General features: G+C 46.4%; 1 protein-coding gene and 2 long non-coding RNA genes across 5 annotated transcripts; 1 reads left to right on the top strand and 2 right to left on the bottom strand.

Annotated features, from left to right (window-relative positions):
* The first annotated feature begins 24,703 nt into the window (after positions 1-24,703).
* Positions 24,704-25,612, top strand: LOC135392480 (uncharacterized). The gene has a single exon (XM_064623188.1). The coding sequence runs from the start codon at positions 24,704-24,706 to the stop codon at positions 25,610-25,612; it is 909 nt and encodes a 302-aa protein (XP_064479258.1).
* Positions 25,613-62,898: 37,286 nt separating this feature from the next.
* Positions 62,899-132,837, bottom strand: LOC135393235 (uncharacterized). Of its 3 annotated transcripts, none has more exons than XR_010422542.1 (5): positions 131,714-132,837; positions 129,387-129,455; positions 129,207-129,317; positions 123,281-123,330; positions 62,899-62,945 (listed from the first exon to the last, which is right to left on the bottom strand). It is a non-coding gene; the product is annotated as an uncharacterized LOC135393235 (long non-coding RNA). The 3 variants fall into 3 exon arrangements; XR_010422543.1 differs by having other exon boundaries at positions 123,281-123,327; XR_010422544.1 differs by lacking the exon at positions 62,899-62,945 and adding an exon at positions 105,872-105,954.
* On the bottom strand, positions 75,021-75,496 carry LOC135393234 (uncharacterized). The gene is made up of 3 exons (XR_010422541.1): positions 75,400-75,496; positions 75,156-75,247; positions 75,021-75,048 (listed from the first exon to the last, which is right to left on the bottom strand). It is a non-coding gene; the product is annotated as an uncharacterized LOC135393234 (long non-coding RNA).
* Positions 132,838-144,179: the final 11,342 nt, after the last annotated feature.

Here is a 144,179-nt window from a genome sequence, read left to right as displayed (position 1 = left end):
ATTTCGAAGGTGTCAAGGTTAGTGTAAATCAATACTTGGACTATCTCAAAAGCAGGTCAGCATGCACTGGAATTCGCTTCATGTCTTTCTGCTTTTTAAGAGAGCTATGCTTATGTACCACAGGGCTTCATGCAGGAATTTCTTCAGCACCCCCAAAAACCTTGCAACGCCCCTCCAAATTGTCTGCCAGAAAAGCTGCAAATATGGATGCCCCTCCTACACAACTCCCATCCGGAAACTAAAATACTGGGAATATCCCTGGCTTCATGAACTTCCTCAAAACAGGAAACAGTCCATTTGAACGAGTTACTAGGCACCCTTCTGAGAGTCTTACTTACTCAGGAAAAGCTCTCCGAATGCTCGCCTTAAAGCCGCGTCAGACGATGATATACCGGGCCTGCCCCATGACCGTGGCACTCCAGAGCACGAGTCGTCCTGTGGGCTGTTGACCACATGACCACCATGACCACAACAGCTGCAATGTGTTTGCAGCGGCCAACATTACCGCCTGTACATGTGCAATGCGCTCAACGTAGGCTCGGTTAATGAAGCTTAAGGGGGGGGGATTTATTGGCAGAAAAAAGTAAAGGAAATATAAAAGGGAAAGGTCAGTCATGCAGCACGCCGGCTTGCTATTCTCTAACCAAAAATACAACAAATAAATAAATAGCAAGTAGAAAAGAAACCCGGCTCACAGGGAGCCCATATCATGCAGAAAGCGGAGCACTGCCTTTGTGACACTCAACTGTCTAGCTCGCTGCACGAGGCCAGGCAGTGTTGCGAGGGAAACGTCCGTGCACCCAAGCTCTGAGAGGCGTTGCCAGAGCACGGTCCGGGGATGAAGGTGAATGAAGCTAGGTATCAATATAAGAGAATATCATCAGTGTGCGTAGACTAGAGCACCGGTCACCTCACCTGAAGTGTTATATTGTAGGTGCGTGAGGTTGTCTGCGCCAGACACAGCGCAGTCATCTTTGAAGTGCCGTCTTCGAAAATATCTTCTTGGATACACCTGACATGTTTCGCGTTGCAGGGTCGATGGCCTCTCTTTAAGTTGCTTCCACGGAAGTGGTCGCGACGCTTGATGGATCCAAAACCAGCGTGCAGAACTCGCAAAATCATCACTGCGCGCGAGTCAGGAGTCAACTGCACGCACGCCGGCGACTCGGTACAAGTCGGTTATGTTAAATATTGCCACAGGTGGCGCTTTCGCTCAAGCGAACAAAGGGCCCTCTCGCTAATGCACGCTGCCTATAGCCATGGCAGCGCAACCCCTCTATGCACCTCGTGCGTGCTTGACAATTCTTCGCCCTAGAGGCATTTATGCAGCAGAACAGCGTTGAACATAATACTCCAGAGGTAATAATCCCGAGGAGGAAGGCATTATGTTTATCACGAGGTCATGCTAGGAAAAAGTGTACGTGGTCAATATGGCACCAAGCTGCTTTTGTGTTTCTGCGTGAAAATCAGCTACAGAAGGAGGGAAGAGAAAATGCGTCACTCTTTCGTTTCAGTTCGTTTCAACAGACGTGCATACTGCATGCAACAAATCTAGCAATTAAGATTTTAACAAGTTACTACGTCGAAAAATGGCGGTGGTGTTCTGCGACGGCATCCCAACTGTGCTCTGCCTGAGGAAATGAACTAATGTGCCTTACAGTGAATATAGTGCCGTGCGTAGCCAATAGCGAACCCAGGGGTTCCGCGAGACTTGTCCTGAGGTTCCGCCAACGGGATTCCGTTGAGCACACGCGGGTGTAACCTGACCACGTACCAAGTCGCGCTATAGGACGGCCTTGTTATCGGGCAGTGCTCGACATTTGATCGTTCGCATTGAATATATATCGGGATCACAGGACCAGGTTGCTGTGGCTGACGGCCATTGTAAGGAGTAGATTCGGCAGCTGTGGCCCTCATCGTTTGGCTCAACACGCAACCCAATCCGTAAGCTTCACTGCGAAATACTTTTGTTTTTCTATTGTCTTTCGAAAGCATTACGAGCATTTGGAAAGTCGGAGCTACCTCAGAGCTTCTTTGCTGCAAACGTGAACTTGGGGATCTATAAGCGTCATTGGCGACCCACAATGCGAGGAAGTGTTGCGAAACAGTTGAATGAATGCGGCAAACCTAATTCAATATCCTCCGTTTTTTTTCTATAATCAAACTAAAAAAAACTCAAAAGAATGCGGCAAACCTCGAGCGACATCCTGCGATGGAACAGTAAACAATTAAACAAATTTTAATGAAATAATTGGTAACACGGAGCAAAAATTTGTTACTTGTAGGGCATCTAGTTCGCCTTTCCTACTCTTGCACAGTTGCTACAGTGTAGTAGGTTCCTTGAGGTCGTGCTGGCACAATAACGAGTTCCCTCAAACAATATCAATTGATAAGCGCTGTGCTATGTAGTATCGCAGTGGGAAAATATAATTAATCGACGGGGGGAAGACGGGGAGTTGGTGATAATTCATGTCGCTACACTGCAGCACTCACACGGGACGAAAGGGCGTTAAAACAAGGAGACAAACGTATCTGCAGACTATCACCTGACAGGAATTTTATTTGCGCAGACATATTTAAACAATCGCAAGAATGATAGGTGGGAAGGCCCAAAAACTGTAAAGTACGTTTAACGGTTGTTCTAAGATGAGTTAATTTACAGCTTTACAGTATACTTTACAGTTTTTGGACCTTCTCATCCATGAGACCCAACAGCATAACTACGTGCTATAAATACAACCATAGATCCAAAACGGCCTTCTGCCATATGCTTCGGTGCATTCGAAGTTCGTGAAGATCGGTTTGGTCAAATCAGAAATGCGTGCAGCTCTGGCTAAATCGTGTCAGCACACGCTGAACAGTAGCTTCGAGACCCAAATGACCAGACGAAGATGTGCTGGGTTTTTCTGAAGGCCGGTTTCGTGTCAGTTCAGGCATGGAGGTCCCATCGACATCCTGGATTTTTATTATTTTTATATTTAGCTATATTTTGCTAAAATTAATAATTTCTAACAATTAGTGTTCGTGCAAAAAAAAAATCGAGAAAATCCGGCCCTAAGAGATAAACTGATGTTCTGAGGCTGGAACGACATAGAAGGGAGAGATACAAACAAAATCCGGCCCTAAATTCGAGTGTTTCAGTTTTGCCGTGTTTGCACGCGTACGTATATCTCCTGGGTTTTAAAAGATATTGTTGTGAATTTTTTTTAATGCTTCAGTAAGTAGTAATGGGCCTTGCCGAGTCGTCGTCAATGAGAAACTACGGCACCCCCTGCCCTGAGCCCTGCGCGTATTTTTCCCTGCGCGGCGCGTCCCTGCGCGTTTTTTTCCCCGCGCGGCGCGCGTGCGGAGGCTTGTCCGCGCGATTATAACATGCAGAGACATGCAAAGAAGGGTCATACACAAAAAGTACAAGTGAAAATATATTTCTTAATGCCAATCAAGTTGCCAATTGTAAAGCCAATAGTGCTGGGAATTCTGCCAATTGTGATGTCTGCCAATTGTGATGCCAATCAGGTGAAGGAGAAAAACCCAGCCGAAAACCCTTCACCACCTGTAATAGAAGAAACACGAAACACATAATAAAGAATATACTTACTCATTACCAATTTCACAGCTTCCATATGGATATGACTCAATGGCATTAAAGAGATATCTCTTATCATCATAGGGCATGAGTGCAAGCTTAGTTGTTTCCACTGTATACATGCATTGGCGCTTACTACATATGGTCCTTTGGGGATGACTTACCTTCACACTATTAAACAAAACATCTTTATATACATCGTGATGCAATTCCCTACGAGCAATACTTTTCTTAACACCTTTTGCTCTAGCAATTTGACTATCGTCACTCAATCGGATAGAATACATTTTTGCTTTCAGAGCAACCACCTCTTCAATTATCCTACCTCCAGTCTCATCCTTGAAGCGGAACAATGCTCCTTTATTTTTATTGCTATAGAGTGGATGATCAATGGGATAGGATGAAAGATCGAGGTGATCATCTGCAATCTTTTTGATTTCCTCTTCATACTCTGACGTATGAAACACACCAATGATAGAATCGGTATCCGAATACATGATGGTGATGGGTTCAATTTTTCCAATAGAGTGCAATAGACAAATTCGTACATTACCAACTTACTATAATCTAAAATACAAAAACCAATCTGCAATGGAAAGTTACACTTTACCTTCCTTTTCTTCATCTCATACAACACACAATTCTCCGACAAAATTTCAAATCGAATGCAGTCGTTTGAGGAGCTATATCTTTGGGCCTCTTCTTTGCTGAATGCTATCTTAATTGATCTGAATAGCCTGGGGGAAAGGAGCGTCCTATCGCAAAGGGCATTACAGCTTAACTTCAGTATCTGCTTCTCAAAGTCCGTTTGCGCTGCAATGCGTCGCTTAATGTTCATTTCAATGCACGGGCCAAAGACTGTACCCTGACGAAATTTCAACACTCTATGAATTTTGCTCACCCGCATTCCTAACCTACAATATAGACTCAGCAAACGATAATGTACAACATACTCTGTTTTATCATTACAAGTGAGAAGTAACTTACCCTGTGCTGCAGGTTTGTAATTCAACTGGTCTTTTAGAGCCAACTGATACTCAGACAACCAGCTCTCGTCAACCTCTTGCTTCATGGGAGCTAGTGGGAAATACCTGGTCTTCTAGTGTAGCTCCGGTGGGTAGACGAGGTCGCACACGTAAATGTAGCCATACTCTGCATCCTGAGGATGGTTAATGATGTCCAAACTCGAAAATTCGGATTCGGGCACCCACTCGAATCTTCCAATAGGCAATGGCAATGTTTTGCAACTGGCATACAGACTGTTTGCATCCCAGTAGGAGATGTAACTTTGCGGTTTCTCCGGGTCAAAGTTTGTACAGTATTTCTTATTGGCAGCAGCATACCTCAATCCTTGTTGGCAAATACCACATCTAATAGAAGACTCAATGGTTCGATACATATCTTCATCTGTAAGCAGCTCGATCTCAGCCTTTGTATACTTGAGTGCAGCTTGCCAACTGAATCCAGGTAGACTGACAAAGTGCAGCACTTCCAAGCCATATGTCTTCATAGAAAGCTGTCTAAAATGCTGCATAACATCTAACAGGAGCAGGACATCACATTCCAAATAGATCAAAGTATAATCCTTCAGCGATTTGCAATCGAAATGATCATATGTTTCCCGAGCAAAAGCATAGTCATCGTCGCTGATGTGTGTTCCATTCAAATCATCATAAAAACTCTCCTTGGCCGGCAGGCATTCTTCATTGTAGACTTCAAAGCTTTTGATCCAGGAATAAGGGTACACGCCTTTCCTGGTTAAACGTGCAAAGTCATTACCATACACCTGCTGTAGGCACTAAAATGCATCAATTCCTTCCGACACTTTCAAACTATCTACCAAACAAGAAAGGGAACTATTTAAAAATTGCGTGGTGTCCCTGAATATGAAATTGCCATATTCAAAATTCCGAATCTTCTCCGAACTCGTCGCGATGAGCTTGGGTGGGTGTTCCAACTTCAAAGCATGGAAGCAATGCAATAGGGAACTGATGTCGTACTGAAGGTTGTGGATGAGCACTGGAATTTCGCCGCGATTGCTGCAACTGATGTTACATTCGTTACAAATGGTAGCCAAAAAGTTGCTGACACTGCTTTCACGACTGTGATCGTGATGACGAACCTTTTTCCTATGAACACTAAACAACACACCACAATAATCGCAGTGCGTTGCAGCGACATGTTTACGAGTCTCTTCATCTGTGAGTTTAATGGGGGCAGGGCAACGACTGATATCGACCACCTTGTTATGAAAATGTAACAGGCAGTCGACACATCTGGAAGCGGCATCTGGACCTAAATATTTTTCATTTACGAGTATTTTCGAATCATAGGTTCTGATTAGAATGCAGCAGAAGGAGCTTATAACATGCTTCTGTACGGCACTTTTCACATTCGTATTAGGGTCGAGGACAGACTCTGTATCGAATCCAATATTATATGGAAATGCAAACATGTGACCAAACTTGTCAAATTTTAGAACATTCCTACCTGGCTCAGGGAACTCCAACAAAAGCTCCTCAAAATTCCTGCACAATCTCCTATGTGACATTAGGTTTTCCTGTGTTGTAAATCCCCTCGTACATTAAAAAAAAAAAAAAAACATTTCTTTGCGTCCAAACAAGGTACTGAAATTCCTTATCCCAAAAAAGTGATTATCAAATTCCAATAACTGCACTTTATCGTTAAATGCGAGACGTGGAACACGAGCAGTGTGGATACTCCCATCCTGATATGAGTACACATACACTTCAATTTGGTTCCGTTCTTCAAATTCTGCAATCTCCGAATATAATACCGGACTATTGGGCCACCATCTGACTCGTGCCAATGGATTCGATTCGAGATCAACCAGATACTTGCGATATCGTTTACAATCATTTCCATGTGTTTTTTTAGGATGCAACAATGCTAAAGTATTGTATTTGAAACACTCATTGACAGGGCATTTTACATTTGTGAATGTTTTCTTTCTTTTTTTCAATTCGGCAGGAATTACTGTGTCACAGCCAATCCTCTTTTTTTCAATCATGCTTATATTCAATTCGATTTCGAATACGTCTCGGGAGACATAACCGCTACCTTCACCCTGATAATTTTCAAGGTTGCGCGCTAACTCGCTAATCATTTCATTTGGCGCAACCATTATATCCGCGAGACTATGAATTTCACGCGACACGGCACTTAGAAAAGCAAAATGGCTACTCATCGAATCGCCAACTTGCTTCACCATCAATACTTTCACGCGCATATAAAATTTAAATGGTATGGGATGTTGTTGTAATATGGAAACTATATCGTGCTGGTAATGTATCAGGTATTCGAACGGATCCTCGACAAAGTCGTCATACGGTGACGCCAACAGGACGTAACGTTCAAGGTACCCTTCAAAGGCCGCAGCCGTTTCAAAGAATGGAAAGTATGGTACGTTAACACCAGGATGAGCCACCGAAACATGCTCCGCGAGATTGTTCACAACAGGCTCTGGAGTATCCGGATTTTGCACGGCATCCGCCGGCGTATTATCATCAAAAACTCCATCCATCAAAACCTGATCAAATTCTAAACCCCACTCTTCGTCAAACAAAGCAGGATCTAAATTTGGAACGTTAGCTTCCTCCTCCATACGACGAATTACCTCCTCAACACAATCGTACCTACAGATTCCACAGCGAGGCACTAGAACAGATATTCCATAAATTAAAATAGGAACAATATGCAAGAAGCAGACTTACTCTTCAAAGATTTCGACAGCAGCACAAATGAAACCAGGGCAGTAGAATTTGGTGGGAAAAACAAGCCATCGGTCAATATTTTATAGTAAGTGTGGGCGGACTCGAAAATTGTGTATAGACAATCGATAACCAATGGCATACCACAGATAACCAATAGGCATCCTTTCCATCGCATTCTCTCTATTGTTAACAATGGAAACAGACGTGTGCTATTCACTCCCCCTGGAGGACTGTGAGTTTACGGCTTTCTTATCTTATTCCACTTACTCTAAGGAGATTTTTTGTTTTAGTTTACGAGTGCCTCCTGACAGGCGATTTGCCTATTGTTCAAACATTGAAGACACCACCCAGATGCTTCTTTATACAAAATGGTGTCCATCTGAGAAGATGTCGCTGCGGTGGATTGATTTCAACAAAATCATCAGACTGGTTAGATCGTAATATCAGGCCATATCTTGGGTGCCACCCAAACTCGGAATCAGCATGAACTCGGCTGAGAGATTTCACTTGACTATACAGTGGATGATGTACAAGGACCTTTTGAAATTAAACTCATACTTGAACTGCAACGGACCTGAAAGTGACTTCAAACTCATCTTGCGAAGTTTACCATATCAACTCAGAACAAGACGTGGACAACTAACGAAGAGATTGCAAAAGTTTGTCGCTGTGAAATGTGACTTGTTAAGACGCTATCGCGATGGTGAACAGATTTCACCGGCCCTTATAAATGCCGGTTTGAGAAGACCAATCCTTCGGAATTATCACATTCAACATTCGCACTACATCGTCCAGCGAAAGGAAGACGACTCTCGCAAGATAGTGAGTCTGGAGGATTATCTTCAAAGAGCTTGTACATTGAACAAATAAAAACAATTTTTTAAATGAGGTATTCCTCTTCAGTCATTTTTATTACCTTGAGATCGTTATGTACAAGGTTATTGTCAAATAATGACATAATGCTTTTGAGTGAATAATTCTTGCAAAGACGGGAAGCAAATACGGAAACAAAGAGACCGCAGTGGGAGCTGTAGAGACTCTGTATACACTTGTCACAATATTCGTCAACAGGTAGATCTAGCAATTCTTCTTCAATTGGTGGTAGACCAAAGCTGTCCACATAGATGAATCTATCATTGCGATCCATCATGTACAACAACCAATGCTCTCCCGGGCCGTCGTGTGGATGCGTATTAATGACAATGAAACCTTCTTCTTGAAGTGGCGAAACTCTGTCGACAGCGTAGGTTCCTCGATACATTCTCACAGTTTGAGGATTCATTGAAAACAATAATTCAAGGTCTAGAACGTCCATGATTTAATCCAAGTGAACTGCAAGGTCGGCATTGACGGTCAATATCTTGGGGCTCTCACTTATAAGTATAATCGACACCGCGTGAGGCAATGGTTTTGCAAATTTAAGTTCAATTCTACAATTTCCCTTACGTATTGGATTAAAATAACCACCAACGGACTCGTCTGCACTGAGGTTCCAGTGCAATATGAACGAATTAGTTTTATAATTCTGATAACGTAGCTCGACGCTTCTATCATTCAGTTGAGATAAGAATTCATAATAGCTCCCTCTGCATAGATCATTGTCCCAATCGTACGAGAGTTGTTTTCTATGTCCGTCAATGGTTAGCGTTACTGAACTCACATTGAAATGTTCAAAATTGAACGGACTCAACTTGAAGTCACCCTGATAGGCTTCGGTTCGTGTCATAACCATTGAGATACGATCTGGAATGCGGTCAGTGTATAGATTATCAAATACTCCATCCACCGAGCCGGCAGTTAATGTTTTAATTTTGCTCTCTAAACCTCGCATAGTATAGCATGCTGGATGTTTCTTTAATATAGACAGGTGAGAGAGGAACGTTGAGTTAGTGACTTTGACTTTACGTAATGACAATACTGCATTGTATATCTTGATTTGATGTTGGTGTGTTTCTCCTGGACCAGTCAATAAGCGATGCATATCGCTAGCGTGCACGGCGGATACCCTGACATCCAATCCAGGTAATAATAGCTTAATTTGATCTGTCAAATCTGTATTAACACGCATGACAACTTCGAATAGTTTACCACCACTTGTTCTAGAAATGAGTGCTTTAGCAACTTTGGAATTTGGATCATTTGCAGCATATTCACCTGAATCATAAATATACAAACCACAATCATCTACTGTTTTCTGAAGATGAGTACTCGTGTGCAGCAAAGTGTCAAGCATACATCGATAGGAATTCAGACAATTTGATTATACTAATCGCTGATTGATATATACGTTAATATATTTAAACATTGCGGCTCCCAAGTTATTCACAGGGAATACAACATTATTGACTATGCCATCCGCAGTTCTTGTATATGGATCACTTCCGTCACTTCTCAATATCTGCATAGTTAGTTTAATGTACATGCTAGAAACATCAAGATATAGATCTGAAAGATTGCTTATATTCCATTCAATTGTAGATTCGCCACCGGTAACTGTCGATATAGGGTAGAACAATTGATTCTCACATGATTCTATAGAGATTTGAGTTGGCGGGATTTGAAATAACTCACACTCTCCCTTCAAAACCAGTTCGGACTGGGCGTGGACTACATTGACCAGTGACATGTTTGCGACTGAATACAAGTATCACCCTCTCATTTGTTTTATTTTTCAGTGCTTGCCAGACCACTTATATGACTCTTATTTCCGCTTTTCGCGAAGGCTTCGGATTATCTCCCAGGCAGTGATCCCCAATGCGATTGTAAAAGTTGTCGCGAACGACCCGCCGCGATCAGTTATCTTGCCTTATTTCCCGTTTTGCCATATCTTGGCCCCCACTGCAAGCCTTGGACGGCTCCTTATTCCTATTATCTCCCAGGCACTGAACCCGAATGCGATTGTAAAAGTTGTCGCGAACGACTCGCCGCAATCAGTTATCTTGCCTTATTTTCGTTTTGCCATATCTTGCCCCCACTGCAAGCCTTGGACGGCTCCTTTTTCATAGTCAAACAATGGACAGCTGCATTGACGAAAACATTTGTTCCATGTCGCGAACGACCCGCCGAAATCAGTTATCTTGCCTTATTTCCCGTTTTGCTCTATCTTGGGCCCCCACTGCAAGCCTTGGACGGCTCCTTTTTCCTACTCAAACAATGGACAGCTGCATTGACGAAAATATTTATTCACCACTCCAATCGGGTTGCTTGTCAAAGACATCTTTTCTTCTTCTTTTTCTCCGTCTGCCGCCTCCGGCGAAATCTTTTAAGACTTGTGCTTTAAGCTCAGATGCACTGTTTCTAATAGCTTCTTTCAAATGTTGTCCATCTGATAATTTCCGTGCGAGATTTTTTGCAGCATTCGTTGCGGTCTTAGTAACATATGGTTGTGCTCTGCGCAGGAGTGGTAATGCAAACTTGCGCAATGATTTAAAGAATCCACTACCCCTTTGGAACATTGGTCCTGAGTATGGCGTAAGGCCACCAAATCCATTCCCATAGTGGATTTCTGGGATTTCTTTAAGAAACATGTCTAAAGTGTATAGCTAAAGCTGTTTTGCCTGGACCTTTGAAGTGGAGAGGACGACCAGAGTCGTCACACAACTTAATTGAAATGAAATTTATTTCATTATGCAATAGCTTAAAATATTGTATGTTTTGGAATGCATAATGAACGATATTGTCTTCCTTTGCAGAGTATGGGACTAATTTTAATATTAGGTGAATAAGGGTGTAAGCCTGAGGTGAGTGTTTCCAATTGTACTGCTCACAAAAGTTGTAAGTGGTGCAAAACCCAACATATTAGAGAGGTATTCTGATAGATGAATGGTAACACCGTCAATTGGGTTGATAGTGCAGAGCTTTCTCTCGTTACTATATGTGAGTAGAGCTTTGCCCTCTAATTGATTGTTGATTGTATGTAGCAGTAATTTCGGAGTTTCATAATGATCTGGTGGAATAGTTATTCTTTTTGTAACAAGTACTTCTTTCTCTATAATCAAGTCATACGTGCGTTCAAATGGATCTCCATAGTAGTAGGCTGTATCATCTTTTATATTAAAATTATTTAATCTGAGGAGATTCTTGAGCTGTTCTGGAATAGCAAAGAGACTGTGTAATGATTGTGACAATCTATAACTATTCTCTTGGAATGTTGCACTTGCTTCAATTTTGTGCATTCTAAAAAAACGATTTAAGGTTGTCTTGATAGAACAACCTGGAATGAATGCGATCAAGCCAGTTGAAGTAAGAATAGAAATTTCTTCTAGTATGCATAGCTGCGAAGCGATTTCCTCTCGAACTAATGTGTCCTGACGAGGCACCTTAGAACCTATTATAGTATTGCCTTGAATGGATGACACTCCAATAGCCTCTTGCAAGTTTTCATCTATAAATTTAATTGACCGAATAGAATGTGGCAAATTGAATACATATCTCCCGTCAATATAATTGAGAGAACTGTTCAAGTCTTCGAAAAGCTCTAGAAGGGCCATTTCAATGTTTTTTTAACGACAATAGTCTCACGAACCTCTGCAAAGTCTTCGTAATCAATCTGTATGACACTGTCATCACTCCGTGGTATATTATAGAATAGATTGCAAATGGATAGTTCTTGTAATCCAACTTCATACTTTCCACTCAGTTGTAGGGGTGCATTCAAAGCAACTGTAAAATTGTCCAGTGTATTTGATGGATATAATTCAGTACAGTCATTGGATAGGAGGTACATATAAAACTCAGAGCCTGGCAACATCTTGCACTGGAACCCACGAATTAAATGAATCGTCATAACCAGCCCACTTCACTTTATAATGAGTGACTCCATCAATTTTCTTACTGGATATATTTTTTTTCAATTGGATATGGGTCATCAGCCTCTTTAATAACGCGCTGCAATTCGTTTGCATAATATGTGCCCTCTTCTTCTACACCATCTGGGCCTGCAATGTAAAAGACAGGGGGATCTGTTTTCTTATACCTTGAAATTGTATAGATTATGTGAGGCCAGTGTCCCGTGTACCCCTTGTCAAAGATTGATCGATTTAATAGAACACGCACTTGCTGGCCAATTTTGAATGGTATTGTGATGTCATCATCTTTTTTACTATTGAGTCTATTGAAGAGTTCAACTTCGTTGCTTCCATTCACTTCATTCGGTGCCATTTTAATAGTTCTATGGTAAGAATTGTTATAATCTTCTATAATCTTTGGAAACATTTTAAGGTACTTGTGATGTCCTTTACTACGGAAATAACTGAACAGGCGACCTTTAATAGTCCTAATGGCGCGTTCAGCCATAAATGATTTCAGTCCTGTCCTAGTATGATACATTAAGATGCCATGACGCTTACACGAAGCCTGTACTTGTTTGTTGAAGAACTGAGACCCCTGATCTACATGGATTAGTCGCGGTTTTATGCCTCTCTTCCGATATATCTTCATAAATCCTTTCTTCACATCTTCACCTCGCTTGGTCTTGAGAGGTGTGGCCATGACTTGCCTTGACAAACAGTCTATCACAAGCAATATGTAGGAGAATCCTTTATTGTATTTCTTGTATTGAATGAATGAAATGAGATCTGCTTGGTGGAGATCGTTCAGGTGTAGTGAGATGACTTTCCTTCTTTTAAATCTGCGTCTTGCATCTTTGTGGAGAGTATAGACATCGTCGCGTTGTAATTCTTGTAGTGCTTCTTTCCTTGTGATTTTCCGTGCCTTTTGATAACGTTTGACCCCTCCGAGCCCACCATCAGGTGACCTGTAGCTCATTCTTCTTCTGAGAAATATTCTTCGTCCGAAGATGAAAGCAACTTTGTTCTTTGCGGCGACTTGTAGGTCTCCCACAATATTTTCTTCTTTGATTTTCTTTTCTGCCTGATTTTATACGATGGTAGAAGTTTTGACACCTTTACAAACCAAGCGGGCCTCACTCGATTATGACCGGAGAGGTACAATATCAATTCCATTGTACTGGAGCCTTGAATGGCTTTGCCGTTATGAATGATTTCTCCGTTTTCATTCCATGACAAACTCCTTGGTAGCGTTGACACTATTCGTCTTACTTTTTTAATATTTATTTCATCTGGTAGAGAATCATAATCGAATTTTCAACTAATGCTTTCCGTCATTTGTAGTGGTTTTATTATCGGCGGATCTGATTCTATTGTCGGTTTCAATTGATTTTTTATGGTGTAGTACATAGCTGTTAGCATACGTTTTACCTTTACATCTTCACTTTCATTAGATTCCAAAATAGTGTCCACTGGGTTTAATACCTCGATTTTTGTTGTCATTTTCAAACACCGGCTACTTTAACTATAGCCCGCCCTGCTACACCACCTAATATACTGGTCAAACCTGTTAGTAGCAGTGGGAGTAATGGAGCCAAACCTCCTCGTTGGCGATATAGAAACTTTTGTAGTTTTTTTGGCGATTTGTGCAATGTTTTATATGCAATGTAGCGAATGGTGGCTTTATATTTCTTTAAATCTTTGTATAGTTTCGGTGAAAGTTTAACATTACCATTCAATATATTCTTGCAAACTTCGGAAAGAGCTTCAATGCTGTGTGGAGGAGCCTCCCTCAAAACGTTTTCCCGTTCTTTTGGGGTACAAGTTGCAAGCACTTTAAGGAAAGTTAAATGATGACGTAGACTTTTCATTTTGGTACGAAAACAAATTGTGACTCAAGCTTGGTTATACCCGTTCGCAATCTTTTATCAGACTATGTAAGTGGATGTAGGTCAATCACTAGATAACCAAATGGTTTCTCTGTTGCCTGCTCCAATGCATTCATGAAGTATGGTAACTGTGATTTCCCATAGATTTGACGTCGTAGAAGTTCGAGTTGCGCTCGAGAACTTAAATTATTGAATAATATTATATATGTACTGTTGTGTGATAGGGTGCGATAGTTTACATCTTTATGGAATAAGTATTGACAGAGAAAAATAATTGATGCATTCTTGTGATGTGATGCTCGCGTATAGAGATGCAGTCTTGGGTAAGTTACTTCTAGAAAGTAACTGAGTTACAGTTACAGTTTATCTGCCAAAAATAGTAACTAAGTTACAGTTATAGTTACTCTCTTGGTCGAATAACTAGTTATAGTTACAGTTACTGAGAGAAAGTAACTTAGTTACATTACAGTTACTCTTTATAAAAAATGACCATGAGAGGGTGATACAGTTGTTAAAAACTTACATTTATTTATATTTACTGAAGTGTAATAAAAGTTGTTTTGCACTTAACCAGAAGCAGTATAAGTTAATACGCGGTTATCCCACATGGAAAAATACGACATGTGCATGCGACCTTGCGCATCGCGGTGAAAAAGAAGAGCACGGTGACATGCACGCGTTTCGTAGCGTGTAGAGAGCAGTGTTGCGGATTTGGCCGCTCAAATTGGATTTAAATCAAATCCGCACTTTTTCTGAAGGTAGTAAATCAAATCCAAATCAAGTCCGGATTTAATTTTGACACGTTAAATCAAATCCTTTTAAATCCGGATTTGTTTTTCCGGCCCTAAATCAAATCCTCTTTTAAATCCGGATTTATCGAATCTTTTGACAAATCCGGGAGCCAAAATTTGTGCAGTAGCATTACTAGACTTATAACCATGTCTACAAATTACTAATACTGCACGTATTCACTAAACAACGCTTAAATAACAGCGTGACGTGGCACAAAGTGCAATAAATTTCGTCTGATTGACGAGGATATAAAGGGCCAACATATCAATCCGTTGGCCGAAATTTCATTCATATTTTAGGACAATTTTTTTAGTTTAGAAAGACATTTTCGGTTACGCCTGCGCGGCGTGTACCAGACTATCAGTCACCACGTACCAGCCTGTGTCAGGAGCAGATCCAGACGCTCGGTTTGGGCGTGGCGGTTTCTTTGTCGGAGCGCGTAGTGGGGGAGGGGGGAGAGGGAAATTCAATCTATAAACTGACGTTTTGGGGGGCAGTTGGGGGAGCAATTTGTCGAGATGCTTCTACTTACAGCCGTCTGCTCGCTCTACCACAGGAGCTATATATATGATATCTATACCACTCGATAGAGAATGAGTTAGCGGTTCTAATGAATCTACCTTCAAGGGAATGCGTGTACCCGCTCATGAACAATAGAAGTTCGAATTCGTACATTTTTTGCCGGAAGTGCTGTGTTCGGTAATCGTTTCGTAGCGCCCCTTTAAAGTAGGAGTCAATGGACTTTTTCCGCGTGCTGTCTTGAACCCATAGTTTTTATCAGTCAAATTTGAAGGATGTGGTAAAACAAGAAGCGCGTTGCTATGAGGTCAAAGTTGGGAAAAAATTCGAACCAACATTCGCCGCAACCTTCTGCCTCTCCATATCGGAAACGGTTCATCGGATGGAGCTTGAAATTGTTGCATTTGTCATCAATCGAGATGCTGTCTAACACATATTTTTTTCATGGAAATTAAAAATTGTCAATTTCCTACCCTTGTCGATTTAAAATGGAACTACCCAAGAGTGGACAGAAGGCGACCTCACTGTGTCACCTCTAGCTTTCGCACGCCCCGTGCGGGCAACGGGCATGTCGAGCGTGCTCCCTCTTAAAGGTTGAAGACGCGCAGCCATTTCTGATCGTTGGGATCGTTGAGTGTGGCTGTTGTATTTCACGCGCGACCAGCCGCCGTACGATTAGCTGGAAGCTAACACCGGCCGCGCTTTAGAGGGCATGAGTACTTCCCCCCGAGCTAGGCAGTCCCGAGCATTGCCCGAGCCCAGAGCTGCGACGGCCTGCAGTGTGATAGCATTAGATTCCTCCTCACGAAAAAAACTCGTCCTCCGTCATTTAATTCCCCGTTGTCTCAGACGGCTCTCCTCACCGGCGTGTAGCCGACAGCTGGCCACACCGCCGCGCGGAATTGTGCAATGCCAGTGGAAGAGGGGCGCAAAGGGAAGCCCAACGAAAGTACATGTAATGAATGAATGATGGGAGTTGACTTGAAGGCATCCAGAAAGAAAATAGTAAAACTTTATTGAAAATCAGCCGAACTTTCTGTTGCATTGCCAACACGTAATTCGTTAAGTGCCCTTAAATTTTTGTGTTACACCAAAATAGAAAAAGTGATACTAAAAGTGCATTGAATCGTAGATGAGTGGCTCACTCTGGGAGGTGCGGTGCACAACCCCCATCTCCATCATCACGTATCGTGCTGGTGTTGACTCGGGCTTCACGGGGCATGAACAGTGTGGGGTTGGTAGGTATGGTACACCTTCAAAAAAGCGGATTTTGGGTCAGGAACCTTCTCGTCATTTAGCACCGAGCGAACACGCCTGACTGAAGGAATTCCTATCGCGGGCCTATGCTCAGCTACGCCGAAAAACACACGCCTGCGTCGATTTCTACCATCAGTACTCAAAAGACCACAGGTCGTTGGTTACTATACCCTGGGGGTCACAATTAAATGGATCGTTTATAAATCGTGGGACATGTTACGAATATTTATACTAAACATGTAGCCCATGGGTCTATTTTAAAATAGGCTTTGAAAAAATTTTCCTCGCGCAGTACAGACTGTTGTAATCAAGGGAAAAAAAGAGGGGGGGGGCACGCGAGGCAGACAGAGTGGCACATCTTGCCATGATTGTGCGTGGGAGTAGGAAAGGCTTGCCTTCCCGAAATCACGAAATGATAGGATGTGATATATTTATTGTTGGTTTTTACTTTGTTTTGACGTGAATGCGTGTACCTATATGCACTCTTAAAAATGCACTTCACCGCATAGCACGCTCCTAGCCAACCATAATCTCGAATGATATCGTTATCTGCCCTGATTTGTTGAAAACGGGAGGCGTACGCCTTTTCTGTGACACTTATGCTGTTCATAATTGTCACAAAAAAGGCGTACGCCTCCCGTTTTCAGCAAATCACGGCAGATAACGGTATCATTAGAGATTATGGTTGGCTAGGAGCGTGCTATGCGGTGAAGTGCATTTTTAAGAGTGCATATAGGTACACGCATTCACGTCAAATGTCACGTCACGTCACGTCACGTCACGGTGTGCGTTCAGTATGGTCAGGGGGATGAAACTCGCGAGTTCTTTTGCGGACTAAAGTGAGGCGCTGCGAGCTTTCCGCGTCATCAAACGTCATGAAACGTCATAATTTTTACGTCGGAGCTCGAGTTCTCTACCAAGAGCATCCCATTGGCTCCTGCGGCCACACCCCCGATATGAGAACTGTGATTGGTCGTTTTGAATTTGCGCAGTTTGAGGTTCGAGTTTGAGCGTCGCACCGCGCAAGCTGGCGACTCTGCGTCGCCGTCGCTTTGGGTGGTTTATGATGTCTGTCAAGGCTGTCAATTACTATATTTCCGGGTTTGACACTGGTTTAAAAGCATGGATCGTACCGTGCCCGAGACTTCCGAAAGTTGTGACTACCAAAGATGCGCGGGTGGGTCATCTGCTCCGCTTCTTGGTGTCGAAACAGCTCAAAAGGGACCGACATCTCGTTCTTCCGATTTCCACTTGATGACAGGTAAGTCATTTGTCATTAATTGCTGCTGTAATGCTCTCTGTACCTGATAACGCATTTCGATTCGTGCGTATGCACTAAAAAACTTTCGTTTTTGAAGTCAATATACATGAGAAAGTCATCGTCAATCCGAGTAGGCTGTCAATAGCTGCTTCAACCGCTTTTCTTTTCAGTATCCTCTAAATTTTCTAGTGTAGTTAACGGTGTGCAGACTATGCTATTATTGACACTTTGCGGCTCTACACTGTTAAAACAGAACTTCACCACATAGCACGATCCTAGCCAACCATCATACCGAATGATATCATTCTGTGTCATGATTTGTTCAAAACAGGGGGGAGGCGCCTATCTGGGACAAGATAATCTGTCCCAGATAGGCGCCTCCTCCCATTTTCAACAAATCAATGCACAGAATGATATCTTTCGGAATGATGGTTGGCTAGGAGCGTGCTATGTGGTGAAGTTCTGTTTTAACAGTGTAGATACCAGTGATATATGTAATTATGTATGAACCTTCTGTGGCGTGCTGCAGCTAAAACAATCCTGTCCGATTATACATCGCCTCGTCTATGGCAATGACAACTAAAATGTTTTTGATTCTGATGCTAGCAAAGTAAAAATTAATGAAGATTAACCTTAGCCCTGCTCCTTGTTTTCGCAACCCTTGTTTCTGATTTGGCAACATTATAAACACATTTACTTCTACTTTACTTGCTGATGTACATGCGTGCAAGCAGGGTTCTTAAAGCCTCTTTGCTACTCACGTGAAACTGTCTTCAAAAGTAAATTATACCTACGGAACATACTACGAGATTGCTTCCAAGAGAGTTTTACTAGTACTTTTGTTCATCATCCTCAGGAGCAAAATAAATGTGGAAGTACATCTTGTCTATTCGATAAGTAAAATATGCAAATACTAGAGATTGAATCAGTCACCTGACAAATTCTGCATGAGTCAACCATGATGTACATTAAAATTACTCATATTGTGCATGTTGCCCAAGGAAACTAGGCGACTGAAATTACATCACATGAAATATATGCGTTGTGCTCCAATTTGTTCAGTTACCAATAGGGGGAACAGTTCCTAATACAAGTGTGTGTAAAAGAGAATATGATATTTAATGCATATGATTCACAGAAAGTTCAGACAAAGATATCCTGAGGTCCCTTAAACATGTTACACATATCTCATTCTGAAAGGCAGACCTAACCATTTGTGATCCTTACACTTTAGAGCATCAGCATGGATCACTTATGCAGAGAGGCCAGAATACCTGAACCTTCCACCTCAGCAGCTGCACAACAAGCGCCTCTGCTCTCAACACTTCGAAATGGCACATTTCACAAACAGGCAGAGGACGCGGCTCAGGCGATCTGCGTGCCCCACAGTCCAAAGGCCACGCAGCAGAGCACTAGATGCAGGTACCGCATAAAGTATTGTACTTCTACAGGTGCTCCCATGATATGATATCCCATTCCAAGGGCTATCTCATTACAAATGATTTATACTTTGTGAAAGCATTTCATGCTTTCATCATGGGAATCACACAATATAACAGTCAAACCTGTGATCTTTCCTTCTGAGTCATGTCCACGTTTTCTCCCACAGAGTCCCATCCAATGCCTGCAAGCCCTACAACACCTGCCCCACGGAGTCCGACACCCTCTGGCTCCTCCGTGGGTGCTCTTCTTGGTGGCCCCTCGAGAGGTAAGTGTCTAATGTGTTTCACGCCCCTCTCACGGCTATACTAACAGTGCTCCTTCTTTGGTTACGGTCCGGTTGTGTAATGTTCACTTTGGAAAGGCATGTTTGTGACCCTCTTTTCCACGTTTTCTCCCACAGAGTCCCATCCATGGCCTGCAAGCCCTACAACACCTGCCCCACGGAGTCCGACGCCCTCTGGCTCCTCCGTGGGTGCTCTTCTTGGTGGCCCCTCGAGAGGTAAGTGTCTAATGTGTTTCACGCCCCTGTCACGGCTATACTAACAGTGCTCCTTCTTTGGTTACGGTCCGGTCGTGTAATGTTCACTTTGGAAAGGCATGTTTGTGACCCTCTTTTCCACGTTTTCTCCCACAGAGTCCCATCCATGGCCTGCAAGCCCTACAACACCTGCCCCACGGAGTCCGACGCCCTCTGGCTCCTCAGTGGGTGCTCTTCTTGGTGGCCCCTCGAGAGGTAAGTGTCTAATGTGTTTCACGCCCCTGTCACGGCTATACTAACAGTGCTCCTTCTTTGGTTACGGTCCGGTCGTGTAATGTTCACTTTGGAAAGGCATGTTTGTGACCCTCTTTTCCACGTTTTCTCCCACAGAGTCCCATCCATGGCCTGCAAGCCCTACAACACCTGCCCCACGGAGTCCGACGCCCTCTGGCTCCTCCGTGGGTGCTCTTCTTGGTGGCCCCTCGAGAGGTAAGTGTCTAATGTGTTTCACGCCCCTGTCACGGCTATACTAACAGTGCTCCTTCTTTGGTTACGGTCCGGTCGTGTAATGTTCACTTTGGAAAGGCATGTTTGTGACCCTCTTTTCCACGTTTTCTCCCACAGAGTCCCATCCATGGCCTGCAAGCCCTACAACACCTGCCCCACGGAGTCCGACGCCCTCTGGCTCCTCCGTGGGTGCTCTTCTTGGTGGCCCCTCGAGAGGTAAGTGTCTAATGTGTTTCACGCCCCTGTCACGGCTATACTAACAATGCTCCTTCTTTGGTTACGGTCCGGTCGTGTAATGTTCACTTTGGAAAGGCATGTTTGTGACCCTCTTTTCCACGTTTTCTCCCACAGAGTCCCATCCATGGCCTGCAAGCCCTACAACACCTGCCCCACGGAGTCCGACGCCCTCTGGCTCCTCCGTGGATGCTCTTCTTGGTGGCCCCTCGAGAGGTAAGTGTCTAATGTGTTTCACGCCCCTCTCACGGCTATACTAACAGTGCTCCTTCTTTGGTTACGGTCCGGTCGTGTAATGTTCACTTTGGAAAGGCATGTTTGTGACCCCCTTTTCCACGTTTTCTCCCACAGAGTCCCATCCATGGCCTGCAAGCCCTACAACACCTGCCCCACGGAGTCCGACGCCCTCTGGCTCCTCCGTGGGTGCTCTTCTTGGTGGCCCCTCGAGAGGTAAGTGTCTAATGTGTTTCACGCCCCTGTCACGGCTATACTAACAGTGCTCCTTCTTTGGTTACGGTCCGGTCGTGTAATGTTCACTTTGGAAAGGCATGTTTGTGACCCTCTTTTCCACGTTTTCTCCCACAGAGTCCCATCCATGGCCTGCAAGCCCTACAACACCTGCCCCACGGAGTCCGACGCCCTCTGGCTCCTCCGTGGGTGCTCTTCTTGGTGGCCCCTCGAGAGGTAAGTGTCTAATGTGTTTCACGCCCCTGTCACGGCTATACTAACAGTGCTCCTTCTTTGGTTACGGTCCGGTCGTGTAATGTTCACTTTGGAAAGGCATGTTTGTGACCCTCTTTTCCACGTTTTCTCCCACAGAGTCCCATCCATGGCCTGCAAGCCCTACAACACCTGCCCCACGGAGTCCGACGCCCTCTGGCTCCTCCGTGGGTGCTCTTCTTGGTGGCCCCTCGAGAGGTAAGTGTCTAATGTGTTTCACGCCCCTGTCACGGCTATACTAACATTGCTCCTTCTTTGGTTACGGTCCGGTCGTGTAATGTTCACTTTGGACAGGCATGTTTGTGACCCTCTTTTCCACGTTTTCTCCCACAGAGTCCCATCCATGGCCTGCAAGCCCTACAACACCTGCCCCACGGAGTCCGACGCCCTCTGGCTCCTCCGTGGATGCTCTTCTTGGTGGCCCCTCGAGAGGTAAGTGTCTAATGTGTTTCACGCCCCTCTCACGGCTATACTAACAGTGCTCCTTCTTTGGTTACGGTCCGGTCGTGTAATGTTCACTTTGGAAAGGCATGTTTGTGACCCCCTTTTCCACGTTTTCTCCCACAGAGTCCCATCCATGGCCTGCAAGCCCTACAACACCTGCCCCACGGAGTCCGACGCCCTCTGGCTCCTCCGTGGGTGCTCTTCTTGGTGGCCCCTCGAGAGGTAAGTGTCTAATGTGTTTCACGCCCCTGTCACGGCTATACTAACAGTGCTCCTTCTTTGGTTACGGTCCGGTCGTGTAATGTTCACTTTGGAAAGGCATGTTTGTGACCCTCTTTTCCACGTTTTCTCCCACAGAGTCCCATCCATGGCCTGCAAGCCCTACAACACCTGCCCCACGGAGTCCGACGCCCTCTGGCTCCTCCGTGGATGCTCTTCTTGGTGGCCCCTCGAGAGGTAAGTGTCTAATATGTTTCACGCCCCTGTCACGGCTATACTAACAGTGCTCCTTCTTTGGTTACGGTCCGGTCGTGTAATGTTCACTTTGGAAAGGCATGTTTGTGACCCCCTTTTCCACGTTTTCTCCCACAGAGTCCCATCCATGGCCTGCAAGCCCTACAACACCTGCCCCACGGAGTCCGACGCCCTCTGGCTCCTCCGTGGGTGCTCTTCTTGGTGGCCCCTCGAGAGGTAAGTGTCTAATGTGTTTCACGCCCCTGTCACGGCTATACTAACAGTGCTCCTTCTTTGGTTACGGTCCGGTCGTGTAATGTTCACTTTGGAAAGGCATGTTTGTGACCCTCTTTTCCACGTTTTCTCCCACAGAGTCCCATCCATGGCCTGCAAGCCCTACAACACCTGTCCCACGGAGTCCAACGCCCTCTGGCTCCTCCGTGGGTGCTCTTCTTGGTGGCCCCTCGAGAGGTAAGTGTCTAATGTGTTTCACGCCCCTGTCACGGCTATACTAACAGTGCTCCTTCTTTGGTTACGGTCCGGTCGTGTAATGTTCACTTTGGAAAGGCATGTTTGTGACCCTCTTTTCCACGTTTTCTCCCACAGAGTCCCATCCATGGCCTGCAAGCCCTACAACACCTGCCCCACGGAGTCCGACGCCCTCTGGCTCCTCCGTGGGTGCTCTTCTTGGTGGCCCCTCGAGAGGTAAGTGTCTAATGTGTTTCACGCCCCTGTCACGGCTATACTAACAGTGCTCCTTCTTTGGTTACGGTCCGGTCGTGTAATGTTCACTTTGGAAAGGCATGTTTGTGACCCTCTTTTCCACGTTTTCTCCCACAGAGTCCCATCCATGGCCTGCAAGCCCTACAACACCTGCCCCACGGAGTCCGACGCCCTCTGGCTCCTCCGTGGATGCTCTTCTTGGTGGCCCCTCGAGAGGTAAGTGTCTAATGTGTTTCACGCCCCTCTCACGGCTATACTAACAGTGCTCCTTCTTTGGTTACGGTCCGGTCGTGTAATGTTCACTTTGGAAAGGCATGTTTGTGACCCCCTTTTCCACGTTTTCTCCCACAGAGTCCCATCCATGGCCTGCAAGCCCTACAACACCTGCCCCACGGAGTCCGGCGCCCTCTGGCTCCTCCGTGGGTGCTCTTCTTGGTGGCCCCTCGAGAGGTAAGTGTCTAATGTGTTTCACGCCCCTGTCACGGCTATACTAACAGTGCTCCTTCTTTGGTTACGGTCCGGTCGTGTAATGTTCACTTTGGAAAGGCATGTTTGTGACCCTCTTTTCCACGTTTTCTCCCACAGAGTCCCATCCATGGCCTGCAAGCCCTACAACACCTGCCCCACGGAGTCCGACGCCCTCTGGCTCCTCCGTGGGTGCTCTTCTTGGTGGCCCCTCGAGAGGTAAGTGTCTAATGTGTTTCACGCCCCTGTCACGGCTATACTAACAGTGCTCCTTCTTTGGTTACGGTCCGGTCGTGTAATGTTCACTTTGGAAAGGCATGTTTGTGACCCTCTTTTCCACGTTTTCTCCCACAGAGTCCCATCCATGGCCTGCAAGCCCTACAACACCTGCCCCACGGAGTCCGACGCCCTCTGGCTCCTCCGTGGATGCTCTTCTTGGTGGCCCCTAGAGAGGTAAGTGTCTAATGTGTTTCACGCCCCTCTCACGGCTATACTAACAGTGCTCCTTCTTTGGTTACGGTCCGGTCGTGTAATGTTCACTTTGGAAAGGCATGTTTGTGACCCCCTTTTCCACGTTTTCTCCCACAGAGTCCCATCCATGGCCTGCAAGCCCTACAACACCTGCCCCACGGAGTCCGGCGCCCTCTGGCTCCTCTGTGGGTGCTCTTCTTGGTGGCCCCTCGAGAGGTAAGTGTCTAATGTGTTTCACGCCCCTGTCACGGCTATACTAACAGTACTCCTTCTTTGGTTACGGTCCGGTCGTGTAATGTTCACTTTGGAAAGGCATGTTTGTGACCCTCTTTTCCACGTTTTCTCCCACAGAGTCCCATCCATGGCCTGCAAGCCCTACAACACCTGCCCCACGGAGTCCGACGCCCTCTGGCTCCTCCGTGGGTGCTCTTCTTGGTGGCCCCTCGAGAGGTAAGTGTCTAATGTGTTTCACGCCCCTGTCACGGCTATACTAACAGTGCTCCTTCTTTGGTTACGGTCCGGTCGTGTAATGTTCACTTTGGAAAGGCATGTTTGTGACCCTCTTTTCCACGTTTTCTCCCACAGAGTCCCATCCATGGCCTGCAAGCCCTACAACACCCGCCCAACAACGTGCGACACCCTCGAGCTCCTCCGTGGGTGCCCTTATGCTTGCTGGCCCCTCAACGGGTGTGTTTCTCATACATTTGACGGGTTACCCCTATGGCTACACTGAGAGTGCAACTTCACCATTGGATGGCCAGCAGATTACACGTGGGTTTGTAGTGGACGACGATGACTAGGCTCGCGCCACGCCCCCGCTTTCCATCGGTGGCTCATGCCACGAAATAAATCAGTTTTCCTTCCGGCATTCGTTGTGGTAGCCTGCGTTCTTTTGGCTCCCACAATTCTGGTGACCCGAACGTAGCTTCGCCCTTCAACAATGCACTCTGGAGACGAGCCTTCCCCACAGACCCCGGCTACAACCCCTCTTCAACCGGGCGTGGCTCATGTCGGCATACGCTTACCACCGTTTTGGTCTCGCAGCCCGTTCATCTGGTTCCAGCAAGTCGAGGCACAATTTCTCCTTGCTGGTATAACATCCCAGATAACCAGGTACCGTCATCTCCTCGCCTCCCTTCCCCCCGAGATCGCCATGGATGTCGCCGACATCATTGCCAACCCTCCGGCGCAGAATCCCTACGACCATCTGAAGAGCTCAATCCTCCAGCGCACCACCATTTCTGAGCGAACGCGCCTCCAACAGCTTTTGGACTCCGAAGAACTGGGGGACCGAAGACCCTCCCAGCTACTCCGCGCCATGCAAGTCCTATTGGCCGACAGAGCTGCTTCTCTTGACGACGATCTGCTTCGCGAACTGTTTCTGTCGAGGCTCCCATCCTCAGTGCAAATGGTCCTCGCTACGGCCACTGCCTTACCTCTGGCCCAGCTCGCACAACTGGCTGACAAGGTGACGGAAGTAGCAAGCCCGAGCACTCCCATTGCAGCCGTTTCCGAGTCCTGTCGCCTTCCCAACCCCCGCTGCCAGCCACCGGTTTCAGCGGCCCCGTCTACATTCGCCGAGGAGCTTTCGTCTATGCGCGCGGACATTAACCGCCTCTCCGACACAGTCGCCGCACTCCAGTTCCGTGACAACCGCAGCCGCTCCCCAAGTCGTTCTGGCAGATTCCGAAGATTCCGCCGTTCCCCACGGCGTTACTCCCACCGCAGCGTTTCTCCAGCTGATAACCAGAACCCACCACCCTGCTGGTACCACGAACGCTTCGGTCAGGCCGCCATGCGATGCACGCATCCATGTGGTTGGTCGGGAAACGCCCCCGGGAACCGATGACGGCGACCACCGCTTTCCCTTCTCCCGCCACAAGTCGCCTTTTCTTTGTTGTGGACCGCTCCAGCAAGACTCGTTTCCTCGTGGACACTGGAGCTGCCGTCAGCGTTCTACCTGCCTCATCGAGCGACCGGCGCGGAAACGCAATCTATCACCTTATGGCTGTGAACAACAGCGCCATACCAGTCTACCATGAGAAGCTGCTCACCCTTAATCTTGGCCTGCGAAAAGCGTTTCCTTGGGTGTTTCGCGTTGCCGCCGTCTCTCACGCTATACTCGGAGCAGACTTTTTGCACCATTTCGCACTCTCCGTAGATGTCTCACGACGCCTTCTGGTCGATACCCAGACCAGGCTATCGGCCCACGCAATCCCTGCCGCTCCCCACCTTGCTGCTGGCGTCAGTGGAACTTCCCTTCCACCAACTTCGTTGCCAATCTCGGAGCTCCTGCGCCAGTTCCCCACACTCACACAACCTCCTGACTGGACGAAATCGGTCAAGCACGATGTTGTTCACTTCATCGAAACCACGGGCCCACCGGTTTTCTCCCGTTCTCGCCAGCTATCACCCGAGAAACTGAAGATAGCCAAAGCGGAGTTCCAGCACATGTTGGACATCGGTATCGCCCGTCCATCCTCCGCCAGTTGGTCTTCAGCATTCCACATGGTGCCTAAAAAGACGGGAGACTGGAGGCCGTGCGGAGACTACCGCGCCCTCAACCTAGTCACCAAGCCCGACCGCTACCCATTACCTAGGCTCCAAGATTTTACCGCTAACCTGCACGGCATGAAGATGTTCTCGAAAATCGACCTAAAGCCTAAAGCCTATCATCAAATCCCTGTAGCGCCATGTGACATCCCGAAGACTGCAATCACCACCCCATTTGGGCTCTTTGAATTCATTCGCATGCCTTTTGGGCTCCGGAATGCGGCACAGACTTTCCAGCGTTTCATCGACACCGTCATTCGGGGCTTGCCCTTCGTCTTTGCATATATTGATGACATCCTTGTCGCAAGCGAGAGCCTTCAACAGCACCTCGAACATCTTCAGCTCCTCTTCTCTCGCCTTGCCGACCATGGAATCGTCATCAATATTGCGAAATGCGAATTCGGAGCGCAGTCGCTGGAATTTCTTGGCCATCACGTCTCCTCGGAGGGCATCGCACCGCTCCCGCAAAAAGTCGCTGCCATCGTGAACTTCCCACAGCCCCAGTCTGTTCGCCAGTTGCGCCGTTTTTTAGGCCTCGTCAATTTTTACCGACGGTTTCTACCCCACTGTGCCCACAGTCTACGTCCGCTCGAAGTGCTCCTGCACCAATCTGAAACATCACGTCGAGGCAGCAACCAACATGTCACCGGCTCCGGTCCTGCCAGTCGCGCATATTCCCTGGTTTGGTCGGAAGCCGCTTCCGACGCCTTCAGTGCTATCAAGTCGCTCCTTTCTTCCGCCACTCTGTTGCACCACCCGAGCCCAAATGCACCAACCGTTCTGATGGTCGATGCCTCCTCTACCGCAGTCGGAGCAGTGCTGCAGCAGAAGTCCAGTGACACTTGGCATCCTCTGGCGTTCTTTTCCAAGGCACTCAAGCCAACGGAAGCCCGCTATAGCACCTTTGGCCGAGAACTCCTTGCTGCGTACCTCTCTGTCAAGCATTTCCGCTACTTTTTGGACGGCAGAGAATTCACCATACTCACCGATCACAAGCCCTTGACATACGCTTTTCGCTCGGCCAGCAGCAAGTACTCCCCTCGTGAGATTCGGCATTTAGCTTTCCTGGCAGAATTCACTACCCGCGTTGAGCATGTCTCCGCATCGGCGAACTGCCCTGCCGACGCCCTTAGCCGCATTGCTGCAGTCGAACCCCTCTCTCCTGAAGCTCTAGCGCGTGCTCAGCTTAGCGATCCTGACCTTGAAGCCTTACGCCGATCGTCCACTTCCCTTCATCTTGAAGACCTTCCCGTTCCCGGTTCAGACCTCCGCCTTTGCTGTGACACAACCACAGTTCCTTCCAGGCCCTATGTCCCTCAGCCTTACCGTCGGTCAGTTTTTGACCTTCATCACGGACTCTCGCACCCAGGAGTACGAGGCACACAACGCCTTATTGGGTCCCGCTTCATATGGCCCAAGATGAACGCTGATATTCGCGCCTGGGTTGGTTCCTGTTCCTCCTGCCAGCGTTCCAAGATCTCCCGCCATACGTCCGCCCCGCTTGGCCGCTTTGCTCTCCCTGACGCACGTTTCGATCACGTTCACCTTGACCTTGTAGGCCCATTACCGCCATCTTCCGGCCACCGGTACATTTTGACAGCCGTCGACCGTTTTACCCGCTGGCCGGAAGCCGTACCCATCCCTGATTCCACAGCACCCACCGTGGCAGACGCCTTCTTCTCCACCTGGGTCGTACGGTTTGGAGTGCCCTCACGTGTCACCACTGACCGGGGTCCTCAATTTGAGGCCAGACTTTTCGCCGCCTTTCTGGACCTTTTGGGTACGACACCCATTCGCACAACATCATACCATCCCTCATCAAACGGCCTGGTAGAAAGGTTCCATCGACAGCTGAAAGCCGCCCTCATGGCGCACGAAAATCCGACCCGCTGGGCATCACTGCTTCCCGTCGTCCTGCTCGGCATTCGTACCACCCTGAAGACTGACATCGGTTGTAGCTCTGCCGAGCTTGTCTACGGTACTGCGCTACGGCTCCCAACCGATTTCTTCTGCCACTCCGAACCCTCTACCATCAGCCACAGCTCCTACCTAGAAAACCTCCAGCGTATTTTTCACGACGTTCGGCCCACTCCCACCCGTGCGAGTCCATCCCGACAGCCGTTTGTACCGCAGCTCCTTTCAACAGCGTCCCACGTCTTCCTCCGGCGGGACGCCGTTCGAAGGCCCCTTCAGCAGCCATATTCTGGCCCTCACCCCGTCTTACAGCGAGCCGACAAGTTTTTCAAGATCAGCGTCAACGGGAAGCCGGACACTGTAAGCGTGGACAGGCTGAAGCCCGCCTTCACCGAACCACCGCTGTCCTCATTTCCCCTCTCTGCCCTTGCACCGTCCCCTTTGCCGGCCCATCATGCCCCCGACTCGTCCACCGCCCCGAAGAAGCGAGTCTCCTGGGCCGATCGCTCCTCACGGAGTCTGGCGAGGGGGCCCTGTAGTGGACGACGATGACTAGGCTCGCGCCACGCCCCCGCTTTCCATCGGTGGCTCATGCCACGAAATAAATCAGTTTTCCTTCCGGCATTCGTTGTGGTAGCCTGCGTTCTTTTGGCTCCCACAGGTTCATTCGCATAAATGTATCTGAGATGAGTCTTACATCGAAGTTCAGTGTCAATAAGTCCATGCTTATGGTACTATTAATGGGCATTTGCATTACTGAAATGATCAAAAGGCCGCTAATGTAGCTTTACACAGATAATAACATGTCAGTGGTGTGCTGCTGTGACATAAGTACCAGTTGCTAAGATTAAGCTTGAAGAAGGAGTGAGAATTTATATACCAAACTTCTGGCAAGGAAGTGTAAGTTGCCTATATTGGAAAGAAAAGCAGAGAGAGAGGAAAAAAAAACAGGATGTATAAACAGCGATGCGAGACCAAGTGGAACGTGATATCACTGGCCTGGACAAACAAACGACTCTGCGTCAAGATGTGACCCTTCCATCCCCACTGATGCCCTCACCAGTGATGTGTGTTGTGAGGTCTGGCAATGCTGTTTTCCCACTCTCGTTCTCTTTCTTTCTCCCCACTAAGTATCTGACAACTGGAGGAAGGATATATATATATATATATATATATATATATATATATATATATATATATATAATGAAGGGAAAAAATCCATTAAACAAACAAGTAAATGACACTAGACACTGGCACTCCATCACTCATGTATTTAATATTTAAGTGTGCTGTGGAGGTACGCATTTTCACTGAGTTATACACAAATGGTTCTTGGTTTGCTGGATACCCAATTGAAAAGTATGTTCTGATGGAAACGTACACTAAATTCATTATGGTACTTTTTCGTTTACTAAACCATGTAATTCCTATTTCAGAGTGTACACCTCCTCGGCCACACAAAGGTGGCAGACCTCCCAGTAAGCGCACGCCAAGGACTGTGGCAGAAATTGATCAACTGAGGCGGACAAGGGACAGCTTGCGGAGGAGTCTGTTCAGGGCACAGCGCCGGGCGTCCCAACAGGGTGGCAGTCTCTCTCGCACACAAATCATACGAGCAGCGTCACGATACCTTTCCAGGGAGGCCCTGGAGATATTCCGGACAATGCTGTACCTGCAGCCTTTACGTAAATTTGGCAGGAGATGGACCCCACAGTACAGGAACTTTGCTCTGAAGTTGCATTTCGCAGGCCCAAAAGCGTACCGATTCCTCAGTAGGTACTTGCTGCTGCCAACTGAGCGATGCCTCAAGTACTGGCTTCAGGAAGTAGCCATGCAACATGGAGTTGTGCTTTTCCCACGAATGGAAGTGGCAGCTGTGCACGTCTCTTGCACACTTAAATTGTACACGTGTAATCACAAATGTGCTACTAGATGAGCATCACTCTTAGCAGTAATTTCAGCATTTTTACATGCCATGTTATTTAGTCTCCTGATATGTGTATGTGCCTCCAAACTTGCAATATACGTGCTCAGTGTTTTCATAATACAGTCAGCCTGTCAAGGGATTGTTTACTGTTCTTGTGTATTGTGCACTGCTGTGGTTATTCCCCCAATTACATCGGAACCACTGATGGTCTGCTTTCATATAGCTTGGTTGGTCGTTTGCTTTGCTGTTGTTTTTATGCTACACAAAATGCTATCTGCTGTGTACATCTGCTCACACTATTGTAAAGGATTAATGCTTATGCCTCAAACTGCCACTAGCAGAGCACATTTCCGTTTCATCTTCATCGGCTGATTATTATCCAGTCATTTCAGAATTTGCTGTATGCTGGGCCCTGTGCATCCTATGCTGATGCAAGCACATGGCCAGTTTTAGTAAACCGAAACACGTTTACGATAACTGTTCCGAAAATGTGATAAGCCAATCGCCCTCTTTCACTGAAGCGGTGACATCACATTGCTCAGCTTGGATTGACAACTTTCTTTATCGTATGTCGTTTTCGGAGAGTTCTTCCGAGATTCTAAAGCTTGCCACTGATACTTTAATTGACGAATTAGCATAGACAAAGACAAGGCAGAATCTGTACCCATTGTGTGTATATAGGGACGACGTCTCTGTCGTAAAATTGATTGCCTTTTTGTTGATCCATTTGAAAAGTTGCTGCAGCATGCGTATCCATCGTAGTCTCGTGAATATTGTGGAGATGCTGACAAACTGTGCATTTGCGACATGTCCCTACGCATTCTGTGGAATAAAATACCTTGTCTGGACAGAAACACCAAACACCTTCTTGTTTGTATCAATCGGTGTACGTTTTCACAAGGCGCATGCAAACCAAACTGCCAAAACAGCGGGGAGAGAACAAAGGGGAAAGGGAAAAAGAACCCGTCGGCAGCGTCGCTTTACGTCACCGGTCACCCAGGGAGACAAAATAAAACAAAGCAAAAACCTACTCTACCGAGGCACAACGATTGGCCCGACGTCAGAGGTCACGTGAGTTTTTCCCGACAATAGAAATATACTACACGTTCATTCCCCTGGTATGGTGGCGAAGACCAAGAATTTCGTGACATGATTTGGCAAGCTTCGGGGTCATGCTGAAACGGGTCGTGCTTGAAGACTCAGCTAGAGGTCCACGGGAAAGGTGCCGTCCAATCGACAGAATAACGTTAACTGCGTTCAAAGAACTGCACCTTGTGTACCCTCGGTGCGGTGAGGAGAAGTGATTGGAACAAAACGGCTACTGCTGTCGCTCTGGGGAGAGGACGCCGCAGATTTCGGACAAGGTCACATCAATTCGCGTAGAATGCGAAACGGCGCTTCGCTCAATTTCAAATCCATGCATCTTGTGAGGGAGCTTGGCGAAATCCGCGCGCAAATCCGCTGAAAAAGAGGCGATTCAATCCAAATCCAAATCATTCGTGGAAAATGCGATTGAATCCAAATCCAAATCATACCTGGAATATGCGATTGAATCCAAATCCAAATCATTAATGGAAAATTCGATTGAATCCAAATCCAAATCATTAGTGGAAAATACGATTCAATCCAGATCCAAATCCTGCCCATATTTTTTTGCGCAAATCAAATCGCAAATCAAATCCGCCAGCTCTCCGGTGGATTTAAATCCGGATTGAAATCAAATCTGTGGATTCAAATCCGCAAGACTGGTAGAGAGAGAGACATACACTAGAACAAGGAACACGCCTCAAGATGCTTTTTCAGGTTTGAAGTTGACGTCCTGTTTGCCGAGTACGTCTTATTCCATAGCTTGCACTTTATTATTCTCGTCCTTCCGTGATAAAAACTCGAAGGTTGCTTCGAGGTTGCTGCAACCGGAGCAGGATTAGACATTGCACAGGTCGGTGCGCAAGTGAGCTGACCGGAAAGTTTCTCTTTGTGCATAATCATTCCCTTGTCCATATCCACTGAAGGCAGGATCCCGTACTAGGGCAGTGAACTAATTTCTGTTCGCAGAGCTGGAATTCCCTGCTTGATCAAGAGCCCAAGGCACGGGGCACATACCGATTACGGATAAAAGGAAGGAAGACATTGTTAGGTGGAAGTAGGGGAAGGTAGAGTAAAGAAATAAAAAGGAACGACATTTATTCGAGTAACTAGTTACATTTTGCAGTTACTTTCACAAAAATAGTAACTAGTTACAGTTAAAAGCTACTTCTCGGGAAATGTATAGTTACTGTAACTAGTTACCCCCAAAAGTAACTAGTTACAGTTACAAGTTAAAAGTAACTTAGTTACTACCCAAGACTGAGATGAACCATACCCTGCATAACATTCTTTTCAGTCATGAGATCGTCAACTATAATCAGTGTTGGTATGTTCTCATCCCATGTCTTTGGTAATTCTTTACTAAATGTAATTTCAGTGAATTCATTCTGCCAGCTAGCATCATATTTACTGACATAAAATATTTGTTCGGGGACTACTCTGAATACTGATAAGTTTCTCAGGATGTTACGAACTAGGTAAGTTTTTCCTGACATGGAAGGTCCACATATAATAATTCGCGCCGGGTGGATGAAAGAAAACGGTCTTATGTCCGACATTGTGTCACAGAGGTAGAAATGAAACTGAAAATAAGATGAGTTGAAAACTAGATTTATTACCATGTAGTGCTCCCCCAACCATCGATTTGATCAAATTGACTTTTCGCCGACTGTCGTTTGAGTGCGATGAGACGTTCGTGTGACAAAACACGCCTGATAGCGTCAGCTTTCGCTTCATAACAACAACAACATATATATTGTGATGATGAAGTGGGGAGGTTTTCCACTCTAGGAGTGGAACGCTACCCCATAGCTAGGGGTCTAATATGAGTGGTGACAATGATCAGTGATGACGATGAGAGATGACGGGAATGATCGAAGTGGCGATGACGATGCTTGACGTGATCGTGGTGGTGGGAGTGTCCGAGGGCGCTGCTGGGGTCATAGTGAGTCCTTTAGGCCTGTCGCCTCAAAGAAGTCAACCACGTGACGTAAGGCCGTCCTGGAGTCGGCCGCGGTGTCCCAAGGGCCGAGGATGGTCGACAAGTTGAAGGGGCGGCAGCCAAGGGTGGCAAGCTGCGACTGCAGCGCACGCCTCTCGTTGAGATAGGTCCGGCAGCTGAGGAGTATGTGCTCAACGTTGGCAAGTACGCCACACTCGTTCGCTTCATAAATTTCTTGTTTCAGTCGTCATTTCTTCTCTTCGGTTGACTCAACCTCCTCCTCCTCCTCCTGTTCCTTTCCAATACATTGGCGAAACAGCTTCCACATAATTATATTTAGGAGTGAGAAAGTTGATAGTTTGGGGAACGAATAGGAAAATGAGGAGCTGACCTTGTTCCACATGTAATAAATGGAATCGAGTGGAGAGGAAGTTATATGATAATGAGGTTGAGCACATTTAAAGTGAAAGTTCCTTCCTGTCAGCACTTCAAAGATGACTGACGAGAGTGGTAAGTTTTTGCTTTGCGGTGTTGTTGTTTTTCCTCATGAATATTGTCTTTTCTCAGTGTTCAGCACCAGCCCCCTGTTCTTCTTTGAAAACGGTAAGGAATATAATGATTATGAAAAAAAGTGTTCAAATTTTATTTCTTGTTTCAGATCATGAATCACCTCCACCGAGATGTATGTAATAAATTTGTTTAATTTTGACTTTAATATATGACTTCCATTACAGACGATTTTGCTGGAGCTACCGATTGGTCTTGTATGTACTAACATAAGACTAAGTTTAGTTATTACTAATTGCATGTATCTTTTTAGCAACTAGAGAAGAACAAGCACATCAACAGGAATGTGAGTAAAAGTTACAGGATATGATTATGATAATAAATGAGATTCTCTTCCAGATGGTTGGGGTCCACCACCACATTGTATGTATTATTGGAGTTGATATTATTGTTGCTATAACGTCATTGTGATGATATTGAATTGTATATTTTCCAGATTATCCCATATGGCCACAATATTGTATGTATTATTGAAAATAGAATATGATATTAAATGAGATTCTCTTTCAGACGCTTGGGGTCCACCACCACATTGTATGTATTATTGGAGTTGATATTATTGTTGCTATAACGTCATTGTGATAATGAAATGTATATTTTCCAGATTATCCTGTGTGGCCACAATATTGTATGTATTATTGAGTGCGAATATAGTGTCATATAAAGATAACTCATCTTTCAGGTCGCTGGTGGGGGGGTCTGTAAGTGATCAATTGGTAAGCAGTTTGACGAATGTTGATTTTATGTTTTCTTTCAGAATCTAGGGACTGAATATAATAAATTTTGTATATTATCCCCATGTATTGTCTTGTGTTTTTTGTTTCTTCTATTACAGGTCGTGAAGGTTTTTCGGCTGGGTTTTTCTCCTTCACCTGATTGGCATCACAATTGGCAGAATTCCCAGCACTATTGGCTTTACAATTGGCAACTTGATTGGCAATAATAAATATATTTTCACTTGTACTTTTTGTCTATGACCCTTCTTTGCATGTCTCTGCATGTTATAATCGCGCGGACAAGCCTCCGCACGCGCGCCGCGCGGGGAAAAAAACGCGCAGGGACGCGCCGTGCAGGGACAAAGACGCGCAGGGCTCAGGGCAGGGGGGCCGTAGTTTCTCATTGACGACGACTCGGCAAGGCCCATTACTACTTCAGTATGCCTACAGGCCAGCAGTCCGAGTGCAAATTTTTGGTGCGCAGGTGCAACGCTCTCTGCTATAAAAAATGGCGAACATGCTCTCTCGCGCAGTTTCGTGCCAACTTCGACGTGTGATTTCTCTGGCTGTAGATGTCTCTCATTACCATACTTGGTATCAGTTCACTCAGCTTTAATGCTCTTCCATCTGATATATCTATCGAGCATATTACAGGCGTATTAAATCCCGAATTAAAATCCTCGTGTTTTTTTTTTTTTTTTTTTTTGAAATATGCCTAAACATTTGCGTGTTTCAGCAGATACCTGCAGGAGGAATACGCACTATAGATACATCAGATGAAAGAGCATTAAAAGCTGTGTGAACTGATACCAAGTATGGTAATGATGGACATCTACAGCCAGAGAAATCACACGTCGAAGTTGGAATAGAACTGCGCGAGGGAGCATGTTCGCCATTTTTATAGCCCACAGCGTTCCACCTGCGCGCCAAAATTTGCGCTCGGACTGCTGGCCTGTAGGCATACTAAAGCATTAAAGAATTTCACTACAATATCTTTTAAAGCTCAGGAAATACTCGCGTGCAAACACGGCAAAACTGAATCACTCGAATTAGGGGGCCGAATTTTCTCGATCTTTTCGCACGAAAACTATTCGGTAGAAATTATTCGTTTTACCGCTGTTGATAATCATGTTGATAATCGCTGTTGATAATCGCTGTTGATAATCGGCATTGTTCTTAGCATAAAAAATAATGAAAATCCAGGAGGTCGATGGGACCTCCCTGCCTGAACTGACGTAAAAGCGGCCTGAAGAAACTTAGGAGAACTACTCCGACAAAGACCTTTGTCTTGCCCCTAGCCAGACCAGTGGTCATAGCCATTGTTCACAGGGTGTCTCATAATATAAAAAAAAGATTGCAGCCAGGTTTATATATATTGAAATTCTCTGCTGCTCATAAGTTGCAAAGCCTTTGCTCCCACATTAATGATGAGCCCAAATTTCGGGGGTGTGGCATTCGCCACAAGAAGCCTTTTGTTGGTTTTGTCTTTGGCACCATATATTTTACTCCTTTAGATTGTGCTGTGTGCTATATTGGTCAATCGGGACGGTGCTTGAATGTCCGACTTTTGGAATATGCCTCGACCATACGCCGCGCCCCATGAGGCCACCTTATAGCCTACACAGAAGAGATTGCGAATGCATACCATGCTTTGAAACATTGAAAGAAACATTGAATGAAACATGAATAGAAGGATTAGCCATTGTGTAGGGTACACCACTAGAGGCCCCTACCAGCAACGCTTCACCACTGGGGGCCACTGCTGTCGCATTCCGCGGATGACGTCAGTGCTCTTTCGGGGAGCATGGTGAGAGATAGCGGGAGGCATGGGATGGCGATGCGAAATAGAGCGCCCTTGTGCAAGGCTGTGGGGGCGCTGCGAGCCATAGGACAGCCACTCTCGATGGCGGCTCTTCACAGCGTTGTTATGGCCTCGTGACCGCGATACGCGGCGTCGGCGGCAAAGGGTGTTGGGTCCAGCGTTGTGTACCAATCTTTGAGCGAGTTTATATTAATCTCACTCCGTTTATTGTTCAACTGATGGTTGTTGTTTGAGAGCTCAATTGCATTGCTGTGAGATTGGGGTCTACGGGCACGCATACGGCATACGACAATATAAATAAATTAATATAAACAAAAGGACGTGCACGATAAATTACGCCACATTATTCTTCCCGTGTTGCTACACTTTACATTATAAACGCACTTTCGCGAACCAGTCCGTTCACAAACAGCCGTGTGCATCCCGTCGTGTATATATTAGACTTAGATACTTTCTTTTTAATTGCCTAATAACACTTTTGCGACTCGAGCGCGTATGTTAGAAGGCTCCCGACTTGCGCAATATTATTTTGGTGATGGTGCATGTGTTCGGACAAGAGTGGAGGAAATTTAATTGTTCCTATTTGCTTTATATATTTATTCACTTCATTATATCATTCTCACATAACAGTTTAAATTTAATTAGCGGTTAGTAATACTGCAGTATAAGCAATTTAGGACACTACAGTGCTGTAAAATATACTGTAAGTACCATATGGTTGCAAAATCACTGGGTAGATATCAGTAAAATTTTAGTGCCTTCCTTTCTGTGGTGGTCACTGTCACTAATAGGGATTCAGTTAAGCGTTGTGGCAATTGCAATGTAAACAGTCATCTGCTATATTGGAAACTGAGTGATTATAGTAAAAAAAGTCTCAATAAACATGATACTTTCTGCAATACCATCTGTGATTCCTAAATGTCAGTATGACAAGGTATGAAGAAATGTTAACATAGTGCATGTTACCTAAAGCAAGTTCTTCCACATCCCCCCATGTACACACACTCAGAAAAATAAAAAATAAACTGGTCTTGGGTTTGCCTCTGGTAACATAATTTAACTACACAAATGCAGATATGTGGAATCAAACACATTTGCAAGGAAAGCATGACGATTATTGCAGTTGCAACAGTCATGTCAGTAGGTCATGCACACCTTGGTATTTTCGAAATTTTTCAAACATAAGGCAGATGACACGTCAACAGGTTGCAAATCTCTGTTCCATCTTGCACATTTGTCGTGCTCATCTAGGTATTTTTTAAATTTCTTAAACATCTCCACATCTTTTATGTTCAACGTGTTGGACAACTAGTGTGCAACACCGGATATCGAGTCTAAATCTTAGCCAGTATGGGGTCATGGACACACCGGTGTAATATGAGCAACCATAAGGCAGATGATATGTCAACATGTTGCAAACCGCTGTTCCATCTCGCACATTTGTCATGCTCATCTAGGTACTTTTGAAATTTCTTAAACATCTCCACATCTTTTATATTCAACGTGCTGGACAACTAGTGTGCAACACCGGATATCGAGTCTAAATCTGAGCCAGTATGGGGTCATAAACAGACCGGTGTAACATGAGCAACAATAAGGCAGATGATATGTCGACAAGTTGCAAACCGCTGTTCCATCTTGCACATTTGTCATGCTCATCTAGGTATTTTTGAAATTTCTTAAACATCTCCACATCTTTTATATTCAACGTGCTGGACAACTAGTGTGCAACACCAGATATCAAGTCTAAATCTGAGCCAGTATGAGGTCATGGACACACCGGTGTAACATGAGCAACAATAAGAGAGATGACATGTCAACAAGTTGCAAGCCGCTGTTCCATCTTGCACATTTGTCATGCTCATCTAGGTATTTTTGAAATTTCCTAAACATCTCCACATCTTTTATATTCAACGTGCTGGACAACTAGTGTGCAACACCAGATATCAAGTCTAAATCTGAGCCAGTATGGGGTCATGGACACACCGGTGTAACATGAGCAACAATAAGGCAGATGACATATCAACAAGTTGCAAACCGCTGCACCATCTTTCACATTTGTCATGCCCATAGGTATTTAAAAATTTGGAATATGAATAGGATGAATAAATGTTAACATAGTGCATGCTATCCGGAGCAAGTTCTTCCACATCCCCCCAACACACACACACACACACTCAGAAAAAAAACTATAATCACTCACTACATTACATTGCAATTGCCACAACACTTAACTGAATCCCTATTAGTGACAGTGACCACCACAGAAAGGAAGGCACTAAAATTTTACTGATATCCACCCAGTGATTCTGGAACCATAAGGTGCTTAAATATATCTTACAGCACTGTAGTGTCCTAAATTGCTTATACTGCAGTATTACTAACCACTAATTAAATTTAAAATAGTTGCAAACTAGTATGTGAGAATGATATAATGAAGTGAATAAATATATAAAGCAAATAGGAACAACTTTCCTCCACTCTTGTGTGAACATATGCACCATCACCAAAATAATATTCTGCAAGTCTGGAGCCTTCTAATATACGCGTTCGAGTCGCAAAAGCGTTAGTAGGCAATTAAAAGGAAAGTATCTAAAGGTCTATATACACGACGGGATGCACACGGCTGTTTGTGAACGGACTGGTTAGCGAAAGTGCGTTTATCAGTGATGGCCACTAACTACTTCTACAGTAGTTTAACTATAACTTCTAACTACTTTGTGATTGAGTAGTTTAACTAGTAGTACAACTACTTTTCAGGGGAGTAGTTAAAACTACTTTTTTAACTACTGCAATGTAGTTTAACTACATCTATAACTACTTAACGTTGTCCACGAACACCAATCCCTTGTAGTGTTCTTGGAGAGCTAAATATGAATCACAAGCAATAATAAACTTTGGCTCAAGCCATTGCTACGATCGTCAAATACAAAGCTTGCGGCGGGATTCTTTCTGTGCACACGCGATAAACTAAGTTGCAGAATTATTTCACAGCAAATGAGGCTTCACTAGACAAGCATTAAAAGTGAAGATTTAGTACACATGCACGACACAATTGCTCTGCACCTCCGTTCTCATCAAACAAGTAGCTCAAGGTAAAAGTCGGAAGCACAATCGTGCCGTAAAGCTTGCGGCAAAATCCGAAGTAGTTGGCGCCTTCAGTAACCTAACTACTGTAGTTAACTACTTAAAATAGTAGTTTAACTAGTAGTTGCCACTACATTTCTGCAAGTAGTTGATAACTACTTTTTAACTACAATCAGGTAGTTTAACTACATGTAGTTAACTACTGGCCATCACTGGCGTTTATAATGTAAAGTGTAACAACACGGGAAGAATAATTGGGCGTAATTTATCGTGCACGTCCTTTTGTTTATATTAATTTATTTATATTGTCGTATGCCGTATGCGTGCCGTAGACCCCAATCTCACAGCATAGCAATTGAGCTCTCAAACAACAACCATCTGTTGAACAATAAACGGAGTGAGATTAATATAAACTCGCTCATAGACTGGTACACAACGCTGGACCCAGAGTGTAGCACACGGGAAGAATAATTTGGCGTAATTTATCGTGCACGTCCTTTTGTTTATATTAATTTATTTATATTGTCGTATGCCGTACGCTTGCCGTACACACCAATCTCACAGCATAGCAATTGAGCTCTCAAACAACAACCATCAGTTGAACAATAAACGGAGTGAGATTAATATAAACTCCCTCAAAGACTGGTACACAACGCTGGACCCAAAACCCTTTGCCGCCGACTCCGCGTATCGCGGTCACGAGACCATAACAACGCTGGTGAGAGCCGCCGCCGAGAGTGGCTGTCATATCGCGGGCAGCGCAGAGCCGTTTATAGGGAGAGTTTGGCCATTAGGAGGAGCCTAACTTGAAGCACATCATGCGACGTCACGGCTAAGCCACCTTCCTTGCATTACTCTATTGTCCCGTTGTCAGCCGGTCGCCGACGCCATATTGATGCTGATCGTTGTTTACGATGCAAGGCGGCAAGACACGTGCGTACATTGTCCTTCGAAAGCCCTTCGTCCTTGAACTCTTTCAGTTTGCCAACAAAGAACCCCTTATCACAGGCGGCTGGGGGTCATAAGCCGGTTATTCCTGTAGATTGCATTCATTGCGACAACAAAGCTGACGGACAGCATCAATATGGCGCGCACCAGGTGGCTGATAAGCGGATTCTGCTTGGATTCAGGCTTTTTGGGCGGCGCAACGACGACTCTGACGTCAAAATAGGCTCCACCCACGAGGCGGCAAAAGATCAAAGAATGGCCAAACTCTCCCTATAAATGGCTCTGGGGCAGCGCCCCACAGCCTTGCACAAGGGCGCTCTATTCCGCATCGCCATCCCATGCCTCCCGCTATCTCTCAGCATGCTCCCTGAAGGAGCAATGACGTCATCCACGGAATGCGACAGCAGCGGCCCCCAGTGGTGAAGCGTCGCTCGTAGCGCCCTCTAGTGGTGTACCCTACACAATGGCTAATCCTTCTATTCATCGGAGATAATCCGTCTATTGGGGGCTGCATTGGAAACAACACCCGCTTTTTGTACTCACACAAAAGGGATGCATTGAATCAGGGCCCCGCCCTTGCGCTGACTGACCTAGAAAAATATTTTTTAAACGTGGGGTGTGGGGTTGACCTTGACGACCCACGTGGGCCACACTAAGGGAAGAAAATTTTGTCAGAGCCATTTATAGGAAGAGTTTGGCCATTCTCTGATCTTTTGCTGCCTCGTGGGTGAAGCCAATTTTGACGTCAGAGTCGTCGTTGCGCCGCCCAAAAACCCTGAATCCAAGCAGAATCTCGTGCGCGCCATTTTGCTGCTGTCCGCATGCAGGTTGGCAGTTTGTTGTCCCACTGTATGTAATCGACAGGAATAACCGGCTTATGATCCACAGCCGCCTGTGATAAGGGGGACTTTGTTGCCAAACTGAAAGAGTTCAAGGACGAAGGGCTTTCGAAGGACAATGTACGCACGTATCTTCCCTCCTTGCGTCATAAACAACGATCAGCATCAATATGGCGACGGCGAGGGAGGTCGTTTAGCCGTGATGTCGCATGACGCGCTTCATGTTAGGGACCTCTTAATGGCCAAACTCTCCCTAAACGGCCGTGAATTTTGTGTAGCTAGTGCGCCAGCTATCATTCTTGTGATTGTTTAAATATGCCTTCCCAAATAAAATTCCTGTCAGTTGAGGCATCTGCAGATACGTTTGTCTCCTTTGAACTCCAGTTCGTCACGTCTGTGTGCTGCAGTGTAGCGACACGATATAAAATATAATTATGCTTTCTTGCTTTCCTTACAGATCTACGATGGCGACTTTGACATTTATGCGGAAACATGACAAGCACGTGCAAACGTGCTTTATCATACCCCATCGCGTTTTGGTTGTCTGCTTTGGTACAACGTGATCATTGCATCTACAGCAAGCGCGGAAGAAAAACGAACGAAACTGGGGCTGGGGTATGGGGGACTACAGTCACTAGGGGGAACGAGTGGAAAGACGAAAAACCCGAGGAGAGAAGGGGAAGGAGGTTGCGAAAGGCGGTCGGTCTGCGCTTGCGCACCTGACCCAAGCTTTTTTCGCGCGCTGCTGATGTGGGATGCTCTGAGTGGCTCCTGCAGATCACGTGGATTGCGCGCCCGCCATTTTCCCTGGACCATTGCGCCAATGGGGCGTCCCGAGGACGTCTACATGACGTCACGACCCGGATAGTCGTATGTCATATGGACATCCGTGAATGTTCAAAAGATGGTCAGTTGGCAGTCCGCGGGACTGCATTTGCAAGACCCTGCGATGGTCGGCGGATGTCCCAAACAGGACGGGAACGACTTTCCCCGAACGTTTGTGGGACATTTTTAAGTGTGCCCATCCGGACCATATTGTAGCCCCCTTCCCCCCCCTGGTGTGGTGTGTCACTTCCGTTCTCAAAGTGACTGACATGTGCCTAAATAGCTGGCACTGTTTATTCTCGTTTGACATAGCTTACAGAGTAACACTCGCATGCCACAGGCTGGAAGACTGCTTGGGTGGCGCACCAGAGAAAAAGTATGCACGCTAGCTGCATAAAGTAAACAGTAAACAGTAGGCATAAGTTAAGCTAAACGAACTACAGCCTGTAAATGTGACAGAAGTTCACAAGTTCAGGAAATGCCGCATACATAACAATACACCCCGCAGGGTGCACCGGCCTCGGCTGGTGTTTGGTGAGTGGCGCCACCACGGACCCCAGTCCCAAGGTGTTATCCGTACCGTGCCGAGGAGATGTAAGGCGAAGGATAGAAACCTTGAACGGTGGCGGTCGGGGCATTGGTCGAGCTCCGGCCGATGGGTTTTCAAAACTCCGGGACCTTCCCGTATGTATGAGTATGAAGTACGGGTGACTCTTTGGAATATTCGTTTCAACAAACTTGTATTGGTAAATTTTCTTCTTCTCTTGAGATTGTGGCCGCGAAGCGGCCACGGACCGAAGTTTTACAAAGTACATCTAAACAGTTCATTGCCAAGTACATAGTACTGTCTAGTGGAAATATGAAAAGAAAGAAGTCCTGCACGTCAAGGTTACACAGAACATCAGTTACCCAGAAGCCAGAAAAAAAGTAGCTCCCCTCTTTTTCGAAAAATCCTTTGTCACAGCCGTAAAACAGAAAGTAAAACTAGTAACACAGTACACATAGAACGAGCAATCACTACTGACAGAGACAACCACAAATGAAGTCCAAGGACGTGCACATACACCTCCAGTCCCCGAAACTCCAGTGGCGTCACTAACACCGACGCCACTTCTGTCCTCACACTCCACGGAGGTCACATCCATGGATTGCGAGGACGAGACGAGCTCTGAGCGCTTCTTTGCGAGCACGAGCTCCCAAGTCCTCCAAAAGAATAGAGCTAGTCTGTCGGGGAGTGGGTCACTCCCTGACATATCTGACAAGGAGCTTGCGGCTGCGCGGAAGAAACCCACAAGACCGCGGGTCACACCTCCAACAAAAAATAGAAAATGAAAGCTCTTCAAAGTCGTCGGCAAAAGTTTCTGACACACTTACTACTACTTCTTACTACTGCAACTATTATGCAGCACACGATCCTCCAATGGAATTGTCGTGGGTTTCTCTCTAACTTAGATGATGTGAACGATCTCTTCGAGACGTATCATGCTACATGTTTTTGTCTTCAAGAAACATATTTGAACAACCAAACACAAAATCCACTGCGTAGACACAACATATTTCGAAGAGATCGAATTGACGCCACCCGAGCATGTGGTGGTGTAGCGATCATCACACGACGATCTCTCCCAACAAAAGCAATTCACCTAGTTACAAACTTGGAAGCTGTAGCTGTGCAGATGTGTTTAGACAGGATCGTCACCGTCTGCTCGGTATACTTGCCACCATCAGACACTATTACACAAAAAGAATTAGAGCCTTAGAGAATTGCAGCCAACTTCCAAGTCCTCTTATAGTCCTAGGTGACTTTAATGCTCATAATCCACTTTGGGGCAGTACAAGAACTGACACTCGAGGGGAAATGTTAGAGAAGTTTTTATTATCAACATCCATCTGTCTCTTAAACACAGGGGCACCTACATACATACACTCTTCAAGTCAGTCTCTCTCAGCCATAGACCTGTCTTTTTGCAGTCCATCCTTGTTCCAGGAGATAGAATGGACTGTAAAACAAAACTCACTTGGAAGTGACCACTTCCCAGTGGTGTTAAAATACCTTACACTAGTGGACACTCGATGACACGCCCTGCGAGGTGGAAATTTGAAATAGCCGACTGGAGTCAGTTTTCTGAAAAATGTGACCTCTCTCTGATTCCTATTGATAGGGTGACGATCGAGGAAGCTAGCAATCTTATTAGTAACATCATCCTTAATGCAGCAACACAATTCATTCCCCAGACTACAGGTCGTCCCCAAAGCGACCTAAACCCTGGTGGAATAGTGAATGCGAGGAAACTCGCAAACTTCAAAATCGGACATGGGGTACATTTCGGAGGTACCCCACATCACAAAATCTCCTACTTTTTAAAAAGGCAACAGTAAAGGCCAGGTGGACACGCAAGCAAGCTAAGCGGTCCTCTTGGCACGCCTTTGTATCTTCTCTATCTTGTAATACCCCATCCAAAGTGGTGTGGGATAAGCTTCGCAAAATCAGAGGAGAACACATCAGTCATTCTGTCCCTCATTTAGAAGTCAACGGTCAGATATGTGAAAGCCTAGAAGAGCAGGCTAATGCACTTGGGGAGCATTTCCAAAGAATTTCTGGCTCCTCTCATTATAGTAAAAACTTTCTTAAGATCAAAGACACTGCAGAAAAGAAGACAATTCGAATGAGTGGCGGGGACGACCATGGATATAATCAGCCGTTTACCATGATAGAGCTGCAGAGGTCATTATCTTCAGCAAAGGCTACCTCACCTGGTCCAGACCGAGTGACATATTGCATGCTTCAGCACTTGTCCGAAACATCGAAAGAATGCTTGCTTCGTTTCTTCAACCGAATCTGGGCAGACAGCACATTACCATCCGCATGGAAAACTGCCACCGTTGTTCCACTGTTAAAACTTGGAAAAGACCCTTCAAATCCAACTAGCTATCGACCTATCGCTCTCATAAGCTGCATCGGCAAAACGTTTGAGCGTATGGTCAATGGTCGGCTCGTCCATTTTCTAGAGGAAAACAAATGTCTCTCTCAACTTCAGTGTGGTTTTCGTGCCGGGCGGTCCACAACAGACCACCTCGTTCGAGTAGAAACAATGACACGTGAAGCTTTCGTCCGAAGACAACACTGCCTCTGTTTTCTTTGATCTTGAGAAAGCATACGATACCGCTTGGCGGTATGGTATCCTACAAGATCTGTACTCTTTTGGGATCAGGGGGCGCATACTCAAGTGCGTCATAAACTTCCTACAAAACAGGACATTCCAAGTACGACTTGGAACGACGCTATCTCGTGTTCTGGTTCAAGAGAATGGAGTGCCACAGGGATCTGTCCTGAGTGTTACGCTCTTTCTTGTGAAAATCAATTCAGTAGCCAATGCAATTCCTCGTTCCATGTCATACTCCTTATACGTAGATGACATTCAAATATCATTTTCTTCTACAAATCTAGCAATATGTGAGCGTCAGATGCAGCTAGCTCTAAACAAGCTTACAACATGGTCCCTCGAAAATGGGTTTAAGTTCTCGCACGAGAAAACTGTCTGTGGTCACTTCTCTAGGGTCAGAGAATGCTTCCTCCACCTACTCTTAAGCTGAATGGACAGGACCTCACTGTTAAGAGTGAGCACAAATTTCTTGGGGTCACGCTTGATAGCAAACTTACTTTCCTACCGCACATTAAGAGCCTTAAAACTAAATGCATCAAGTCCCTAAGCCTCTTAAAGGTCCAGTCACACAGATCCTGGGGCGCAGATCGTGACACGTTGCATAGAATTTACATTTCGACAGTGAGGTCAAGATTGGACTATGGGTGCATTGTCTATGGATCTGCCCGCGAATCTCCTCTCAAGATTTTGAACCCAGTTCACCACCAGGGGTTGCGTTTAATAACTGGTGCCTTTCGTACATCACCAGTTGAGAGTCTATATGTCGAATCCAAGGAGTGGTCGTTGGAGAGACGAAGGTTCTACCTCATCAGCATCACCAGCATCATATGCGCTTAGAGTGAAAGGCTATCCGGAACATCCTGCACTCCAGTCTGTGAAACAACAACAACTTTATTTTCGGCCTTGGAGAGTGGGGAGTTTCATCGCAACAGGCGATACTCTACCCCAGTGCTTGGTGGAATGGGGGGAATAAAATAACGTGCCCCTTTACAATAACGATCGAAGTCTGTGAGGGAGACACGGTTTAAAGGGATAGTCGCATCCGGAAGCGTGTTCCGGAACTATGATGGTCATGTTCCCTGTCGTTCATAATGTACGCCGGCAAATTTTCTCCGCACAAATCCACTTGGTTGACTCAGAAACGATTTTTAAATGTTCGCGCTTCCGGTGCGCACGGCAATCCCCGCAAGGCGCCGACTGGATGACGTCACCCGGATGAACCAACCATCAGGAGGCGCTCCTTCCCGCCGCAGATTCTGTGTGTGTCTGAGCGTGCGTCTGACCCTTTTTCTTGTTGTCTTCTCGCGTTTGCTTTGAAGTACTTTGAACCACAGCGGGTGGCCTAGGATTTCACGCCGTTGACGTGCGATGTCACAGCCAGGAAACCGGTGCTACGTGCACGGGTGCAGAAAGACTTATAACGCGAATCCCGAGCTCACATTTCACCGACCTCGCAATGGCGAAACGAAACGAAAGTGGGAGGCAGCGATCGCCAGCCACTACTGTGGTGTGGGCCAAGGATTGAATGTTTCACGCGTCTGTTCCTGTCATTTCGCTGACGACGCCTATTTTGATGAAGGTGTATTGCAAGTTCGGCTCGGGCTACGGCTGAAACAGAAGCGGCTGAAGATTGACGCCGTGCCTACCACATTCGATCAGGAACAAGGGCAGGAACCAGCAACGGAGGTAAGTGACAATCTTGCGTGGTTACAGCTACGCTGCGATAAAAAATATCAGTTGTCACAGTAAACATCATCGCGAACACCTGGCCTCGCAGCCGATTGTAACGTCACAGTCACACCGGCTACTAATGTACACAAATTATTACAATGATTGCAGCATCCTGACGCAATAGTACGCGTACTCTAGAGAAAAAAGATTGGTGTGTTGTTGCTGTGCTAATTGTCGCCAGTATTATGCAGGAGTAACGTAACACTCCCACGTGACAGCGTTATTCTAATGCTATAGCAGCTAGTGGATGTTTCTACAGTTCATAGTGTAAGCCTGATGGCAGCATTCAGGGATGTGAAAACATCGCAATCTGTGTTTGTATTCTACTGTAGCCTTGTTGCTAATTTCTGGCTCTATTTCAGGCGGCAGCAAGCACGTCAACGGAATCAACTGGATTTGGTATGTTTTGTCAAGCCACGAAAATATTGCAATTCTTTTTGCACGTCCCACAAAATAATGGATATGTACGAGCCCTGAAAACTGTCGAGTTCTGTGGAAGGAATCTTGTGTGATGCGGCTGCCAGCGTTTATAACGTAATGTCGACAGGAAAATAACTGTGCCAGTGAAATAGGGACCGCAAAGGGGAAGATTTATTTGCATAGTCATTTTTATGTTTGTTATTGTACCCGCTAGGCCCTCAACGTATTCTTTTGAGTGTTAACACTGAAGGCCATATTTCAGATGTGGAGGTCATGGCTGAAGCAAGTGCTGGGGACCCACTTCCCACTTCGCGGCGCATCTCACAAGGAGGTTGTCATCCCCTGATTCCAGGAAGAGGAAAACAATGGACACAGACTTGCATAGCGTAGTAGTACACCAGATATGGATCTGCCAACATGAACCCTCCTAACATCCCTGTGGCAGCATACCTGTAACCACCCAGACTTCACACCACATTAGAACCACAGCACAACATAATAAAATAGCTTAGGTTTATTTGCCTCCCATACATAATGGGAGGCAAATAAACCTAAGCTATTTTGTTATTCCCACTCTGTCATACTCCACTGTACAATAAATCGATACAATTATAGGGTCATTCTTTATTCCCGTCACTACACCCACCTCGGCACTAACTTAGTGCAGTACAGTCTGGATTTGATGCCAGAGCTAATACCGCCACGTGTAGTAGTTTTTGCTGTACAGACGGGTAGACAGTCTGTTGACTGCAACTGGAGATACAGAGTGACAAGACAAAACATCCCCCACACTGCAATGACGAAAAGACCACACCTATAGTATCCTCGAAAACGTCTGATGGGAGGCAAGGGGGATGACCAAGGGCTCACTTACACGAAGTGTGCCTATGTCAGCAAATTTTTTTTCTTGCCACTACATGTCTCCAGTTCCAGCCATCAGTATGCACCAGCTTGTCTCTCTTGCCAAGACACCCTTGTTTCGATGGTCCTAACGCTGATAGCCTTGATAAGACGTAGACGGGAACTCCCTCCTGATTGCTCGGACAACGCATCCAGGAACCTGCCATCTGTTCCTTGGGCAAAGGTATCCCCAGACCCATCTTGTGAATGACGAGTATGCCATGAACCTCAGGCAGCTGGAAAAGACGACACCACATGACATTTCTTTTTGTTTAGCATCATATCTTGTGGGCATTTGCATAGCTGCCAAATCTCCAGCAGTGTTGGGAAGACAATGGCCAGAACAGAAGAACAGACACTATCCCAACCTTGGCGTTCAAAGCCTGTGCATTCATTCCTTAGTTCCAGGGTCTCCCGCATTTTGAATGTGGAAGGTTGGCAGGTGTGCAACATAGTACAACAGAAAAATGTAAGCCTCTTTCAGGATGAGCCCGATTCCAACTGTTAACTCCCTCCCAAACCAGCTTCCCTCCAATTTCGGCAAAATCCAATTTCTCCCAAAATATGTTACTCTTACATTTTTCAGTAACATACTTCCCCCCTTCATTGCCACCTCAAATGCTTCTGTTTTCAGACTTGCAAGACTTTCCTCCAGAGTTTAAAATTCCCACTGGATTCAATCAGGGTTTTGTGTTGCCAATCAGGGCATGGCTAACTGGCATAATTGAGAGCATGTCGAGACTAGCTGAGGCGGCTGTGTTGCTTCACTTTTCCTAATGGAATTGTTGGACCAGGATTCTCTGGATCGTTCCACGGCTGTCGTCCACGCTTATGATTTATGGGGGACAAACTTGTGTAGGCCAAAGAGTTGCTGAGAATAGTCGCCCTTTTCTATACAGCCCTTGTCCACTTTAGGTGCGTCAATTTGCATAACCAACAACACCCGACTAGCACTCGAGTTTGCCCTTCCGAATCTTGATGGGGGGGGGGGGCATTTAAACCGAAAAATTCATTACGGTCGTAATCATATAGCAAACGAGAGAGCACTGCAGCAGGCTTACCTGTGGTCCTGGGGATTGGGTCGCCTAAAATGTTGATCGTAGCGGCAGCATTGAGGCGCGTACACCACTAGAAGCTCTCTACGGAGGCAGATGTCCCTGAGTAATGGGTGTTGTGTTATGCACTGCACGGCGGCACTGTTGCACATTTCTACCACCCTGGCAACAGAATGGCAACACAGGCGCTGGTCGGGCTCCTGTGGTCGCAGACTACACACAGACACCTGCCGATTTCAACATTCTAAACTGTTTAGCACATCCGACGGCAACCATGCAAAGAGATACGTCACCTAAAAATGTCATCCCACGGGTTAGCCGCAGCCACATCTCGTGGATGGTCGGCGGGTTCCAGAGGCATTGGGTCCGTAGAGTATGGGTCATCATCCAGCATTAACTCGTCGCCGCTACCGCTAACATGTTCGTCAGAATCTCCCCCAGACAGGGAAACATCACTCTTGTTTTCCGACTCCATGTTTGCTCTCTTCGCTTCGCGATCGCCAAACAGGCGCGCGGCTCGCATTTGCCCAGGGCGCGCGCTGATTGGCCTTATCCCTGTGACGTTTGCTCCCACTTTTAGAGAGCGAGGGCGCAAGGATTCCGGTTTCTTTTTCATCGGATTGCGCGAAAAGTACGCCGCGGATCGAAATGGTATTTTCGGGCCCACTTTAGTGGTCGGCAAGGAATTAGAATTCGCATTAGTTTCGAAATTGACCTCGGAGAATGCGACTGTCCCTTTAAACAGTTCTTTCTCAGCAAACCCACAGTTATACCTCCTTTTAGTATGCGTGTGCTACAGGGAATCGAAACGTATGAGTTCATTGAGTATCACACACCAATTTTGCAAGCGTGTGTGGGAGCTCCGCCGTGGGACGTACTTCCAGAATGCAATTACTCTTTAGCTAAATATAACAAACATGGCACTCCACCATGTGTGCTCCAACAAGAATTCAGTTATGTAGCCGAAAGCTTTGGAGATCACACTGCTTTTTATACCGATGGGTCAAAGACACACACATCCGTTTCTTGTGCAATCGTTACTGAATCTTGCACGACGTCACAGCGGCTTCCAAACTCTGCATCAGTTTTTACTGCAGAGCTGTATGCACAAATCATGGCGCTTAGCTTCTTCTTAGACCGTCAGATCAAGTCTTCGATCATCTACAGCGATTCACTGAGTTCTCTTAAAGCCATCTGTACAATACAGAAACAGAAAAATCACCTTGTATTAAGGGCCCGATATCTTGCGACCAAGGTAATCAAAAAAGGTCTCCGTTTAGGTTTTTGCTGGGTGCCCAGCCACGTTGGGATACCCGGCAATGAACTCGCAGATGCAGCAGCTGCAGCTGCGCTCTCTTCTGAAGTGAGCCTTTTGGAGATTCCCTCTCAAGACCTTAGGTCAGCCCTGAGGAGGAAAATTAATGCGAAATGGGAACGACAGTGGGCTACACGAGAAAACAACAAGCTTTGGCTGTCAAAAAACACAATTTTGGGGAGCATACCGAGTTTTAAAAATCGTCTCCAGTCAGTAGTTTTTAGTCGTTCACACACACCTCACACATGTTTTTTTACTGCACCGGGAGGAACCACCGGAATGTATGCAGTGTGGGGAGCAGCTGTCTGTGCTGCACATCCTAATCACGTGTCCTGCACATGAACCCCATCGTCAGTGTCACTTTAAAGAGCTTTACAGATATGAGTTGCCACTTCACCAGCCTTGGTGTTGGGTGATGAGCCTCTTTTACCCTTCATGAGAGTTTTTAACTATTTTAACGATATTGGCTATTTAAATGCAATATAGTTTTACCCAGGTCTGCTGATGTATCTTGTTTTACTGTCTAAACCTTCCTAAAACTATGGTTTTAGTTTAATCTTGCTGCTTTTACATAGTCACCAACCATCCCATTGTCTTTTCACCATAGCTTTGGCGCACTATGACCTTAGTTGTCTGTGCGCCATAAAAACCTGAATAATCATCATCACATAACAATACACCAAATCAAAAATTAAAAAACACACACACACACAGTAGAATTGAACACAGGGTTGACACTGTTAAGTTTCATTTTGTGTTTGGTACCTCTTGGTATTCTTATTTCCTTCTAGGCAAACTTGTGCAGCTTTTAACGAATTTTTTTTCCTTAAAAACGAACTTTACCTGATAGCCCACTCCTAGCCAACCACAATCCCAAATGACAGGGTTCTCGCACTTGATTTGTTGAAAACCGGAGGCGCTGCCTTTTTTGTACCCATTATGAATTTTATAAGTGGTACAAAAAAGGCGTACGCCTCCCTTGTTCAACATATCACGTGCGTGAAGGATGTCATTCGAGATGATGGCACTGGTAGCAGTATGCTTTACATCACTTACGTTATTACTTACTCAGTGGCGTAGCCAGACCTCCAAGGTAGGGGGGGCTCTATACGAAAACCCACCCACTCCCTCCCCGACGCTGATCCTGGGTGCGACAACACACAATACTTGTGCACACCGCAGCATGCGGTTGAAAAAAAAAAGACGAAAATAATTGATTTGGACATTCACAATACGATTATACTGTGATGTCCAATGAGGTGGTGTCACGAGATTGGAAGGATTTTGAAAAGCTCATACTTTAGAAACCATCCAAGTGTGCCGCTTAGATAGACGCCATGAACTCTAAGAACTTTCGCAATCGTCACACTGGTCCCCCCCCCATATATTATTTTGTCCTCGGATTTGCACGATTTGCCTGGGTCGGTCAGTGGCAGGTAGGGGGGCTCGGGCCCCCCCCCCCTAGCCCCCCCGTGGCTATGCCACTGTACTTACTGCATTACATCGCTCCTGAACGAACCATGTACAACCGGGCGCGGTTCTCTTCTGTCTTGGAAATCACGTTGAGTACCTTTTGTTTCAAACTGTTCAGCACTCTCTGACGTTGAACAATAAGTTTCCTCAACCTCCCCTGCGACGGGTGATTGGAGGAACTACTGAGGACTCACAATTCTCATCACTTTCAATCAACATGTTTACTAAAGACCGCATCTGATCCTGGGATCAAGACGCACGAAACTCGTACTGATCGCGTTGCGTATTCAGAGCATTAGCCGAAATCGTAAAGAGTTTTTTCTGCAGCCCGAAGATCTTTCATGTACACATATCTTTTACCCTTAACTTTCGGCGTCACTACACATTTCATAGGCTCACCTTGAAACTTAAAATTATTGGTTATATTGGACCAACCAGTTGGGCCAACTCGTGCCAGTTGATCGATCAGGGACCAGTTCGATCAACTGGCACGAGTTGGCCCAACTGGTTTCTGGCTGGTCTCAGTCTCAACTGGTACCAGTTGGCCCAACTGCTTTCTAACCGTTCCCAGTCTCAACTGGGACTGGATTAACTGTGTTACTGAACAGGGACCAGTTGTCCCAACTGGTGCAGTTGAGCTGGGACCGGTTGAGTTCGGACCAGTGCCTGTTCGATAACACAGTTCAACTGGTACCAGTTCAAAAAATTTTCGCCTCTGTTTCCGAGTCCGACATCTTCGTTTGTGCCTTCACCTCATCCCAGCAAACCAGATACATCCAGCAAATATCCGTAAGATATCTCGCCCGGGACGTTTGGATATCCAGTGGACTTTGACACAGTTCCGTTTTACATCCATGCGATATCCCAGCGACTAGCATTTCTGCCATGTTTGTAGATCCACTGAAAGTCCCTGCGACGTCTGTGACGGATATTTGGATATATACGGGAGATTACGAATATCGTACATATTTTGCTTTTAACAATTTTGTGCATCAGATATTTAGTGTTTGTAGAGTGCGTAGAGACCACTGCAAGTGTGTCCCAGCAAATAATATTTATTGTGTGTTTTAACCCATTTGATACTATTGGGAACAGAAATATTACCTTATCTAACAGGATTCATCACAGTACAGCAACACCGTGGGACACGCCAGCATAAGTGCCGAACCCTGCCCGCCTCACCACTTGGAAAAACCCGCAGTAACCTCTATTTGCGAACTGGACGGAACATATACTGAAATACAAGTCGTTACACACACGTTCGTTTGGGGTAGCGTGGCGTAAAACCATTTGTAACGGTGACGAGGATGTATCTTCGCAATTCCTGTGTTTCTGCATCAACCAACAGTACACCCAACAACATTTCTGACATCCCTTCCTATCAACTACTGTGTTTTTAATTCAGGTTACCATTTCTATAAGGACAAACAAATATTTCCTGGATCTCCCATAGACATCCCTAGGATCTGCTGGCTGCTTGTCATGGGACATTCAAACATCCAGGGCGTGATATCCTACCAACATACCAGGGACATCTGTTGTTTACTGGAGTAAGCCCAAAACGTAATGAAATTGTGCGATATCCCATAGATATCCTATGGATGTCGAGATATTCAGGACGTTCGCGACCTTGTAGGGATGTTCCAGGGATAAAAATGGTTTGCTAGGACTGACCTTGCTCATACAAGCTGCAAGCCGCGCGGACGACTCTGGCTGGCCGCGTCCTTATTGCTCAGATACATTATGACGTTCCGGGAGGGAGGGAGTTCCGCTTGACGTCCACATCTGTCGTCTGCTTCAGCGCCGCTTACACACAAATTACACAAAAAGTATTCCGTCGATCGGAATGGGACTTTCGGAGTTATGGTCAGTCAAGGACCGGGAATCGCATTTCACTGTAGTTTCGCAATTGATCTGTGGTCGATGTGACTGTCTCTTTAAGCTAATTAGACAAATTAATGAAGCACACTGATGGAAACCACCTGTTTTTGCAGCACAAACCTTCACAAGTATGATGCAGCAAGTTTCTAATTTTTATCGCAAGTAAATTTTTTTAAGGGGTCACTCTTAAGTGAAACACCCTGTATACGTATGCACCCGTGAAACACTAGAGCTTCCCTCCTGATATAATAGGATATCGCCAGTCGAAGTCACAAACCAGAAAAAACAAACACAGCAGGAATGCGTGTTGGCTATACATCCAAGAAAAAACGGCGTCCTGTTTTTGCGCAGCAATTACGCAATACAGAAGCGGCTCTTTTTTCTTTCATTTGCTTGCACCCAAGTATTTTGCAAGGATACTATACAGTGGAACTGGAAAATGAGAACAGCATTCACTACATATTTTAGCCCTGAACCACCAAACCAGTTTGCATACATTTGTAAGCATGCCACCCTTCACTAAGGAGGTAAGTGACGAATAAATAAAATAAAAAAATGTCATTCCAACATCATTGACCGCAAGCTTCAGTACCCAACAGAGCAGTGATGTGATGTGTGCAGAGAGTTGGATGTGACCCTCTACTCGCCTTGGGTCCACCTCACAGACTCGAAACCTTTCTCAATATATCCTGCTGCACTGGGATAAAAGATTTATTGCTGAGATAATCATCTGCTGCGCGTTGTATTTTTTATAAGAAACGACACAAAAGTGTCACTACACTATGTAGGGCCGACAACACGTATCGTTTTGGGGACGTCCCAAACAGATCCGAACGTCGCTGGCTTGATTGAGGGATCCGTGGGGGAGCCTCCATAACTTCTACTCGCAACGTCGTGCAATGACGTCTGAAAAAGGGCCCCATGGGAGCATGTCAGAGACCTCTTCGCACGAGTGGAGGGGGAACTGAAGCACGGCGATGAGAAAAGGAGGGCGAGACTATTGACTGCGCCATCTCATGAGTATGCCTTCGGTTACATGCACAGAAACTTCATTTTGAAATAACCCTTATTGTCCACTTCACACCAACTGAAAAATACACGTCCACATTATCAGTGGTTGCCACACTTAATGCAGCGTACTAAACCAAGTAGAAGGCTCCACGGATCCGGGAACTCTTTTACGCCGCGGTTAACCGTTGCCGTTTGGGGTTCCATTTTCAACGGTCTTCTTGCGATCGCGTGTGCTCCAGCGAGCCCTTGCCGATGTAGCTGCCCTCAACAACGGCGTTATGTCAATGAATTGTAAGTATACTTTTGTTGGTGCGTTTTTTGTGTTTCGTTGCTTGGCAAACTGTGTGACCTGGTTTGTTACACAGTTTATATTTCTCGTTCAATACTTGAAAAAGTACTTGTACAACAACAAGACAAGACAAAAGTACAACAACAGGAAGACCACAACAAAGCTGATCTCTGGTATACCGCTTATTACTGTGGTTTGCTCTTTATACTGTGATATTGTTATTTACTGTTATGCCAAGTGGCTCAGTTCTGCATGTAAAGGATGTATGTGGAATTACACTCGCTAGTCTCAATAGTAAGAATAAACTAGTTCCTTTCGGAACTCGTTGCTTCAAATTTCAATCGCCGTTGTGCAGGCGCATTTAGATTAAGTGCGCTTTCTTGTAGGGGGGCCAAGCAACGCAGAAAAAGGGAGGGGGTAGGAGAGGAGGAGCGCCCTCCGGGCACATCCCCTTTGCGTACCATGCTCATCCCCAAGAAAGCCCCATGGGACCTGCCAGATACCAGTGGAGCATAGGTGGGGAAGTTACTTTTATTTTGTAGTGCACTACCGTTACTCACTACTTTTTCGAAAAGTAACGCGTTACGTTATTCATTACTGTTGCGGTAGTAGGTAACGCGTTACTAACGCCGTTACTTCTGATAAGTAATGCCGTTACTTTTGCATTACTTCACCAGTTGTCCTTATAATATGTACCATTTTTGGTTGAGTCACGTAAGTGCATTCCGCAAATCAATACAAGCAATGTTGGGCACAAACAAGGGTCACGCATGAACACAACTTACATGTACGATTTATTGCAACGCAGAAGTAGTTGATGTTCAAAATTTTCATCGGTGAGCTTCGCCCGTTGGGCTGAGAGGACGCCTAGTGACCAGTGAGTTCTCCTTGTCAAGGTTGATAGAGACGGTGACCTTTTATCTCATACAGTACAAATCCAAACAGCCAATTCCTTGGTACTTTGTTACGTGTTCTGAGGGTAGAGGCTATTTTTATGCCGCTTTTGCCCCATTCGTCCAAAAAATACCAGAGGGAGTGAAAAACAGAGGTGGTAAACAACGGTGACACCTCAACCAGGGTATGTCAACAACCCTTCTTTTGCGTTCTTCGTGGGCGTCGATGTGACCTTCTTGTCATTGTTGAAGATGAATAGAAAAAATCGGGGATTTTCCCGGATTCTGTAGGCACGGTCCTCGCTCAAGCTTTCAAATTCCCGAACACGCAGTAACGCATAACGCCATTACGCGTTAGTTGTTAAAAATGTAATGACGTTACGTTACTCATTACTTTTCTCCCAAATGTAATGCGTTACCATATTTCACTACTCGAATGTAACGCGTTACCGGTAACGCACTACTTTGTAACGCGTTACTCCCCACCTATGCAGTGGAGTGCAGCTGTAGCTTCCACAGTTTCGCCACGAAAACCACCGCCCCCCTTGACCACGTGATCATTAGTAACGAAGCACGACAAAGTAGCCGGAAAACGGCGCCAAAAAGCGCGCGCTGGCTGATTGAACTGCGCATGTGCGCTGCGTACCTTCTCCACACCCTCTCACTCGAATTATCTCCCCCCCCCTCCTGTTCCGAGCGCTTCGCCAGGCCATCTGCTAATATTATCGGGAAGCAGAAAATGAAAATCCAGAAGACGAAGGAATTCACATGTACAAATTTATTGACACGGTAAACATATAAACAAGAAGCAACATTCGAATGCAAGTAAATCTACACGATTATTACAGAATACTGCAGAATAAATAGTGCCGAGCAACAGAAAGCGTGACTATCATATTATACAATCCTCAAGGGAACCTATTCGGTTTGGAGAAAGTAGATGTTATTATACACATATATAGCACGTGATGAGCCGCAGAAGCCATCCGCTTCATCCCAGCACAACTGTCGAATTTTCTGGTGACAGGGGCCACATGCCCGCGGATCGCAGGGCCACGAACAGCTGTCGGTGTCTGAATGAAAAAAAAAAGAAAGGAACCTGTTAACGATATGGTAAACCCGAGCACAGGCAACGTTAATTGGCTGAATACGCTCTGTAAGACATACTATCGTTACGCGCCTAATGTCGACTAATGACAAAATTCGAGGAGCCTTGCGTACGCGATGCACACTGTTTTCCTTTTCATGCACACCAGTGTATTAAACATCAGACACATTCAAATAGCGGAACAAAACGCAACAAGTAACGCCACGCAGAATCATCAACCAGATCATGACTGATAACCGGCAGAAAGTGATGTAATACGGGACAAGGCGTACCTCCATGCACACAGTTAGGCGACAGTATTAAAAGTCTGATCACTGACATGCATCATACGTTTGTCTGCTTACTTTTCATTCAGGCGTTCGTCCATGGCTCGAACATCTTCGAAATCCACGAAACGAAATCACCGTCTGCTCACATACGTAGACGCCAGCTACACAACGGTCAGACGGGTCGGCGCCTCGGAGAAACGAACGCGGGCGAATCCACCGGTTAAATGAGCCTCAGCCAATCATGATCGAGAAAGGTCACGTGGGGGACCGGAGCCAATGGAAAGTAAATAGCCGGAATTTGGCGGGAAATGCCAGCGGCGACACTATTGTCGCGGCGGCGAAACCCGCTTACTGTGCCTCCTCTACCAGATACGTCCCAGAGGCATATCGGGGTGTGCCATTACGTGGTAGGGGTCATTTTGGGCTGTATTTCAGATGTTCTAGGGATATCATCGTCTTCTCCAAGTGACGTACTAGAGATGTTTCTCGGACCTGCTTGTGCTGTCGGGTAACAACAACGTCAGAGCTTTTTCTTTTTGTTATTCTTTCATTTCCAGAAGCTCATTACTTTGTGTGAGTCATGAAAAGCCAAAATTATTAATTTTTTATGACTCGCACAAAGTATTGGGCTCCTGGAAACGACAGAATAAAGAAAAGAAAAGAGTATAGAAAAAAAAATGTAGGCATATTCATAACATGCCATATTTTCATGCCAAGGACCATTGCGACGCTCGTGCAGTTTGACGCAACACCCCACAGAACCATTAACCGCCCATCAACATCCAGCGAACGTCGGGTTGTGGATGCTGGGTACGTCTCACGAACGTACACCTTTCTTCTCGGCTACGTTTTAACTACGCCCGTACTACCGTGCTAATCAAGAGAAAATTATGCGAAATGGACGTCGTAGGACCGCCGATGCGGATCTTCGAGGGACCTGTGGAGGATCTCTATTCCAGCCCCATAGGTATCGCCCGCCTATGGAAATATCGTCATTTTAATCATGAGATAAGCGCAACGACGCAAGTGTTCACCCAAAGTACTGTATTTCTATGTAGACTTTATTTACATGTGCATTCGTACATGCCTGCCGGGGCACAACGACGCAAGTGTGCACCCAAAATACTTTATTTCTATGCAGACTTTATTTACATGTGCATTCGTACATGCCTGTCCTCACATGAGCAGTACAAATAATAAAAGAACCTGACAAGGTGCTATATCCAGATCATTCCCGTTCACACAGATCGTGATCACAATATCGCCAAGTTATATAAACAAGAAGAAAAAACATCCATGTTACTTGCCGTATAATTAGTTGGAATCTTGTATGGAATCGACGCAACTATATCCTTACGCTCCTTCACGCCTTATGAATGGCTACCAGTCTCTTTATATTGTTCCTTTCTGTGTCTTCCGGCCTCTGGAATTCACTGGCCAAGTTCTGCCGCCGAGGCACACTGATAAAAACGACAGACATAATACAGGCATCATCGGTCTCTGCCTATGGCACATACGCATACCCGTGTTTGGCCATACTTCCCGTCTACCTAGCATTCTTACCTGTAACGCATAAGACAGTAAGTAATTTCAAGACTGCTCATACAGAAAACATCCCACATTCTTTGGGAGACGCTGAAACGCACACAGCAATGAATGGCCGATGCTGAGCGGTATAGCCGTTTATGCCTGAAAGAACATCAAGAACAGAGTAAGTGGACCACAAAATAAAAGTAGCACACACGTGCTAATATGCCTATATTACGAGCTCAGCCAGGATCGATTGCATTTTTTTTTTCACTAGCCAGTGGGCTACAGCGACTTGAAGAACAATGGAGTCTAAATCGCGGGCGCTTACAAACAAAGGCACCACGGCCGTTTACCTGTATTTCGGTCATAAGTAGTGTCCCCCGATGGAGAATCCGTTGCCTACAAGGCATATGCACCTAACTCTTCACAAAATTTAAGCTGTACTGGTGCTGTTCGCCTTGAAAATTACCGTATTACTCCAAGTCATTGCAGACGCCCGGCAGTGTTGCCAAATCTCGTTCGCAGGAAGTCGCTAGTGGCGCCCCGAAAAGTCGCTAAAAGTCGTTAAAATTGAAACTGAAAGTCGCTAAAAAAGTCGCTGCCGCTATCGTGCCCTTTTTCTTCGTTGCATGTTATGAAACAAGGTGGTGGTGGTGATGGCGAAAGGGCTTGCCGTTGTCAGCCCCACGTATGTGGGCAACGTCACGAAACAATATGACACGTTATGAAACAATATGGTGACAGCCCTACCAAGATGATTCAGCGAATGAGCCCAGTGGATGGCCGAGAGAGAACATGAAGAAATGGGCATGACTGGATAAGAATGAGAGAAAGTAAATGAAATTCGGCACCTTGAGCATCTTCTGCAGAACTTTTTCTCATTTTATCACCGGGGGCACTGAACATGGTTTGTTTATTGCTTACAAAAAGTTCCGATGCCTTCTCGTGTTTTTGCGACCTGCTTGTCTTACAACCTCGCATAAATCGCACGCTTGCAATATAGGTGCACAGCATCCTTCTGTCAGTCTTTGACTGGACGAAGCTATCCCTTGAATACTGGCAGCATCACCCAGCTCATGCGGTATTTCTGATGTTACTTAAGAGGTATTTTGGAGAGCGCTTGCGTCTAGGCCACGTGGCGCAACAGAAATGGGGCAAACTGGAAACAGCTCAAAGAAACGAGCGCTGTGAAGAACAACAACGAAACTGCACCACTGCACGCTGCAGGGAACACGCTGAGAGATCTCCGTTACAGGTGATTGGCCCTGCGGAGTTAGAGCCAGCGAAAAGTGGTGCGATTTCATATTATATAATATGAAATCGCGCCACTTTTCTCTCTCAAACTCTAGCGAACAATATTCTTCGCTAGAGTTTGTTGGCCACTGAAATGTGACAGGAAAAATCACGATTCTTCCTGACTTTATGAAGGAGTGTTTGCGTCGCTAAAAAGTCGCTGAACATGTCAGAAAGTCACCAAAAAATCCGCTAATCCCAAATACAAAATTTTGTCGCTAAACAGACCCCGAAATCCGATAAATTTAGCGACTTTTCCCCAAATTTGGCAACACCGAGACGCCGCCATGTTTCTCCAGCCCCAGCGGCGTTTGAAATCTTCCGCACACAACGGGCTATGGCATCACGTGAGTCTCTCTTCTGCGCGTTGCGAAAAAACAAGCCTTCTGCGCAGATTTCTCCTTTGGCGGCGACGCAGTCAGACGACACAGCGGGAGAGAAGAAGGAGGCGGAGGGTCAAGAGCGAAAAGCAGTGTTGCCAAATTTGGGGAAAAGTCGCTAAATTTAGCGGATTTCGGGGTCTGTTTAGCGACAAAATTTTGTATTTGGAATTAGCGGATTTTTTGGTGACTTTCTGACGTGTTCAGCGACTTTCTAGCGACACAAATATTCCTTCATGAAGTCAGGAAGAATCGTGATTTTCCTGTCACATTTCAGTGGCCAACAAGCTCTAGCGAAAAGTAATATAAAATCGCTCCACTTTTCACTGGCCCTAACTCCTCAGGGCCAATCACCTGTAACGGTGATCCCTAAGCGTGCTCCCTGCAGCGTGCAGTGGTGCAGTTTCGTTGTTGTTGTTCGCAGCGCTAGTTTCTTCAAGCTGTTTCCAGTTTGCCCAATTTCTGACGCGCCACGTGGCCTAGACGCAAGCGCTTTCCAAAATACCTCTTAAGTAACATCAGAAATACCGCAAGAGCTGGGTGATGCTGCCAGTATTCAAGGGATAGCTTCGTCCAGTGAAAGACTGACACAAGGGTGCTGTGCACCTATTGCAAGCGTGAGATTTATCGAGGTTGTCAGACAAGCAGGTCGCAAAAACACGAGAAGGCATGGGAACTTTTTGTAAACAATAAACAAACCGTGTTCAGTGCCTCCGGTGACAAAACGAGAAAAAGTTCTGCAGATGATGTTCAAGATTATGTTTACTTTCTCTCATTCTTATCCACTCATGCCCATTTTTTCATGTTCTCTCTTGGCCATCCACTGCGCTCATTCGCTGAATCATCTTGATAGGGCTGTCACCATATTGTTTCAGAACATGCAACGAACGAAAAGGGCACAATAGCGGCAGCGACTTTTTTAGCGACTTTAAGCGACTTTTCGGGGCGCCACTAGCGACTTCCTGCGAATGCGATTTGGCAACACTGAAAAGGAGTGCTCAAACGGTTCTTTGTGGACACAGCGCGGATGGGGTGCGCACGGTGTCCACAGGGTGATATATGTGGGACGTCTGCTGCTGTATACTCATTGGAGCATCCCAACTAACGCGTCCAGGATGCGTTCAATGGATGTTCACTTTAGGCTGCGGATGCTCGGACCCTTGTCGGCTGTCCGGGGGCGGTTACTGGTTCTTTGGGACATTACAGGTATTGTGAGACGCTTCAAAGGGCATGTGCTAACACCAGCAAACAGAAAGAGGTTGGGGATGGAGAGAATGACACGCGTTGGCATCCACACAGAACCATCTTTCTTCGTGCGCCCAACCGCGCGAATCGAAAGCTCCCGCTGCTTTCGGTGATGCTTTTCCGGTGGGAAGCAGAAGAATTGCACACTGCTACTTATGCCTTGAATAAACAACACGACGACGGCGCAATACATTATGCAACTTTACAAAGCGTTGCGAGAAAAAGCTTCGATGAGTCGTAGCACATCTTGTAACATACTTTCATGTGAACAAACATGGCGGCCACAGCCAGAAGTCGCTGTGCATGCGCGTACACGTACCCAGAAATGGTCCATTGACTCAAGACACGTGGGCATCGTGCATGTGGCTGAATGCAAGACGATGGCGATGTGATTGCCGCTCAGAGCAGCTACAAACCCAAGTCAATCCTAAATAGCTCTTTTCCCTTTGCTTTCCTGTAGGTGTTTAAGACGCATGTCTTCCCTACTGTCGGCACACCAGTCGCAGTGATATCTTTATTTCCTCCGTATCGTAGTGCAAGCCAGTATTGCCATGATACCGCCAGGTATGATGATGATGATACCTCTACCAGCTGTGATACCGCACGTGCGAAAAGTGTACCCTGGTTAGTGACGTGATTATTTTTGACTGAGTCTGCCTTTCATGTTTCGGTCACATGATTCGCTTTCAATCACGGAATGGCATAAAAATATTGAAACCTCAGAGCATTGCGTCGGTTCTCATTTACGTCTCTTGAAAATAAGTCCAAATAACTTTTCTAACGCCTAAATTTTTTATCCGTACGGTCCAGAATATGTGGGTGTATCTCAGGCTTCCAGAGGAGCTTTCTGGATGTCGGATTTCCAAATATATCGACCAATGCAATTCAGTTGCTTCTCCAGTTTCAGATACTTTCCTAGGCACTGTGAAAAAAAAGAAGAAAACACGATATGTCTCACGTCAGTTCAGGAAGATTTTATTGGTCAACTTCCGTGGTAACCTGGAAGAAAAAAAACATTTTGCTGTGATTTTATTTCGATGGACAAGCACAAAACACGAGTATACGTTTGATAGCATTAGCGCTGCAAAAGCTGCGCTGTACTGTAAGACAAGAAAATCTTGATAATCAAATAAAAGAAACCAGTGCTACAAAGATGTCAGTCATTAACATGCTTCCATTATGATCTCGGCGATTTATATATTATGCCTGTGTCACAAGCGGGCTTCCTTTAACAATCATTGAATCAATGGCCCTGAACAAAATGGGAATATGGTCATTGAGAGGATCTGCCAATACCTGAAGCTCCGCCCACTTTTTGAGCGCTCTGGCCAATCACGAACAGAAAAACAGCTCGTTATTAATCCCTGTAACACGCAGGCCGTCTTCAATGACCATTCAAACTAATGGCTACGTATAAAAAGCGGAGTCTGGCCATTAGGGGGACCTTCCTATACCTGAAGCCCCACCGACTTTTTGGGCTGTCTGGCCAATCACGAACCTTAATACAGTTCGTTATCAACCCCAGGTAGACCAAGCTATATTACACGCCTATTCACTGGATGCTTCTATTTTCAAGAAACTGGACGTGATAGGATTGAAATGAATATCCCTACCCAGCGAACCATATACATCCCAGGTACCTCCTGGCGATGTCACAAATTGGATGTTAGGGTATCCATGGGAGCTTCACAGAGAGACGTTTACGTAGAAAGTACATCCACGCGACATCCAGATTCCTACTGTTCTCACATCCCAGAACCGTCGCATAGACATCTATTTTGGATATTTGGATGCTCCGGGGATATTTTAAAATTTATGCTATTTTTGTGTTCAAATGAAATTGATAGTGATTGATTGCTATAGCAATTGAATGCTACACACACTAATTAACCAAAAGGGCATCTACTTTGGGAAGCACACCCCACTTGGGGAGGGGTGCCCAGCAACCTTTCAGCCATAATCCAAGACCAATGCAGACCGCGCGTTAACAAATGGGCTTTCGCCTTTCACCATATGAGACGCAGGCTCCCTTTTTGGCCTCCCACCCCGGACGCGGATTTCAAGAGATAGGAGAGCGAGCATATACTGAAATACAAATTGTTGGAGTACGTTCATCAAGTGTAGCGTGGCATATCACGTTGGCAACGGTGACGTCTTTGCAGTTAACTTGCGAGTCTGCAAACGATGTCAGCGTATACCTGCGAACGTTCCTGACGCCCATCCTGGAAAGTATCATATTTTTAACTCAAGCTACCGTCTATAATGTGAGTACTTGGTAAATAAAGTAGTAAACCCAAAAATTTTCCCCGTTTGCTTACGTCATGCCACTATAGGTCACGTGTCCTAGATGTCTCGGAAAAGTAACGAACGCTTTGTCCTTTCTTTTTACATCTACCAGATGTCCAAGGAATATAGAACGTAGCACACTTTTCGAAGTCGCATTGTGGACGTACAGGTAACGTCGTATAGACGTCGCGGACATATGCGACGTGTGCGACCTTTGTGGGACGTACCTGTGATATTTCCTGGTTTACTCGGTAGCAACCTACCAACGCAATGGTTTTGGGGTCACCTTTATAGACATCATCTCGATGGAGAGGGGCATGTCGTGAAGACGCAGAACCGCTTGCAAGCAGGGCTGATTGGACAGCAGAACCGTTTTGCCGGTTGAACCGCTGGTTCGAACTTGGAACATACTACTTGTATTATATTTTAATTATAAAAACATTATATTATTATTAATATTATATTATAAAACATATGTGAGGAAGGAAGGTGTGTGTGTGTGTGAATAAAAGATCGTCGTACAATGCAAATTTATAGGCATACGCAGCGTTTATCTTGTGATCCTTGTCTTTAGTGAGGCCTAACGAAGTGAACGAAACATATTTTCACGTAAGTATAGGTAGCGGACCGTAATTTGAAAGCGATTTCCAAAATAGTTCCATGATTGTATATACTTAAAGAACAAAAGTAAAGTAGTTTGCGGTAAAAAAATCAAAGCCCAAGCAATTTGCGAGCCACGCCTCCATTTTCGGGAAAATTCTGGTGTCATGGCGGATACCATAGAAAACAGCAGCCGATGAAAAACACTCAAGTTCGATTGAGGTCGAGCATCTTTGTTAGACTCCTCCTAACAGTCAGACCCTCTTGGCACTGCATTGCACGCGTGAAGCGCCATCAAGCGTGTAGCATGTCAACTTCTAAAAGGGCATTGGATCCAAATGCTCGTTGAGAAGCGGACATGTCATACGCTTAGTTGTGCTACGCACACAACAGTGCCTTGTATTGAAATGGAGTCTGGACATTAAAGGGACTATGAAATTTCCCGAACCCCCATACTTTTTTTCGATGGAAACTGTTCTTCCCGCAGAGAAACTAATATGCCGCAAATTTTTCCGGACTAAATCGCTCCACTCTGCTAGGAGCGCGCGCTGGAAATGTCTCTTCCGCGTTCCTCCTCTCCCGCGCACATTCTCCCGTCGATGGTGTAACTGTACGGACCGCACTTCGGTTCCCCGTTACGTCACCGGTGTTGCACAATGGCAAGTAATGCTGCGAGCTCGCGCTGTGGCTGCCGCCGCCCAGCCGCACATACAAGGTCACAAGGTCTCTGATCGCGTCTGAGGGTTGAAGTTGAAGCATTACGTTTTCTTGGTTGGAGGCGTTCGGATAACACGCTATAATGAACAGCTTTTTGCATGTGAATCGTTTGCTACAGTTGAGCTGGCAAGTATGACATGTGAGCTGTACTTTTTTCATCGAATGTATTCGTCGTCTGATCTGCGGCCGTTCACAACAAGGAACTCACGCACCTCCGTGGCTTTGAGAGTTTTGCTGACGAGTTAAGGCGGGGTCCCATAGCCTCGATTTGAGCAGCAGCAGCAGAGCAACAGCAGCGGAGCAGCAGAGCTGCAGCGACACGAGCGGTCCCATAGCACTGGGCGAGAGCAGCAGCGCTGCCGAGCTGCAGAAATTCCCTGCTGCTCTCGTATCCGAATTTTTGGTTGCTGTGCTGCCCTGTTGCTCTGCAGCCTGAGCAGCCGGTCTCGAAAGTCAATCAGGAGGCTGGTTGGTATTGTTTTCGTTCGACGGTGTTTAGGGTTAGCAGGGCGGTGAGTGACGGCAGAAGGTTTGTGTCTGGTTGTTCTGTGATTTGTTTCCGAAGACCTGGATACGCTTGTGATTGCCAGTAGTTTGGAGCGAGTGTTCAATCATCGGGTGCGTGAGGTGCGCTTTCAGTACATAATTCAGTTCATAAAGTTCAATAAAGTGTTCGACCGAACCTACGTGATACGTATGCTGTGTACCAGTTTAGCTACATGTTCGCTTGTTTTCTGGAAAGTACTTCAAAACCCGTGACCTGATAACGTACAAGCAAATTGCCGTCTGAAAACCATACCGACCACATTTCTTGTGGTCGGTATTCCGAGACCTTGCTAGGTGGTTGTAAATGAAACTGACCCTCGAAAAGGGTTAGATGGAGATAGACAACGTTCAGACAACAAAAAAAAGGTACGATAGATAATGAACCCATCCCTTGTGAAAACAGGCAGAAAGTGAATACTAGCAGAAGGGGCATTTGTTTTCGTTAGACAATTTTATTTCACTAAGAGCAACGTACGCATTTGACAGTCACTGTAAATCAAAATATCGAATACTATAGCAACGAGGCAATATTTATACAACAAAATCCCGTAGAAGAATCTCCACACAACACAGCAAGGACTGTTCTGCACAGCAGTAGGACGAACCTACGTTGAATGTCACGAAACTGACTACACATCAACGAAGAGTCAATCAGGTAATACGACGGCTCAGACCACCACCACACTCATTTCAAAGTCCATTTATGAGCTCCAAATCCACAATATATCTCTCACACAAACGCCTTTCACCTAGGATTGCGTTCCTAGGTGTGTGTACTAAAAGGCTTAGCCGCTGCGTACGCCTTCCGAACGTGCGGAATGTAAACAACGCCACAGTTGCCAACACGTTTCGTGTTTCCTAAGCCGCTGCTGCCGCTAATTCAAAACGAAGCTATGGGACGCCTCCAGCAGCAGAGCAGCGGCAGCAGAAAGCTGCTCTGCTGCCATGTTGCCGTGTTGCTGCTGCTGCACCGCTGCTGCTTTGCTGCTGCTGCTCGCATAAAGCTATGGGACCCGGCCCTTACGTGGGCCTCTAGCGATTCACCGCAACATATATTGGGTGTATCGCCGTCACCACTGGAAAGTGTCTGGTGGTTGCTTCGCGTTGCAGTTATATTTACGTCAGTTGCAGTTATGTTTACATCTTAGCAATCTGACAACAAAGGAAGTGCGTTGTGAAGTGAGGCTGTGATATTTGGAAGATGCCCCCGTTGTTGCTCGATTTGTTTGCACGAATTATCGTAAAAGACTGGGTGACCTAATGGTCTAATGTTTTGTTTTACTTTGTTTCAACTCATTACATTTACATCATTACTGTTATTATTCAAAGGAGCTTCGCGCCTTTAGGCGATTTTGATTTACTCCGCATTTATTGTTTACAGGTGGCAGATTATGTTTCATGCAAGAATTTATTTATGAGCACGTCACGTATTCTGTATTCAGTGTTGAACACGTCGTAAATCTGAACATTTAGCGTTGCCAACCACCGTGGCTACAAAAACTCAGCTGTAGAGTATTCTGTAAGAGTATTCTGACATCGTATTGATTTCTGATAAGTGTTTGTCGTTTAACAAATTTATTGTTCAACCAGATTTCCAATACTGTGTAATACATCCATAACCCTAAGACTCGGGGGCACAATCTCACGACACTCGTATGTGCATCAAGGACGAGGACATCAGGGTCAAACAGCTGAAATGTCGACATATAGCTTAAATAGTACAATAACTAAGACCTAACATCTACACATACATATTATATGCTATACATGCATAATTTTTATTTTTAATAGAACACAGGATATGTTCTATTTTACACTGTCACACAGCTCATCTAACATCTGTATTGACACCAGTGTTACCAGCAAATAAGGGCTGAAGTAGCTGCACGGTCTTGCAGGATGCCCAGAGCAAGTTGAGCTCGTTGAACACAGCAGTACACCACTGGTATGATGATGGTTGGTAGGGTTATTTTTTGGTAACGTGAAACAAAGCGCAGAGTTGTAGCAGGAACAAAATCTCCTGAGGACATAATGTATCAAAGGTAGGTTCCTTTAATTTAGAGGTGACCTGCAGAGCACTTGCTGGAGTTGTCTTGGCATGTTACCCTGGTGAAAGACTTCAGCTGCCATGCACATGGGCCGCCCTGATTTGAGAAAAGAAGATAACACAGTACACAACCGCAGTTCCGGTGAATGCAAATGATGTAATCTAACTGAGCAATGATTATAAGATAAGAAGTGTAAACAAGAAAATGTCCCCCTCAATATCACATTTGTGCACATGATAAAGCAAACTGTAGATCAAATAACAAAAAAGGTTAAAAGAAAACTTGTGAACAATATACAGAGCCCGAATGGTAGACAAGACACTGCATTAAAGAGGAATCTGGAAAGAGGGTGCACAGCATTTGTCTGCTCTGAATAGTGGGTTACAATGATCATGCTGTCTCATTTAAGTGGTTTCAGGCTCCGCTGAGGAAGTCACCTGTGAACATGAAAACAGGTCAGTGAAGAGAAAAGAACGGATACGTATGTTCAACATATTACATAAATGTTCTGTTGAAATATGGTTTCTAAGATCATGCTAAACGAAGCGTACTTTTATCAACAGTGCACCACCTGAGTTTAGGGACTAGATTCGGTAACTTCTACTTTCTTTCTCTTTTTCTTTTTTTACTCTCTCTGTGCCGTAAGCGGCGGCAAGGTACAGAGTCACGCAGATGAGAATTAACCCATTCACACAATCCTGAAATCTATGACAGTATTTGAACCACACGGACTGAGAGACCTTTGTCAGCTCCAATAACGAAAAATACTCACACCTTTGCGCCGTTTAGGTGGATGTTCTTTCCCAGGTGTGGTCAGGTATTGTGATGGTGCTACACCTTGGTTCAGACGACACTAGGCTCGTTATCCAGTACGTTGAAGAGGTTCAGCGTACGCTTCGTAAATTCGATCATGCAAATGTCCGCTACAAACACGAGCAGTTAGTCGATGGCACCGCATCGTCTTTCCACTCCGGCGGTCCGATTGTTTTGTGGCGTCAAAAGCTGTCCGTCTCGTCACTGATAAGCATGAAACATTGGATACCAGGCAAATATTGACGTAAATTGGCGCAACCAACTATCCAACATCGTCTCGGCATGTCGACGAAAACCACAGGATGCGACGATCGCGCGAAAGCTGCTGTCATGGAGATTTCTACTCCCGATGAACGCATACGCGAGATCCTACGGCGCATGCTCCTGGCGGGATTCCTCGGCTCGGCAACACGTCACGATGACGTGTTGCTGAGCCGGCCGTGGTCGCGTCAAGTTGCCCGTTGTGTCTCCGCTCGGCAGCTCGCCACGGCGCGGCGCCAGCTGTCCTCCCTTCGCCGCTCCGTTTAAATTCGCTCCCGAGAAATCCACTCGCGCGACGAAGGTAAAATTTCGGTTCTAGACTCAGAAAAATGTCTTCTTTCGAACGAAACGAAGAAAAAAATCGTTTCATAGTCCCTTTAATGGAACCCGCATACACCTGAAGCTTCACCCGCTTTTTGAGGCGTCTACTCTATCACATGTCGAAATACGTTTTCCTATTACAGGCCATCCAGTAGCTATACCTCCCCCTTATTTACTGGGTGCAAACCATGCTCTGGAAACAGGATTGATTTGGATTGAAACAGAAAGCTCTGGGTGCATACCAAAACGATCGAATTTACGGCCACTTTTATCAACGCCATCTGCATAGTGAGAGGCATGTCAAGAATACTCAGAACTGCAGAAATGTCGCAGAAATGGTTGTTGGCAGAACTGATTGGCCAGGAGAACGAAAAGGTCGCTTCTTCGTGCACAGACGGCTGTCGGTAAGACTTTTGATCACGTAACATAAGCAGATGGAATCGAAAATCGGCAAAGTTGTAGGTATAAATAAAATTCAATAATATACTACAAAATCTTACGCATGAGTGGCGTCTTTCCTGCTATTTTCTTTGGTTGTGGTCTTCACTAGGCCTAACATTAGCGACGAAACACATCATTTTCGTGTAACTAACTAACGATGTGTAACAAACTATGGCGGAGCGAAAGTTGAAGCTGATTTTATAGATATATACGCCCATGAAATGCGCCCAACTTTGATTGACAGGGCGAGGCTCTTTTTTTAGGCTCCTCCTAATGACCAGACTCCCTTTTAATACACGCTACTGGTTCAATGGTCAATGGTTTGAATGATTCTTGAAGAGAGACTGCCCGAGTAGATCTTACACGAAATAGGTGACAATGGGAACGAGACCAAAAAGGAAAGCCGGTTGACGAGGACGCCCAGTCAGCTTGTCCGTCACAGTACATCTGCATAGACTACATCAAAATACAAGGCGTATTTTTTACAGATTTTTACAGATTCAATTTACAGAGCGTATTTTTTACAGCAACTACTGGATGCTAAGTTACCTAAAATCAGCGGCGCGTAGCCAGTGAAATGCACTACCAGAGGTATATTTCGGGGGGGGGGGGGGGGGGGGGGGGGGGGGGGGGCTGACTACCCCAGTGCATAAAATACAATTTTCATTACAAGTTTTTTTGTAGTTGTGAGACAGTAAAATTGGGGTCAGCTATTATTTTAAGCCTGAATCGTGCACGTACTTATACGACATATCCATCTCCAAATTTCGCTATACGCAAATGAGTCTGCGACCAAATGTGGCCCTAGTCGGATCTGACTAGAAATTTTTCGAAGGTACATCGAACCCTTTCGAATCTATGCTGTGCGAGATCACTAAGCAAATCGTTTTGATGGAACCGTGGGAACTGAGAGGAAGAAACAATTTAATGTTTTATTTGCGGGTCTTAAAGGGACTATCGCATCCGGAGACATGGGTAGGGAATGGTTACGAGAATGCTTGGCATCATTCGACAATTCATTTCAGCAGTTATCTTGGCTGGAAAATGTTCCTGTGATAAATAAACGAGTTTTTTCGATCAGCGAAACATCGGATGACGTCATTGTGACGAAGGCTTCAACAGGACCAATGCCAGGTCGGCGCACCGCCGGCGCGGCTTCCCCCATTTCCTCTCGGAGATATCGTCTGCTTTGTACATATGGCGCCGTGCATGTCTCTGTGTATGAAACAACCAATTTCCTCGAAAGTGCTGTGAGTTTCGCTCAGTGGTGAAATTGCAACATGTCTTCGAGTTCGGGAACGCGTTGTAATGTTCCTGGCTGTAAAAAATCGTCTGGTGCGAACCCAGAATTGACATTTTATGGGGCCAAGGACAGGGACACTAAACGAAAGTGGGAAGCAGCAATCGCCGACAGTCTTCCTGTCGTGGCAGAGGAACTGCACGTTCGGCACGTTTGTTCCTCGCATTTTGCCGACGAGGCGTACGTGGAGTCGGACTTATTGCAATTCCGTATGGGACTGTCAGCCAAACGAAAGAGACTAAAGCCCGATGCTGTGCCCACATTGTTCGATGAGCAAATGGAAACCACCGACATGCCGGATGAGCAGGTAAGCATTTGTTTTCAATTCATTTCGAATGAAGCCCTACAAAAGTGTGGTGTACTGATATAATAGGTCACGAAGTGGCTCCAGGTAGGCGATCGAGATCTAGCTGACTCAATGTAAACACACTACACTCGGAGTGTAATCACGTACAATAAAGGGGAGAGTACATCCTACCAGATGTCGATTGTGCTGTTCGGAGTATATAACAAAAAATACGTACGGAAGTACCTTTTTTCACGCTCTATCCGCCGATTTCAGCCATTTGTTTCTGCAAATGCGCGCCAGAAAAAGTACACAATGAAACACCGCTACCGGCAGTGATGTACCAGACACTCCTAGCCCCCACCAGCACCCTACGTATTTTTTTGGCGACATCCCTCTATAACTTGCATTATTCAAATTAACTGTTTCTCCTGTGTCTTTCTTTGCTCATGCAACCCAGCATTTTTGTGAACTACCAACGTCATTTTTGTGAGCTAGTGAGAGCAAAGGAGGCAGCTTTCCAACAGAATAACAATTAGGCATTACAGTTTTATGCATCATGTCTCACATCAGGTGCTCAATTTCTGTCACAGGTGGAGAGAAGCAGCTTGATGGAATCTGCTTCAGGTGGGTACAAGAAACTTCCATTAGGAAAGTCCGTGTTGTACGGTTAATGAAATGTGAATTCTGATTTACACTGAATGTTCATGTTGTGAAACCGGCAGCTTATGCAGGAGTATCAGCCTCTACAAGTGATGCAAGTGGGAGTTTAGTTCTGCAGCACATGACAGCCACATCATCAGAGGATGGTATGCTTTCCAGTTCACCTATCACACAGCTCAAACAATAAGACTGTAAATTATGAACCAAAAAAGAACTGTAGAAACAGACATGGTGGTGGCAAAGTTTTGCCTGAGGGTGACACGCTAGCATCCAATATAGGGTACACATGTTTTGAAAGGTGGATGCAAATAATCCACCACCCATCTAGCAAGTCACGTTTTGCACTCAGTCCGATGAAAAAATGTGCCACACCTGTGTTCTATAAACTTTTGTCCAGCACTAAAGTGTAGCTGAGCCTACAGCTATGCAGCTTCCCAGACAACACAGATGCGTCCCAGGGACGTCCCAGGTATGCCTCCATGCGGATGTTGCAGACATCCCAGAGATGACCGCAGTTGGTTCCATAGACGTCACTGGGAGATCTGAATGAAACTCCAAAGTAAGTAACAGTGACGGTCCCATAGACGTCCCTCGAGATCTCGAAAAGATTTCTGAGGGACTTCTCCGGTACCTCAAGCCCACGCTGGTAGGAGGCTTCACAGCATAGCATATTTGCTCTGCAGAGGTGCTAGCCTCATCTGCTGATTGTTCTCTAGGCTCGGCGGTCATCGGTATCCGGTGCGCGTATTTGCGAACTCCACACTGTTAGTGTGTACGCTATAAGGAAACCACATTCGCTTTTATACAGGGAAAAACTGCCAGTTTATTAGTTTCCAATATATTTGACCTTCAAAGGAACAAAATATCACACTGCACAGTTCCTATAGCAATCCAAAATCCTACAAATCACATTTACTTGGAACATTGCACAGACGAAAATGACATGTGCAACACCGTAAGCATGACATCACATCTGCGTAAAGAGAACAGTTTGGCTTGTCACAGCGACTGATTCGTTCCGGCACAGTGAATCACTAGACAGAGACGGGACACCGGTTATATTAAAAGCCAAGTCGAATTGAATTCAGAAGTTGAAGCCAAAAAGGTAAGGTGTGGCACTGGTATGCCCAAATAAGAGCACTTGTAGCAAACTATGCATATATCGACATACAGATACAAGCAAATTAATATAATGCCGTTTCTGAGATTGCCACAAAGATCCATAGAGAATTTTTGTACGCACAAGTCCTGTCAGCTTCCACACTAAAAAAAGATAGGAACGATAGCTTGCACATCCACAGCACATTTTCGCTTGGAATATTAAGTTTTATCTATAACTTTTGTCACAAATTACAAGCAATTTAATAATTTTCTCATGCTGAGAAATTAAATTTTCAAAATTACAGTTCAAAATTTGCCGTGTTAGTATCAGATTTTTACACCATGAATCCAGAGCTGATGTCTGATATAGCGTGTCCCTATAAAAATACACAGCTTACTACAATGGCAATTTTAATAGATTTTTCTAACGCGCAAGGCAACATATGCTTGTCTCATAAGCGAGCGGTGCAGTTTTCAACTAAGTAACCGAAACAAAGCTATGTATCTGAGTACACACAGTTTAAATGTCCTCTTTGTTGCTTCCATCTGCTGCTCCTGATTTGTGACGTTCCTGAGTTCGCGATGCGTGGTACAGTCACGACATAGTTGTCTGTTTCATTTCCCTCCCAAGAAGGTAGCGACGCTTGAGGCACCCGGATCTTCGTGATGTAACCTGACAACAAACAAAACCGAGACGTCATTAAATATTTAGATCATATACTTCATTTCGTTCCAGGGCGGTATACAAAATGTTTTGTTATTGAGAATACAATTTAAAAAAAGAAAAAAAGAGCTACTTAGATACCGCTTGGGGCGAAAACCTGTATGTACGGCTTGGGACAAAAGTTCACGGAACAACAGGGTGTTGCATTTCTCCAATGGAGCGACAACCTAGCAGCAAAAAGGGATGGATAGAATAGCTCGCCACCTGTTCCCTATTGGGCCGCTTCGTGGTAGCTAGCAGGGAAGCGCTCCGATGAAGAAATACGCAGGTGCCGTGTTCCGTAAACTTTTGTCCCATGCTGTACTTATACTGTCCACCATAGTATACATATACACACAGAAAATAAATAGATTGCATTATTTAGCTTATACTGATTGCTCTGAAACAGTACAGGAGGTAAACATGCCCAGTTCGCAAGCCTCACGTGGTAATACAGGTCAGTGGCATGCCAAATGGAGCCCCTGCAAGCAGGGACACACTTGGAATCCTATCACAAATTTAATTACCTTGGCATTGTTGATCTGCTCATGAAAAAAAATTCCCATACGGGTCGTACAGTAGTTGTTCATTGGGATGCTGCAGGACAGGCCGCTGTGAAAGAACTGTTGTGGTTACCTATATAGATAGGAAAATGTTAAGAATTGCATCACTGGGTGCTCTGCTTGGGATAGAAATGAAAAAGCGGGGCACCTTGCAAATGACGCTGACTTGCTCCTCTGAACTGAGAAGATGGAAGTGAGTAATCTTCTGCTGAGAGCAATCTTAAAGTGCATAGGACAGAGGACAGTCAGTTACCCCTGGCACAGCACCCTTTTTGTCGTACTGGAAGCTAGCTTACGCTATCCATGTGTACAAGCTGATTCCCAAGCAATGAATGCACTGGCCCTGGTTTACCTAAAATTAGAGAAAGAGTACTACAGCTTACCATGTCTGCGTTCAGGCCAAAAGCTTGTGATGGCTGCTGTAACTTGGCAAATCCTTCATTGACTGATCCCCTGTAATGACATTCAACGTGTTACGGTGCACGATACATGTTTGTTACAAGCCAGTGTTTTCATACTATTTGTATTTGATAATAAAACTCACTGTCAGTCTAACTTACAGTGTTGTTCTGGACTCGGCCATTGGTAGCGATTTCTCAAACAACTTCTCAACTTAGCAACTTGTCAAACATCTTCATAACGAACCCTGAAACTGTGGGAAAACACACTAAACGCTCTTTACGTTGTCAAACGTGTTCGCTCTGAACTGCCAGAAAATTATGTCCGTACGCTGCAAAACTTCACTGCATTATGAAAAACAGAACCCGTGACAAACTATCGTTATCTAAAAAAGAGCAAACATACCTATACTGCCGTCCATGTCTCTCACTTGTACATCAAACTGCAGCAATACGCACGGACGCACGCCGCCATCATGGAAGCCATAAAGACAAAGAACGGACCGAACGGACAACAGTCCTGCTCCCGCCCGCCACTTTTAGCGTTCAGTTTCACTCAGCCGCAGTACCGTATGACCGTTTGCTTGTTACCAATTTCAAAACCATGACATGCAGTTATCCGCGGTACGTTACTCTCTATTGCCTACGTTAGCAGCTTTGCGTTACTCAAACGATGCTGTGAGCAACATTACAAAGCTAGTGAGAAATTAAAAATGATTAGCGCCATCTGGTTGCTAACGGACGCCATAATTCGGCCTCGCAGTTTGCGAGTGTTTGCGAGAGAGTAGAAGAAGGAAAGTGGGAGAGCGGGAGGGAAGTCCCCATTACGACCGCCGAAGTACTCATGATGGACTTCATGGTGGTTGCCCTCCGCGGCTGTTCCTGGGACGTCTAAGGGATTGCCCACGCGGGACGTGGGATGTGGGGATCTTTTTCGGACGTCCCAGTGAGGTTTCGTGTTGTCTGGGTTGTCTCATGAAAATAGAGTAATCAATAATGTATCCATGATTACAATATATAATACAATACATATACTGACAATATATATATATACATACTATGTGTTTGCTTATTTTTTTAAGTTCTCGTCCTGGATGAGCTGCCTCTTCAGCCTTTGGTTCCATATCAGACTGTCAGCCAATACGGTTTTTTGTACACTTTGGTGCCACAGAAACAACACTTGAAGAGCGGAAAAAACGGCAAATAAGAAAACACAGACAGCTGTTCCCACTGCAACACTTGGTAATTATGCTTCAAAATGTATTGTGCTTCACAAATATGTTTGTGTTTGTTATGCAGTGCAACAACACGTAATGAATACATTGGTTGCTTCCGTCATATTGCCTAACTGGTCAAGTGGAGAATTCCGTCATGAGGATAGGAAGTTATAAGCCAAAACACTGTTGCACTTATTATAAAGAAGCAGTAGTGACATTGCATCAAATTAACTGCTGTGTAAGTTTCAAAGAACTTTGTGAGAAACATGAGCTCAACATGCATTCGTTTCATCCTTTTTTAACCATGTATGTTTTTCACATGTGTGTATGCAGCCACTCAAACAGGCGTCCTCATGCCAAGCAGGGGAACTTAGACAGTTATAACCTTCCCACCAGTAGTAGTGTATCAGCTCAACTAGCCGGCAAGTCACATCTTCGTCTGGACGCCATTAATTAGCAATTAGAGCTAATTGGGACCCCCCACATTAATCAGGACCCACCAGGGAGTCATTACACTAATTGGGGACCATCTAAGACACGTCCAGACCACTGTGTGCGTTGCCGGCTAGTTGAGCTGATAAAAAATAAAAAAATAGGTAGAAAATAAAATAAAAAGATAGAAATAGAGTGGACAGAAACAATTTATTCGAAAATCAACGATGCCGCGGCGAAGAAACGGCTCCGGGGTGACCAGCGCTTGTTGACGTCGGGTAGTTGCAGAGATCGACGACAGGTGGCCACTTAGTTGCAAGGCATCACACCAGATGGCGCCACCATCATAGCTCTAGAGGCGAGAGACAGAGAACAAGATACTAGCGGCAGGTAAAAATGATAGCACTGCTAAACAAGTCTAGGCATGCGAGAGAAAAGGTCTAACCGCTACTGCTAAACAGAAAACAGTACACATCGGGGGGAAAAAGGCTTACAGGGACGATCGCTTAGGCCTAACCACAACACTACGCAGCTAACACAAGGCGGGAACCACACATCGCTAAACATGCGTCAACAGGCTTGCTCACCGCAAAACAAGTCTAAACATGCGAGGAAAAAGGCTTACGGGGGGCGATCGCTTAGGCCTAGCCTCAACACTACGCAGCTAACACAAGGCGGGAACCACACATCGCTAAACATGCGAGAAAAGGCTTAACACGAGCGCGGTCACCGCTAAACACGGCAAACATACGAGAAAAGGAGCGCGCTTGGGCATAACCTCAACACTACGCAGCTAACACAAGGCGGGAACCACACATCGCTAAACATGCTTCAACAGGCTTGGACACCGCAAAACAAGTCTAAACATGCGAGAAAAGGCTTAACACGAGCGCGGTCACCGCTAAACACGGCAAACATACGAGAAAAGGAGCGCATCAAATCACTCACCTTTTCCCCTGCGGCAACTTCCAGGCAGAGACAGAGCGAGCGCGGAGAACACACGTCTGCTCTCTACGAGAGCCAGCCAGAAACTGAGCGAGCGCGGGGAGCGCACGTCCGTCTTCCGCGACGGCCCGAGAGAAACTGAGTGAGGCGACGCGCAGCGGCAGCTATGGATGCGCGCGCGCCCTCTGCTCCACCCGTCCGCGCATGCGCGCGCGCGCTGCTAGCTCCCTCTGCGCGGCCCGCGGGTGTTTTCGGTTTCGGCTCTCTGCTGCGCGCGCGCGCGCTCCTAGCGGCGACGGGTCGCTTCTGAGTTTCACTTTCGTTTCTTTGCGCGCACGTTCATCTCTATAAAGGCAGCGCGCACCGCGCTCGCGTCATCACTACGTGAAGATGTTCAGCTACCACTCTTTACAAAATTGTTCCCGCACCCACGCTTCTTGGGAAGAAGTGGAGAAGGAATGTTTCAACAGCGAAAGTCCCCGCAACGAGCTCGTCATCACTGCTTTTCGCTACGTGATAGACATGGTAGGCTTTGGCAATATAGGAGAGATCTCGCCGGGGCCGCTGCAGGAGATGGTGCGTCGGATCTACGCCCGTTACAAGAACGTCTGCATAACGGTTCCAGACGGACCCCTGGGACTAATGAGCGAATTTGTGAGCTTGTCCAATGCAGAATTCAATTACATCGCTGCAGACATCGTGGACCTTCTCGCTCGTGCCATCGCTCATATTAAGCACGCCCTGCGGAAGCAGCGACATTTGCAAGCAGTCTACATCGCCAACCTTGTCATTGATTTATTGAAATACTGCTTGGCTATTGACATGCAACGCATTAAACAGTCCGACTAACTTTGACGAGACTCTGCGTGTTCTTTCACTGAAACATGTTTATTGAATACAAACAAAAGTGTTGGTCAATAGATGCCTGCTCTTTGTTCCACGGTCACTCGATTCACAAAGGCGCTCACGGTCTTCCTTGCCCAATGCTGTACAAGGAGGGGTCCTACTGCTATACAGGAAGGCAGGCAGTTGGGCCTAACGGGGAGGTTGCTGGACGGCGTTTCCTGTGCTGCATGATGTGCGACGACAGCGGCTACCGCTTCCTGAAAAACAATGTCATACATAGAATACACTCTCACAGCAGAGACGGTCAACTTACATTTTGCTCCACGAAATGCCTCGCGTCGAGGATGAATGCCCCTCTCACAGCAGAACCACTCGACTTACATTTTGCTCCACGAAACGACTCTCGTCGTGGATGAATGCCCCTCGTGGGCTTTCGATCAACCGTCGTAGAACCAGACCGTCTCCTCCCACTCTCATTGCGCTGATGGCGTCTGTACTTTGGACACCGCGCCATGTCTTATTCGACGCCATTGCAATATCGCATAGGATGTCGACGATGACAACCAAACGAAAAATGAAAGAAGGTTTTAATTTAACCCCAATTTGAAATAATTCTCCCTTTAAGAACTCCTTAATTTTGCATAATCAACATGGTCTCTAATGAAATTCGTGTTATGCACGAATTCTCCCCCCGTTTTGGAATAATCTAACGAAAAATGAAAGAAGGAGTTCAATTTTGAATAAGGCCAGATTAAAATCTACCCCCCAAATCTTCCCCATTACGCCTAATCAGAATTCATGTTTCCCATAAATTCTCTTACCCATTCCCAATTTTGACTGGGGCGGGGGACGCCCCGCAATTCCCCATTAAGCCTAATCAGAATTCATGTTCGCCATGAACTCTCGTCCCTCCCCAATTTTGAATAATGCGGGCGATGCTCCCCCTAATTTTGAACTTAGCGGAGCCTAATCGGACCTCATGTTAGGCATGAAGTCCCTCCCCCCAATTTGAAATAATTCTCCCGTGTGCATCTAGCAAATAGAGAAAAGGAGGCATTAATCAAACATCTATCTAAACACATACAAATGCACTTACCTCCTGCGCAAGCAGACCGAACGTTGTGGTGACATCGTCGACATCATCATCTTTAACTGCGGCCTATCCCACGCTCGCTTTTATACGCAGGATCTGTGGGTTCCTATTCTTCTATTGTATTGGGGCAGTGAGAGAGAGAGAGAGAGAGTCGCGTGATGCGAAAGACGATATGCGTTTATTGGCTGACGTGTTTACATGGGTGCTTCATGGTCTTCCATAAGAACCCAGGGATCCAATCTAGTAATAAAGGACCAGAATAAGGATTCTACGAACAAAAACCACAATCGAAAAACACTCACGGTATTTGACTCGCCATCCAGCGTTCAGCGAGTTCTCTCCAACCCGCTGCACTCGCTCTGTTCCACTGGTGCACCAGGGAGTAGAGGAGGTGCTCCGCTTCCCCGAAGCTTAAAGGAGCAGTACCTTCTAGCGGTAAAGTATGCTCCTCTAAGCTTTGGGGCACTCTGAAAAAGAGCTCTCCCTCTAGTCCCCGCTGCACAGCGATTTCTCGCCACTCCCTGGTGTAGCACGCCATGAGCACTTCTGTGGTGGCCGTCTCAATGTCTTCTAAATAAAAAAAAGGTTGTCTACTCTCATTCCGTCTCAGTCATGATGACTGAGACGGAATGAGAGTAGACAACCTTTTTTTTATTTCTCGTTACACATGAATTAGGCTCCAGCTTTGGTTTCGTAGCCGGGAAGGCAGCCCAAATACGGACGAAGGCTCGAGTCTAACCAATGGCTGGGGTTTCTCGACCAGAGTCCACCGCAACGACAGGTAGTCAGTTGATCGCCGATTCGCAAAAAGAAGGTCTTTGGAGGAGGCTTGAAGGTTAGGACCAGGGGCAGATCTCCCGTCAGTAGCCATTCGTAATCTGCAACGAAAGGAGTGTGAGAAACGCGTGTTTTTTTTAACTCAAACACACACATACAATCTTCTTCAGTCACAGAGTGACACTGATGGTTCATCTTCTTCATCTTCCTTCAATAGTCGAAGTCCTTCGCAACGTACGTCGAACGGTACCGTCCGACAGCCGAGAAACGGGCGAATCAATCGGTCCGTCCAATGCTTTTGCTCTGAAAAAATGTGAACGATTATAGAACGTATTAAAAAAATAACGAGGAAGCGTACCTTTGGACCACAATCCACCGCAATTGGTGCAGAAGAAGCGGGCGCTGCCAATCTCCCGAAATATGTGAGGCGGGAAAAAACCGACTTCACGCGCAGCAAAAGTGTTGTACACTGGAAACGAAACTCTTCAAACATTTCGGCGATGATGACGTCATGGATATTACTTACGAGGATCTACCAAGCTGATCATGATGGAATGACGATCGACCATTCGCTTCGACATTTATAGTAAAGCTTTGCCTCTCCCTCTCTATGACGTCATTGAACGTGTTTGAACATGTTAACACGTGTTTGAACATGTTTAGACACAGGCGGCGAAGTCGCCCCTGGACACACTGGTTCCTCTCACCCTCTCTATGACGTCATTGAACGTGTCTGAACATGTTTGGACGTGTTTAGACACAGGCGGCGAACCGTCGAAGTCGTCCCTGGACACACTACTTCCTCTCTCTCTATGACGTCATTGAACGTGTTTGAACATGTTTGAACGTGTTTGAACATGTTGTGACGTGTGTAGACACGAACCCCGCAATACGAAAAACGTCACGCAGTACGAATTAGACTGGTGGTTAGTGTGTCGCGCCCAGTGTAGAAGGATGCTGGGTTCGAATCCCACTCTGGGACGGTTACACAGGATGTGACAGCGGGTCGTCTCTCTCTCTCTCCGTCTTTGTAGTCCTTGGACGTGTCTGGTCTCGAACCCCCTGTGTCTCCCCTCCTCCTCCTCGCACGATATTGGAGGAACAAAGGGCGGCATCTTGTCACAGAAGCAAAGTGGCCGATTTACGTAATCGATGGATATGACGTGAATGGGGTTAGTGCGAGCGTGAGTACCCTGTACTATAAGATGGTCATCCCCTGTACCCCCCCTTGTCCACTATTCTCGAATCAAGAGCGCCGAGACAATGCTGCATACGTTCCAGACAATTTTGGACCTTCTGGTCCACATTCGTCCGCCGTTTGGTAAGTTTTTCTCTATCTCTTCTTGTTTAGAAATAGTTATTTTCTAATACCTAACGTTCCTCTGTAGGTTTCACTGTGACACACATTGTGCAGCTATTTTTCCAGCTGATCCCCGGTGCGGGGGGAGATGTGCCCCGCTTGGATATGGAGACGTTTTTGCAAGCGTTCGCCATCGTAGGCGAAGAAGACATTGAGACGGCCACCACAGAAGTGCTCATGGCGTGCTACACCAGGGAGTGGCGAGAAATCGCTGTGCAGCGGGGACTAGAGGGAGAGCTCTTTTTCAGAGTGCCCCGAAGCTTAGAGGAGCATACTTTACTGCTAGAAGGTACTGCTCCTTTAAGCTTCGGGGAAGCGGAGCACCTCCTCTACTCCCTGGTGCACCCGTGGAACAGAGCGAGTGCAGCGGGTTGGAGAGAACTCGCTGAACGCTGGATGGCGAGTCAAATACCGTGAGTGTTTTTCGATTGTGGTTTTTGTTCGTAGAATCCTTATTCTGGTCCTTTATTACTAGATTGGATCCCTGGGTTCTTATGGAAGACCATGAAGCACCCATGTAAACACGTCAGCCAATAAACGCATATCGTCTTTCGCATCACGCGACTCTCTCTCTCTCTCTCTCACTGCCCCAATACAATAGAAGAATAGGAAACCACAGATCCTGCGTATAAAAGCGAGCGTGGGATAGGCCGCAGTTAAAGATGATGATGTCGACGATGTCACCACAACGTTCGGTCTGCTTGCGCAGGAGGTAAGTGCATTTGTATGTGTTTAGATAGATGTTTGATTAATGCCTCCTTTTCTCTATTTGCTAGGTGCACACGGGAGAATTATTTCAAATTGGGGGGAGGGACTTCATGCCTAACATGAGGTCCGATTAGGCTCCGCTAAGTTCAAAATTAGGGGGAGCATCGCCCGCATTATTCAAAATTGGGGAGGGACGAGAGTTCATGGCGAACATGAATTCTGATTAGGCTTAATGGGGAATTGCGGGGCGTCCCCCGCCCCAGTCAAAATTGGGAATGGGTAAGAGAATTTATGGGAAACATGAATTCTGATTAGGCGTAATGGGGAAGATTTGGGGGGTAGATTTTAATCTGGCCTTATTCAAAATTGAACTCCTTCTTTCATTTTTCGTTAGATTATTCCAAAACGGGGGGGGGAGAATTCGTGCATAACACGAATTTCATTAGAGACCATGTTGATTATGCAAAATTAAGGAGTTCTTAAAGGGAGAATTATTTCAAATTGGGGTTAAATTAAAACCTTCTTTCATTTTTCGTTTGGTTGTCTAGAGGGGGAGGACACGGTCTGGTTCTACGACGGTTGATCGAAAGCCCACGAGGGGCATTCATCCATGACGAGAGTCGTTTCGTGGAGCAAAATGTAAGTCGAGTGGTTCTGCTGTGAGAGGGGCATTCATCCTCGACGCGAGGCATTTCGTGGAGCAAAATGTAAGTTGACCGTCTCTGCTGTGAGAGTGTATTCTATGTATGACATTGTTTTTCAGGAAGCGGTAGCCGCTGTCGTCGCACATCATGCAGCACAGGAAACGCCGTCCAGCAACCTCCCCGTTAGGCCCAACTGCCTGCCTTCCTGTATAGCAGTAGGACCCCTCCTTGTACAGCATTGGGCAAGGAAGACCGTGAGCGCCTTTGTGAATCGAGTGACCGTGGAACAAAGAGCAGGCATCTATTGACCAACACTTTTGTTTGTATTCAATAAACATGTTTCAGTGAAAGAACACGCAGAGTCTCGTCAAAGTTATTCGGACTGTTTAATGCGTTGCATGTCAATAACCAAGCAGTATTTCAATAAATCAATGACAAGGTTGGCGATGTAGACTGCTTGCAAATGTCGCTGCTTCCGCAGGGCGTGCTTAATATGAGCGATGGCACGAGCGAGAAGGTCCATGATGTCTGCAGCGATGTAATTGAATTCTGCGTTGGACAAGCTCACAAATTCGCTCATTAGTCCCAGGGGTCCGTCTGGAACCGTTATGCAGACGTTCTTGTAACGGGCGTAGATCCGACGCACCATCTCCTGCAGCGGCCCCGGCGAGATCTCTCCTATATTGCCAAAGCCTACCATGTCTATCACGTAGCGAAAAGCAGTGATGACGAGCTCGTTGCGGGGACTTTCGCTGTTGAAACATTCCTTCTCCACTTCTTCCCAAGAAGCGTGGGTGCGGGAACAATTTTGTAAAGAGTGGTAGCTGAACATCTTCACGTAGTGATGACGCGAGCGCGGTGCGCGCTGCCTTTATAGAGATAAACGCGCGCGCAAAGAAACGAAAGTGAAACTCAGAAGCCACTCGTCGTCGCTAGGAGCGCGCGCGCGCGCAGCAGAGAGCCGAAACCGAAAACACCCGCGGGCGGCGCAGAGGGAGCTAGCAGCGCGCGCGCGCATGCGCGGACGGGTGGAGCAGAGGGCGCGCGCGCATCCATAGCTGCCGCTGCGCGTCGCCTCACTCAGTTTCTCTCGGGCCGTCGCGGAAGACGGACGTGCGCTCCCCGCGCTCGCTCAGTTTCTGGCTGGCTCTCGTAGAGAGCAGACGTGTGTTCTCCGCGCTCACTCTGTCTCTGCCTGGAAGTTGCCGCAGGGGAAAAAGTGAGTGATTTGACGCGCTCCTTTTCTCGTATGTTTGCCGTGTTTAGCGGTGACCGCGCTCGTGTTAAGCCTTTTCTCGCATGTTTAGACTTGTTTTGCGGTGTCCAAGCCTGTTGACGCATGTTTAGCGATGTGTGGTTCCCGCCTTGTGTTAGCTGCGTAGTGTTGAGGTTATGCCCAAGCGCGCTCCTTTTCTCGTATGTTTGCCGTGTTTAGCGGTGACCGCGCTCGTGTTAAGCCTTTTCTCGCATGTTTAGCGATGTGTGGTTCCCGCCTTGTGTTAGCTGCGTAGTGTTGAGGCTAGGCCTAAGCGATCGCCCCCCCCCCCCCCGTAAGCCTTTTTCCTCGCATGTTTAGACTTGTTTTGCGGTCAGCAAGCCTGTTGACGCATGCTTAGCGATGTGTGGTTCCCGCCTTGTGTTAGCTGCGTAGTGTTGTGGTTAGGCCTAAGCGATCGTCCCTGTAAGCCTTTTTCCCCCCGATGTGTACTGTTTTCTGTTTAGCAGTAGCGGTTAGACCTTTTCTCTCGCATGCCTAGACTTGTTTAGCAGTGCTATCATTTTTACCTGCCGCTAGTATCTTGTTCTCTGTCTCTCTCCTCTAGAGCTATGATGGTGGCGCCATCTGGTGTGATGCCTTGCAACTAAGTGGCCACCTGTCGTCGATCTCTGCAACTACCCGACGTCAGCAAGCGCTGGTCACCCCGGAGCCGTTTCTTCGCCGAGGCATCGTTGATTTTCGAATAAATTGTTTCTCTCCGCTCTATTTCTATCTTTTTATTTTATTTTCTACCTATTTTTTTATTTTTTATTAGCTCAACTAGCCGGCAACTCACACAGTGGTCTGGACGTGTCTTAGATGGTCCCCAATTAGTGTAATGACTCCCTGGTGGGTCCTGATTAATGTGGGGGGTCCCAATTAGCTCTAATTGCTAATTAATGGCGTCCAGGCGAAGATGTGACTTGCCGGCTAGTTGAGCTGACGTGTCCTGACATGCCCCGATATGCATGCTTTCCTTTGTTAACGCTTTGTATTTTGTCTTTTTTGACAAGGAACATTGTCGTCTTGACGATAGTGCTGCCCTGAGTTCTGCGCGCGTTGATTTGTTGAGTGCCTAGTCCTCTTATTAGCCGTTGATGGAGTTACACGTTAGGATATTTTGTTCTTTTGCAAGTATCATTTAGTAAGACTTTGGAATTCCTTCGATCAGCTTTCATGCATGGTGCTCTTCTGCAATAGTTTCCTATGCAATCGTTATAGAAGAATAAAGGAAATAATCTTGGGATAGTGATTCAATAAATAATAGGTCCCCTGTCAAGAGCGCACGCGTCCTTGAGCCACGCAGGTGCATGATGACGTCATACCGTGGCTTCACTGCAGATTGACCTTGTCTAGAGGAGCATTAGTGGAAAAAAACAGTGTAGCCCTGAGACAATAGGATGATGTCTGGACCAATGAGAACGGCCAGCAGGGGGCGCAGGAATGCTCTTCTCTCTTAGCCTCTCGCAGGTGGCACCAGCTCCGGTGGCGCAGCGGTAACGCGTGCGCTTGGAGACTGGGAGGTCCGCGGTTCGAATCCGCGGGCAGGCTGTGCCGTCTGGGGTTTTTCCTGGGTTTCCCTCAGATGTGTAATAGGCGTATGCCGGCACAGTTCCCCTGAAGTCAGCCCATGGACGCAGCTATCCTCCCCCCGAGCGGATTCCGCTCGGTCTTCCACTTCACCCTTTCCTCTCCTCCTCTCCACCACCTTTCCCTTCCCGAGAAACATGCCGCCTAATCAGGCAGGCAGACCTCTCGGGTTCCTCCCAACGACACTCCCCCTCCTCCTCCTCCTCGCAGGTGGCGGTAGGAGCGCGCAGAGGGCGCTACGAGCGCGCGCATGCGTAGCACCCGTAGAGTGGCGCTTACGTCAGTCCACCTCTGGCTCTCGTTGGGAGAAGACGTGCGGTCGTTTGCTCCGTCGTCACTTGATCCCTGGCTGTCGACGACAGCGGACGCTCCGTCACAGCGGGGAAAAAGGTGAGTGATTTACCGATGTTTGCGCGTTGTTTTACCGTACTCGTGTTAAGCCTTTTCTCGCATGTTTAGACTTGTTTAGCGGTGTCCAAGCCTGTTGACGCACGTTTACCATCGTGTGGTTCCCGCCTTGTGTTAGCCGCGAAGTGTTGTGACGCTGTGGTTAGGCCTAGTCGATTGCCTTAAGCCTTTTCCCCCAATGTGTAGTGTTTTCTCCGTGCTGTTTAGCAGTAGCGGTTAGGCCTTTTCCCCGCGCTCTGGCATGTTTAGACTTGTCGAGCAGTGTTGCCATTTTTACGTGTCGCTAGTACTTTCTTGTTCTCTGTGTTTCTCGTATAGAGCTACGATGCTGGCGCCATCTGGTGTGATGCCTTGGAACTAGCGTGCCACCTGCCTCTGCAACCGTCGTGCTCCAGTCGCCCGCACCGGCGTGATTTTTTCAAGATGGCGTCGTTGATTTTCAAATAAATCATTTCCCACTGTCTTCTTCCTTTCTATCTAGTTTTTTATTTCCTACAACCCGAGTTTTACATTGAAAATCCACGACAAGTATTGCACTGAGTCAGGTTTTCCGCAATTTAAAAATTTTAAAAAATTAAATTTTTTAAAAAAATTTAAAGTAATTTTAAAATAATTTAAAGTAAAAAGTGCAATACTTGCCGTGGATTTTCTGTGCAACACTTGGGTTGTTACATTACTACTCCCACCCGCTGGTGCACTCTCCTTTACATCCTCACAAGTTGCAGCAGAGTGTCCAGAAAGCAGTGGAGACAAAAGCGCAGCTCTTTCTGCAACAGAGGCTTTGCTGCCACATGATGACGCAGCACAGCTTTGCGTTGTCCCACTGGAGCATGCTAGCCTTTCGACGTCACCGCCTGGTGGCCGTACCTCTACTCCAGTGCCTGTGGACTTGGACACGACGGATGTGTCCACATGGTATGGGCAGTATTTTCTTTTTCAACATGTATTCAGCTTTGTTGTTATTTCTGGGAACTTTGTTTGGATTGGTGTGCATAAAAATGACAATGTGGCATTGTTTCAGTAGAGATGGAAAGCGCTTGTGATGAAGGCAAATTAATCTGTTTCTCTTGTGCGTACAGCCCACCCGACCCAAAGGATGTGACATTTCAGTTGTCTGAAACCGCAGAAAGCTCAGACACTGAAGAGTAAGCTTGAGATCATGAGGTAAAAAGAAACTTTGAGAATTTGTTTTCTTTTCTTGCAGTGATGGAGACAAGATGTTGCAACCACAAGGGCTTTCAAAATCTCGTAGGCATAAAATGTAAGTGAAATATTTTGAAATATTTCACAAAGCTTGTTCAAGACGCTGGGTGCATTAATGTAAGAATTAAAAATCTTGGTTGGATTTCGAGCCCAAATCCAGATGAGCGATTTTTCCTGGTGGCAGAATCCAGTTTGCAAGAGCTGCTATCCCAGTGCCCCTACTGTGGGAACGATGGTGTTGACATCACCATCACAACAAGGGGGACATGCTTGAAAGCTGTCATGCATTGCAAGTGTGGGAGGGAACGGTCTTGGCACAGCCAACCTTGGCTGGGGGCCGACCACTGGGGAACGTCCTGGTCTGCTCTGCAATCCTCTTCTCAGCTGTGAACATCTCAAAAGCTTTTAGGATGTTTGAGCTTATGAAGATGGCTGCATACACTTTTCTGAACTGTGTTGCTGATTCAAATGAACTGCTTTTTTTAAAAAAATTCTGTGGCTATTAATAGCATCTAATGAACCATATGCGCACTTGTGTGACTTTTATTGGCATTCCAGTTACAGTTTCAGCGCACAGAGGACATACTAAGGATTCAAGAATATGGTGGTATCGGGCTCCGATATGCATATGATGGTAAGTTTTTTTATCTTTGTCTTAAATTTTTGTTTTTACTTTTTTCAGCACATCGAGCTCGCACTGTTCGTATGGAAGAAAAGAACCTGTTACCACCCTGTCAACATGAACCATAATGCCAGCTCCCGACATACCAACTGAAAATATAGCAAGAATGAGGAAATAAAATGTACTAAATATAACCAGTTCTTGTTTGAAATGTTTAATATATGTATCAGGTTCAGAAAGCTTCCATATACACAAAACTGTGGCAATACACACACCGGCAATAACTCTACCCTCCATTTAGAAATAAAGCATAAATCCAGGCTAAAGGAAAAAGAGAATAAGTTTGTTTTCTTTGTAAACATAGGTGAAAAACATCGTACAAAAGAAACCTCGCTATGGTGAAGCTGGATAGACTATTCAAAATGTGTATTGCACCAGTACTTGTCCTCATTGTGGTTTGTACTTCCAAATGATTCTCAATGAAAATTGTTTACACATTCCAGTATGCGACCTAAGTCTGTACACTGCTCTTGAAGTGAAACAAAGGGTCCAAACCTTCGGAACTGTGCATGCACATATATGACGTACAGTATGACCTGCTCAATAATTTATGACTTTGCTCTGCAACATTTCTTCACCATATGTGGTTATGGAAAGCAAACATCATGGAGGTGAAAGATGGAAGTCACTGAAAAGGTTAGCCAGCTGTAGGACTCAAACCCACATCTTCTGGATTACTGTGACTGGTTTGTCCCTTCAGATGACGCCCCCTGGATGTCGCTGAGAAGGCGTGTTAGCTTAGCTCAATTGGTAGAGCCCTGGACCGGTAATCCAGAAGATGTGGGTTCGAGTCCTACAGCTGGCTAACCTTTTCAGTGACTTCCATCTTTCATCGTTAATTTCTTAGGCAACTTGAGGCTTTGTATGTGATTGTCCCTTCCATGTTGTTCCAACCTCAGAACATCAGTCCTCTCTTGATCATGGAGGTTTTGATTGTGTACACAGTTACATATTCTAATAGCAAAGCACCTTACATGCGCAAACAACAATGACATTGATGAGTCCTAAAATGCAAGCGTATATAATGAAAGCTCTAACGTGTCCAGAAATTATATTTAAAGCGAGCGATAAAAGAGAAACGAGCGCTACTTTTCAGCTACTTCACTAAGAAACAGGTAATGCTTCACTAGTACCACTATCAGCTCCAGTTTCTCAGTGAGGCACCTGAAAAGTAGCACTCATTTTAGATAAAACCTCTGGACACGTTAGAGCAAACACCTTGCCGCACGAGTTGAATTTGAAAGGTGTTATGAAAAGTGAAGTATGTTACAATATATGCCACATGGGAGATATGCCTGGTGTTACTCGAAGTATCCAGTATATGAAATTGACGGGAACAACGTCCTGATTCTTCGCACAGCACATCCTGGAATCTGCCTTCGGTTTCTTATCCCAAGGTATCCATGAATCCAGGTTGTGAACGAGCAATACGCGGTGTATCGGAGTCGTCTGTGTGAAACAATAATAAAGGAGACAAAATATTGATTTGCTTGACTAAGAGCAGCAAACTTTTAGTAACACGCATCCATTTGCTCGAAACGAAAGTGGTACGAAATCACGACATTTACGACGTATGAGAAATTTTAGACACAGTACCTATTGTCAGATGGCTCGAGAACACGCATGCGACGGTCATCACGGCAAAACACTGGTGCATAAACAACCAGGAGCTCCCTCCGTAGACAAATGTCATTGAAGAGTGGGTGATCGGTGATACAATTGACCCCGGCACCCTCACAGACAGCCGACACCCGATCAACAGAACTGCAGCACCGGCGTTCATCGGGTTCCACTGGACTGCAGTGAGTGCAGAGGCATCTGTCATTTCCAAGTGGACAAATGTCAAAATGCTTAACAGTGCACAATCATCATGAGATATGATATGATCGGGATATGGCGTACCTGAAAGTGTCGTCGCTATCGGACGGCTCGTTTTCACTGGCTGCACCTTCACCTGCAGCACGACCTGCAGCAGGGTCAAGTGGTAGAGGTTCTGTGGAATAAGGGTCGTCATCGAGCACAATTTCTCCGGAGCTGTAGTCCTCAGAATCGCTCGGAAGCGACGCGACGTCACTTTCGTATTCCGACGATTCCGACATTACGTTTGGTGTCTGCTGGCCGCCTCGCATCCAGATGCGCCGCGGCCCCACCGATCAGCTGTGCGGGGAGAAGCGCTCTCATTGCTGCGCTGTTGAGCGTGACGTTATCAAGGCGTTGTGGAGAGACGGTGGAAAGGGACCTCATTATGCGTCGTCTGCTCTCTCGATGTATTTCATTAGATTGCTCAGCATATACGCGACCTATTCACTTGGGGTTTTCGCTGCCCTTGTCAGAGGTCACTGAGAAATATTGTGGTACTGAAGTTTCAGAATCGACTGAGATGGATGCGATAGTCCCTTTAAAGGGGCCATAGTTAGCTATACAAGGTGGCATACAATACGATACATAGGTATCAACTTTTTAAAATTCTTTGTGATACTTTGCCGACGGTGAGAGTTTTTAGAAAATCTGGTCGCAAAAAAGTAAATAATGACTCCAAACCGACCGAATTTTCACTGCACTCTTTCGCGCTCATACTCCACCCTGCAATGTCCCGGCGACAGTAGCCACACGTCACTTTGACGTCGCGCACCATCAACCATTCAGAATGCGGGAGGCTTGTATATTTAGTTTTGTTGCAATATGGAGAAGTGAGGTTAATTCTAAATATATTTCCACTTGTCAAACCCAAAACAATCAGTTCAAACCATACCAAAAGCCCCCAGTATTCCATTTCCTGAGCGCGCTCTGTTTCCGGTGTTGTATTGCTCCGCGAGGTGACCGCGATGTTCTCGCAACCTAATGTATGGACCTAACGTCCTTATTACTAAATGCAGCGACAATTCCTCCTTCCCTCCCCCAGACACTCGCTTCTCTCCCTTCGCCTCGACAGTGGCGCCGCCTGGATGGCTGCACCGTAGCAGAGCAGACGACAGCCGTGTTGTAGCCGTGTTCAGGCAAGCAGAACAGTACTGTTTGCTTTGTTTGCGCGTTCTGGAGATGTTTTCGTCGAATGGGCCCTCGTGAAATTTAGTCCCGCTATGAAAACTGAAGTGTCAAGGGAAAAATAGTTAAACAAATACATGAATTAAATCGCCCACGTGTTCGTGGCAATGAGCGGATACATTGGGGGGGGGGGGGGGACAAACATACATTGGAGTAAGGCATAAAACGCCTTGTAGTGTAGATGATGACTGCTGGACGGATTATTATTTATCAATTTTTACAAACGCCTCATTGAAGAATATGTTTGAAAGGACGCCCTTATACTCATTTGCTTGTTCTATTTTGGTTCTTAGTTGTTTGTCGTTTGAGAAAGCATATAGTGTGGAGAAGAAAAAAAAACGTCTCTTTCCCATAGTAGACACATATCGATGGCATAAGAATAGACGTAGGAGTAGCTGTCATAGGGCATTGCTTAAGTAATTAGGCTGTCCTTTATTAAAGCTCCGATAAGCCATACTTTCGGTTAATTTGAACAATCTTGAAATTTTGTACGGCCTGCCATGTTTTTAACGTATTGAAAATCCGCTTGATCCAAACAGCACCCTTGCTTGGTTCAACCAGTTGGTTCAACTTGGTTCAATAAAGTGAAGCGGTTGGCTACAAAAAAAGTAACTGCCAAAAAAGGCATCACACGTCAAGACGAATTTCAACAAACGACACTGTTCTCTGAGGTATGTTAATTTAGAAACCGAAGAACGGTATACTGTACGGTCAAATACTCCGCACTGTTTTACGTTCTCAAGAATGTCTACAATGTTTACTGACCGCATAAGCGTGACCCATCCGTGAAATGGCCCTGAATACAAACAAAAATTCACTACAGCGGCGCAACCCTAAATGTGGTTACGCGGTGACGATGAAAGCTTTGCACGGCGAAAGCATGGGTAGCAATAAAGGTCCCTAAGAACACACATGGTCTTCAGGATGTCCCCACAGTGTCATCGTGTCCTCGTCCTTCGGGGTGTATCCCCAGAACGTCCTGAGGATAACACTCGCGGACTGTCCGTGAAGAGTCATTCAGGTACGTCCTGTGCCCGTCCCTGTGGGTAGCTAGGAGTACGAGAAATATTATTTTGTTTAGTTTACCTGCTCAGACTCCCTAAACACATGTGTTTTGTTTTTGGGCCGATCTCGGGACCTGAATGACATTTTTCTTAAATAAAGGGTTGCCCAGCGTAACATTCCCTGAAGGAGCGTAAAAATGTGGGGTAGTTGGTCCTCGTCCGTGTCCCTGGCTGCGTTCCGTTTATTATTATGTAACATTCCCTGCCGCCAAAAGGAATGACTGTCTATGATACATGAAGGATTTCTCGTGAAAAGAACAGAAACGCGCGATTCTGTCGCACTGCTTTTGACTTTCAAAGGTCCTACTTGAATGTCTCAAACCAACGGGAGTAAGAAACATAGACTTTGGAATGAAGCACAGCTAACGCTTCAATCAATTCCTCGCTTTAAGTTTTTTTTTCTTTGCGTAATCGAAAGAAACATGTACAGCTCACTCTTCGTTTTGCGTAGCAGGCGAGCAGGACTCTCGAATTTACGGAGGGCCGCGTTATAAGCAACAAATGGTATCTGTTTTGGCTTCGGAAGAGAACTAGTTTGCGACAGTCGTCGCACTAACAATGTTGACGTTGCTGTGTTCACGTAGCATGAGCCCTTGCGTGCCACAGGTGGCGCTTGTGTTCTGCAGGTGGCGCTTTATTTTTGAAGCGTGATGTGGGCGAGCTTACGCTTGTCCCATCCTACAGTTGGCAATACAAAGAGAACTAGTACCTTTCGGAGTGGGTTTTGGAGTGGGAACAAGCTTTAGCTTGTTCCACCCTACAGTTGGCAATACGAGGATTTCTCAGACTTAGTGTCCTTGGCAAGATTCTGTTTCTCACAGGAACAATAAAAATGCTGCCATAACTCTGGTGCCATTGCAATTTGATGTAACTTCTGTAAGCACTTGGCGGATGTACGTGCCAGAAATAGCAAAATAAAACAAGTCAAAGCAGGGAATTCCCTGCTACACCCTGTACGCTTGTGCTACTCCCTGTACACATGGAGGACATTGCAATGTCCTCCATGTGTACTTAAACTGTCCCAAAATTGGTCCCTGAGGATGGGCGAGGGACAGCCTCGGGGACGTTATCTCATATGCCAAAGTGGCAGTATTCTGGCATTCTGAGGACCAGATATTGACATTCTAGGTATGCCATACATGTCCCTACCTGAGGGTACACAGGGCTGACAACTTTAGGATAGCCCTGGGATGACAGTGTGTTCTTGGGGGGGGGGGGGTGTGCTTGACAAAACTGAAAGGACTGCAAAGCCTTTCCTTCGCGAAGCTCAGACGGTTGAGTTCCCTTATAAATACCCTTGCAATGAAAAGCAAAGAAACAAGTGGCACCCGAATGCACAGCAGCTAATTTTTGCATAAAACACTGACAGGGAACTTCAGAAACAAGCTCAGTCATATAGATTGCCATTGGCACACCCTACGCATTGCTGCTTTCTGCTAGTCATGGGCCGAGAGTGAATGATTCGTTCTTGGTGAACAAATCAGTAGCTTGAACTAAGTGGATCGATTCACCTCCCCTAAAAAGATTCGTTTACTGATTCACCTTCAATGACGGTCCTCAAAAACTACAAAAAAGAATGGACACTTCCTGATTTCAAAACATTGAACTGCAGTCGGCGTGGCGCCATCTCTTAATGCGAACCGCAATCACAGCACGCATCCACAGTGACGTGCGCATGCGTGCACACTGTGTGGGTCGACTGATCGCATGGTGAGTAGAGGTGTGCGCCGTGGGCATTTTTTTCGGCGGCGGCGTAGAGCAGGTTGAAGGCCCGGCGGCGGCGGCGTCAGCGGCGTCACGCCGATGCTGTCATACCGGCGTGCGCCCCGTGGGCTGTCAATATGTTCTCTTCTCCAACGGGGACGCACGAACACCTCAGAGCGGGGGTATTTTCTCCATCATAGACACCGCGACGGTGGCAGTATTTACTGTACCTTGCACCAAACAAGTGCGTGAGCACTGGATAGTATTATGAAAGAAAACAGAACACACAAAGGAACATTAGGAGAAGTAAAGCACTTCAAGAAGGTCGTCGCCCAAGAACTTCGACTGGGCGCGTTAAGTGCGCGTTAAGCGCTGGAGAAAACAACAAAGCTAGATAATCAGAACGACGCGCCATCCCTTTAATGGCAACTACACGCAACAGTTATAGCGAGTGCCGAACGTTCACAGTACGGCGACGCGTGAAAGCTCTGTCCACTGATCCAGTGGCTCTTTTTGGGAAACCATATAAATATGCGAACGTTAGCAAACGATATGACATAAGGCGCACCCACCACGTCATTGAACAGTATTTTTGCAGAGGCTGTAGTTATCACGAATAAATACTGTAAAATCATTTAATTTCGCAGCCCTAAATTTTCGCGCATCGAGTAGGGATATATTCGCAACAACTAATTTTCGCCCGCTCCTCGAGTTCCTCGAATTTTCTCGATTCGCAAAATTCGCGAAAATTAAGGTCTCGCGAAATTAAAGGGTTTTACAGTATAAACTTGTCCAGAACGAGTGGGTTGAGTCTGCCATGCTTCGCGCGCATTATAAGCGCGATTGAAAACACCCTCTTTGACTGGGTGCTTTTCTCCGGCACACACAAAATGCACTATTTGCTACGCACTTTTCGAGCGCAGAAAGAGCAACAGGCAATCCACGTGAGAGGACCAAGTGCTTTGGAGCGATCGAGCTGATTGGTGTAGGCGTTAATCTGTTGGCCAGATAGATCGCTTTCCAACCCAGATAAGGCGAAGCTCGCGTCATTTCTGCTCTCGGAAATTGCTACTTCTTGTTTCGGCTCATTTGCACAGCGACATTCAGCGTCGGATATTTCAACACACGTGCGCGTTTAAGAATTTCTTAAAGCTCAGCTCCGCCGATTTTCGACTGCGACAGAATGGAGCCATGCTTGGGCTGTGCGTTCGTTTCCGCACAGGGAGCATACATGTGAAAAATTTTCACCCATTTGTTTGTAGTTTTTAAGAAAACAATTTTTTAAATTTCCCTGGCACGGCGGTCCTGTGGTCGGCAAACCCTGACCAATCCCGGCTTCGTCCTGGCTTAGCCGCGCTCGTGGCTTGGCTGACGCCAAATCGTCGATGCGATGGCGGAGATCTATGGGCGAAGGTGAATGTTTTGGGTGTGTTCCGTGATAATTGCTGTCGTTAATAGCCTCAAAGATAGTTTTGCCGGTCTTCTTTAACAAGCCTTACAGGTTGGCCTCGTTGTGCAACGACGGCCGTCGTGAGCGGACATTCTGTGCCCGCACTGTGCTTTATGCTACCAACAAGACCTAACACCTAACGTGTGACGTACTCGTACGCATTCTCAATAGCTTTGGCAGCGCACTATGCGCGGACTTGCTGCGCGTGCAGAAAGCACCACCAAAGCTATTGAGAACGAGAACGAGTACGTGCTCGAAGACGAAGTATTTCTTATAAGAAACGTGATAAAACGGTGCGGTGGTCCCCGATAGCTCGTGACAGCTATTTCAGCACGATACAGCGGCCATGACGGAGTGTAAACACAAACTGGTTGCCAGGCAGAGCTGGCTAGGTGTGGCTATCCAATCCGCGCAGTTCCAAGTATGACGTCACAAGTGGAACCGCCGCTCGGTAGTTTTTCTCAAATTTCTCAGGAAGGAGTATGGAAATTTGGAAAGCAATGTGCGTTTATGAATGAAGTTGGGACCACGGTTCTGAATATCACAACGTCTTCATGCTTTCGGAACAGCAGCGGAGCTGCACTTTAAACATGGAATGACTTTCAACGATTAATATCTTCCGTTCTGCTATCCCGTTTTTACGCGAAATCCCTTAATTAAAGAATTAATGTATTTGAGGTAATTAATGATCTTATAGTTTCATACTTTCTTCGAGACCTGACCAACTCAAAAGCGGCATCTATTTCGTTCCGCTATTTTTTAAACAAAAATTATGTGACGAATAAAAAACAAAACACCATGTATATGGATCATGACCGGTGCTATGGTGTTGGTGGATGACCGGCAAACAACCTGCAAGAATTGAATGACAAATTTTCCTGGAGTTGTGCCTCCAGGGTCGGCTATGAAGCGAAACTTAAAGCATAAACAGCATATCAGGAGATGAAATTGTTACTGCTAAAAACACCACAAATGAAGCCTGGAGCCTGAGATGAAAGAAAAACAAACAAAATATTAGGTATGGGAGATATTCGTTTATAGAAAGTGGATCAAAATGGGCACATTACACAGCCGCGCCGATTTTTCAACATCGGCGGCGGCGGCGCGCCGACAGTTTTGGTACGGCGGCGACGGCGAAGCCCCGACCTCCGGCGGCGGCTCTTCGGCGCGGCGGCGCACACCTCTAATGGTGAGGGGTGAGAGCACGGCAACGCACAAGCGAGACTGAATCATATCAGTCACTGAATCAAATGAATCGGTCTGAACATTTTACTTCAGTTTGAGTCGTACGAATGAGTCGAAATGACTCGGTCGCTGTGCGTTTTAGATCACTGACTCATGTAGCAGTCCGTTCGCTTCGGACCGTTCGAGTTCGAGGGAGAATCAATCTTTGTATGGTTGTGCTTGTACGGCCAGGCCCCCACAGGGGGTTGGGGGATATGTTTAATAGAGTGAAAGAAAAAAGGAAGAAAAGAAAAAAAAGGAAATGTCAGCCAGGCTATTGCCAGCTTGCTATTCCGAAAAAGAGAAAGAAAATGATAAAGAAGAAAACTGAAAATAAACAAAAAGAAAGGAGGAAAAGGAAAAATGAAAGAAAAACAGACACGCGGTGCAGTGCAGTACACTACGAATGTGATCAGAGGGCAGACGCAAGGTCCCAGACTTTCAAGAAGCGGAGCAGGGCTGTAGTTACAGCCCACTGAGTAGGCCGAGGGACGGGACCAAGGAGGGTGGCCATGGACAATGTGCTGCAGCTGTATTAGACGGCGATGGAGGGCTTGCCGTTGGGGAATGTGCTGCTGGCAGCGCAGAAGACAATGAGGAATGTCGGCCACCTCGCCACAGCGGGAACACAAGGGGGAGCTGGATTGGCCCATTTCGTAAAGAAGCAATGGGGTGCGGGCAACGTTGAGACGGAGGCGGTACAGCAGTGATTCCTCCTGACGACTGCAGCGACACACAAGGTAACCGAGGGTTCGATGGACTGCATGTGACTGTTGTAGGCGGCGGCCTGAGATCTAAATGCTTGGGCAAGGGCTGCACACCGGCGGCGAATAGCTAAATGGCAAGCCGAAAGTGTAAGTGGTGGACGTGCAGTGCAGGAGTAGCAGCTGCGGTGGCTCGTCTTGCAGCCGCGTCTGCGCGTGTGTTACCGGCCAGGCCCACATGACCGGGCACCCATTGAAGGGACCAATCATGACCATTGGCACGGAGTCTGTTGTACATCTGAATGATCATGCTGGGTATATCCTGTATGAGGCTGATGCGGGGAGACATCAAGCGGAGGAGGGACGCCTTGTTGTCAGTGAGGACGACCCATTTCCCAGGCGGCAAGTCAGTAATGTATTCCAGGGCGGTAAGAATGGCGAACAGTTCAGCATCGGTGAACGACATGGGATAGGGCAGTTTGTAAGCCTGTTCATGGTCTGTGTCCGTAACGTAAAAGGCTGCGCCCGATGCGTCAGGCCCCCACAGCTCCTCATAGAGCCCATAGTTTGAGATAATTCAAGCAACACTGAGCACGCAACAAATGAAAATGAACTATGATATTTAGCATTCGGCCAATGAGGAGTCTCAGCTTGGCTCGCCGTTCGGCCGGTCCTGGCTACCATCGGCTTTTACTTTTACTGGTTTTCATGCATGACGCTCGTTATTCCGTATTCCAAAGCAACTTGGCAAATTTTTGACAAAATACATATTTATTTGGTACATCGTATTGTCTCAGAAACCTGACACAAATATTCACCGTGCGTACAGAGCCCAAGGCGGTGCGTTCGTTGACTGCCATCAAACGAAGTTCGAACTTTCGAAATACACACAAAGTCTACTCCTAGAAGCGAGCGACGCTCGCATTAGTGCATGCGATTTCACTGTGAGCATCTTCTTTCGTTGCTTGCAGTGCGTCGAATGTTACAATGAAACGGGTAATACTTGCGTCGCTTATTTAGTGGCTCTAGAACAAAACAGTCATGGTCATACGATGGTGTCAACCGACACCATCGAGACGCTGCGACGCTGCCACCCTTCTCTTCTCGTAACTGTGGTAGCTACCATAGCGTAACTGCCCGCGAAAGAACGCGATCAGGAGAGGCACAGTGAGCGGGTTTCGCCGATGCGAAAACACAGTCGCCGCTGGCATTTCCCGCGAAATTCCAGCTCTGTTCTTTTTATTGGCTCCAGTCCCCCACGTGATATTTCTCGATCATGATCGGCTGACGCTCATTTAACCGGTGGATTCGCTCGCGTTTGTTTCCTCCGAGGCGCCGACCCGTCTGACCGTTGCACAGGGGCGACAGGCGCGGATCCAGACCCTCGGTTAGGGGGGGGGCGGTTTCTTTGTCGGAGCGTGTAGTGGGGGAGGAGGGAGAGGGAAATCCAATGTATAAACTGACGTGTTTTTTGGGGGGGGGGCGATCGCAAACCGCCCCCCCCCCTTCTTGGATACGCCACTGGGCGACACAAACCCGCCATTGTTGCAAGTACCCTCAAGCGAGTGCTTTTGACAAACCTGCCATCTTGTCCTGGTCGCACATCATAGAAAACGTCAGCTTGAGGTCATGTGACTTTGCTTACATGTCGTTTTGGCGCTTACCGACATATTTCCATTGTCATAACGCCAAGAGATGAACGTATTTTGCCAGCGTAAACTATGCGGTGCTTCTTCCGCAACATGGTAGCCCATTTCTCCTTAGTTTAGGTACATCGCATCGGCTAAGTGAGTCTCGACGCGCAGTCGTCATCGCATCTTTGGAAGTCGTCAACGGTACGAGGCTTTATGTGCAAAACTGTGCGTTTTACTTAGAGATTATCGGATAAGAATAATTACCGTGATCGAACCACATCCAAAACGTCGCGCAGAAACAATAACCACATTGTTTACAAACGGTTTGGCCGCTGTGATGTCGTGTGATGTGACACGTTTTGGGGAGACCCATCGTCATGGTCATTAAAGGATGGAATGTAGAATGAAGGTGGTGGCTGCATGATTGGGACGACACCACAGGCTATCCATTTTGGCGACGACTGGTAAATCACCTTGCATGCGGAGATTCTGCTTCCTCGGGTACGTCCTGTTTGCTGTTTATGATGTTGGGATTACCGCCACCTTCATTGTTCTTGCCGAGGCCCGGCAAACCTGCGATGTGCTGGCCGTCATGGAAGAAAGCTTTCCGCAACTACTTAATTGCGTCTGGTTTGGACAGCGAGTCCAGCGGTCGACGGAAGGCTATCCTTTACCATTGCCTTGGTTCCGAAGGCCAGAGAATATTCGACCTGTTACCTCTACCTCATTCGCCTGCTGCCACGTCAGTGGGTTCCACGAGCACGGTACCAGATGAAATGGAACTTGCCCTGCAAGTCTTGGATGCCCATTACGCTTGTGCGGTCAACCCCATTGCTGAGCGACATAGGTTTCGCCATCGCCGTCAGCTACCCAGTGAGGCCATCGACGACTACGTCATTGCGCTTCGAGAACTTGCCAGTACCTGTGACTTTGGAACGACACTGGACTCTATGCTCCGTGACCAGATTGTAGAGTCAACCAATATTCCGCATCTACGCGACCGTCTTCTCTTAGAAGGGCATTCCCTTACGCTCAGCCGGACGCTCGCACTGGCGCGGCAATTTCAACAGGCGCAGAAGGAGTCCCGAGAATTTACAGTTGAAACGCAGCAAGATGAGGTTCAACGAATAACGAGACAGGTGCATGGGAAGTTACTTCAAGGGGCTCAACGCTACAGCAAACGCACGACAGGCAAAACTCAATGCTTTCGTTGCGGCTCTTCTAATCACCTAGCAAATTCCTCGGCATGCAAGGCCCGGAACCAAAGATGTTTCTTATGCAATAAAACGGGGCATTTCCGTTCCGTTTGCCGTTCTGCAGGACACCTACGAGAGTTGACTAGCGAAGAGCCTGCCCAGGATTCTCCTTCTTGTGCTGATGCCCAGACTGTTCTGCACCTGGAACGTGGCGTTACTAAGAAGAAACCTGGGATTTTCATCACCTTGACAGTATCGGATATAGACATACGTTTCCTCATTGATACTGGATCATCCGTATCGATAATGTCCGCTGACACCTACCAGACCCATTTTTCAGCACAGCACCCCTTGAAACCGCCGTCCGTAAATCTGTATGACTTTTCCAAGCACTGCATTCCTGTTCAAGGATGCTTCACGGTGACGGTGTCCTTCGCCGATCGTTCGGCACACCTGACCTTCTACGTAGTGTCCCACGGGACTACCCTTTTGGGGATGGATGCTGTCACATCTTTGGATCTATGCATCGACGGCATGAGTCACACCTGCTTCAGTACTACGACGTCGGCCCCTTCTGTACCGCCAGGTATTTCAGTTGAGTTCGGGCACCTTTTCGACGGAGCTCTTGGGCTGTGCAAGAATTACATCCACAAGGTGAAGACGCGCCCTGATGTGAAGCCTGTTGCTGGGAAGCTACGCCGACTACCTCTCACTGTACGTCAACAAGTTTCCGAGGAATTACGCCGTTTGGAGGAGCAGGATGTGATTGAGAGGGTGACAGCCTCGGAATGGGTCTCGCCAATAGTTGTGGCGAAGAAAAAGGATGGTTCCATTCGGTTATGCGTGGATCTTCGTGAACCGAACAAAGCAGTCGTGCCGGACTGTTTTCCGTTGCCACATACTGATGAGCTGCTAAACGCATTAGCCGGCGCTACAAAGTTTTCAAAGCTTGATTTATCATCGGCGTACCACCAAGTACCTCTTCACCCGGATAGTAGAGACCTAACTGCCTTCATTACTCATGATGGTCTTTTCCGTTTCAAGCGAGTATGCTTTGGACTTGCCTCTGCACCATCGGCATTTCAACATATGATGTCACTTGTACTGAAAGGATGTACGGGCGTGCTCTTCTATATCGATGACATCATCATCTACGGACGGACTGAAGAGGAGCATCAGAAGAACCTTTACCGCGTACTGCAACGTTTGTCTGCTGAAGGACTGAAGTTAAACCATAAATGCGTCTTCGACGTTTCAGAACTTTCCTTCTTGGGACACGTTGTTAATTGTCAAGGACTGTTACCGCAGGCATCTGCAATTGAGGCTCTGCAATGCGCTCCCGCCCCAACAGACTTGAAGTCTCTACGTTCTTTTCTTGGATTAGCAGGGTATTATTCGAAATTTATTTCGCACTACGCTGAACTGGTGGAACCGATGCGAGATCTCCTTCGAGACTCCAAGCCATTCGTATGGACGTCAAGTGCGGATGAAAGCTTCAAGAAAGTGAAGTCGGTGCTCAGCTCCTGTCCAGTCCTCCACATGTTTGACCCACGACTCCCTGTGATCGTGGCGACGGATGCTTCGTCTTACGGACTGGGCGCCGTCTTGCAGCAACTTAAAGGGGACCAGGTTCGCACAGTTGCGTTTGCTTCTCGCACGTTGTCTCCCCTGGAGAGGAAGTATTCGGTTGGAGAACGTGAAGCGCTTGCTTGCCTGTGGGCATGCGAGCGCTGGCATGTCTACCTTTGGGGACGCCCGTTTACTCTGCGTACAGACCATCAAGCGTTAGTGACCCTTCTTGGGGCTCACGGTACAGGCCACAGACCTCTTCGAATTTCCAGATGGTCTGCGAGGCTACTTTACTACAACTTCAAAGTTGAATACAAGAAGGGAGCAGAAAACTACGTAGCGGACGCTCTATCCCGGCTACCGTTACCATCACAGCAAGAATTTGAAGAGGAGATAGTGTGCACCGTCTCCAATCCGATCACCAAGGGAGAGCTCCAAGATGCTACTCGACTCGATCCTGAAGCCAGTGCAGTTATCAACGCAGTTGAAGGAGGGTCGTGGCCACCGCGTGCTGAGTTGTCTCGAAGCATGATCCCCTATTACCGCTTTCGAGACGAGCTTTCTGTTGTAGATGGACTGCTGTACCGTGGAGAACGCATCGTTGTTCCGCAGGCGTTAACATCTAAGATTCTCACTCTCGCGCACGAAACCCATCCGGGAATTGTGCGGACAAAGCAGAGACTCCGAGATCTCTACTGGTGGCCTGGAATGGACGCACAAGCTGAAAAGATGGTGCGTGACTGCTCTACCTGTCAATCCGCTGACAAGTCTGCCAGGACAGCGCCTTCACCTTTACATCCGGTCCCATTTCCGGCCAAGCCATGGGCAAAGTTAGGTGTAGACATCGTCGGACCGTTGGAGGACTGCCCTCACTCCTGTCGCTACGCCATTACCCTAATTGACTACCATAGCAAGTGGCCGGAGGTTTCGTTTGCATCAACTGTAACAACCGCCACAGTAGAAACGTTTCTCCGGCATGTTTTCAGTCGCGAGGGTTTTCCTGAAGAACTAGTCACTGACAATGGCCCGCAATTTGTTTCAGCAGAATTTAAAAAAATTTCTTCAAGATCGTGGCATTCGTCAAACGACAGTTTCAGTGTACTACCCACAAGCAAATGGCCAAGTGGAGCGTTTCAATCGTGTTTTCAAGGACGTCATTCAAGTTGCAAAACTTCGTAACAAGGACGTGAAATCAGCAGTTCTCGAGTACCTCACCGTATATAGAAGTACCCCTCATGCTACCACGGGTGTTTCACCGTCAGTTCTCCTTCACGGCAGGGCCATACGAACTCGCCTAAATATGGTGGGACTTGAAGGGCAGTCAGTCGACGTGGACATGCCGAAAGTCCGGCAGCGGGTGGAGTGTAAGCAGTCAAAGCAGAAGTTATACACTGACTCTAAACGATCTGCTAAGTGTCGAATATTCACTCCCGGTACCTACGTTCGAGTGCGCCTGCCTGGTCGACGAAAGAAGGGGCATCCAAATTTTTCGCCGCCGTTGAAGATAATTGCTCCACGAGGACCACTTTCCTATCTGTTGGAGGATGGCAAAGTATGGCACTCGTCCAAATTTACGAAACACCACGGCGCAGAGAGGTTACCTGCCCAGCGTATGGAGGAGCAGAAGGAACAGCCGTTCATCACTAGCTCTTGGTGGGCAATCACCGAGCAAGCTTCTTCACATCCTCCGCTTGTGCCAGAAGTGCCAGCCCCCGGCACTGTTCAGGAACAAGAACAAGGGCCACAACTTCGACGGAGCAAACGCCAACGTACCGCACCCGAGCGCTACCCGGACACTAGAAAGCCGTAGCAACTATTTGTGTTTGGTTGAGTGAACTTTCGTGTCTCTGAACTTTGTTTGTATTTTTGTTCGCACCAAGGACGGAACTCAATTTTTTTTACGGAGGGGGATGTGTGATGTCGTGTGATGTGACACGTTTTGGGGAGACCCATCGTCATGGTCATTAAAGGATGGAATGTAGAATGAAGGTGGTGGCTGCATGATTGGGACGACACCACAGCCGCCGATCACCGTCGCCGCCATCCTTAAAGGGGTCGTAAACAGGCCACCAAACATTTCTGAAATAATGATACCCCATGAAAGAACGCAGATCATAATACCCAAATATACAGTTCGTTCGGCTCGTGCCAGCTCATTGACCCATATAACTGCTTTCCAAGATGAGTAACCAGCGAGCCTATCTCCACCACGCATATGTCACATGGCTACGTAGCGTTTTGCCGTCCAATCGGGGGGCCGAGCCACGCTCCCACAGCTCCCCATAGAGCCCATAGTTTGAGATAATTCAGGCAACACTGGACATGCAACCAATGAAAATGAACTATGATGCCTACCTTTCGGCCAATCAGGAGTCTCTCAGTTTGGCTCGCCTTTCGGCCCGGTACTGGCTACCATCGGCTTTTACTTTTACTGGTTTTCATGCCCGACGCTTGTTATTCCGTATTCCAGAACAACTAGGCAAATTTTTGACAAAATACACATTTATTTGAAACATCGTACTGATTCAATAGTCTGACACAAATATTCACCGTGCCTACAGAGTCCAAATCGTTGCGTTCGTTGACCAACTTCGAACTCGAAAAACACACACACACCACGCACTCTACTCCCAGAAGTGAGCAACGCTCACACGAGTGCATGCGATTTCACGGTGGGCATCTCCTTTCGTTGGTTGCAGTGCGAAGGTTTCAACGAAGCGGGCAATGCTTGTCGCACGGACGCCGAATCCTGTCTCCGTTGTGACTGCATTTGAAAATGCGACGGCGCTCACAAGTGTTCCTCAGGCGTCAGCTCACCACTGCATTCCAGTTCTGAACTCGAGAGACTGTTCGTACGTAGGATACTTGTGTCGGGGAAACATCACAACACGCGCTGAGTCACTTTGACACACGAACAAATCTGGGACTTCTCTTTGAACAATGCCATCATATCGTGGTGTCAACTGACATCGTCGAGACGCGAGACGCCGCTGCCACTTCTCTCCCTTCTCTTCTCGTAACTGCCCGCCAGACAGGCAGCCCGCGAAAGAATGCTCTTTTGAAACTTTGCCAACCAATAGCGGAGCGCGCAATGTCTTTCGGCCAATGGGTATCAACTATGATGCCTGACGGAGTAATACCACGTGTCTATGACGTGCAAACATTTTTTTAGAGCCGCGAAGAGGGGGAGCTGTGGGGGCCTGGCCGAGCTGCGCACATGACGTTTCAAATTACGAGCCAATAAACATACCTCGTTATCAGCTGTGAGTCGGAGCGCTCAGTTTGTTTGTGTGAAACGACGTTTTCCGCTCCGGGGTTCCGAAATTCAACGTCACGAGTCACGACGTCTCCGGCTGGCGCAAACGTCAACAGTTGAGCTGCTATCACATGACGCGATTCGAACCCGGGTTCCTCCCAGTCACGACGCGACATGGCCAGCTGGGGCTCAATCTTGATGTGCACATAGCGATCGTTATAGCTATTTTTCAAAATTTGCGCGCCCATTCCGTCACGCGCATTGGCCGTCAACTGGGGAGCACGAGAGTTTAGCAAGCGTTACGGGATAGCGAAAAGTTCAAAATCTAGCCCTACGCTATCCACTGTACCACGCGAGCTGGTAACGCGATGCCGCCTGGCTCAAACCAAAGTACGGCAGCCCAGTTGTCGGAACCATTCGAAGATGACGAAGATGTTCCATCGCGCACCTACCTACGATTCCGGAAGTGTAGTCCCGGACATTCATTCGCGCTCGTGGTGTGCTGCGTGCTACTGCCCAGAAAACGTAGTGCGCGTATGATACCTAAATTAAACGCATTTCTTTTTCAGTTTGAGGCTGTAACTGTTTAGATTTTGAATAGAAGAGGATTCACGTTCATCTAGTCCAATTCTGCATTTGAAATAAAATCATACGTGGAACAGTCGATCGTAATTGGTGAGGAAAGCGCTACGTCAAAATGACGTAAAGTTAGAGCGCGCGGCGGAGCTAAAATGCGAAAGAGTGCAGTGAATATTTCATCCGTATGCAAGCGCCTTTCGTTTGTGAGCGTTAGTAATTACAATGAGTTTTCACTGCCTAAGTTTCAATAATATAACACAAAGAAATGTGCACCTTTTGTACCTGTTTACGGCCCTCTTAAGGTCACGTGTGCCTTGACGTTTGCTGTGACTTGCGACCAGGACAGGCGACGTTCGTCCAAGGTATATCTAAACTGGTAGCGAAAACAAGACCAAATCAGACCCATTGGCAAGGCTACCATCATGAGGCGCGAGCCTAATGATTTCAATGTATAGAACTTCACATAATTCACATAATTTCAATGTAGAAAAACTTTCTGTTGTCCCACTCGTGCACATATACGAAATCATCTACCACCCGAGTACATTTCCGTATCCTACTCCTTTGCGCATGTATCACAGTGGGCGTGTTCATCCGTGCATCTCTGTATTCGTGCCGTGTGTTTGTGCATTGTAATACGGAGTTGGTACAATTTTTGGGTTAAACGGGGAGCGACGTTCACACCTCGGAGCTGTAGACCAAGATCAACACGTGTGAGCAGATGAATACAATGCATCCCCTGTTGCTGGCCCCGCGAAAAAAAAAAAAAAAAGGTCATGGGATGAGCGACCATGATGGCAAGAGTGCTAGCAGGAATCAGCTGTGCGCCAACAATGCCATGTGTTGTTGCAATGGACCTATAATGGCCACTCATTGAATAAATGCAAACGTCTGATCACTACGTGTACGTATAGCTCTAGGTGAGAAATGGACCTTACAGGGACTATAAAGTGAAAAATAACCCCCACATTTTTGCTCACTATCGTGCACATCATTGTTTGATAACACACAGAAAACATTACCCCTCACTTCGGCATATTTTTTACGTATGAAGATTGCAGGAACATGGACGGTGCTGCCAACGAACGGCGAAAAAGAGCAACTTGGGTTTCGGGGCCAGGGCTCGCAGGGATTGGTCAACCCTTACCACGTGAGCGTTAATTTTGTAGAGGGCAAAGCTGACGCACATTAAACACTAAACGCCATTTTAAAAATGACGCTCACTTCGCCACCACGAGCTACGATTCGCCGCGCCATCTACAAGGCCTCCGTGTAATCGCGTTTATGTGTTTATTGTCTACGTCATGGGTGGTCATGTTGGTCGCGCGAAGCAGAAAATGGAAGTGAATGACATGTCTGTGGCTGCTGTGTCATGTATTCGAGAGACCTACATATGCCTGGTGTAGTTTTGGGATTCAGGGATGCAAAAATCACCTTCGTTCATCTTCGACGACGGCCGTTTTCTACCACAAGATTCGACACGAGAGTGCGCGAAAACGAATGTGGTTCGAAACACTGCTGAGCTCATTTTGCTGCCGATGACTACGAAGATGCCGTAGAAGGTGAATTGCGAAGACGTCCGAAGTGAACTGCCGTTCAGTAACCAGTGATTTTGCTTCACCGAGGTGACGTGTTCAACACAACTTCTCACGTATGTATAGGTGTCACACATGTATAAATTATAATATAGCGATGACGTGTTCCATTCAACTTATGTTATCCTACTTGTTCCGTACTGAACGTTGTAACATCAACAAATTTAATTTTAGGGGCCTTCCAGTGTTCAAGTGGCGCCAGACTGCTTCGAGTGTGTGTGATCCAGGCACTCAAATTGACCTGACAGAAATAGCTGAAAGCAGGTATGCAAAGTTCACAGATGGAAGCACTAGATTTGTTACGTGTTGCAGACTTTGTGACATTTTTGGATTCTTTGGTAAGCTGCAGAACATTAGTATGACGTCAACACTAGGAGAAGAAACCGATGAGAACTACTACTTCTTTGAAAAGTAGAGGAATACTTCCTGTTGAGGTATAGTCATGACTAAAGAACGATAATTAATTTTCTAGAGATGCATCCTCTACACTTGAATGCCCCGTGAAACAGCGAAAGTTCATTGTCTTTGAAGCCCCAATACTGGAATTGTTCAAAGTGTGTCGCAGCTACAGTGAGCCATGCAAGGTTACCACATCATATTGGTCCTAAATTTGCAGAGTTCCCCTATCTCGGACACAACGGTCATTTATCTTTATTGCTCTCCAGATCCTACCATTTCAGAGATTAATGTGGTTCTCCATGCGTTGCACGGGCACTGCTTTTTTCTACTCAGGGTTTCAGTTTCTTGTTCTGTTGAATTCAATTGAGCGTTTGCAGCCATCACGCTCTCTACTGTGTTTGCCCCTCATCTATATTGATGTGCTATAACGGTATAGCACATCAACATGCCAACAACCTACCAACAACAATCAACCAACCTTGCCTTGCCTTATCAACATGCCAAATATTTTTGTTGCCGCAGATCCATAACTTCAAAGAGTTTTCCTCTGCACCCTGCCACGAGTGAAAAGTGTAGGGTGGTCCTACTTTTGGATGGAAACTTCACGATGTGGTAACATCCACATATCTGAAATTTTAGTCGACGGAAATTTGCTGTTTTTGTAGGACCTTCACTGTACATTTCTTTTGTCTCACTTAGCACACGTGAAGAAAAGTTCTCAGCTTCATCACGCCGACAGGTCATTGTTGGATCTATCTGCAGCATTATTGTTCATGTACTCTTTTCAGCAACAGAGGATACAAAAGTGTACAAATTGTAAAATATAACTTCTTGTTAAATTCAAAAGGGAAAGACAAAACTGTTTATACTTCTCTTATTTATTTTGTTGCAGGTTTTACAACTCTATCAAGTACGTCAAAACATCGGGGGACAGAAAGTCCTCCTCTGTCTCTTTGATCCCTGGACAATAAAAGAGAAAAATATAGTTTGAGTTGTGACAAAATGTTGCCTCTGCTCTTATATTTCAATTAAATGTTGCGATGCGTTTGCCGTGTACACTGAGTTTCAATTTGTAGGGCTGTCAATTATACTTTACAACGGTACATCTCAATTACAGTAACAGAGAACTTGTGCAATAAATTATTTAGCCATTTTGGAGTACTATACACCCTTTTCGAAAATCCGCGCCATCTATCGCCGCGCGTCAGAAGCCCCCAGCGCCGGCCATGATGCAGTCGATGCGGCAAGTGTCATAGGCTGCGTTCCAATACTCAGCGCAGGAGAAGCTGTCTGAGTGGAGAGCTAGGTAGACGCCTTATCGGCGGATATTTGGGACAAACTTGCGGACTTGGCGCAGCTATCGCCATCTGTCATGGCCCGTAGGAACTTTAATTCCGCATTTGGTTTAAACGCCGCATAATTCATTTATAAACGCTCAAATAATTAAATAATTCAACTCAATTGTCGATGCATTCTTCCTGCGTATCGTTATATTGCAGAACACAGTGATCAGCGTAAATGCCGTCACAGCTCATTGCTGTTACGGCGTAGTATTCCAATAAATGCGCGATTCGTGTATTTTCTTGTGTTTTCTGGAAAACACCCCTTGGACCTGGCGTCTTTTCGGCCTGTCAGCCTTACCAGCTGCCTAGGCAAAGTCCTGGTGCGCATGGTGCTGCACAGGCTCGAGTGGTGGCTTGAGAGGAGATGTGTTTTCCCCCAGGAAATGTCAGGCTTCCGTAGGCATCGTAGTTCAATGGATTCGGTGATGGATTTGGTCTCTGCTGTTGAGGAAGCGAAAGCCCGGAGGCAAATCGTGATGGCTGTCTTCCTGGACGTCAAGCGGGCGTATGACACCGTAAGTCACCCCGGCGTTCTTCATGCGTTACTCTGGTCGCAAGTGCCTGGGAAAGCGCTTGCATGGCTTTCCGACTTCCTGAGCCAAAGGAAATTTTTTTGTCAGAACAGGCGAGGATGACAGAGAAAAGACTGCTGTTCCACAGGGTGTCCCGCAAGGAAGTGTCCTAAGCCCGTTACTACTTAATATTGTCATGGTTGATCTCAAGGAATGTCTACCGAGGAGAGTAAATCTCTCCATATATGCGGACGATGTGTGTATCTGGACTGTCGGAAAGTCCCGGCCGGCAATTCAACGTCGGTTGCAAAGAGCACTGGATGTCATCAACAACTTCTTCTTGAACGCGGGGATGGATATCCCCACCGAAAAAAGCGCCGTCCTTCCTTTTACTCGAAGAGAGATACGGAGGTTCCAACTGCGGATTGGTGATTGCCCCCCATACAAGTCAAGTTTCACATGTTCGTGCGTGTTATCATGGACCGCAACCTGTCGTGGCGAAGGCACATTGACTTCATCATCTCAAAGGCTCAGCGCTGGGGGAATGTGATTCGCTACTTTGCCGGCATGCGCTGGGGCTGCACTGAGCGGGATCTTCTTGTGCTCCACAAAACTCTGGTTCGCGGCTCCCTGCTATACAGCTTGCCCGTATTGCACGGTATATCAGTCACGTCCGAACACAAGCTTCGGTGTACACTGGCACGCAGCCTGCGGACGTGCCTTGGTGTCCCGCGCAGCGCTGAGACACGGATGGTGATCGCCGACTCCGGGGAAATACCCATTGATGTCCTCCGCCGAAGAGAAACCATCCGACTCTACCTACGGTTGCTCGCTCACCACCGGCGTCATCCTCTGGTTCAAAAGCTACGTAGGCGGAAGAACAGTAAACTCTCGCTATGTGTTACAGCAACATCTGGAAACATCCCTGGCTTCACTGTTGCCCTGACCGCCCCTTCAGTGACACCATGGACACTGCCGAACCCATCCCTCTCGACACACATCCCTGGCCTCCTGGGGCCGAAGAGCCAGATCCCCGTTTCGGTTCTCAAGCAGTCTACTTTGGAAATGATGGATACAAAGTACAGAGGCCGCACGGCTGTGTTCACAGATGGTTCGTCTACGTCGGATGGCTCCTCCGCTGCCTTTGTAATACCGGAGGAGTCACTATCATGTGGGTTCCGCCTGTCACATCGCACTTCGTCGACCTCTGCGGAGCTGTATGCCATCTTGTTATCTCTAAAGTCTGTCTCTAAATACCCTTCCCACTCCTGGGTGATATACACTGACTCAAAATCAGCCCTGCAATGTGTAGGAACCATGGGCATCCGCGGCTCGTTGGCCCCGGTGGTTGTTAGTATCCTGACGGCGCTCAAGGTTCTCGGCGAACAGGGACACCGGGTGACCCTACAGTGGGTCCCCGGCCACACCGACATTCGGGGCAACGAAGAGGCAGATTTGGCGGCTGCTGCGGCCCGCCGTATCTCCAGGGCCGTGCCCATTATCCTCTCCAACGGAGATAGACGCTCCTACTTGTCTGCGTTGGTGTCACCCCTGGCCCGCCAGCAATGGCTGCATGACATCACTCAATGGTCGCTCTTTCATGCAGTGGACCCGTCATTATCATTAGAGTGCCAGGTGGCTTCCCTCGCAGCTTTACGACACTCCTGCGGCGTCTACGACTCAACGTCGCCTTCACCCCTGTGTTCCGTGTTAAGCTGGGTTACAGTAACACGGCGCTGTGCCTAGCTTGCCGCACAGCAGCTACGATCCCCCATATCATCGAGGACTGTGAGCGGTACACGTGTGAACGCCGGGTACTTCGACGCCAACTTGAACTCCTCGACCATAGACCATTCAGCCTGTCCAAAGTACTTGGCCCATGGAGCTCCCCTGCGCATCAGTGCCGGGCTCTTCACTCCCTTTTTGCTTTCATGCAAGCGGGGAAACATCCCATGTCATCGTCACTTCTTCATTTATTGTTGTTGTTGTTGTATTTTCTTGTATTTTCAATAAATAAATTAGATAAAATATCTCTTTTTTTTACTTATTGTTGAACGCCGTAAACGCACCAGACATAAGAGTATCGATGTCGTCGACAAGCGTATTAATTTTCACGGCTGCTGTCAGCGACGACCACTCAGACGCATAGCTAGTGTGCATCGATGCATACTAGGCAAAAGACGCCTGGATAGCAGTCTAGGCGGGAATTGGAACAAACCTTAACATGGCGGCATTTCCGGTTAGACCGCTAGGCAGTCGACTAGCCGGGGTATTGGAACGCAGCCATACTGTTTAGCGTGGGCGGCGTCGACTGCTGTTGTTGTTCCGCATGCCGTACCACTGTTGCGTTCCCGTTTGCCGACAGCGAGGCTACGTCGACGAACATGGACAAAAGGTATGGGCAGAAATAGGTTTTACAACTCTTCATCTCTTACAAACGCCGCCGTGAATATCAATCGGATAGTTTCGATTTCTTGGTGCACGTAGTAACGTCGAAAGGTGGACTGATTTCCTTTCTTCTTTTTAGTATTTCGTACTCAGCAGATAACCTAAATGTAGTCAAACATTGCCACGGCACTTGTCTCGCGAAAATATTACGTAGTCGTAATGACAGCGTGATAAAACACGTGCACTTGTTTAGCGCTCGTTGCACGTGAGCGCGTGTGTTTGGTGCAGTTCGCTGGACATTTTCATCGCGCACTTCTCTTCTTTTTAGATTTCCTTTCACAGATTTCCGGAGGACAGTCAGGTTCGGAAGCTGTGGATTGTCGCCATCAAGAGGGATCCGGTGAAGCATTTCCAAATTACCAAAAACACAAAGTTGTGTCCACTGCACTTTAAGGAGGACGATTTCCTCAGCAATGTTGCAAGCGGGATGAGGATACTACGGGATGGTGCGGTTCCATCCATCATTGCTTTCAACAAGCCAAGGAAGGAGCGCAAGGCGCCAAAACCGAGAACAACTATGGCAAGTCCCGAGTATCCACGGTGCTCTATCGAAAACCTTGAAAAACACACTGGACGACGCACATGACTACTCACTAATCGAAGCTTGTTCATGTGGCAACCACGAAGAGCTTCAGAAAGTTAAAGCAGAATTGACTGAGCGCGACAGAGAAATCAGAAAGCTTCACCGAGAAGTGGAAGAAGCACGAGCAGAGATAAAGAAGGAAAACGTCACTATATTTAGACTAGAAGCAGAGCTCAGCAGTGCCAAGCAGGAAAGTGCTCATTTGCAGGACATGTGTGCTCCTTTCTCCGTCAACAAATTTACGAGCAGTGCAGACGACGTAAGCTTCTACACCGGCCTCCCAAGTTATGCACATTTTAACGCACTTCACAGTTATCTGGACCCCGGAATCGACGGAAGCAACATGAAGCGGCACGGTTCTAAAGGACATGCCGGTGATGTCTCACGGGGCCGCAAGCTAAAGCTAAGTACAGAGAATCAGTTATTTCTTGTCCTCGTGAAGCTTCGGCTCGGACTCTTCCACAGACACCTAGGACATGTGTTCAGCATTTCCATAGGCAGTGTCCAGAATACTGACCACCTGGGGGCTTAATCGCTTCATCGTCGTTACGGTCGTTACGGTCGTTACAAGCTAACGAGTGGCGGGAAATCCAAAAACGTGGGCACGTGACACATTGCGCGTGACGTGTACCACGGCCTTCACGTATCGCGCGAAGAGCGCCGTGCACGTGTTTTATCACGTGCCCACCTTTTTAAATTTCCCGCCCGCCTTTTTGAATTTCCCGCCACTCGTTAGCTTGTAACGACCGTAACGACGATGAAGCGATTAAGCCCCCTGGATTGATTTCATGTATGTGAAGCTTGGCAAGCTACCGATCTGGGCACTCAGAAGTGTGATTGATGCTACTATGCCTCCACAGTTCAAAGCTAAATACCCCCCGACTAGGGTTATTATCGACGCCACAGAAATCCGATGCGAGGTCGATAGCTCCCTTGCACTACAGTTTGCGACCTATTCGCACTACAAATCGACAAATACTTTCAAGGGACTTGTTGGAATTGCACGTGATGGACGGCTCACGTTTCTCTCAGAACTGTTTACAGGCTGTGTGTCAGACAGAGAGATAGTCGTCAAAAGTGGGTTTCTGAACCTAGAGTTTGCCGCAGGTGACTCCGTGATGGCAGATAAAGGTTTTAAAATAACAGACCTGCTAGAGAAGAGAGGTGTAAGCTTCAATATCCCCCTTCCTTAGAAGTCGACAGTTCAGTGCACAGGAGACATTGGAAACTCAGGAAATTGCGGCTTTGCGGATACACGTGGGAGGACGGATACAGAGAATCAAGACGAACCACATATTTGACAGATGTCTACCAATATCTCTAGGACCCATCGCAAACCAGATATGGACAGTCTGTACCATTTTGTCTAACCTCCAAAGCCCAGTACACCTCATGTGTGGCATATTCCTGTGTGCATATTTAAAAATGTATTTATTTATTTACAACTACTTATTCAGACTATTTATTCTCTCTTGCATGGATGAAAGGTAACTAATGCAACCAAAATCGCTTAAAGTATTCAAATCAAACACTGCTTCAAGTTTTAAAAGCTTATTAATACATAACAAAAGTTTGTTCTAGCGCTGCTATTCAAGGGGGACAGCTGTTTTGACCCTATCTTTCGGCAAACACATTACAAATATGGTGCAAGGGGCGGTTGTTGTTTCCAATGCAGCCCCCAATAGACGGATTATCTCCGATGAATAGAACGATTAACCATTGTGTAGGGTACACCACTAGAGGGCGCTACGAGCGACGCCTCACCACTAGGGGCCGCTGCTGTCGCATTCCGCGGATGACGTCATTGCTCCTTCGGGGAGCATGGTGAGAGATAGCGGGAGGCATGGGATTGCGATTCGAAATAGAGCGCCCCCTTGTGCAAGGCTACAGTGCCCTGCTGGCTACAGTGCCCTGCTGGTTCGCGAAAGTGCGTTTATAATGTAAAGTGTAGCAACACGGGAAGAATATGTCCACCCCCATACATACATCCCCAGTTTTTTCTTTATTCACATCACATCACGGGAAGAATAATGTGGCGCAATTTATTGTGCACGTCCTTTTGTTTATATTAATTTATTTATATTGTCATATGCAGTATGCGTGCCGTAGACCCCAATCTCACAGCATAGCAATTGAGCTCTCAAACAACAACCATCAGTTGAACAATAAACGGAGTGAGATTAATATAAACTTTCTCAAAGACTCGTACACAACGCTGGACCCAAAACCCTTTGCCGCCGACGCCGCGTATCGCGGTCACGAGGCCATAACGACGCTGTGGAGAGCCGCCGCCGAGAGTGGCTGTCCTATCGCTCACAGCGCCCCCACAGCCTTGCACAAGGGCGCTCTATTTTGCATCACCATCCCATGCCTCCCATTATCTCTCACCATGCTCCCCGAAGGAGCAATGACGTCATCCGCCTAATGCGACAGCAGCGGCCCCCAGTGGTGAAGCGTCCCTCCTAGCGCCCTCCAGTGGTGTACCCAACACAATGGCTAATCCTTCTATTCATCGGAGATAATCCGTCTATTGGGGGCTGCATTGAAAACAACACCCGAAAGGTATTCAGATCTAAAAGTGGCTCCACAACCAAAGAAACAATGCCACTTTTAAAGATAGGAACGTTTAGAGTGAGACTGCAAAAGAATGTATGTGTTGAACGACGTGCTGGACAGCACGAACTCTGAAGAGATCCTTTGGCCTGAAAAGGTTATCCAGTCCTCGTCTTGTCCATGTCATTCGTTTCAAGATGGTGCCAAAATTTGATTCTGTCACCCGGTGATTCCTGGCCTCATTCCATGTTGCGCTGGTACTCTGCTGCCGTGAGTTCTTTTCTAGATCCCTTGCAGCACTCGGTGTCAAGCACAGCGGCTGCAAATATATGCAACAACATGAATAACGACGGCATGGTATTAAACCCTGCTGGGTAAGATGAACGTAAAGTGAGTTGACCTTACCATCAGAATGGCTTGGTATGGCGTAGGGAGGCTATCAGGAACTTTCCAGGGATTGCTGTTCCTGTAAAAGGTGGCACCAAAGGCATCCTGAAGCTCACAGTATGTGCCACAAAAATTTGGAGACAAGAAGGACTTTGTTTCCTGGAACTCATGCCTTGTGTCAAGTAGAGAGGCAGCAAACCCTTTATCACCGCCAAGCAATGCAAGGGCTCTCCCAAATCGTTCTATAGCTTTGGTTTCCTCTTCCTTAGATTGTGCCATCTTTCTTGCGTCGTAATGTCGCACAGGGATCCTGTTCTCGTGTCTGTTTTCTTTTGGTCGCCTCCAGTCAACCGCCTGTACTGGAGAACCGTTAATAACTTGTTGCCTTGGCACTCGCCATTTTTGTGGTAAATCTGTGCGGGAAAGCTCAGCCGGTGCCTCCTTAAGACCTTTCAGCTTCAACAGTGCCAAAAATCGCAGCGAATCAAGGCTGTGGTTACATGCGCGTTTTGCTATAGGACAGCCACAACTGCTATATAAGAGCGCCGGTGTTGTTGAGACAGATGAGAATGGTGTACGGGTCGCTTCTCTTCTTCTGACTCCGGTAACATTTGCATGTCACGTACAGCATTTTGTCCCTGCGGAACAAGCAGTACAAAATTATGTCTCCTCTTCTATCACACTGAATGTCAAATGCTGAACATCATATTCCTGGAAATGATACTGTTTTAATGACGGTTGACGGCAAGTTTTCGTTGTATATCTAACGGCATGGTTGCATTTGGCAATATGGACTGGCACAATGATGATCGAAATATAGCTGAGGAGGGGTACGTGTGAATATTTGCAGACATTTAAGAACATCCAACTACACCTAAAAACATTTCAGATATCTTCAAGCGACAACTAAAGTTATAAATGGTTCGCGTCACCGCGCCGACGCACAGTGGCGTTTTTCTTTGCTTTTCTCGCTCTCTCAGATTCTTCCACACCAAAACTGTCTAAAACTTACGTTTCTTCCTTGTAGCAAGCCTTCAGCGTCGATGCAACAACGTAAGATTCCGTTATGAACTTGTAGCTGCGGCGGTAATGTCGATTGGCTAGACTTTTCCTGGCGTGAAAGTCTTTTATGAAGTTGTCCGTCACGATGGGCAAACCAGATATGTCATTTACCCAGCCCGTTGTCGGGAATGACACACGACACTTGGGTTCCCCCATCCTTATATACTAAAGGAAAGGAACGCAATGCACAGACAGATAACCGCAGATAACGCTCAGATACCACCGCCGCGGAGTACTGACTGTGGCTGCGTTCCAATACCTCGCGCCCGCGAAGCCGCATGACTGGGCAGCTGAGTAGACCCCTTTGCCAGGCCTCCACAGCAACCCGCATTTGCGGCAGTAGAAAAATAAAATCACGTCACAGTCACGTGGTATTACATCGTCAGACATCATGACGGATGCCCATTGGCCAAAGGAGGATGCGCGCTGCGGGATTCGTTGATAAAGTTTCGAAATATCTGACAGCTCACTTTTCGCGGGCAGTCGGCCAGGCGGGCATCTCCAAGCAAGGTCGCTGCTTCTCCGCGGCTCGCCGATGTCGGTTGACCACAACGACCAAAGAGGAAGTGTACGCGCGGGTTTGTTCGTGAGCTATAGTGACTCTGGCCATGTACTGATCTCCGATAAAGTGTCAACCTACGGACATTCTTGCCGGGTCGGAACTGGAATGCTTGGTGAGCTGACGCCTGAGGAACACTTTCGAGCGCTGTCGCATTTTCAAGTACAGTGACTAAGAAGAGAGTGTTCGTAACGACAAAAGTATTTCCCGCGACTGTGTGACCTACGGTGCATCGCCAGAATGAGAAGAAGATGCTCATCTGTGAAACGCACGCACTCGTGGACTTCGCTCGCCTCCAGAAGTAGACTGTATGTGTGCTTTGCAAGTTCGAACTTGGTTTGGTTGCTGTCTATTCAAGGAACGAAACGTCCTGTACGCACGGTGAATATATGAGTCAAACATTTGAGTTTATACGTTGCATCAATAAATATGTATTTCGCCTATCAAAAATGTCTTAGTTATTTTGGAATAACGGGCGCCAGGTATGAAAACCAGTAGAAGTCAATGGCAGCCAGGGCCGGCCGAAAGCCGAGCCAAACTGAGAGTTGCTGATTGGTTGGCTGCTAGGCATCACGACGCATTTTCATTGGTCGTATGTCTAGTGTTGCCTGAATTATCTCAAACTATGGGCTCTATGGGGAGCTGTGGGCGCCTGCCTTTGCTTGTCACAATTGGAACAGGCTTGCCTAGCCGAGGCGCCTGTGGCGCCATCTCGTTGCTCACGCAAGAAATGCGTACGGCGCAAGCGCAGCAGGTACTAGCCTTTCCCGCTGTCAGCCATCCCGGCTGTCAGATGGTCAGGCGAATAACTATAGACTGCATCGATGCGCACTAAGCGGTAGTCGACTGAGAAGCGGACTTGGCGATATTTGGAGCGAGACTTAACATGGCGGCACTTCCGGTTAGATCGCTAGGCAGTCGACTAACCGGGGCATTGGAACGCAGCCCGTATCATGGCCGCTGTGAGTGAGTGTTGCCAGACCAATTTCTTATTTCCGAAAGGGTGTATTGCCCACACCAATGCTGCAAGGTTAACTCTGAACTCAGATCAAGGGTTGCTAATACTTGAAGTTAGCCCTCAAGCCCTTCTTTACAAATGTTAGTTGGTGACATGATAATTAATCAGTTACAAGTGCTCCTTTTAGCAAAACAGAGTTAAGTGTTAAATCCCAATCTCGGTTCAAACATTAATTGACATTTGGAAACCTGGTCAAGAAGAATTATATTAAAAGGTTTCTGAACACAGTTCAGCTGAACGACACTGATGAAAATTATCTTATTTACTTATTTTTTATTTATTTAATTAATTATAATATGCTGTGACTCGAAAGAAAAAGCAATCAGAAAAACTTGCAGCAAGCAAGTAATGAAATGAAAGCAAGAAATGAAAATTTGCTGACATCAATATATACGAGTACATTTCTGCAAGTCTGCACACTGATGGGGAAAGCATCCCTAACAGCATGCACGACGCAGGCAGGAAGAATACTTTCTATTGTACTTTCTCACAGCACCCCATATCCTTCTTGTGAATAGCCAACAGGTGATATAACGGAATTTCCTACAGAAATAAGGGTTTTCCGTCCAGTTTTCCGTTCACGTAGCGCGTAAAGACCACACGGCGCTGCCGCGTCTGTTGCCATGTTCTTCGGTTTCTCGGATGTATGTAAAAGACACCTGCAGAATTTCGGTGTCAAGGTACAGTATTTCGAAATATTCGTTAGTTCTGATGCAATTGTCTGTCTGCCTTCCACACGCATTCTCTACCTCTCGGCAGCAAAGACACTGGTCCGTAATACCCATCGGTTTACATTTCCCACATGTACACCTGCACGACGAAAAAACAGCGCTTGTTTCGGCTTACACAAGTGCTTCTCCCTGATACATGTAAATTTCACAAACCAGTCCGCGTTCACGACACGGTCAGCTACTGGTGAGGATGAAGGTGACTCCGGTAAATCTCTGGATGAGGAATCTTCTGCTGCGAAGCACACACTTTCCAGCACGCTATCGCACGAACAGAAATTCTGTGTGAGCGATAGTTCTCGAATGCGGAATTCTAGCGCACTCGTGTTCAAGAGGTTCGACATTCTCGACGTAGAAGTGGTCACAAATGCCCACTGCCATTTTCGTTTTCGCGGGATTAGCGACCGGAAGCGCGCTTATTACGTGCGTGCGTCTTTGACAGATGGCGCGGGGTGATGCAATTGTTGACAGACTGCTCGGTTTCCTACTAGGACCCTGGACATCCAATCATGGAAAATTCGATTAAAGAAAAACTACAGCGATTTCAGCGGAGTTTTGATATTTGAACTTTTGAAGGTTCAAGCTTTTCGCTGAACATAAAGTTTCGATAGGTTTATATTCACTTTTCGGTCCCTTTAAGTGAACCTTCCTAATTTCTGTGTGGTCATCACTATGCCCTTCTGTTTGGAGTTGTCAAAATCTGTGATAACTATATATATTTCGAATTGATATGTTTCATTAAACCTGATATGATATATTTTCCCGTGTTCTCGTCCGGTATTGTTGCCTGGGTGAGGAAAAGGGAACACAACGCAAACAAAGTGCGCGAACGTAAAGGTGCCATGGGTAATTATGCACTACTTATTATTCGTACTGCTGACATCACCTCTAACGTCATTTATTTACAATCGTAGTAGTCCGCGCAACGGATGGATGGCGCCAACCGTCTCTATCATGGCGTCATTCTGAAGACGCAGGGCCCTATGGGAGTTGCGCTACCTGTTTAGATATACCTTGATTCATCTACGGAGCAATACATTGGATGCCACACCTGTGAAGCTGGCGTTCATGTGGGCAGACGGCGATTTCGTTTCGTGGATTTCGAAGATGTTCGAGCCATAGACGAACGCCGGAATGAAAAGTAAGCAGACAAACGTACGATACATATCAGTGATCAGACGTTTAATACTGCCGCCTAACAGTGTGCATAACTGAGGAACGCATTGTCCCGTATTACACCACTTTCTGTCGGTCGTCATGACCCGGTTCTTGTGCTATTCTGTACAGCGGTACTAGTTGCGTGTTGTTCTGCTATTTGAATGTGTCTGATAAATGCAATGCGCTAATGATGTGTAATGCGCCAGTATGCATGAAAAGGAAAACGGTGTGTGTCGCGTACGCCTGGCTCCCCGAATTTTGTCATTAGTCGACACGTCGATGCGTAACGGGCCTAAGGCCGGCAGCATGTCTTACATAGCGTATTCAGCCAATTAACGTTGCTTATGCTCTGCTATACCACATCGTTAGCAGGTTCTCTCATCCTTTTTCTTTTCCCCACATTTTTCTTTTTTTCCAGTTAATTACTACTACTACTAGTACTTTTTTTTCTTTTTCTTTAGACACCGACAGCTGTTCGTGGCCCTGCGATCCCAAGCATGTAGCCTTGTCACCTGAAAATTCTACAGTTTTGCTACGATAAATCGAATGGCTCGTGCGCCTCATTACTTGCTATGTGCATAATATCTACTTTCCCCAAACCGGATAGGTTCCTGTGAAGGTTGTACATGATAGTCACGCTTTCTGTTGTTGTGCAATATTTATTGTTTTTTTTATTTATCCTGCAGTATTTTGTAATCATCGTATAGATTTACTTTCATTCATATGTAGCTCCTGGTTTATATGTTCACCGTGTCAACAAATTTATACGTGTGCATTCCTTCGTCTTCTCGATTTTCATTTTTTGCTTCCGGATAATATTAGCAATATTACCAGATGCCCCGGCGGAACACCTGGAACCGAGGGGGGGGCAATCCGAGGGAGAGGGTATAGGAGAGAGCACGCAGCGCGCATGCACTGTTCGATCAAGTCAGCGCGCGCTCTTTCGCGCCAGATTCCGGCTGTGCCTTCACGATTCGCTACGGATGATCACGTGGCTGAGTGAGACGGTGGTCTTTCTGACGAAACTGTGGAAGCTACAGCTGCACGCCACTGATGCTATTTCGAAACTTTGCCAACCAATCGCGGACCCTGTAATGCTCTTCAGCCAATGGGTATCAACTATGATATCTGATGCTGTAACACCACGTGACTACGACGCGGAAATATTTTTTACTGCCGCGAATATGGGGAGCATGGAGGCATGGTGCGGCTGAACTGTTCATTGAGTGATCCATTCACGATGGAGGTCACTTCGGTTATGCACTGTGCTCGTGTGGCTGATCCGTTCGCTTCGCGTCGTTGATTCATGGTGTGATTCGTTCTCTTCGGGCTATTCTGGGACTGTTCGTTCGCGCTTCGTGGCGTGAACCACGGGATGGTCTGGCCGTCTGGCCGCTCCTGATCGTGCGAGCGGGAATGGCTCTTGAATTGGTTTGCTCATATTTGGTGTTCGTCGGCTGATCCTTTACGGGGGATGGATCCGTTCGGTCTGAGCGGTCTTAATTACGGTAGCAGCCGTGGCGCGCCCGCGCAAAAGAGGGAGTAACCGTTGCCGTGCACGTTGTGAGGGACTTTGTGTTGGCTCATAGTCACAGCGTCCCAGGCTGAAGTTTGAGGTTGGGGCACGTTCCTCGACGTGTGCCATCTTTTGTGAACTGCCGGGCTCTTAGCGACGCGTTTATGCCGGTGAGCGGACTCAATTTCCATGCATATATGTTTGGAAGGCAGGGTGGTCGTGCTGGCTGTGATGTGTGAACATGAGTAGCCATCTGGGTGTTCGATGTTAATGGACGAATTAGATGCCGATTTTCTGAAATACTTGGTATCTGGGCATCAGTTGTGGCTCGTCCAGATTCCTGGTGACTGTGTGATACAATACTGGCATGTCCAGTGCGTGTGCAGATAAAGTAGCCCAACATTTTCGCACATAGCGCGTTCTCTGCATACCGTACGAACTTCGGTGCATTTATGCATAACGGTGCATTTATGCGATGAAAATCGAGAGAAGAAATAGTGGTAACCAAACTCTACGCAATAAAATCGTTCCCAATAGGACAAGTCATAATAGCATCGCCCTACCGCTGAGGGTGTCACCTATGCAGAAACAAAACGAGACCTGGTACGCCTAGCGGTAGCTAGACTCAACTGTGCTGTGACCGCCATATTGACTTCTGCATAGGAACATAGGGATGCCCGGAAAGCAACGTTTGCATGGATAACTTTTTTATTACGTGGAGTTTGGTTACTACGATTTTTTTTTTGTTCGTTTCCATCGTATAAGAGCGTCATCCCGTGGCAGTGAACGATATCGTACACAAATGTGGGGCTACTTTATCTGCACCCACCCTGTATATGTGACAAGGGCGTGAAAGCAGGGGTGAGTCAGTGAAAGCTCAATGTGCACGTAGGGGCGTAAAAACTAAACTGTTCTGTGCACGTCCGCTTTTATTTCGTGTTTGTTCCTTCCTTTAGTGTGCCGTGCTGATTGTGAGTACTGTATGTTATAACAAGCAGAGATAATCACAGCAACGTGTGGCTGCCGGAAGGGCGCCTCTCTTCTCTTGGTCTCTTTCTTTATAATAAATGTGAGGTCACCGATCAAGTGACTTGATGACGTCATCGCGCCACATGGTGTAGTGACGTCACTGAATCACTGAACGAACCACTAAAACGAACTGAATCAAATGAATCGATTCACTAAAGAGAGTCATTCTGTCCACCATTACTTTCTGCAGCCAGAATGGCGGCTACGAAAGATGCTCCACACCACGTGATAGCGAAAGCCAAATGAAAGAGGGAAGATGCCGTAGACCGCGTGAGAGAGGAGGAAAGCGGCGATCCTCAAGGGTTCCCGCTACTTTTATGAAGTATAGTGTCTTTATCACAACCGGTTCCCTGGCGAGCTGCAGCTTGCCTCCGTGGGGCCCGTCATTGGCTAGGGCAGCGAAATGTCCCCCACCTCCATCGCCTGGAGAGCGGCGTTGTTATACGTTGGAAGGTTGTGACATGATTCATTTCCAAGGATGGAAGAGAGACTGACGCTGAATTATGCTGTTTGAATGGCACTGTGACGTGATAAAGACGCTCGCTAGACGAAAAAAAATTTCATATTTGGATATCGTGAGCCACGTTCCTACATGGACCATAATAACTGGATAATGTTCGTCCAGCTGTTTAGTGCCCGTTTAATGTTGGAACGCTACTAGCAGCCACATATCATAAACCTCAAAACCACCTAAATGAGATGGAGCTGCAGCCACCCTGCTCCAAGTATTTCCCACTACTTTTTTTCAGTTAATTACTACTACTACTACTGTTGGAACGGGAAATAAAAAAAATGCAGCGAATACTCACTTGTGCCGCCTATCGACACAAAAAGGAACGTCGACCGTAGCACAGGTCTGCTGTCATCGTCGGCATATCCCAGGAAAAAGTTAAGGTTCAATGATTACGACGGTTCAGGCATAGCACTCGCGAGCGATAAAGTTTCAAACATATCCTCAGGAGACCCAAAGGTATTCACGAAAAAGAACTGCATTCGTAAAATATAGAACATACAATAGTGCAATTGAACTTGAACACCTAATACCACTGTCACACGGGCAGCCTCCAATGACGATTGAAATCAATGGACATCGACCATTGACAGAATGGCGTAAATGCAGACTAGCTGGTAGATAAATTCCATGATAGGCAAGCCTGAGCGATGGGCAAGTGGGTGTCTTGCCCATCGCTCAGGCTTGCCTATCATGGACATTGACCATGCACGTAGCGGCACAAAGCGTCTAACGTGGCAACTTCTCAAACAGCATTGGAACCAACCATAGGTCGGCGAATTCATTCCTGATGGCCTTCACCGACTTCATTCACCATCACCTCATAGAGAATTATGTGATGTTGAATGAAGGGCATGATGTGATGTGAAGTTGAAGTTGAATGAACGGCATGATGTGAAGTGAAGTTGAAGTTGAATGAAGGGCTATGATGTGATGTGAAGTTGAAGTTGGATGAAGGTCTATGATGGGATTTGAAGTTGAAGTCCGCGTGATGGGTCTTGAAGTTGAAGTCCGCGTGATGGGTTTTGAAGTTGAAGTCCACGTGATGGGTTTTGAAGTTGAAGTCTGTGTGATGGGATTTGAAGTTGAAGTCCGCGTGATGGGTTTTAAAGTTGAAGTCTGTGTGATGGGATTTGAAGTTGAAGTCCGCGTGATGGGTTTTGAAGTTGAAGTCAACGTGATGGGTTTTGAAGTCAGCGCGATGATTTTTAAGGGGAAGTCTGCGCGATGGATTTTGAAGATGACCGGATATGTTTCGAAGTCCTCATAATAAGTTTGGAAGCCGACAATGTTTAGTCGATGTCTGACGTTCACGTGTCGTGACTGTTACTTGTGCGAACGCGTGCGGAGTGAAGGGCAAATGTGTATTGGTGGGCACCGAACGAACATAAACGATTCGCGTTTCGTGTCTGGCGCGGGCGTATGGGCCTGACACTGCAGATGCCTGGCGGACTTCCTCCCCCCCCCCTCGTTGTGTATCGGCGGTCGCATGGAGGGAAAGTGTTTGGAACCCGTTACTCTCTGCGTAGTGGGGCGCGGAGGGCAATGTCATGTAGCCGGAGGCAACTGTATGTTACGAAAGTGAGCGGTAGATTAGATCGAGATGCGATTTGGCGTTCTGCGGTCGCGAGGTCTGCACGTTGTGGTTGTTCTGTTTGACTCATTTGCTCGCCTACAGCTATAATGTGCGTATATATGTATATTGGATGGGTTTGAATTTGAGCCTTCGCCTTCGGTCGCGTACGCGCGTTCTACTAGACGACAGTAGACTACTGTCGTGCTGACGAAGTGTGTTTTATTAGGCTTATTTTGTGTCATTTCAATTTTGTGTTATTTCTTAGATTGCTTATTTTTCCTTTGTGTGATTGGGATCCAAATAGGACAAGATCCGGCCGGCATTGTTTTTGTAGACGTCTTTTATTTTAAATGTAATACACAGAGGTCACTATAGGTCTCTAATTTATCTCAGGTGCATAGGTCATGTTTTGGGGAATTATGTGTTCCGCATGCATGTAGCATCCATCGGACACAAGTGTTCCATCAGAGCACGCAGCTGCTATTTCTTAGATATTCATCGCCAATAAAGTACATTTTAGCAGAGGTGGGGAAGTTAATTACCACCCAAAAGTTGCTAGTTACGAGCTACATCATTAAGCTAAATATGTAATGAAGTTACAACCTTCAAGTTCTCAGAATGAAATTAAGTGAGAAACGAAAGTTCTTGCTACCATGCCGAAATTAAGTTGGGAGCAGAGTTCCGAATATACCTTGTCAATTGGGCACAAAGTGAGAATTGGAATTCCAAGTTCTGCGAGTTCCCATTTTCTGCACACATTTCATAGAACCTTGCCAGTGGCCTTATCACCTTCCCCGTTAAAAAATGCACTCCACGAACTGAAAACGAACGCTCTGCTGCGACCCAACTGCTCCGCTGCGACGTCGGAATTGCGGTAGCGTACATCCAGTACATCGCGCTGCAACAAGGCGGAGCAGACAGGCTGCTGGCGCCGCGCACGTACAAGAGGCGGGGTCACTGTCATCGGATTTTTCAGCAGCAAAATAAAAAAAAGGAGCCCGCGTTGTGCGTTCTGCCTGCTTGGACGTGAAGCGAAATAGAAATATCTAACTTTGCTCGTGATACTTTTGCGAAGTTACCTCAAAGTGACTAACACTACAGTCAAGTGATTACGATGAGAGGTTGTTCCAAACATCAAATAAAAACAGGTAAGAGTGGGAATTGTTGTAGACTGTGTCGACACATATTTATTCACAGATTGTGAGAGAGGAAAATAAACTGTTTCACGGACTGTAAATTGGTGGTCTTCCGGTCTCCTTGCAGTCTTCCCTTCAATTTGCGCCTCACATTCTCTATGTATTACATGTGTCCAAATACCTCGGTCGTTAAGAATTCACTTAGTGTTCGTGCGTATATACCCTCCTCGGAGGAAAAAGAATACAATGAGTTACACTTTTTCGAGGGCAGATTCTCAGTTTTTAGTGTCAGTGATTTATCCAGACCTTCCTACATCCCTGTGACACCTCCCACCCCAGAGAAAAAAGGTTGGGCGACACCCCTTGCAAAGAAGGGGGCTTGCTGTTTCAGACATGTCGGTAATTATACGTGTAAAGCTGTTATCACGTAGCTGTAATAATGACCACGCTCCCTGCTTGGGATTCCGGATAAACCACTGCAGTGGTGTATTGCATGAATGAATTAGAGTAAAAACATATGTCCAGCGAAGGTGATCACAGGTCGCTGACTTCGTTCATGAAGGCTATTTCCAGTGTCAGTAAGTATCATGTCACAAGAACTCATGTAATACTGAGTGGCAGGGCATGATGTATTCCGATGCCGAAGCTAATACCCCCGCGTCACGAGTGAAAAATGGCACGGCGGAAAAGCCAGACGTACGAAGCCACATGAACGTGCAATGTACCGGCAAGCAAGGATGTCGTACGAAGCCACATGAACCTGCAATGTGCTATGCGCTCACTTAGCTGTCAACAACGGGCGCAACATTGTGCAACAACACTACCGCGTAAGCAACATACCTCCCGCCGCAGTTCACATTCGACAGCGGAGGTCAAACGTTGCATCCCTCCCTTTCCTCCTTTCTTGGTGCACCCTGCTTCCAAGCCCAACCCAGAGCAAGGCGACCGCACCCTCCAAATAGCATACCCCTCCTCCGCTTATGCTTTCGCTGCCACTACCGGGAAATCCACGCTAACAGGGGCGAGGAAGACGCCAACGTCGTAATCCTCCAGCAGCGTGCAGCCGGGCACCCCAACGTAGGCCTTCGTTAGTATTCAACTTCAAAACCCCATCACCGGTCACCCGAAACTACATGAACACGCAATGTGCTATGCGCTCGCTTATCTGTCAACAGCGGGCGCAACATTGTGCAACATCCCAACTGCGCAAGCAACACACCTTCCGCCGTTCACGTGCGACAACGGAAGTCAAACGTGGCATCCCTCCCTTTCCTCCTTCATTGGTAAACCCTGCTTCCAAGTCCAACCGAGTGCAGGCTGACCGCACCCTCCAAACAGCATACCCCTCCTTCGCTTACGCTTATGCCGCCACTACCAGGAAACCCACGCAAACACAGGCGAGCAGGACGCTAGCGTCGTAATCCTGCAGCCTGGGCACACCCCTCGTACGCCTTAGTTTGAGTTCAACTTCAAAACCGCATCACCGACTTTAGAACCCACCATAGGAATTCAACTTCAAAGCCCCATCACAAACTTCAACTCTTGATGATGAATGATGGGTTATGATGGTGATGGATTCTGAAGTTGAAGTTGAATGATGTAATGTGATGTGATGGGTTCTGAAGTTGAAGTTGAATGATGGGTTATGATGTCATGAATTCTGAAGTTGAGTTACGGGCTCGTGATGTGATGGTTTATGACGGTGATGTGATGTGATGGGCTTTGCAGAAAACTGACCATGATGTGATGTTGAATGAATTCTTGGGAAAATGCCGACCTATGACAACCAATGCTCCCTCACATGTTGACACATTACACGCATGGTGACGCTAGGCGCACATTCAATTCAGAGTCGTGTATAAAAAGGGAGTCCGGCCATTAATGGGACCTGCATGTACCCGAAGCTCCACCCACTTTTTGAGCTCTCTGGCCGATCATGAGCCCGAATAAGTTCCCAAATACATCCAAGTTATCCAAGCCGTCTTTCGCCTACATTCACTGGATGCCGCCATTTACGGAAAACTGTATTGGATAGGATTGAAATGGATACCCCCAGGGACCTACGCAACATAACAGATTTTGCGGATACTTTTATCACTGCCATCTGGATGGAGGGAGGTATGCAGGGAAGACGCTGAACGACGGAACCGCTCACCAGCAGTACCGCCTTTTGGTAGAGAGACGGTTGCCGGCATGATCTCTTAATTACAACCATAAGGAGATGGAATGAAAAAAAAAAACGGATAAATGTATAATGATATGCGTATATGTATAAATCCAGTAACGCAATGCGAAATTTTGCGCGTCAGTGGCGTTGTCCTTGCGACTTTCTTGGCATCCCGGTTGTTGCTAGGCCTGACAACAACGAGGAAGCATGGTGTTTTCACGTAAATATCTACCTACCCCAGCCACGGCACGTGCAAGATGTCGCCGCACTGGGCAGACAAACCTTACATGTAACATCACGGCACCATTTTAAAAATTGTTTCCAAGACAGTTAGAACGTAATTTATACTTGCGAAAGGAAATTAAAGTAATTGGCGAAAAATTGTCATTGAATTCTCGCTTCGCCGTTCCAAGCTACCCCACCATTTTGGAGAAATTTTGGTATCACGGCGATCCTACAAGAAACCAATGAAAAGCCATCAAGTGTAATTGACAGGTTCAACCTCTTTTTTTAGGCTTCTCCCACTACCCATACTCTTTTTCTTTCTTTCTTTCTCCTTTTTTCTTTCCTTCCTTTTCTTTTTTTTTTACACGGCTATGATTCGACGTACATCGGTTGTGATCATATTGAAGACTGCCTGTCTGACAGGGGCACAACGAAAGCACGACGGAGACTAATCAAGCAATTACAAACAAACCGTCTCAGGTGACACTTATCTCTTCACTGAAAGACGTAGATCATAATGGTTCTCTGTGATAAACGAAGCGTATAAGTGTGCTTCTAACAGTGGATAAAATGAAAGCCTCTCCAAACTTGTGTAATCGCGTGCAGCTTTTAGGGGCGTTGGCGCCATGCGGCCGCTCCTCTGAGCTGCCTTCCACGCATGATATACTAAGGGTGTTTATTTTTATCCTGTACAGAATTTATATGGAAAAGCTACGAGAGCAACGACAGCAGCACAGATGTCGTTTATTCAGTTGAGTTATGCGGCCAGACGGACACCCTCTGGAAGAGAGTGTGTACCTACAAGATGGCTAATTACCTAAAATTAATTAATTAACTTTTAAATTATGATTTTTATGATTTTATTATCTTTTTATTTTTATTTTATTTTTATTTTTGCGAAAGCGAGATAGCAGAACGGGGGACCATCCTCGTTGGAAGCCATTCTATATTTTACAAATCCAGAAAAGAGTGTGCGCCGTGAAATATCCATCCCTGAGTTTCGTTATGCAAATGAGCCGAAACCGAAAAAGCGTGCCTCCAGCTTATCTGCTTGAGGGGGGTGTAGTGTACGGTATAAAGTGGGGTACATCGCTACAAAGAGATTTCTGGATGTTCTTACCGGGATTAGCGCTCCTCACAAGACGTCTCGGGTAGTAGAAGGGAGAAAAACGTGGCACGTATCCGCGTTTAGAACTGCGATCATACTTGAGCCGGGCAACGGCTTCACCCACTGCAACAAAGTCATTAATGTGTCCCTAATTATTAACCATACTTCAGACGTGTACACGTGGATATTTACAGGCAACGAGGACGAACACGAGAAAGACCAAGGTGACCTTCATGGTTGATTGATGCTCCTCACTGTTTCCTGGAAAAGGTACAGCAAAAAAATATAAAAGAAAAAACATGGCCAACTTGAGCGCATTCCCCTAGCGACATCCTTTGTTCTGTTTTGTTGTAACATAACTACCATTATGAGATCGAACAATATAACTATGAGAATACAGAACTAAAACTCTCTAACACACTATGTACCTGCTGTTGATAATCGCATTGAGTTTACTGTTAAACACCAGATGGATGATATAGATATCTCAGTTGAGGGCATTCTGAATCTATTACTTGAACTTGATGTTCGGAAATCCCCGGGACCAGATAAGATACCGAATCTGTTCTTGCGCAGATATGCGGAATAGGTGGCAAAATATCTGTATATTATTTTTAGTACATCGCTTAGAGATTCTTGTCTTCCTCTGGACTGACTTACAGCAAAGGTTATTCCAATACCCAAAAATGGTGATTTACTCAACGTTAACAATTATCGACCCATTTCTCTAACATGCACATGTGTTAAAGTTTTAGCAAAACAGATCGTTAATTATTTGGAGACCTGTCAGTTGTTGCATTCTTGTCAGCATGGCTTGCTTTCGTCGCGGCAAAAGTACTGTAACATTGTCATTAGAGGTTACTTATGATTTTACAGCATGTTTAAATAATTTAGGTCAGACTGACGCATTATTTATCGACCTCTCGAAGGCTTTTGATAAAATGCCACATCTCAAACTTCTTGGAAAACTTCATAAGTACTGTTTCCCCGAAGGTTTATTGAACTGGATACGAGCATATCTCTCAAGTAAAGCCCAGTTTGTGAGTTTGGACGGAGTATTTTCTTACTCCTTGGGTGTTACTTCTGGCATCCCACAAGGAAGTGTTTTAGGACCAATTTTGTTTTTGCTAGATGTTAATTATTTGCCCGATAGAATTTTACCTCCAGTGAAGATTCGACTATTTGCAGATGATTGCGTCTTATGGTCTGATATTAATACCGTGCAAGATCAGATAGCTTTAAATGAGTCCCTGTGTGCTGTGAAGCAGTGGTGTGATGAATTTAGCATGCAGCTTAATGTCTGTAAGACGTATTCCATGAGCATAACAAAGAAAAAAACACCACTTGAGTATCAGTACATGCTAGATAATCGTGAAATTCAGAAAGTTAATCAAGTAGACTATTTGGGTATAACTTTAACAACAAGTTTGAAATGGAGTTCGCATGTAGAGAAAATTTGCAATCGCGCTACCAAGAAGCTATGGCTTTCGCGACGGAAGCTTCGATCTGCCTCATATGAGGTTAAGCTTGCTGTGTATAAAAGATATGTTAGACTGATATTGGAATACCCCTCACAGATTTGGGTCCGTATAATAAAAATGATATTGCAGCGTTAGAGAAGATACAGCTAATGGCTGTTCGCTTTATCTATTCTGATTACAGAAGGACTGTTTCTGTTAATGATTTGTTGTGTAAGTGTGAGCTTGAGACCCTCGCTGTGCGTCGTGGATGGACAAGACTAAAATGTTTGCATTTTATTTATTTATTTATTTTTTATTTATTTATTATTGCTTAGAAATGGTACGGTACAAGTACATAGAAAATTGGGCTGAGAGGGCAAGCCCTGTCGAACAGCCCAGGAACAGCCCATTTGCTTCTTCATCACAAACTTGAATGTGACATTGTAATTTTTTTAACTCTGCGAGTTACAGGATCCAGGAGACTGAATCATGCGATGTCTCTAGAAGCACAGCCATCAAAAATTTACGCTCACAAGTGTTTTCATTTTTGCAACGCACAACGGGGGATTGGAACAGGCTGCCTGAGGAAGCTGTCCTCATTCAAGATTATAACGGTTTTTGTTCACGGCTTAATAAGAATGTCCACACCTGCTAGGACCCGCAACTGGGTTTGCAGTATGAATGAATAAATAAATAAATAAATAACAACGAGTTTGAGTACATGTACATCGGAAGAGCTCTACGAAAAAGATACGACAGGCGAAGTTAACAGATCTATCCCAAGCATCCCAATGTACTGAAAGTCGAGTGCAATAGGGGTGGAAGGGTAGGTGGAAGGCCTTGAACAGACTCGTGACGCTAAAGAACATTCATAAGACACATACCGTCCACCCCTATTGCACTCGACTTTCAGTACATTGGGATGCTTAGCAAGGCGATGTCCTCGCCTCAAAGAAACAAGACGATTGGTTTATCATGTATTGAGCCGTTACTACGAACATGTTTCATTGTACTAAAACGTGCTAATAATGAACGCAATAAGGAGCATATGACACTCACGTTTCCCAGACGACAACTGTGGCAGACAACTGGTTCTGTCTTGATAAAACCTTCCACAGGAAGCTGGCATCCGGTACGTCTGCGATTCTTGCGCTTTTAAGAACATTGGGAAGCCTTGGAAGCGTTACCTGCGAAGGGTGACAGACAAAACATGAAAGAAAGAAAGATCGAGTGAGGACGACTCGCCGGTCATAACGAGATTTGTCAGGAGGATAGGCGCCCACGTAATCCGAAATCCCACGGCTTGAGCGTCTCGTGCTATAAGCAGGATTAGCCGCTATGGGCACACTCTCGGTTCCTCCATAGACCAGCGATGCTGACGCCATAGGTGCTGACGCAGATCCACACGCCTCTGACGCCAATTTCAACGACTCGTACACACATCTTAAACGTTCTTTCCGGTGTGCTCTCGGTCAAGCTAGGTACACTTTTCGCGGGCCTGTGAGTCGGCGGCAAAGCTCTTGCACTGGAACTAGCCTCATTATCAATTGGACCAGACATTATTATGTTCTTCAATGCTCCACCGAGGTGCCATCCTCACTCACTACTCTGCTCGAGTGACCCAGTTTGCATTGCTTGATCTACCAAGAATTTCTGGCAACGGCCCGTTAAGCATGACAGCCTTCAAATAACTAAACCTAACTTGATTACTTGGTCCGGTCTACTTGTACATGGAGGGCGACCTTAACTTGGTTTGCCGCCCCTGTGTTGCCGTGTTGGACGCCGTGTTGCCGTGTTGGAGGCCTTAGCGGCGCTGGATCGGCAGCGATGGAGGAAATTTTGTGCAACGCTTACGCCGTTTGTCAGTCCTGTAAAAGTGTGGCGTGTGCTGCGGTCCCTCAAGGATGCACCTCCCTCGCGTAACCCATTGGGCGCCCTTGCTTTGGCGCAGCACAAAAGTGAAAAAGACGTTGCTCTCTCTTTTTACCACCTTATAACAGCTGGGTCACGAGCAATGTCGACTACGGCGTTCCGGTGCTACGCATCTTCTATAACTGCGCAAGTTGCAGATGCCGCTCCAGTCAGTGATCCCGCCATGGATATGGACTTCTCGCTGGCTGAACTTATGAACCCCCTTCATCTCTCTCGAGCCCGGTTTTCTCCTGGTCCGGACGACATATCATATCTGGCGCTCCGTAACTTGGATGAGCAGTCACGGGAATGTCTTCTGTCAGCTTTGAATGCATCCTGGAGGGAAGGTAAATTGCCCGAAGCCTGGAAACGCGCACGCATCGTTCCCTTACTGAAACCAGGCAAGATCCCTTCACAATTGTTCTCATTTAGGCCGGTAAGCCTAATCAGTTGTGTCGGGAAGCTGTTGGAGCGCATGATACTTCATAGACTTGAATGGTGGCTCGAAAAGAGATCCTTTTTTCCCAAAGAAATGTCGGATTTCCGTCAGTACCGCTCAGCGCTGGATTCCATCATGGACTTAGTGTCCGCAGCACAGGAAGCAATGGTCCGCAAAAGGATAATGGTGGCTGTATTCCTCGATGTGAAACGGGCGTATCATACCGTCAGTCGCATTTTCATCCTATACATGCTTACTTGTGCTTCTTTTCCATTAAGGGCCATGCATTGGATCACGGATTTCCTTCGCGGTAGGTCCCTGTTTATCCGCACAGCTGAGGGAGATACTGCGCCTGTTCCATCAGACTACGGGGTGCCACAGGGAAGTGTGCTTAGCCCGCTTCTCTTCAACGTAGTTATGGCCGGTCTGAAGGACTGCATAGGGAAGAAAGTATATTTCTCTCTTTATGCTGACGACATCTGCATCTGGACCACCGGAAAATCTCGCCCGCCATTCAGCGGCGACTGCAGTAAACCCTTAACTCCATACACCAATACCTGTTGACGGCAGGCTTAGATACCTTGTGGGAGAAGACAGAAGTCATCGCCTTCACGCGAAGGAACATGCTTCCATATCGTCTTTCTGTGGCTGGACTGCAGCTCCAGTACTCCACCTCATGTAAGTTCTTGGCTGAAATGCTGGACTCACGACTCTCGTGGAGAAGACATATAGCGGGCCTAGAGGCGAAACTCTCCAAAGGGATCGCCCTAATGCGACACATTGCTGGCCTTAGGTGGGGCTGCGATGCGCTATCTCTTTTGGCCATTCACCGAGCCTTGGTGCGTGGTCCGCTCCTATACAGCCTTCCAGTATTACACGGGATTTCGCCATCCTCCGAGTCCAAGCTTCAATGTCTTTTGGCACGTAGCCTTCGTGTGTGCCTGGGCGTGCCAAGAACAACCGGTACTTGTTTAGTCATGGCAGAAGCGAGAGAGACTCCGCTTGCTATCCAGCGCTTTAATGAGACGAGCCGTCACTATCTCCGTTTATTGGCTCATCACCGGCGGCACCCTTTACTTCTGAAGCTTTCCCGTCGCAGGAATAACAAGTTCAGGTCCTGCATTCAACAGCTAAAGCCTCACCTGCCACGTTTTCGAGTTGAACCCCAGGCGCGTTCGACTCCACCTTGGACCCTCCCTCTGCCATCTGCTTCACTATCCGTTCCCGGGCTACAGAGAAAGGATGATGTCGCTGCAGGTGTGTCCAAGGCGCTCACACTGGATATGATGAGCGAGCTGTATGCAGGCTTTACTCCTGTTTTTACGGATGGCTCGTCTACAAAAGCCAGCTCTGCATGCGCCTATATTATTCCGTCCGAAGACATAACTGGTATCTTCCGTCTCTCGCATCTGACGTCGTCAACATGTGCTGAGCTACATGCTTTGCTCTTTGCCATGTGCAAGATCCTGCAGTGTTTAGCTAGGCCGTGGGTCTTCTACACAGATTCGAAAGCTGTAATCCAACGCCTCGCAACAATGGGCATTCGAAGTCCTCTCATGTCCATTGTTGCTGACGTGCTTGAAACTTACAAGGAGCTGCTGGATCTGGGCCACTGCATAGTATTAGTGGGTACCTGGTCATGTCGGCGTACCCGGCAATGAAGAGGCCGACCGGGCGGGCCTGCGGGGTCATCATACAGCTTCAGCCCACTCTATCATCTTGCCCAAAGGTGATCGTCAGGCCCTGGTCCGTGCTCTCTCTGCAGACAAGACAAGATCACAGTGGCTGCATGACATTACACCCTACTCTCTGCTCCACGCAGTGGATCCTTCTCTTTCACTGTCGCTTCCTCATCGCCTTCCGCGACACTACGCATCCCTTCTTCACCGCATGCGGCTGAATGTTGCATTTACACCAGTTATGAGGCAGCGTCTTGGCCGTGCGCCCTCGGACCTTTGTGCAGCATGCAGTGTGCGTGCAGACCTGCACCACCTACTTATGAACTGCCCGGACTACCAGCGGGAGCGTGCGATCTTGCAGCACGAACTGCATGCGATCGATCATCGCCCATTTACCATAGGGACGTTGGCCTGGAGTTTGGCAGCGCGACACTAGCGCCGCGTTTCTCCCCTGGTGGTACGGAGAAGCAAAGTTTCAAAGTAGACTCGTCGGGCGACGAATGTGATTACATGCGCTGTGCACGACCTTCCACCTGCTTCCGTGCAATATCTGAGAATGTGCATCCCGTGGAACGGGAAAAATAAAAGCCTGGACCACGTTACTGTTATAAAATGCACGAACTGCACAAAGAACACCGGAGCGTACCTGTTTTTCTGTTATGTTTTGCATTCAAACTCAAGCTGATAGCAAGCTGTAGATTCTGCAAGCTTATAAACTTGAGCTATTCGGTCTTTTGTATCTGCTTCGTGCTCCACGCTCAGTCTTTTTTTTTTATATATATATAATGAATTTTGTCCATCAGCTCGTCTGCGTTTACGCCATTCTGTCGTAGACGTAGACCCGTGCGTATACCTATGTCTGGGGCTGCGTAGTACTATGTGAGAATCATGAGTATCATGGATTACGCATCCATTTATTCTTTTTTTTAAATTCTTAGTTACATATTCTACGGCTATAGATGGAACAAATTCCTAGGCAGCGAGTGCATGGCAAGCATAGGAGAAGTATGAGATGTCACGAGCGCATGTAAACCTCAAAATGATCAGACCTGTGCAGGATCCACCGGGAGTCATTGCAATTGGTCATTGGATTATGAAAGTTGTATTGCACTCGAGACATGTTTCTCATTAAGTTAGTGCCTCAAAGTCAATAATCTCAGCCACAAAGACATTTAAATTTTTGTTCTGATGACTGTTCTGATCTGACTCCCATATTCTTCTCTTTCAAAACAGTCACGGATAAGTGGTAGCATGGTTTCGAGTAAGCAAAGAGGGAATGTAACGCTCATAAAAAGACCCAACTACTGGCTACTGACAAGTATGCATACTGATCTCTCCGTTCATTTTATAAATCATTACTCCACCGGCTCTCACACCTTCTTCGTAAACCCGAGTAAAAAATTTGAAACCAGAGATATCCAACTGTATGCATTCATGCTGTATTCTTCATTTCGCTCAGAGCTAGTAGATCTACGGCACCTGGGGAGCACCGGCAATTTACTCGTATTTCGAACGTGTCCGATAATATTCTGCCATGCGCCAAAAACGCGCCGCTATTGACGGTTTCCCTTCTTACGACTTGACGGGGAAACAATCCCCGGTCTCTTTTGCCTTATAAAAATCGCAACACAGCTTGGCCATTTTGACACAGCACATACTATGTGCGCGATCAGAGAACACGCTACTTTGGAAAACTTAGCACTACTGCCACAAGTGGCGCTGACTGCCGTAATCAGGAGCGCCCTCTGGCCCAGCCCAACAACCCTATAGGCAGGAGACGAGGAGGCCCGTGTCACGGAGAAAGCGGAGCACCACCTTTATGATACGCCACTGGATAGCTCGCTGCACGGGGCTGAGGAGTGTTGCGAGGGAAATGTTCATTCACCCCAGTTCTGAAAGGCATTGCCAGAGCACGGCCCGATGATGAAGGCGACGCTGACAATGGGGGAGCTGATGGGTGATATCGTCTTCTACGCCGCAGCAGGGGCAAGTGGGAGATGAGATGCGGCCCAGTACAGGAGTGAACGGGTGAGGGCAACGTTCAGCCGAAGACGATGTAGAAGGGACTCTTCTTCGCGGGTACAGCGGCAGCTGATGACAAACATCAGTGAGGAGTCGATGAACTGCAGGAGTGCATGAGGTCGGATAGCGCCAACATGAAACTGGCGGGTACTGTCGCCGCAGAGAGGCCATACAAGCAGGCGACACGCAGACACCGGGAGCGGTAGTAGGTGCACTGGCGTGGCCGCATCAAGCGCGGCGCGTCTCGCAGTCGCGTCAGCACACGTGTTTCCGTGTAGCCCTGTATGGCGGGGTACCCACTGAAGGCAGATACGGTGGCCGACCGAGGAGATGCGGGCGTTCTTTGTCCCTGCTTTCGTGACCGGACTGATCGAAGGTCGGGATCATTTTGTTCTGCAGTGTACGTGAGGTATATTATGAGGCACATCTGCTGAATTCGACATGCCCTTGTAAATTGCATATTTATTCGCAATGTTTCGTGTATGCCGAGTGTTTGCCATGTAGAAAGAACCGCTAATTCGTCCGTCAACAACTAACAACCTATATCAGTAGCTCTTTCAGCGGTCCCGCCGCCCCAATACTAGTGACAGTGTAAGCCTTACAGTGTGGTTCCTGCAGTACTTGACTGTAGATATATGGGACGTTTGGTTTGATGCTTCGAAAATATTTAACTCGTTTTAATTATTAGATTTTCTGATTTGGTACTTGAGTTGAGTTTATAAGAAAAGAAAAAATGGAGTTCATACTACTCTGTCTTGACTAGGATACGTTCAACTGTTCAATGTGGAGCTCGAAAGTGTTTGCCTCAGTGTAGGTGATACGGCTAATTACTGCCTGGAACCTGGGTTACGGACCGAAATGTTTTTCTTATTTTTGAAATATATCAGAGACTTTTGCACTAATTAAGGCTCAAAGATGTTAAATATGTCCACAATATGTTTTGCATGCTCGCAGTTTATGTGTTATGACCAGTGTCCCCAGAGTCACGCTCTGCCTTTACACTTGACAATAACACAATAACTTGACAAATTTGACAAAACAATTGCTGAACAATTAAATTGCGCACGTAATAAAGTTTACGATTTATTGTTTGTTTGTTTTTGTTAGGGAACAAGCTGTGGTCAGCCGCCGTGATAATTATAAAAGATCTGTGCACGTTATACACATGGACTATCTCAGACTCCACTTTCTGTTCGCAGGAGCAGGGTCAAGCCCATAGTAACACGGCAGCCTATTTTTGTCGCCCCTTTTCGGCTTGTTCTGTGAGAGCCTGATGTAAGATTGTGCCTTCTGGAAGTTGTTACTGGGAATAATGTATCCTCTTCTAGTGAGTGCTCTTTGATGAAAATGCCATGAATCTACAGTATATTTTCCCTTTATTTCCCGGTTACCATTCTATTGTGATAATGAGTTCGTAAAAGATCTGAAAAAAATGAGTTTTCCACATAAGCATGTCATTTGAACGATTTTTGAAAATAGCGTACTTGTTTGTCGTCACCAGTAGTTGACAGAGATGGTTTTCCACTTGGCCAAGTGAAGTCCAGCCCTGACTCACCGAAATACGTAAAAGAATTACCTTTTTGTCGATTCTCAATTAAACATCAGTCTAAAGATACGGTCTTTACATTACAGGGGAAGCTGTGCGGGTTTTCGGCGGTTCCCTTGGGACGGCGTTGTTTACAGTGAGTGGATGCAGTAAATGTTGTGGCTTCCTTTGATGTCGCCGTGTTCACCGGCATGTTTCATCTTTACCGCATAATCCTTCCTCACCTCTCACCCCCATACACATTACCCTCATCTTTTTTAAAGTCATCTTTGTCTTTAATCTATCTCATCTTGCTTTCACCTTTTGTTACTTTATCCCTTATTTCGCGATTCTTCTCTTTTCTTTTTATTTTACTTTTATTTAATGTTCTTTTGTTCTTTTTTTGCGGAATAGCAAGCCGACACGCCGTTCGGCTGACCCTTTTTTTTTCTTTGTTCTAATAAATATACCCCAGCCCCTGTTTTGCGAGCTTTATTGCGAGGTCGGTGAGGTGCGACATCTGTCAAGTATTACTTGTTCCGCTGTTGTGTGCCACGACACTCACTCCTGTGGCATTTCGCGGCTCTTCTTTTTCGAAGCAGTTTTTTATCATGTCCTCCCATGACTTATGGTGACGAGTACAAAATCCGTCCATCTCTTCAATGTAGAGCAGTTGTCTGTTCTGTTTTCGAGTGTGCCTCTACACTTAATAAAAAGCATATCTATGCTCATTTTATTGTTTAAAAATTTATTATGCTATCTGGTTTAGAATGTTATTAATATTCACCTGCCGTGAGAAATGTGGAAATTGATTTACAAAAAGATGCGTTGAGTAAGAAAAAACCGTGTGCTTTCAATGATTCTATGTACAAGACCGCGCTAGAATCCTCCCTTCCCTAACTGGATGTTGCTGTTGGGGTCGTCGGCTTTCATCATTTACTTTATCTCTTGAATCCACTAGTTGATCGTTGATCCTGTTTAATCATTGAAAAAGACAAGTTTCTGTACAGACCCTGTGGTGTATTCACGCTGCTTGCTTAGAAATGATTTGTTTCAATTAATTATTGTTTCGACTTTGTTTCAGGTATTCACTCGATTGATATTCTATGAGTTGGAAAGTTATCGCCTGAAATAATTATTGTCTTGTATTTGTTTCAATTGGTCCACTCGATTGACATTACTAAAAATAATCTCTGGGTTGGGAATGCCTCACATTTCTGAGATGCTTTCCACATATGATATTTCTGTGTGGTTCATCTATATAGAACTTTCTGTTGCAAGATATTACAAAAAATTGATGCAATTAAATTTCTTTGAGTATTTTTGATTGAGTATTGTTTCTATCATTGAATAATTTGGACTTTCTCTACATGTTCAATAAAAAATACCGCCTCTGTACAAGCTTAGCCGACTTGTTATCCACTTTGAGGAAAGACTTCCGTTTCAAGGAAAGGATGAGAAAAGACAGTGATCCCCGCGAATAATGCCGACATCTATTTGCGATAATTGTACAATAAAATATATCGCCTTTGTACTATCTTATCTGACCTTGAGAGCGTCCTGTTTGCTGAAAGAAGGAATAGTGCTTTACCCCACAACCTTGGAGTGATAAAGCATGCGCAGTTGCTTCGCTTTGGTCGTACAGATAGAGAGATATGTCTCCGGGCTTTGAAGAAGAACCGAGGTCCTCTCACATTGTACCGTGCCTGTGGGTTGGATGCCTCCATCAATTTAAGGTTTGTAGCGTTCGTTAGAATGAAAATTGTATAGTGTTCGATTAGATTAAATCACGAAGATGATTTTATGATGGTTCAATGATAGATTATTTTCCTCTGTTGTTGTTTAAGTGGCGCCGCTTAGAGTGTTCCTCGGTTCTTCAGCGTTAAGTCTGTGCTAGTCACAGTATTAAATTTGTAATATTTCTCGTTTTGATAGATTGTTTCGCTATTATATTCCTGCATGTATCTGTTGTTTACGAGTTGGATGATGAGCAGGTTTGGCTCTCTATTAATGCTAGCTGTTGATTGTGTTGTTTCTCATTATTTCCTTACGTCTATGCTATTCACTTAATAAGAAATTGATTAATTAGAAGTTGTGTAATGTTGGAACAAAACATGAAACTTCATATTGATTAAGAATATCTTCTTTGATTAAATGTAGTGTCCTTTGTTATAGATTTTATTTCCTCTTGTCGTCGTGTCGTTCGTGTCCCATGGTCTTCCAGGGTCTCTGCTGTTCACAATTAATTACATACATCTATCGGCACGTGTAACTGAAATTAAAATCCCGCTATTGCAATGATGGTGGTCCACGTCTCAGACTTTTTATAATAAAACTTGAAATTTTGATTGTTATCATATTGATTAAGAATGTCTTTTTGATTAAAAGTCACGTCCGTTTCTCGTTTTGATAGAGCATTGTTTCGCTATTATTTTCCGTACATGTTGGAGGATACGTCGGTTTGGTTCTCTATTAGTGCTAGCTATTGATTGTGTTGTGTTGATATTATTTCCTTATGTCTGCGCTGTTCAGTTCATAAGAAGCTGATTAATTAAACTTGTGTCATGTTGGAATATTCAACCTTGCTTCCTTATTGTGCTCGAAATTACTTACATCTATCAGAACTTGTAATTAAAACTCCACTGTTGCAATAATGGTTCTCACGTATAGGAATATTATACTTTTTATAATACAACTTGTAATTTTGATTGTAATCATATTGATTAAGAATATCTTCTTTGATTAAATATGCTACTCCATTTTAATTCTGATTCATTGAAAACTTGTGTGTATGATTACCATTAATAAAAAATATTGTGTTTGATGTGTGATACCTCCTCGATGCTATTGCATCATACCTGTAATAAGTATAATATTTGTTACGTGTATCGTATTGTGTTTCTTCTGCTTCAGTTTTTTTGCTGTGTTTTTCTTCTTCACACAAAGTCATAACATAATTCCCAGCACTATTGGCATTAATAAGTATATTTTCACGTGTACTTGCGTGTATGACTGTCCTTTTCATGTCTATACTTGCATGTAAACCGCCCACCGCACCCCTGTTATAGCGGGAAAAAACTGTGTGTGCAGACGGCCCAGACGGAAAAATGGCGAAAGAAGTCGGCCCAGGCTAAAAAAATGCGCAACGATAAGCGCACGCGCCGCGCGCGGGAAAAAATACGCGAGTGAAGTCGGCCCAGGGGTCAATAAACGCGCCTGTAACTAATCCCCCCGACAATACAACACCTAACTTTACTACTGATAGGGTTGCCGCTTCTGATTCGGTGAGCGAGGGGGGTATACGCCTTTTTGTAGCAATTTGGGTATAGGATAATTGCTTTTACCACCCTTTTACACCCTTTATCAGACGCTATGTTGACCTAGGTGGTAACTGTGGCAGTTACCACCTTTTCACACAATTTTTTCTTAGAGTGCATGGTTAACATACGCCTCGCTCATGTGTTGGACGTGCCACCAGTAACTTATCCAGACCTCCCTACACCGTCCAACACTCCCTGACTTTTATAATAATGCCTTCCTCCAAGCTTTTGCAACACTGCACCGTGCTTGTGCTTCTGGATAAACCATTGCATGGTGCCACATTACCAGAATCATTCGGGCAACTTACCGCGCTGAAGAACACCACCCCTGGGACGTGTTCACCCAAGTGCCACAGGAGTTAGTGTCACGGCACACAACAGCGGAACAAGGAAGGGAGTTGCCTGAGGACAGAAGCCACCGATATTTCGAACAGAGACTGTTCTTCTTCTGGGCACCGTCCTCAGCATTAGCATGGTATTTAAAGGGTTAGGTGTGACGTGTTTAAAGGTTCATGCGAATTGTGGGTCAACAGCCCGGAGGGAAGAAAGGTTCCGTACGGGCTTTTACGGCTGGAGTGAATGGCTGCTTTGTTAGAGTGTGGAGGGGATTATGTGAACGTAGTGATCTAGGCTACAGACAGGTTACAGAAAAATGGAAGGTTCACGAACACGTGGCCGAAACGGGACAACAGGCAAGAATTGGCAAGCATAGCGAAAGATAAGGAGGTTAGTGGTTACGTGGGGAAAATTCCAGAACCAGCAAAGGGGATAGCTGTTACAAGTACATACACGAACACATCCCACACGGAGAACACGGACCTCACATACACTTTTCAAGCGGCGCAAGAATACGAGACATCATGACACATGTAACCGCCGCCCCACCGAACATCACGCACTTCATACTCCACGTAGGGACCAACGACATCGCAATGGTCGACAGCACAACATGTCATCCAGGAATTCGAAGCACTAGTTTCCTTCATCACAAACAACAGACCAGGCGCTGAAATAGTACTGACAACGATACTTCCCCGAAGACAGAACAAACACCGAGCATACATATACCAGGACACATGGCTACACGAGTTCGACAGGAAGGCGCACGCTGTCAACAACCACCTCATCCACATGCGTCAGGTACACACCAACGTTATGGTTATCACACACGCAGCTTTCGAATACCACGCTGAAGCACATCTCGCTCGGGACGACATCCACCCAAACCACGCAGGCGTACCAGCTATGGCACACAACATCAAACACCTAATGGTCCATAGATGCCGTCCTGCATTAACAAACGCTCAAACACAACATCCTCAACCAGCTTACACTTTAAGTGCCAACACCGCAAACACGCCAGAACACACGATGGCATCAAAGGGGACCACAACGACCACTGCACCCACGCATGCACACGTGGCAAACGACAACACTCCGAACACAACCCGCACACACACAAAGTTTATGCAAACTGTGACACGGAAAACCACAAGCACGCAAAGACAGACAGATGACATCAAGGAACACAGCGAGTCTCCACAGTCACTGACCCCACAGACACGACGCACGCGCACATCACGCAGAAAACACCGTTGACTATCTAATCACCAGCCTACCATGCAGTCAACGAACTTTCTACGAATGCGAAAACTCATGGAGAAACGTAGCCGATACCTACATCATCTACGGATCTACACCCACCACCTGGCTCACAACACAGTACCTAAAGGCCTCACCCCTGAAACAGTTCCTGCATTAGGAAAACTGACACCTGAACTAGAGCTAGAGTGGGCATCAACGCTTAACAACACAGCCCGTACGTTTCTAGAAATATTAAAGAAACAGTGCCACGCGCAACTCGCTACGATCCAGGCCCATATGAACAATATCAGTCTCACCGATGCGGAGGCAAACACTCTCGAACTACACATTCAACAACTCAACCGCGAGCTAGCTAACAAGGAACACTCAAAACTCGGAAAACCTAATTCCAACAACGACACGGATACCGGACCCACTAACACGACACACGCACCAGCCGAACAAATAATTTCCAGCACCACAACCACAACTCTCCGCAACATCGCTGAGCCACCCCGAGAAAACGCTGACGCAAGCACCTCAATAGATATATCACGCTCACTAACCAGCGACGAACTACAAGTCCTCTCTAGGGGGTTAACATTCTGCCCTACACTCAATTCTGTTAACGAATACGAAATCCACAAAGACATATCAGACTTTGCGAGACGGCTACGCCTTAGAGAATTCTTCGCTCATACAACACAAGAAAACAACAACGACCTCCGACTACCATCAACCTGGACACCAAATCACGGCCGAGAACCCGCATTAGACCTGTACATTAAAGAAGTAAGCAACGACATCCTTCGCGGTATTTCCCAAAGCTCGCGTGGTCACAACCTCACTAAAACACAGCGTGACATCATCAAAGCGCTAGCTGACAGAGATGATATCATTATCAAGCCCGCAGATAAGGGTGGGAGTATCGTCATCTGGCCCACAGATAAATATATTTCTGAAGCTCATAGGCAACTCAACAATACGCAACACTACCTCAAACTGGACCATGACCCAACAAAGGAGTACATGGCGCTAATAACCC

The sequence above is a fragment of the Ornithodoros turicata genome, chromosome 4, assembly GCF_037126465.1.
Source record: "Ornithodoros turicata isolate Travis chromosome 4, ASM3712646v1, whole genome shotgun sequence".
Lineage (NCBI taxonomy): Eukaryota > Metazoa > Arthropoda > Arachnida > Ixodida > Argasidae > Ornithodoros > Ornithodoros turicata.
This window is presented reverse-complemented; position numbering and strand designations above follow the sequence as displayed.

What these genes read in the sequence shown, in the direction of transcription:
- LOC135392480 (XM_064623188.1), top strand. Translation starts at nt 24,704, where the DNA reads ATGCACTCTGGAGACGAGCCTTCCCCACAGACCCCGGCTACAACCCCT.